Source organism: Centrocercus urophasianus, unplaced genomic scaffold (genome assembly GCF_019232065.1).
Source record: "Centrocercus urophasianus isolate 14NV4802_14NV808 unplaced genomic scaffold, USGS_Curo_1.0 seq_2, whole genome shotgun sequence".
In the NCBI taxonomy this organism is placed as follows: domain Eukaryota; kingdom Metazoa; phylum Chordata; class Aves; order Galliformes; family Phasianidae; genus Centrocercus; species Centrocercus urophasianus.
This window is the reverse complement of record NW_024884755.1, coordinates 767,060-911,238: the sequence shown is the minus strand read 5'-3', so window position 1 is coordinate 911,238 and position 144,179 is coordinate 767,060. Positions and strand designations below refer to the sequence as shown.

The window sequence follows — 144,179 nt, the reverse complement described above, 5'->3', positions numbered from 1 at the left end:
TAAGGGAGTTCTGCCTCTAATCTCAGCATCCAGATACACATGCTTACATAAAGCGACAAGGATCGATCAGTTTGGGAAGTCATCATTTTACTTACTTTATTCTAGTTACTGAACATGTTAAATGTGCAGCACTGTGACAGTATGAATGAAATCCAGAGATGCAAAGATTCAGAGATAATACTGTAGACCTGGATTAGTGACATACATCTGTACTGCAAGGAGAGCGCTCTAGACTCTGAGGATAACTTCTGCTAACTATTCTAAGGCTACTGTAGTATCAATTGTATGGCACAAAAATATATGCAACCTTTAAACAGTTAACAGTTTAAAAAGATCAGGAAATCAATTATGACCAGCCAAAAAAACTTTCAAACACTACTGAATCTACTTATTACTTACTTTCCCATTTCAAACCCAGATTTTCTGCCTCTGTTAGCAAAAAATATACAATTATATAGTGAGATTGTTCAAAGAAGTCAGAAGTTTCCATTTAGGATGGAAAATTATGTAGCTAAGCTTCCTGAAGTGCTGATCAACCAGCAAGTTTGAATCAGTTTATGCATTTTAAAATATCACTGTTTAATGTCAGGGTCTAAATATGAATTAAGCTATTGTAAATTATGCTCCTTGATGCAGTATGGAGAATAGCTAATACAATACTTTTTCCTTTAAAACATAGTTGTAAAACAAAAACAAACAAACAAAAAAAACAGCACTGTCACCTTGTCTCCAACTGCAACAGTGCTGCAACCACAGTACTGCACTACTACTGTACTTGCAGCAACAAAAGCTCTACAGACTTGGCAACATAAAAGCAGAATCTTGTAGCATGCAAATTAGGTGCAATCATTCTCTTTGCATCCTTAACTAAATTCTAGGTAGCCAAAGAGCTGGTAGATTTATCCTGACAATCCTGATTTCTGTCTTTCATTGTAAATGGTGCATTTCTTTTTAACATTCAAAGTGTATAAAGCAGAAACTGGAGCATTGATCACAGTGCAAAAGTAATTAATGAGAAGATAAAAGGAGGCAATGTACCTGACTGGACAAGAAATCTGTCCTCAGTGGTAGAACACTTTTCACTGAGTGAATTCTAGATACTCCAAACAGACAATAGGGCCTCAAGTTACACGAGAGGGGATTCAGGTTGACTGTTAGAGTGGTCAGGCACTGAAATGGGCTGCCCAGGGAAGTGGTTGAGTCACCGACGCTGGAGGTGCTGAAGAACCATTTAGATGCTGTACTCACATCATTTAGTGGGGAAATATTGGTGGTAGGTGGAAGGTTGGAATGGATGATCTTGCAGGACATTTCCAGCTGTGGGAATTCTGTGATTCTCTGACACACCTGAAGCCTTTTCCTTGTTTGTAAAACAAACTCAAATAAACCCTGCTTGCAAAATGTTATGGAACCAGAAAACAACACTGAGGTGAAAATATTTTCAACAGGTATCTGCATGAACAAATGAACAACTGGCATTTGGATAGTACAGGACTATGGAGAAAATGAGTTTCTGAAAAAGTATTTTGCACATTCCAGCAATGCTGCTGTCCTGGAGATTTTGTCCAGATAGAAGCTTCTCAAGCATGGCATCAGTTCAAGCTTCTTACTATGCTGAAGCTTCTTACTATCCTACGCTGAACACTGCAGTTGTAATTTCTTCTCTATCATATCTGAACTTATCTTACTCTTCAGAGGAAGTAAGCTAGAGCAGACAACAAATACCACTTGAGTATAGTTCATGCAGCTATAGAATTATTAATTATTTGCTTTTAGTGTGTTTCAACTTAACTTTACAAACCGTGTTCTCTATTTCTGCACTCATTGCATAGTACATACATAAAACACATTATACTTTTTCACTAAAGAATTACTTGTTCTCATTCCTTTTCCTAAAATAAATTCAAGTTAAAGTACATTATTATGGATGTCTAGAAAAGAAGAACACGTAGATCTAGAACTTTCAAGTTATTTTCCTATTTAGGTTATTCATTATAACTTAAAAAGGTTTCACTCTGGAATTTGCTGAATTATATCACTATGGCAACATTAGAGAAGTTGGCAGAATTTTTGGAAAGCTTCATTATCCAGACTTTCTGCAGTATGACAAGCTAGCAGTTCAGTTCTGCGACTCATTGTTGCTTACCACCAAGAATGAGAGATTAAAATAACTATGCAAGGCTCTCTGCTGGACACCACAGATATTCACATGCTGGAAACTGGCCTACCAACAAACTAGAAATCAAAGGTAGAACACTCAAGACTCCAATGAGCAAACTGCCAGTACCTTTTTCTCTTTTTCAAGACAAACGTCAGTAAATTCCCTTAGTTTAGAACAGCATGCAATGGCAGAAGAGGGAAACATGAAGTACTGAGATGTTGTAAACTTTCAAACCAGCACCCTCAAAACTGGAAGTCCAACAAGACTTTATCACCAGAGAAAGTCAGTCAGATTGGATATTATTTGATTACAAATTGAATTTACTGACAACAGTGGGATTTTCATTCTGCATAGCAAACATTTGCTAGCAACACTCTTTAAAAGTTTAAATAAAAGAGAGCCACTCGTTCAGGAAGAAAGAGATCTCTAAGTGCCAAAACATTCCAGTATGACTGTATCCTCAACAAAATGCAATTGAATATATTTAAATATCTAATACCAGATGGAGAGTTTACTTAGACATATGTCCACTATACCAGGCTTGACTGAATAGCATATGCCACAAGGACATGTCTTGCATTGAAATGCACACGCAAGTAGAGAGACACTTTGGTTGTTTTTTGTTTTTTTCATGTTAATATTTTAAAGGATGTTCCTGAAACAGTGGAGCAAGGATGCAGATCAGATCGTTAGTTAGATTAGTCTTTGGCACTCTCATTACTCACATTTGAAAACCCTTCCCTCTGTATAATTTAACGAACAGAAGGCAGGACTATGGGTAAATAAAGGTATCAGGGAGATTTAGAAATGGAATCCAATTAAAGTCCTGCCAGATCAAAGCCACTGTAGACCTCATTTAAAACTCATATGCTTAAAACCACAGAATGTAAACTTCCAGTTATACTGAAAGCCATGACATCCAATAGCTATTTGGACTCAAAGGAGGCTGTAAGTCTCCACTCTTACGTGCACATTTAGAAGCTGGCACAGTTACCTTGCATATTGCCTTTCCTTTCCACACTTCGGGAAACTGGAGCCGCAGTTTTGCACTTTCTGTACTGAACTTTCACTGTACTTAGCCATTAGTGAAGGCTGTCACTGTACACTCTCTTTGCATAGTTCCATGCCAAAAGACAGAACTATTTATGAACCTTTGTAGAAGCAGAGGTGAAACAGGGATACCAACAGGAATTGAAGGTGTCTTAGAATTCAGGATCTTAAGCAGAATTCTTTGGGCAGGATGGTAAACACACTGTGTTAGTCCTAGACTATCATACCCAGCAGAATAACATAAGCTGTGATAGACTGACTTCAATTTCTTTTATTTTCTTTTCCAAATAGAAAACTAATTTGAAGAAGGATCCTGTTCTCTAATTCCCTTTACAGTTTCCATTACTAAAAATTCTCTTTAAGGTCTTTCCAAGAAGAGAATTTTTTTTTTCACGTCTCTTTTTGAAGAATCACCAAGATAATATCTTTGCTTATCTGTCAACATGGAAAAAAATCCCTGGAATATCTACCTATGATGGAATTGCAGCTATGATGATGTAGTGATAAAGGAAGAATTATTTGATCTGTTACCTCATTAGATGATCTGATACAGTTGGAAAGAAATAACAAAACTAGTAAGATTCCACGCAGTACAGACATGTTTGATGGACTACTTTTCTGATATGGACCTCCTTCTACTTCCCCATACTCACTGCTGCCTTTTTAGAAGCATACTGTCTCACTCCAGCCTCCTTCCTTACAGATGCACAGTCCCACCACTGCACACACACTCTACCTTTTCTTTAAAATTCTAAGTGATTACTGTACTTAGCTCACTCAGAGCCACTTTTTGCTGCCTCTGCTTCAAATCTGATGGGCTACACCCAAATTCTAGTTTTCCCCCAGTCAGAAATAGTTGCATTTAATACTTATTATATATAAAAATATATACAATATATGAACATAGACTTTTAATAGATATTTTGGTAGAAATTTCTTGTAGGTTCATTATTTGTTTAGTATCTTACAAGAAGCTGCTTGAACCACATTTCCTGTTAGAACTTACTTTTGCCCAAAGGTACATTGACAAAGTCAAAGGCTAAGTAACTTACCAGAAATGCAAACTTGGTGAATACTTTCAGTCTTAATTGTTTCTTTGGTGAACTGCATTCATTTGTACTCTGTCTGTGGCCAGATTCAGAGGCAAAGACTAGGCCTCAAAGCTGCAAAAGTAAATAAAATTCTGTATGGACGCAGTAACACAGCTGTAGAATTTCTAACTTAAATTACATTATGTTTTCTGGTATGAATTTAATTCCTTAAAGCATGATTAATAGAACAATATACATTTTATTAGGATGTTGCTTTTGCATAGCCCAGGGACTGAGGGAAAACATGTTCAACAAATAGAAAATACTAAACTATAAAGTCAACTTGGGATGCAATGCTAACTAAAATCAGATGTACCTCACTGTTAATTTTCCCTTCATAAAACAGAAATTACTCTTCCTCATCTTCAGTTTACTACTCGTTACTACACAACGCTTGTTAACACAAAGTAATAAAACTCTGCAAGATTCTACAAGAATATTTTATTGACACATGGTTGTGTGTGGGAATCGATTCGACTGGTTAACAGCATGATCTTTCAGGGTTTTATGGTAGGAAAATATTTGGCTTAAAAAGCAAAGCGTACTCATGAGTGTTTGCAGCTTAACCACACTTAATGTTATATTCTTCTAAGGATCTCATTATTAGCCATGCTATGATTTGCTGAGTTCTAAATTTAATTGGAATTTGGAAGATTGATGCAATATCTGCACGCCAATTGTAACTTTAACTCTTTTTCACAATGTTCTTTTCAGGTCCCTCATGCCTTTAGCATTAGGCACCCAGTTCAAGAACTCAAACGGCAAAGTAAATGAGAAACAATACATGGTTTGAGTTGGATATATTAGCTGTTGCCTGGGAAAAAAAACACCAGAAAAGTACAAATGAACATTTCCAATACTTTTGACAAACAAACTAAAATTTTGTTGCTAAAGTGAAATATCTAAATAACTGGGAAAACAAAATCCTGTAGCTGGAATTCTTAGAACAGCATAAGCTGCAGCTGTTCCTGTTTTTCTCCATTCTGCACAAACTGCCTTGGTAATCTTTCATGCTACTTCTATCTAGAGAAGAATTTTCATGGGTGTAAAGGACATACAGACAAGAATCAAAATCAGAATGAAGAATGTACAGGCAGTGTAAACAGATTTCTCCATTTTTCTGCCCAACAGGTCTCACCAAGTTACAAACTGAAACGTTGAGCCTTAAAGAGAGTTCTTTATTCCATTTATGCTTCAGAAAAAGAGCTGTTAAGTGGATTCAAACTATTTGCTCTTCTCAAATGAATAAAAACACTCTTCTCCATTCTTCCTGTCCTGTTTAAGCAGTTTTCCTTCTTGCTCTGGTGACAGTAACATAATCTCCTAATTCACATATGCTGTATGATCTGTCTCATAATGTACAACGTTTATTTTGATATAATTATATATGCAACACAAACCTAAACTCTAGAAATACTTAGCGTTTTAACTCTCACTTATCTCTTCTGATCAGTTGAATCCTCTTAGAAATGGAGATGATATTACTTGTATATTTCAGACTGGAACAAACTATTTTTTGCCTAAAACATTTTTATTTTTATTTTTTTTTTTTTAAGAATGCCTTTATTACCGTAACTGCAGGTACAGGAAAATGCCTAAGTTTACTATGCATAATATAAAAAAAAGTTTTAAACACCCATGTATTAAAAATAAAAGCAGTTAAACCAGCAATCTAATTTTGGACTTAGAAAGGGACGTTAGATAGTCTGATGTCCTGTTTTGCCCTATAAAACAGTTAGATACCTTTAGAAAATGAGCTGGAGGTTAAAAACTTTTCTAGGAGGCACGGTTATAGATGTTCCTGGAATTACAATCAATGATAATCATTAACTGTAACTAAAAAAAAGAAATCCTGTAAGTTCAGGATATCATTAATGACTGTATTTCAAGAAAGAATATCATGTGACCAAAAAGGATATTTTAACACACAGGTAGAATTAAGTTCCTCTTTCTTTATCTGATCATGTCTGCCACATGCAAGGAAAGGCCAACAGGCAGTGGATTACTGTCACAGCCCTGAAGCCTTCGGTAGCTCAAAGAGAGATTCCAGTAATCCTTTACTAGTATCGGAGATGATCCTAGCTTCAGTGTTGGTCATAGGAACATTCACTATGCTGCACATATTGAATAAAGATGTTTGGGGTGAGATAATTATGCAAGGAGGGGAAAGTCTGTGAATTATTTAATGCTTGTGGAACTACTTCGCTTACTAAAAAACTGCACAGTTAAACACGCTGTATCTTTTGCACAGGGAGGTTATTTGGAAATGAAGTAACACTCAGAGGCAGTGCTTAAATCAGACTAAAGAACTCAGGAGCTCTAGTCTCTTAATTGGCCTATATTGTAGTACTCATTAGTATCCATGTCGGACTGTTCAACATTTTGCCATAGCCTTCCTGCTAATGAACAAATAAACCAGATCAATGTTAGTTTGGATATTCCCAAAATCCTGCAGCATGATAAAAATATCCACTGAATCACCTTCGACAGAGATTCATTAACATAAGTGCTGGAAAGTTCTGAGAATGTCTCAATGTGTTTCTGCAGGCAAAAGCTCAGAATGTAAGACCTTCGTATGGTGCTGTAACTTAGATGGCAAAACAGTTTTTTAAAAATTTGACTTAAGCCCTGACTCAGTTTCCCTCTTTTGTTTTTTTCAGCTTCCATTTAAAAGATTAATAACCAGAAAACAGCACTAGGTTAGGTGTCCATGTAACAGTACTAGAGCCAAAGAACAATGCTCCAACTTGAAAGCATGTTGCGCATCTTTTTGTTATGTGTAAAGCACAACTTACTTTTATTTTTGTCATTTATGTGCATTCCCAAACGTTATTTTCTGTGAATTGGTGCTCCCTGTAAAACTACAAAAAAATAAAAAAAAGAAATGGTCACATTCTACTTTCTTAAGGTCATACTATAAATTGTCACTCATGTTACCATGGAAACAGAGTGGATTTCATCATTATAATGCATGCAGCGATAATTGTTTTTATTTTAGTCCATGGATAGGTAGTTAATGGTGCCAGCTGCAGTTAGCAGACACAGATTCTTGTCATCTAAGCACAAAGCTGCTGTCGGCCATCACTGTGAGCTCCCCTAACCATCAGCAATTCATAGGGGAACATCGGGCAGAAAGAAGAGATGTTAATAGGCCTTAGTTCTGTGGCTGAAATAGATTTCCCTGCAGGGACTGTGTTTTCATATGAAAAAGAAATAAACAAGCCACAGCAGAGTTCTTCACACTGTCCAGTCAGGTCTCTGCAGAAAAACTGGTCTCCATGTGGCAGCTTATAATACTTACATCCTGTTGAAAAAAGGTTCAGCTGCTATCCTTCTCACAATGCAATTTTTCTCAAGAATGTACAGCTAGATATTATGAGGCTGCAGTTAACCTCGTAGTTCTCTATGCAATTGCACACTTTAACCTTAGATCAACAGGTATTAAGTAAATGAAAATACTGCAGTTCTGTGAGCTTAGAGCCACTGCATGTACGCTCAAATTTATGCTTATCTAAAATACGCAAGTAGTTACCAATACATAACAAAATCATAAATGAAAGCAATATAGGATAAGGGATAACGTGGTGTGGGATGATCTAGAGTCATCCAATCCCTACTTAAAAACAGGTTGCATCAGTTTTAAAATGTACAAGCAGTAATGAACTGTGGGGCCATTAACAACAGGTAGGGAACATTGGATTTGGATGCCATCCTTCCTAAGGTACAAACATGCATAGTATTTTTCTTTCACATAGAATACTGAACTTGAGTTTTCCCTAAATTTAGAAAGCATAATACAGTTTTGGTTCCTTTGGATGTGCATTTCAAAGTGTTACGAACTGGTTGGGTTTAACAGGGACCTCAGGAAGATGTCATCCATCCCCTCTAGCAGAGCCAATTTGAGCAGGCTGCCCAGGACCATGTCCAGACCACATTTCAATGGTATCTTCATGGATTCCACAGCTTCTCCAGCCAGTGCTTAGTCACCACCACAATAAAATAAAAAAATAAAATAAAATAAAAAAATCAACACCAAAACAACAACCACAACAAAAAACAGCCCACAATTTCCTTACTTTCAGAGGAAAGCTCTCATGCTTCACTTTGTGCCCACTACCTTTTGTCAGCAGGCAGATCACAGCACTATTTTTTGACCATATAAGTGGCCAAACAGTGGGATAGGAGCACCTTACTGAGAATATGACAGATAACTTGAACAGGTTGCCCAGGAAGGTTGTGGAATCTCAATTTATAGATATACTGCAAAGTCTTCTGACCATGATCCTGCTCAACAAGCTCTAGGTGACCCTGCTTGAGCAGAGGCAGCTGGACAAGATGATCTTCAATGGTACTTCTGTACTTCAACCACCCATTCTGCACAAATACGGGCAAAGCATCACGATAAAGAGAAGCAAGCCAAAGCCTACTGGAATCAGGTGTCCAATGTTGTGAGAGAAAAATATTTTTCATAATAAATGTCAGTTAATTCCCTGAACTGGCCATTCTAATTTTCAAGATTATTTGAGGAACATAAACCACATGTTGCAGGTCTTGGCACTGGACCAACTTCTACTTCAGCAATGATCCACACAATCTGCTGAGCAACACACAAAGTGCTCTTTCTTACTGTACATTTAATGCAGAAAAACTATCAAAGCTGTTACTTTATATGAAAACTTTCATTATTACTTTCATTAAGATTTGGCTTGGACTACAAAAGATTTATTACCAATTGGTTATTCTCAGTTCATGTTAATTTGGTTATAACTGATGATAGTTATGTGGAATATTGTCTCATCCTTATAAGAGATGCAGCTAATGTGTAACTTAAATATTAATGAGCTTATCTTTGTAAGGATAACTGCAAAGCTTAGTGTAAATTATTACTCAAAGAGACAATTATTTTTCCTAAACTTAAGGTACTTCAGATCAATAAGTTTAGAGGTTAACTATAAAGCACCATTTTCTGTACTTAGTCTTCCTTGCTCAACACGATAAAATAAACCGGACAGGATTTTATTTCCCTCTGACATATTCCTGTGCAGCTTAGTTCTGAAAAAAATCTCATAGAAATCAGCAATTTTGTATTAAAAGCATTTGGATTTTCTTGACAATTTTCCCAATTTAGAACTGACAAAAATGCTGTAATAAACTAGAACAGTTTCAACAAAAGCAGATATTCATGCAAGGCATTCTGAAAACTTAATTATGGCTAGAATTACACTTGGGAATGTCTGTTTAGAGGTCCCATCTGTGAAGACAGCAAATTATAACAGACAAAGCATTGATTGTGGCATAATTTTTGAATGCCAATAATGACAATAAATGTTGCTCAACAGGTAACACACAGCAGTCCCCAACTTACACAGCTCTTTCATTGATCACTCGTCCTCAGATCCCAGGAATTGTAATGTATGTATTCATAGCCATCAGGTTTTACACAGCATCTCCGTGCATGCCTCCAATTATTGAGGTTTTCCCAACTCCTCTGGGATTCCTCACTCTGCACATATGTACCCTACTTATTCTGTATTTAGGTCACATCAACTATGCACACACAGCAGCACCAAAGAGGTCACCATATGTCCAAGAATTCCAGATACATTTGTGATACACGTGCATTCTGAAATGTATTTAAAACAAATGAGCACACATATATTTATTTGTTCACAAATATAGTAAATCACAATTGTAATTTTAACAATACATCAGCTGCCTTGTGCAAACATTGTTTGGGGGGAAACATTAGGTTTATTGCACAGGCCCTCCACAGTGCATATACACAGACAACTTCCTTGTACATCTCAGGCAAATATGACAGTTGTATATTTTCTGAATGCTTTCCAGGTGGACAACCAGACTGGAAAGTTTCTGCTGCAGTCCTATAGGCTATATTTGGTAATAACTCATTTCCCAGCAAGTATATATAAAACTACGCTAGATGGAAAAACAAATTTGTAATTCTCACCGTTTGAAAAGAACTCAGTAGAAGGAAAACTGAGAGGCTTCTGTGCAAACGCTGCCTGATGCACAAAGCTGGCAATGACTGCACTATGATCCTTGTTCTTCTGACCCCGGCACACTCGCCCACAACCTGGCTCATCTGCTGAGGCAGGCACCGAGCTGGGACCTGGAACAGAAACAAAATGTGCTCAGTGAGGTGGTTTAGGCTTGTTTTATTTTTACAAATACACACTGTGAGCAAGCATAGGTATAATGAATACACTGTAGAAGGAAGAATAATTTAGACGTATTTCAGCAGTCAGCTTGACTTCCAAAATATTTTGTCATGGTATCTCTTAAATACTCCATGTTCTGTCATAATTCTACCATGGCACAACATTCTGTGTTCTAAGCTGAAGTTAATCAGTACACACTGTGTGGCAAAGACATACAAAAACTAGGTAAGAACAGATCATGTACAGTGATATGAATAACAGTACTACAACCAGAATTTGGACAAAAATAGGCATCAAAAGTGACGTTCTTTTCATATTCCAAATGACCTACTGAGTTCAATACCTTGATTTTTCCCTAGGATTTGCTTAGCTACGCACTTGTAACTAAGTATGAACATATAATTTAGAGCTATCAATATAAGAACAGCAAGAAAAGGGATCTTTTTCCAAAAAGTAGCAAAACTGAAGCATGTTAAAAAAACAAACAAAAAACAAAACCAAACCATCCTACCAAGCAAAAAAGCGATGCATGTAGTTACGGGTATGTTTTGATGTACTGAAACATCACAAAGCTGAATGAGCTCAAAGACAAACCACTTGGAAAAGGCACACTGGAAAATACTTCTGTAGCTCATTTTTGAACTGCCTATGTGGGGCTGCATGCCGTAATTTCTGAGAAAGAAAGTGGGGGGATCTTGGTCTTTAACAAGGTTAAACATACGCAGCTCCAGAGAGATTATCCAGACATCTGCCATCAGCTTCCTCCTGCTACATGGAGCACATCAGAATGGTAGAGACAACTGTTACACTACTATCTTTTATGCTTATACCAGCACAGAGTAGTGATTTAAGATCCCAACTGGGAAAGAATTAAAAATAAATGTATCAAAGTCATTACGTCAAACAACTATTCAACAAATTGATGGTATTTACATAAAGGTTACTTTATGAACAGTGACCGTTTGAATGTCATCTTGACCCTTAGAACTCCTGAGGAAGCCTTCACAGAACAATGCAGACAATACCAGGCAAGAGTCAGCTCTCCGTGAAACTCAGAGAAATTCTGCATACTTTACTATAGAAATAAACAAATCAGTTTGCTTTCTTCCAAGCGGTTTTCGTAAGCATTTGCTAATTTTCTTGACAATTTTTTGCGCTTTCACTGCATTTCACTCTGCATGACAGGGTAGAAAATCATCCCACATGTATCAAACATGTATCACAAGTACCAAATTCACCTGGCCATCCAGAAAAACCAGTAGCCCTTTTTTTTGGGGGGGGCAGGGGTGCAGGGGTTCAGGAGGGCGAGATGGGACCTGCTATAACAACACTGCTCCTGCCCTTATATTTCTAACACTTTTATTTCACTCTTCCTTCTTCACTCATCCTTCTCCCAATGTTAGCAATAGATGAGTTTTGGTTACTTATGCTTTACCTCACAAAGCATGCAAGAACAACCATAAGCAATCACCAGTGACTTCAGTAGTTACTGCATTAACTTGCCAAAAGCTGGAAACTGATGGAGCCAATTGCACTTACGTGACTAGTGCGATTGATCATCTCAACGTGCAGTTAAACGGGAGATAAACAGTTTATACATCCCCCTCTCCTCTCTATTCTATAAGTAAACTTGAGAGATCATAACATATATACATTTTTAGACAGTAACATGGAATATTTTCAAGCCACTCTCCTTTAGGATATATGTGCTGCTATTATAGATGGTTTGGAGAGACAGGATATTATTTATTAACAACATTTTAATGCAGGCTGTCTTGTTCAGCAAAGTAAATTTGGTGTGTGGAAAAGAAACCCTCCCCTATCAGCTCTTACAAAGATGCAGGTAATATTCTGTCTGATCAAAAGACCAGCTAATTTACTTCTGACCACATCCTTCTCTGACAGTGAATGCAGTGAAATATAAGCCTGCAGGCACATGGTAGAGTAAAAATATTTTTAGATTTTCAATCCCCTGGCTGGATACAGCCATATTAAATATATATTACCTTTTATGACTACAGATAAAGCTGAACGAAAGAAAAGCCACTGAGTAAGAGAAGTGCAGCAAGGAAGGTACATCACATAAGTTGTAGACAGTAGAGTATAAAGCTAACATATGTTCATCATATGAAGCAGAACAATAAAGACTGCATTTCAGAGGTAGATATTTTGATAGCAAACATTTATGAATGCATTCTTACCCTAATTACAGGACTGAACCATCCTTAAAATTTCAAGGCCGTATTTTTAAAATCCTTCAAACATTATGAGATGCAGACCCAGCAACTTACATTTACACAGCCATATCTTGGGATATGGAGAATACATAACACAGTTTTTTGTTTTCAAAGTTGCTGAACTTGTAATTTTGAGAACTCAATGGCACTTGCACTGACTAAGAAAAAGTTGGGTTCCCTTGGCCAGCCAAGCAAAATCAAACAGTACCATTTTGATTAAGGATTCCAAATAGAGCTTGTTATTTTTAACTGCAAGAGAAGTTAATGTTCTATTTAAATTTTCAGTTTATTGGTACAGTCAATAGAACCTTCCTCTTATCAGCTTAGATATGTTTATTCCGCTTTTCATTGAGACTTCATGCCATCCTCCTTTCTTACAGGCAAAAGTTATATTTTTAGCATGAAAATGCTGATGGAGCAAACAGCAACACAACTTCCACTCTGAAGGAGTTAAGTCATGTAAGAAGATGAAACTGTTCTGCTTTAGTGAGCGACTGCTGGGAAGGACAAGGTGCAATTGTTTGCACACTGAACAGTTCAGCAGTAGACAGGGAGAAAAGGGGTTGAGTAGCCCCAGCTCTTCTCACAGAGCCTGGCATCGAAGCCCTCCTGTTTGCAGCATATTGCATATAGGATGGAATGGAGAAAAAGAAGCTGTTCCAAGCAATGGCTCACAACATGCTACTTTCCACAGAAGTAGCAAGTCTTTCCCACAGCGATGCTTCTTTGACAGTCCAGCACCCAAATCTACTGAGCCAATCTAGAAGCCTCCTTTCATTTATACATCCAAATCCTTTTTTTGTATACACTAATGACACAGATTAAAACACAATGACAGAGAGAAAAAAAACCACTGAAGGCCCCCCTCTCTTTAGACTCATTCATCTGCAATACATACATCAATCATCTCTTACAGAAAGAGCTACAGCTTGTACTTCCAACACAGCAGTAATAACAAGGTGCCTAACTAGACAGCCAGTGCGATGATAAAAGTACTGTATACAAAAAAAAAAACAAACCAAAAAACAAAAACCCCAACCATTTTAAAGAGTATTATTTTATTTAAGACTTTCTGTTTTTAAAAAAATAAATAAATAAAACAAAAAAACAAACAACAGCTCTTCCTGAAATGGCAGACTTCAGAAGCACAGATCAGCTGAGGGACAGGGATAGTTCGCAGTGGACACATCTCCAACTAGAATTTTCTACAGGATCAACACTGCTATTCAGCAGTGGCTGATTGAACCTAAGAGTCAGTGCAGTTTGCACACTGCATAGAAACAAAAAACCATTCAAGTTCAATATTCTTCTGCTGATGAAGATGGGCCATTTGGGTTGAAATTCTGTACTGGAGATTAATGTTCTTTTTTGTAAGGAAGAATCATTAAATAATACTGAAGCATCTACTGCTGCAGTCACTAGCACTGGGTTTAAAATACTTCTAACTCATGGTTCTATTTTTGGCTTTTTTTTTTCCTCTTGTTTGAAATTTTGAAATTGTTCACAGCCAAAAGAGGGAATTGAAGCTTTTAAATTATCTGCACAGAAGAGAGATGGCCAACTTTTGAAGATCTAAGGAGTTAAGAATACTGTAAGCATACAAAGCCTGTTTGATTACAGAGGAACAAAACTGCCTGTGATCGATGAAGTGTCACATACTTTCTCTAAAAAAGTAAAATCTTCCAACTTGTGGAAATTTTCAATGCTTTATGGTATATAGGATATAGAGCATAATCCTTCAGCTCTTGTAGTAAACTTTGCAAAATTTCTCTCTTAAAATATCCTCTATTACAACTTCGTTTTGGCTAAAACAGCATGCCAGATGCATTCCCCCAGCTTCATCCCAGTTCCAAAGGAAACAGGTCTCAACACAGTAAAATTCCAGTTGCAGTGTTCTCTGCCTGGCTCTGAGCTCTCGGCTTTTGCTTTTTCCTTCCCAAAGACTGCTGTGTTATCCCTCCTGCTATTGTTAAATCTGCTACCAAGTCTGGCTGACGGGAGGTTCATTTGAAAACCTTACTGGTTACGAAGGAGACATCATCCTGTTCATCTTCAACACTGGTATAAACCAGCTGGAGTCATTAGGCAGGCACTGGCTCATTCCAGGGCTGAATTTGATACTTTGTGTTTACATTCTTTCACCATTTGAAACAAATGTTTATTTAAAGCTGATTGAGGTAAGAGCTGACACAGTGTGCCATTTACATCATCAGTAACTTTGCCACTCCATCTCAGCAGGTTTTACTTTGAAGAAGCAAAAATAGCTTCATCAGACAAAGAAGGAAAATCTTACAGCTCTGGTTAATCAGCAGCAGTCTGTGGAGAAAACAGCAAAGTAATGAAATCTCCATTTCTGAATAATTTTACTTGGGAAGCAGTCAGATTTCAGCATAAATTAATTCTGAGCATCCAGCTCTGTTTTCAGCCAGAATGCTGAATCAATCAAGGGCTGAAGTTAAATTCACAGCTCCTTCTGGCATACTTTAGGATAAGGCACTGAACAGGTACAGAGCAGATCCAGTAGGGGTAAAATCAAAATTACAGTCACTGACACAGGGACTTCATTACCCTTATCTTCTCAGTATTCTAAGTACCAGTGCTCAATACATTGGAAGGCTCATAGAGGTAAATACATTTAGACATTCATTTCGCTCTCCATCTGTCAGAACTCGCAGCACCAGAGCATTCCTGCAATTTACCTCCTGACTTTGCCCACAATCAGAGAGTAAAAGTGAATTGTCTAATTCTGAGCTGTTAGTTCTCATCTGGTAAAGAAGAATTTTAGCTACATTACTGCAGCCATTTGTCCTAAATAATAATAATAACACCAAAAAAGCCAAAACCCACGGTACTGCTTAACAAGAAAGATGGACAATTAATAGAGCAAAGGAATGCTGTATGTTCCCCAGTACTTTGTAGGCAAATTTACCATTACACACTTTTATATTGTTTCTAAGGTAACTGCAGATATTTTTGGTGTATTTTCCTCCCTCATCCCTCAGATCTCACAAGAATGAACCATGCTAAAACCTATGCATAAGAGTAAAAAAAGCCTCTACAAATTCTCTGTTAACCAAATCCCAAAGAGTTACTCATAAGCACATTAAATCGCTTGCCTGTCTGAATTTCCAAGACTGACAGCTGTATTAACATCTGCAAGCCTATGAAAATGATAGGCAAAAACCAACCACTTTAAAATCATTCCACTTTTGGCCAGCAGACCAGGCAACATGTGAATGTTACTACTTTTGGTACATAAGCATAAATCACCAGGAGCAACAAAACTGTGATACCATTCCAAAAGGGCCAAAGAGATCAGGAAACTTTAAGTGTGATGCAAACAGCGACTTACAGGGTGTAATGCACAATGAAAACAGCTTAAATAACAGTATCCAGCAGGAGTATTCTAGAAAGCTCTCTGTCTTACCTGTCCACAGAAAAGCTAAACATGAACTAAGAATGCATATGGAATTTATATTCCAGCAATGCTTCGGAGTTTCTGGGGAACATCAGCCCGGGAGTCTCAGTGCTGCTGAGCTCCTAGGGGTCATTTCCATTCTCACAGACAAAAACAGCAACAGCAATCAACAAAGCAAAACCCCATGCTGCATTTTGGAGAAAACGCAGCCCCAAGGAGATGACAAAACAAGTGTTTGAAGTAGATGCAAACAGCCTGCAAATGAGGAAAGTCAGCAGTACCACTGACTGTGTGAACACGTTAAGGTAAAGCAAAATGCTCAGAAGTGTAATGTTACTAACAGGAATAATATTATGCAGTATCTTCCAACAACTCTTCTGTAGATGATTGAAAAAAAAAAAAAAGACCCAAACCTTTTCCCTTTTTTTCCCCTCCCCAGAACCAGGTCTCATGTAAACTGGTATTCATAAGAAGTTCCTAAAGAAACACCACATTCTGAATTCAATCTTTCCAGAAAGATTACTAATGAACAGAAGTGTAAAGCTCAAACTGGCTTAAGCCTTTTAAACCACTTAAAAAAAAAAAAAAGAAAAAAAGAAAAAAAAGGAATGCTCAGAATATTTTCAATGGAGTATTCTTGAAGCTTTTAAGCCAGAGGCAAGACGTGTATCAGACAGGCACTGTTAATCAGCTGACACAAGTTACTTAGCATAGTTCTGAATCATTAATTTCCTTTTTTCCCCACATGATCTTTACAGTCTTCAAATTCCATGTAATGTAAGCAAAATCAAGGCAGTAACTAAATAAAATGGCCTCTTTTTCAACTGTCTTCACCAAACTGGCCCTGCCACAACAAATACACCATTACTCCTAAATCAGAGCACAAAAAAAATTGCTTTAAATCAAGATTTGCCACTTGCACAGCATTAGATGTTTTCTGTGAGGAAATTTCCTGGACACATATTTTACATCTTCTTAAAATTAATATTTGCATGGCTATTTTGGGAATATGTACTCATTACAGTGTGAGACAGTTCTGAAAATGTTTGAAGTAACACAGCCAAAGCTGAAGACAACAGCACAGGAAGTTGTTATGGAACAATGCTGTTCTTTGCTTATCAGAATCATGATTTGTCATCTGGGGGAGAAAAGGAACTGAAGTTAAAACATTTTAGAAAATTACTTTTCTAAATTTTCTGAAAATGTTGCTCTTAGAACAGTAATAGAAAATTATTTCCTTAGTATAAGCTGTCATTTCACACTGGGAAACCACACAATTTTACGTTCTGATAGATTAAGAGTGTTGCCCTGGAGCATGTTCAGAGAAGAGTAACACAGCTGTGAGAGGTCTGGATCACAAGTCTTACGAGGAACGGCTGAGGGAAACAGGATTGTTTAGTCCGGAGAAGAGGAGGCTCAGGGGAAACCTCATCACTCTCTACAACTGCATGATGAGAGGAGAGGTGGGAGTCGGCCTCTTCTCCCACATCAGCAGTGATAGGCCAAGAGGGAATGGCCTCAAGTGGCACCAGGGGAGATTCAGGTTGGGTGTTAGGAAAAATTTCTTCTCCAAGAGAATGGTCAGGACTGAAAAGGGCTGCCCAGGGAGGTGTTGAATCATCATCCCCGGTGGTGCACAAGAACCATTTAGATGCTGTACTGAGGGACATTTACTGGGGAAATATTGGTGGTAGCTGGATGGTTGGACTGGATGATCTTGGAGGTGTTTTCCAACCATGGGGATTCTATGATTCTAAGAGACCTCCTACCGCACAGCAATCCCCACATCTCAAATAATTCATCTCCTCAACACTTCCCAAGTTAGTGAACCGACCCTCCCAAGCTTTACAAGAGTTGAAATCAAAGATCTTCATGTATGTGTATGCAACACCTCTAAAACTGGCAACTGGAAGCATGGGTGTCTTGAGTTTTGCTAATGGACCTCAGCACATCACAGGACCCTAAGCAATCACATTTGTCTCTCTAAAGAAAAAAAACTTTCTAACAACTGCAAATACATAGAAAATAATTAACTCACCAAGTACAAAATCTGAAATTATCACATCAAAAGAACTGATCTGAGAGTCCAAAGTACATTAAACAAATTTTTCCTCCTAGAAAAAAAAACAGAATGGCTACAAATTAACAAAAGGAAAAAAAAAAAACAAAACACCAAACAAACAAAAACAAAACCACTCCTTTTTGAGATTCTCACATCTGAGAAAGATAGAAATTGGAAGCCCATCCCATAGATGAATATCCTAGGAAAGATAGAACACAGAGCACATAAATCTAAGAAGTTCGGTGGTTCCTCAATATTAGAACAAGAGACAAAGGTTACAGTGAGCTTTCTTCTGGTTGTCTGAATTTTGATACTCTGCAGTAACTGTTGCTAAAACTCGTAATCCTACATATTGATTCAGTGTTAACTGAGAGCTTGGTGGTGTAAAACAGAGCACAGCTTCCATTTCCCATCCCCCCCTGAAGAAGGATGATTCCTTTTTCCTTATGCTTCAGAAGCTGAAAGCTCTCTGTTCATTCATTATGACTTCCCATGAGATCAAGGGAGAGAGGGATTACACTGCCATGACTGCAGCTCTCAGAAAGTTTTCTTTGTAATGACAGCACCTCAGATTTCAAGTTTGTTGTTCAATGCTTGCTGGTGACCCACATCAATGCAGTTCAAAGAAAGCATAATTGTATAAAAGTCACAGCAGAGTCCAAATTAAAGAACTCATAATTGATCTCAATGAAAGGTCTGTCTACAACAGGAGCTGGAATTGCAATGTGCACTTCTTCGATTAATGACAGAGTCCTCCACAGTCTCACTTTACACTCTTTATTGCTTAAATTAGAGGATGAAAATGCACTGGTTACCCAAGACGTTTTGGACCACACTCATCTCTGAACTTACTCCCCTTACTGGCTCAATGAAGAGTAAATTTTTTTCGCTAAAAAAAAAAAAAAAAACAAAAAACAAAAACAAAACAAAAAAAAAACACCAGTAATCCCAGTGTTTCACTATGGAAAGTGCCAGCTTTTATTATAGGGACAGGCAGTGCATTCTGAACAGAAAAATAAATTTTAAACAACACCAAGAAATCTGGGATTTTAACTGCTATCTTCCTAGCTGCACATACACCACAAATTAAAACACATGAGGGACTTCAACTAGTATGGAAAACAGAGCAGTGAAACTACTTTTGCATACTAGAACAGACATTTTTACTAAGTAGCACAGAAATTGTTTCTCATCAGTATGTAACCAGAGGTCCATCAAGCTAGATTGTGAAGCTTTGAGCACAACAGTGCTACTCAAACTACATCTAATTTCATAGTAAAAAAGTTTGTAAAAGCTGAAAACTGTGTTTCAATTAAAAACTCCTGTCTGGTTGTTATGCACCCCAGAAAATAGCCTGGCCCCATCCTCTTGATATCCTCTCTTAAGATTTTTCTAAACATTAATCAGATCCCGTGTCAGTCATCTATTTTCCAGGCTAAGCAGGCCCAGCTCTCAGCCCTTCCTCATAAAAGAGGTGCTCCAGTCCCTCAATCAATCCTATACCATATCACAGATGTTATCAGAATAGCTAGCAAAATCCTGAGACTGACAAACTGTAGCAGCTGGCATTGTGATAATGCTACAGTAAACAAGAACATAATCTTGCTCAAAGAATTACTATCCACCTTTCAAAGCTCTATAGCAAGAAATCTATTGCAGATGAACATATGAGCTTAGTAGCAGGAAAGTATAGCTCTGTCAAGGCTATGCATGCCACTTCATCGACATCTGATACCCTCTCTAAGGTTTGAATGAAGTTTTACCTATGAAAAGGATTGTGACACCCAAATGCAGCTCAACAACTGTCAGTGCCAAGCCAGTCTGAACTGACCTAGCACTGGTAGCCAAGCAAAGCACAAAAATGTAATCCCTGAAATGATATGGAACTGCACCCTCAAAGGGAGCTATGACAGGGCTTCGGCATTCCTGCTATCCCTCCTTTCAAAGACTGTTTGCTTCAGACCCTTTCCTTCCATCAGCACTAGTAAACTAACTTGGGAGTAGAAAACTAAATCTTCACCAAACAAGACCAACTTTACTAAATGCTTTATGCTTTACTACTATACTATACTTTACTACTAATACTACTATGCTTTACTAAAAGCATATTCACAGTAGTGCATCTGCACCAGCTTTGGACCAGCAGGTGGATCACAGATGGATGGATTTTGGCTTCAGCTTCCTAAGAAGTATAATTGAAGTTCTTACTGGTATGTGCATGCAACAGCACACTTGTACCTCAGTAAAACCACTTGCACACACTGGTAGGATCACTAAATCTCCTAAATAGGCGATGCTTAGTTTATAGAATCACTTAAGTTATTAAAGACATTTAAGACCAAATCCAGCCTTCAGCCTAACCTTCCATGCCCCACCCCACTTCATAGAATGGCTTGGGCTGGAAGGGACCTCAATGCTCATCAAGTTCCATCCTGCCTGCCACAGGCAGAATTATCAACTGCTACATAAAGTACCAGATCAGATCACCCAATGCCCCATACAACCTGGTGGTAAACACCTCCAGTGACAGGACACCCACAGCCTCACAGCAACACGTTCCAGCACCTCACCACTCTCTCAGTAATAAACTTCCCCTTGACATTTAATCTAGATCCCCCTCCTTTACCTTGAAACCATTCCTGCTTGTCCTATCATTATTCATTCACATAAAAAGTTGATTTCTCTAATGCTTTAAACTCCCTTTAAATACTGGAAGACTGCAATGAGGTCTCCCCACAGCCTTCTCTTTTCCATGCTCAACAAGCCCAGTTCCTTCATCCTGTCTTTATAGCAGAGGTGCTCCAGTCCTTCAAACATCTTTGCAGAGCTCTTCAGCCCCCTCTCCAAAAGCTCCATATATTCCCTGTGGTGGAGGCCCCAGAGCTGGACGCAGTACTCCAGCTGGGGCCTCACGAGGGCAGAGTAGAGACCGATAATCACTTCCCTCGCCCGGCAGGCCAGCCCTCTTCTGATTGTACCACAACACCGTTGGCCTTCCAGGCTGCAAACATACATTGCTGGCTTATGTTGTTTTTCAGCAGCCAGAACCCCTAAGTTCTTCTCAGCAGGGCTACCCTCCAGGAGTTCTCTCAGTTTGTACAGAATCACAGAATCACAGAATTGTAGGGGTTGGAAGGGACCTCCAGAGATCATGGAGTCCAACCTCCCTGCCAAAGCAGGTTCCCTACAGCAGGTCACACAGGTCGGCATCCAGGCAGGTCTTGAACATCTCCAGAGAAGGAGACTCCCCCACCTCCCTGGGCAGCCTGTCCCTGTGCTCTGTCACCTCACCTAAAGAAGTTCTTGCGCATGTTTGTGCAGAACTTCCTATGCTGCAGTTTCCGGCCGTTTCCCCTCGTCCTGTCTCCACTCAACACTGAAAACAGTCTGGCCTCGCCATTCTGCCCCCCACACCTTGGATATTTATAGACCTGGATCAGGTCCCCTCTCAGTCTTCTTTTCTCAAGGCTGAACAGACCCAGTTCACTCAGCCTTTCCTCATAGGAGAGATGCTCCAGGCCCTTCACCATCTTCGTGGCCCTCCGCTGGACTCTTTCCAAGAGATCCCTGAATACATAGCTGGGATTACCTCAACCCAAGTTCAAATCCTTGTGCTTTACTTCATTGAACCTCATTAGGTTCACAAAGATCTACCTTCTGAGTTTATCAAAGTTCCTCTGGATGGCATCTCTTTTTCCTGCATTATCAAACACACTGCTCAGCTTGGTCATTGGCAAACATGCTGAAGGCACTCAATCCCATCATCTACGTCATGGATCAAGATGTTAAAGAGTACTGGATCCAAAATAGACCCCTGGTGGTCACTGCTTGTTACCAGCTTCCCCCTGGACAAAGAGCCCCTGACCACAACCCTTTGGCTGTGAGCTTCCAGCCAATTCCTTATTCACTGAATAAGTCAGTCCACCCTTCAAATCCATCTTTGTCCAATTCAGAGATAAGGATGTGGTGGGGGACCATGACAAAGGCCTCGCAGAAGTCCAGGTAGATGATATCAGTTGTCTTCATTCATTAGCTCTCTTCCCCAATATTATTCTTCTAGAAATTTCTATTTTAGCAAATAATTAAATCTGCTTCACAAGTTTTGTAACATTTTCTCATTATTTTTTATTACCGCTTTTTTTTTTTAACCAGATAGGCAGCATATGGCTTCAATATGGAGTAATACTTAATGAATCCTATTTTAATTAACTCCATGCTCTGTACTAGTTACTCATCTATGATCAGATCAATTTTTTTTCTTGAAACAATCCAATATTCAATATTAATCTGACAAACTGAAGTTAAAAATTAACTAGAAACTTGCAAACTATTTATGGCAATTATTCAATATTAAACTAGCTTAACTTCAAAACCATTCTGAAATTTTCCATCTTGAATGTAGGCAGCTTGATCTATACTTGATACCTAAACTAATGGGCTGGTTTTTAAATATATAAAGTAGAATTTTTTTTTTTGCTAAATAAGGCTTAACTAATTGTAGCTTGCACAAACTCCATATTTTTGAAGGGCTATAAAAATGGATTGTCATTTCTGAAATATTTCACAAAAAGAAGAATGATATTTTAATGTTTTTCTGTTAAGGAGTAATAAAGTAAGTGCCTTTGTACTCCAAAATAAATAAAACATGACACAAAACAGTAAAACTCTTTTGCTCCACCCGTAACATCAATGAACATCTAATTCCAATGAATAATGAAAGAGAGCAGCACAGACTTTATGCTTTCAATATTTACTTACTGATCATTTAATTTCCTCACAGGGCTAATGTGGAAACTGGAAGCTAGTACCATACACAATCAATAACTCTCCTACAAGTTTAATGTGAGACTTTGGAGACACTGGCAGAAGTAGCCAGCCAGAAATTAAATAGCAACTGCCCCCTTTGTTTTTTGTATAGAGAAAAGCAATACAAACATTCCCAGCATCCTTCTTTAGCTTACTAACTCTTTCTGATGAAGGATGATGAAGGTTGAAATCCTCAGAAGCTTTGTTGGACTGGAAAAGCTGGACTGGGTAGAACCTATTAGCACAACTGGAACTCAAAGAAAAACCCCTCTGTGGAGGGGTTGTCATAACTGAAGAGGGCAAGTTCAGCTTATCGGTCCTTACTGTTTTGCTCCCCAAAAAAGTGTGAGTCATTTTGTCCAAAGGGTAAAAAAAAAAAATTACCTGTTTGCTTTAGAAAGTGAAATTCCAACAAAAGATTATACCTGATAGAAGGAGCACACATTCCTCCTAGGAACAGCAAGAACTAGAAACAAGATTCAGATATACAGGATGTTGCATATTTTAACTAGTGCTGTTCTTTGATGACAAACAAGAATACATTAACTATAGAGTCCAGATAGTAATTTTCAATTTGGGTCCTTCAAGACAAACAGAGAGCTATTCTTCTAGAAGTGATCCAGCCTGGCTCCTTAGAAAAGGCAACACTTTTAGAGAAAGATCTGGACCACCATAAAAAGTTGCTCTACAACATGAAGCACCCATAAGAATGAAAGCATCCAAAATCCAGTAACTGGAATTTAGTTCTAGTTCTTTTTTTAGGTACACAAATAAAACTGGTTTGGGCATCCAAACAGAAGCAGCTTTCAGAGGAGAAAGAACGCAAAATCTGAATTTAGATATTCAGATTGAAGTTTCAGCCTTCATTACCATTACAGCACTGTTGACTTCTGATGGATTAGCTACATTTTATTGATGATTACTTTCCTCTTACTCAGTTGATTAGTTCACTTCATGCCTATTTGATATTTGCTCTCTTCAAGGCTACTGAGGGTTTAAAACCTCTCTGCACATTTAGAAGCTGTGTCAGAATAACAGGATATTCTGTTGGGATCTCACAAATACAGTTTTTCCCTAAAATGCTCATGCTGTGCTCCCTGACACAGAATTTTCTTGTGATACAATCATTACTCAGACTTCATTCAGGAACTATTTTTCCCCCTCAAAGTGTTCCTGCATTCCAGGTATTTTGCCTAATTTATGCTTTGTTGTTTAAATATTTTTTTTCCTTCCTCTGTGTTCCACATCATAACCTGCATCTACCCAAAATGGACAGCACTGTGCCTAAAACGCAGCACTATTTCTCTTCCTTCTCCAGTGGCCCATCTGCTCTCCTTTTCTCTGGAAAGCAATCGTGCTGCACAACACCAGCTGATATATAGTTCCAAAGATTAAACCACAATAGAGATTTTGGAAAGATATGAAGGGAAGGAGAAGTTATTTCATAACCAATTGACAGTGAAGGGCGACTTGTTTGAAATGGTTTTGATGACACGTCACAAACTGAATCTTCATACTGTTTATTTCTCTGGGCAGAAGCCAAACGTGTCTTTTGGAGGCAAAATATATTTCATATTTTTCTTGGATATCTTTATGAAATTAGTCTCCCACCGTATATAACTTTGAAAAGCTTCCCATCTGGTTACCTGTTGTACAAGACATTTATTATATTGAACTACATTAAATTGGTTTTGAACATTTTGAATATTTTCCCTCTATGATGTCACCTTAAATAAAACATTTGGGCAGGTTTTAGAAAATGATACAAGAAAATTTTAATTAAGTCATGCTTTCTCACTAATTTCTTGGAAATGAGCAACCTTTCATAAAGGTTTTTAATGGAGATTTTGCTGAACCACTTAAGAAAATCATCTCAGAATGAACACCCATCATTTACGTGATTACCCAGGAGAGTATTTTAAACATCTCACAGACAGAAGCTGGTAATGTATTCCAAAACAAGAAGCTTCTTACTGATGGCTGGCAGCAAAGTGTATTTCTTGATGCTTATTTTAACACTTTTGAAAATAAATTCCAAAATATTGAAAGGAACAACCTAACTCACAAATCCATAAAGCTGAAAGATTTCAGAACAATTTCTCAGCAGACTTAAAAAGCCAAGGAGCTCCTTCCTTACAGTATCTGCCCTGCTAATACACTCATTTGTAGACAATAACTTCTTTCACGCCCCAATTTTCCGTGCGCTCACCTAAATTTCCATGTTATTGAAGTGTACACATTAAGTACTGAGAGACAGATCTGTGGGTAGGTGCAAGTTTTCCTACCACCAAGTTAACCAGAAAAATAAATGCTAAGTATGATCTGGAGAACTTTAAAGCCAAATACAAGAAGAAATTCATAAATTTACAGCCAAACTAACTTCATTAGTTCTTCTCAGCCTTTGTGTTATTTTCTCAAGCCACGAGCATTTCTTCTGTCCACCAGGTGAATTCAAAAACTACCAACAAAGAGCAACAATCTTTAAAATGTGAGTGAGCGCCTACGAGTCCATCAGTTACCTTGAAATAGCTGTAATCATCAAAACTTGGCAACACTTTGAAGTGGAGAGAACTGTCAAAAATCAGGTTACAGTATTACACCTGTTATTTGCTACTAACTTCTGATTGAGAGGGGAGCCCAAAATTCAAGAACAAACAAGCAAGTCAAAGAATTATCGCAAACTAATGATCATTCAGAAGTACAAAAGTCTCTAGATTTCATAGCTAAGCTGTAAGAAACAGTTTAGCACACTGGAAATACATCAATTCTGGTTTTTCTTTCTTTCTTTTTTTTTTTTTTAAATAAAGGGAAGGTCTAAACTGCTTAAATGCAATAAGGAAAGAACCCATCTGCGTTCCCAAAGTTGGACCATTAAGAAGAAGGAATACACATGAGCGGATCCAGTCAGCTTCAGACACTGTAATTATCCTGGCCAATTGGACATGAAAAACGATCTGCATTCTTACAGAAATCTGGAGCACAGTCTACCAGCTCGGATAAGAACACTGCTTAAAACCCGACACAGTGAACAATTTGCTGAGACCTTGTCATCTTCAGTAATTAGAACATCAGATCAGAAACTGAAAATAAATATTTGGTTCCTGCTTTGCTGTCTTTTATAGAGTACTACCAAGGAATTAAACAATGGATTGAGTGTCCTCAAACTAAGCTTTTATATGAGAGGGAAAAAAAAGCTACAAGAAAGTTATTTTAATGATGTTCTTTTATCTAAATGTAAGTTATTTGACTACACTCAACATTAGGGTAGCACTTCAACAATATACTGCTTTTTCATTAAGCAACTTGTAAGATAAGAGCACAAAAGTGATTAAAATGAAGCTTCTGGTGGTGCTGACAAAGGCTTTGTTATGGTGTACCCAGTGGCAACACTGAGCAGTATGGGTTTTTCTACCTCACAATAGAAGTGAGCTGTCATGACCAAAAAAGATTTCAGATTACAATTATTGCATTTTTCCTCATGCTAAAGAAAAATAATTCTCATCCACAACCATTTAAAAAAAAAAAAATCTCCCCTAAATCCAAGGTGGCCTCAAGGTAACCATAAATACCAAATAAGAATACCAACCATCAAGCTCTAGCTGACCTCATGTCTTAATCTATGGCTATTTGCCTTCAGGTTGTAGAGTCCAATAAGTGACTCAGAATCAACGCAGCGAGGCTACACTACAGGCCTCCAGCTTGTGATGGCAACTGCTACTCCGCTGTCATTCAAATCTTCAAAGTTACATTGAAAGTCAGGGTTTATTAGCTTAATTTAGACTGTATATTTAGGCAACTGAATTAAATGTAACTTTTTTTTTAAGGATTTGTTATTTAACTGGTGCATACATTTCACTAAACTTAATTATAGGGCCTTTCAGAAACTGTGACTGAAATGCCACTTCACTAAAGAAGTTAAAACTAAGCACACAGCAGAAGATTAAGTACATTTGCTTTCTCTGGACTTAACCAGCAAAGCATCTGTTTATCAATGCAACACTATGAATAGAAAAATTATTCCAACTTTCTTTTCATTATCAACTCCGACTCCTAATCACAACAGATTTATTTTAGACATCCTGAGTCCCCTTACTCACTCCCAGCAGGACTGTTCAGATAATCAGTTTTCTTTACACACAAGACAGTTCCCTTATCTTAAACATGGCACAGGCTTTTCTGTACTATCAAAAATATTTCCGACTTCAACTTTTCATTCCTCATGTAGACTTCACAATGAGGGTGTGATATAAACCTCATAAAGTTAAACAGGAAAATTAATTTCCTACTACGGGTTCTAATAAATGAAAGTATACAATTAAATCACAGTATTACTCAAAAAACATATCTCCATGGCAATGACAAAGCAGAGCCCACAGGCAGTAATTCCAATACCTACTCCAGAGCCTTAGTCTTCAGTATAGACTGCTTCCTGTGCTTCTTTCACTTTCCGTTCTATTGAATTCACTTACATGATTTCCAACAATATCACACAATATCGTAACAAACTGAGCTCCACTTTACTTCTGGCAGCACAACAGCTGAAGTCTCCTTTTGCAAAGCCAACCTGAACATCTTCCTGGATTCCCTCAAGCTTTGAGGAGTACCAGAAAAAGGGTGGATTGTCTGAATAAGGCCTTTAAGCACTGCTATCTGTCACATCCCCTTAATGTAGTTATGTCTCTCACATCTACAACTGTTTTCAACTTCTGCTCCTCATTTGTTAACGGTCCCTCATAAAAACATCTCCAGATAACTTAAAATGAACTGCTTTTGCAAGTCAGCCTATTTTTTCTGTGTATTTGATATCTACCTTTGAACAGCAGTAAACAAACCATCACAACTACTTACACAGAGTAATACGCCATGGAATCACTAACTGATAATTAATTTACCTTCAAATGAAGAACCATAAAAAAGCTATGGAGCCCATCTCAGAACAACTTCTGGTACTTTCTATGTGAACTAGAAATAGAAGGTCTAAAAAGGTATTTAAATACTGACTACTTAAGGGAAGATTAAGGCTGTCCCTCAGAAACACTTATTTCATGGTTTATTGTGCTTTTGAACACTTAACATGCTTTATTTTCTATATATCCTTTCAATTAAATGAGGCTGTTATTACATCTGGCTGCGTCATTTATTTTAGCTACTCCACTTGGCATTTTTTTTTGTTATCAACTAGACAGAGTTTTTATTTTTTTCAGTTTACTTCTTTGCAAGGCACCGTGACCCACACGGTTATAATTTACTGAGAATGAGAAAACTGAGGTAGTGAGGATGAATTGTGACATCTGGTGTTCTTTCAAGTAATAAAAGCAACAACAACCATTAGAACTATAGTTGGGCAACCCTTACAATGATCACAGATCCTTTGGAATACACAATTATATGCTTACTAATACAACAAACTGAAAACAAGCAATACATTGAGGTATCCTTAGAAAATAACATCAGTAATCTTTTTCTTCTGTTCCTTTGTAAGGTTTATTTTTCATTCCTCCTCCTGCTGAAATAAATGCTGAAATTCCACTGGAACTGGGAAGGAAGTTAATCTTGCTGGCCTTCTCCACACCTATTTTTCACTTGTACAAGAAAATGAGTGTTACAGTCTGCAGGGTAAGCAGGCTGGTTGCTGTTGACAACAGCACACCACAGCTGCTGTTATCAGACAGCGGGATCCATGAATTTAGTTATTCAGCTGTACTCAAATGCCTAATGGTGGTCCATACAAGGCTTTTAAGAACTTTTCTTATTTGATTCAGGTCACTCTACATTTACTTCTGTCCAAAGCTACTTGGAACTCTATCTTATTTAGCACAGGCAGACCTAATTCCAGTTCTCAAGAATTTTTACATGAATCTGGAAGCAAAGTCATGTTTGTTCTTCAATTTCAGTGCCCAAAAAGTTATAGTTCAGGACTATGGGCAGGAAAGAAAGGAAGAAAGGTGAGAGATCTGAGTTACAACTTACCTAATTTGCCTGCAATACGTACAGAGTTGTTCACACTAAATCCTTTAATTGTTAGATGATGTAAACTGTGTTACTATTTGAAACAACATATGTTGCTGTTTGAAATAATACATTTAGATTTCCACAACTATTTTGATTATACTTTGGACATGTCTTTCAAATCAACCATTTCAAGCAGTTACTGCTTTACTAGGGCCCTTTCAGCTAAAAACAGAACAAACATGGCTTCATCAGGGTCATGGTGTAGGGAAATAAAGCACAATCAGAAGGCAGTTGCAGTGGGCATCTTCCATTTAAGCAAACTCAATGGTACTAATTCCTGGTCCTGTGATTTGCGATGCTTTACAGCTACATAAACACCTGAAAGTTTTCCTCACATACAGTTTATCTCTGCTAGGCTCTCTATTATTTCAAGTTCCCTGCAACCTCAGATATAGCATCTCCTTGCTCCAAAATACCACATGTCCGTCTCTGAGGACGCTCTTTCTACGGTTATTTGTTATAGGAAATGATGAAAGGAAGAAATTCTTTTTTTCCCAATTTATTTTTGACTACACCCAAAACTCAGTTTTAATAATCATGAGTCATTATTCAAAGGGAAGCATTTGCCTTGTAGTTCCACAAATACTTCCCACACCTGCCATCTCAGTCAAATGAAAGTCCTAACAGAGTAAATACCACCTTCAGCTTATTGACTGTACTTCGCTACAAATGCATAAAGATGAGAACTTCAGGTAGAGCACTGTGAATACAGAATTGTTATTTAAGTTGTGAAAACTCTGCATTAAGTTACTTTAGGAAGTAACTTAGCAGTTCTAATGTAGCAAAGATGAGAATGATTATTCAGGTGTTCCACACCTTACTTATGCTGTGATCAAATTACTACACCAGTTGCATATAATGTAGCAGGAATGCACTACAACACAAATCAAATACTTTGAATCTAAAAATCACTTTGCAACGTGCAGCATCAGAGTCTGTACCAGCTCCTGACCTCTTCAAAAGAGCTGCAGAAGTGAGCTTGCTCAGTACTCTGACTGCATGACCAGCTGCTATCACAGAAGCCTGTTACGTGGCTGTTCTAAGAACTATCTAAAAAGCATATGAAAGGGGAAATCATTGCAATATCTACCTTTTTAAAGAAAGAAAGAAACAAACAGTAAATTGGACATTTTCTACATCACTAGCTTAGAACATAGAGCACAGGGATTAAGATGAACCAAAGGAAGGTTTTGCTAACACAAGTAAATAAACTATTCTGCTTACTTTAGTTCAGTTGTCCTACTTGGTAGCTTGCAGTACAATTGCTAAAAGCTATCTCCTAGACATCAGTGATGGCTGGGCATCAGTTTCAAAGTAGCAACAGCAGGGGAGGGCACATGACCCTAACTGGAGAATTCTAAGCTCCTCTCTACGAAGAGAAAGCTGAAGCAACACTTAACATTCTCACCTTCTAGCACTGCAAAATCCCGGAAGGCAAAAAAAAAAGCACAAAGCTGCAAAACAGAGCCCTCAGTGCTGCTCAAGGTGAGACTCAAACTTCTGAATCAATTTGTTGGCCTTCCACTTCTTTTTTGAAACAGAATCTGTCACAGTCATCACAAAAACCCTAGGTTTTCTAATTAAAAACATGCTCAGTAACCACTTCTTTTGACAAGCAACTGACCGATTTCTGTTTGGAAACATAGCATCGGTTCATCTGTAAATTAACTAATGACACCCTGCATCATAAACTGTATCATAATCATCTGAAGAACCCTGTATAAACACTGGTGTGAAAGACGTCTTTTTGAAAGGCAGATGCAATTGGGTTACTGTATTTTTGCAACATTTTTGTAGAGCTTTGCTTTTTTATTAACAGGGCAGCATCCTGACCTCATTTAGTTGTTTTTACGCGTATTCTCAGTTATAAACCTTGGTGGGAGAGAGGAAGGGCTTCTGGGAAAGGAGTACAGCCTTCAGGATTTTCTCTGGGACCGCAACGATTATAATATCATTTATTTTTCCCTAAACATGCCTGTAAATGCACAGAAGAATCCTAGGATCTTAGACTTCTGAATAGATACACACACATATATATATATAATACATACGTATACAATTTTTTTTTTTCTTAAGCCTCCTAAGAGGCAAGAGGCACAGACTGCCCGCAGAAGACACACCAGCGAGGGGCGACCTCGGGCCCTCAAACGCCGGGCGGGAGGAGCGCCGCTCTGAGGCAGCACAAAGCGCAGCTCCGTCCGCGCCCCGCCCGAAAGCGGCAGCACCAGCGCCTTTCCCAGCGCCCGAGCCGCAAAGCCACCGCCCCTCGGAGAGCCTGGAACCCACCGCCCCCTCCCGGCGCGGCGTCACCCAGCCGAGCACCTCCGCGCTCCGCACGCGCCAAGACTACAACTCCCCGCAGCCCCCGGGAGAAGGGCCGCGTCTGCACCGCGGGGCCGCCTGGGAAGCGCGATCACTCCCGCCCTTCTGCTCGGCCGCCGCCCGCGGGCCGGGTCCCCGCCTGCGGCCGGCGCTGGGCGGGGCGGCCGCAGAGGCGCGTAGCCAGGCGGGGAGGAGGGGGAGGGAAGGGGAGGCGGCGCGGCCCTCCCGCGCCCAGGGGCGGGGAGCGCGGCGCCGGCCCCGCCTGTGGCGCTCCGTGGAGCTGTTCAGCGCCCAGGTGCTGAGTCTCACCCCGGCTCCCGGAGGCTCCGGCGGCTCTCCTTTCTCACCGGTCCCCGGCGAGGCTATGGCTCCGGCGCTCAACCGCCCGCTCGGGGCACTCTGAGCGCCGCGCCCCGGCGCAGATGCAGCAGATCCAGGCGCCCCTGGTTCCGCGGGGGGACGCGGCAGGTAAAGCCTCACCCTCCCCGCCCATCCGCATTGCATCCGCGGCCCCTCGTCCCTCCGCTCGCGAGGCCGTTGCCGAGTCGAGGCGAGCCGGCGGGCAGAAGCGTGCACCGCGAGGGGGACCGCGAGGAACAAAGCGGTGCAGTGCATACGCTTTTTAAGTAGTTTCGTTGTTTTAATTTCCGGGAGGTGGGGAACGGAGAAGAGATAAAAGGTTCTTACTGCAAATATCTGTGCTTAGCTACATGTAAGAAAAGAACTAACTCGATTAATCTGCTGCTGGCACCGTGCTTGTGTTCTCGTGGCTCAGCACCAAAAAGAAAATTAAATGCAGCATTTGTCATACAGGTATTGCTACAGTCAAGTCTGCAAAATGGTTTCCTTGAATACCTTCCTTGGCTATACGTAGTGCTTGTATAGATTTTGCACAGCAATAATTACCTGCATATTTCTACATGGATTATTAGCCACATTGAGGAGCTGGGGCACACAGCAGAAGGTCAGAGGCAGACCAGCATATATAGTGGTCCTGTAACAAAGTGTCAGAAAGGGGAAGAAAAAAATCCCACTATATATGACCAAAAAATAAGTTACATCCTAAGTGAAGTCATTTGCAGCCAAGCATGGTGCTGCTATGCATGATGCTTCAGGCTTCTTCTTAGTGCAGAGTGATGAGGTAGGGAATGGAGCGAGAACATTAGATGTGCACAATCAAGCAGCAAGTGTTCTTAACTGTGTGCATGTGGAGTAGCTTCTGTTGTCAATGCATCGGTGATTGTTCCTTAACTATCAAAAGACTGCATATTTTACCTCAGAGCAGGATGTAGCTGTATTTTCTGTTGTGTTGATAATACAGATTTACTTCATTTCAGAGTGGCATGGGAAGGGGGAAGCTGGCAAAAGGGAAATTCAGCACTTTCCTTGGGTGTGGAATATAAAAGGCAACTTTAAATGAGCAGAATGCATGCAGCCAGAGCAGGAACTTGAATAGGTTCTGTGCTGACTTCAACAGGAAACCTGAGAACTAAACTAGGAGTTTAAAAAAAAGCTTCCTTGAGATAACCAAGATGTAAAGAGTACAGTAATAATGCACTGTATCAAGAAAGATGTGCTCCCCACATTGCCATATCATGCATTAAGACCAGAAGAATGCCATCAGGCAATTGCTGGGGTCAGTAAGGCAGGTATTTAAAAGCAAGTTGATGAGACTCACAATAGTTGTCATGCTATTAAAAATTGCCTAAATGTACATAGAAACTTCACACTTCTCATTTTTTCTTTTTTAATTCATCATTTTAAGATCTGGACATGCAACTTGTTTCCAGTAGAGAATGCATTTATTTTGTGTTATCTAGGCAGCAGTTCAACAATTTCTGTGCTTTAGTATAATAAGAAGAGTTGGACACCATCTCACAGTCCTTGCATATCCAAAAAACCCCTCTACAGTAAGAACGCTGAACATGCAAGGCATAACATCAGGTTCTCAGAAGCAGCCTTTTAAGAATCAAGTTAACAATTACAGTAGCATACTACTGTAAGATTAAAAACCAATTCGTGCTTATGACTGCATGCAAGGCAGGCTTCCCCCCTCACCCACCCCCCTGCCCAATTTGAAAATGATTTCCTCACACAGCTCCTCCCCATCTCTGGCTTTTAGCCTCTGTACCACAGAAGCCTCAGAGCATGTGATCAGCTCTATGTGACTTAAGTTATGTTATTGATTTTTTCTACCATGAACAATTACTATGGAGCGACAAGTCAACCATTTTGATCTTTACAGACCTAGCTCTGTTTAGCAGTGCTATCCTTAGCACACACATCCTAACCCAGCCTGCATACCTCAAAGTAGCAGTTAGCTTCAAAATTAAAGGGCACTGTTAAACCTTAAAATAGATTTTCTTTTGGGGTAGGAATGAAAGAGGCTTAATAGCAGAATTGCATTCTAGAGATTTTCATTGCTGTTGCCTGAAACAACCCTTGAGGAGCTACTGAAATACCAGAAGGGCTGAACAGCGTGCTCTGACCACACCCCTACATTGCCATAATCATCAACTGAGACTCTGCTTGTTGCCACATGGATATTTTTACCTGGTCAGTTAGAACAAAGACAAAGATTCTTTGTGCTTATTAAAAGCAGGCTATCCTAGCTTCATTAAGCCAATGATCTACTCTTAAAATATTTTTAAAAGGATGCTTCTATTACTCCAACATTGCTTATGCTAAAGCCTATCACAAGTGGAACATGTTGTTTGCTGACATGCCAGCTTGGGCAATAAGCAAATATTTTTCTGATTTAGAATCCACTGACTTTTCCCATCCAGTTATCATGCATTAAGGACAGTGCAGAAAATCTCAAGTTGCAAGCTCTTCATGGAAATGTTTATTTTATCTTTTGTAGTGGACTGCTGAAGTCATGGAAATATTTTATTACACTTAAGACCATTTTTCAGAAAGTCTTGAGCAAAAATGCTTGCTACAGTCACATTATATAGCAATATTGCAAGTTTTGCTTTTAACATCAAAATCTCTATAAGCAAAATTGGTATGAAAATGTTTAAGTTAAAAATCAGCATGTGTCAATGGAAAGCAAACGAGTGGGTCTTTACTGCTAACTGTATAAGGGAGCAAAGAAACACATACCTTTACAAAAGAGAACCAAGGTACCTGTGTTACCACAAAAAAAAACATTTAGCATGCTCTTCTATTCCCTTCATTATGGTTGAGATAGTGCATTACCTTCATATAACTCTGGAAAGAGGTAAAAAAACAAACAAAAAAAACCCCAACATACTGTATAGTGCCAGTTCGCTGCTTTCATTTCAGCAATGCTTGCCATTAAGTACAACTAGATTATAGATATCCCCCATGAATGACCTTAAATTGTCAGTACAATGCTCCCAGCTCCACTCTTTAAAAGGCATTTAAATGCACCTTGCAATGAACAGTTACTGAACTGCTTTCTCTTACAAGAAAGGGCCTGTACGTTTGAAGCAAGTCAGCAAGTAATAGTATCAGTAATTTTTGAAAGCATGCCTCCTAACTTGAAGATTTACCTATGGACTCTAAGTATTCGTAATAAGTTCTCCACCACGCTCAGAAGTAAACAGAAGAAAATCATGGCTGCTCTACAAGCATGACTGCTATAATCGTGTACTTTCATGTACTGCAGCTCAAAGTCACTGTAAAAATCTGGGAGAATGAACATCAGAACATGGGTGAACTGTGAAGTTCTTGCACAGAGGAAGAGTCTAATCTGTGCTGACATTATAATGCTGACAACAATTTGTGCAAAGATACTCCTAGTTTGGGAATTACATCCAAGGTGAATTGCACCAAGTACAACATTTTCTTCAGTTCTACTGAATTTAGTTTTTAGTACTTGGCATGCGGGTAGAAAAACTAAGACAGCACAGAGGACAAAGCCTGCACATAGGTTTGTATTTACCCATTAGTAAACACACCAGATCTCCGGCAATTCCTGACTTAGTCATGCAAGTACTGCCAGGGCCACTCAGCTTTTACTGTAATAGCACTCAGAATGCTGTCAGACCTCAGAGTGACCAGCAAACATCCTCTTAACTCAAAGGAAGAGTAACTGCATGTTTGTATATCCCAGCAAAGGTGATGGAGACTGAGAAACTTCATACTGTTGATCACTGTGCTACAAATCTAAGGCTTAGCAAGTGTATTTAAAGAACTCAAAGAGAGCACTTGTGCGTGTGAGCTGACCCTAGTCTCCACAGTGGGAATGGATGCCTGGGCAGCGTGCCTGCTGTTCCTGTGTGTATGATGACCATTCATCCTGGCCGCAGGCCTACTGCCTTCAGGTGAAATAGAACTTCATGGATTTCACTCTTCACTCACCATGTTCTACAGACAGCATAGATGATGTGACTGGGCTAGAATTGCATGAAAAACCCTAATTCTATCATTCTTCAGGTTTCTGCTCCACTTTGAGACTTTCCTGAGGCTACCAAGAAGTAAGCTTCCCTCCCTCCCTTGCCTCCCCCCCACCCCTCCATTACTTCTCCTCAAACAATATAACTTGACAAAATTTGCAAATACAGCCATATTAAATACTCCTTATGAAACAGGATCTCAATCTATGAAGCTTCTGAAATAACTGGAGTTCCTATTGGAACCCAGACCCAAGATACCTCAGATGTTACAACAGATGCACAACCAATATTCCACCCGTAAGTTCAGCTTCAGTCCATTTTCTGCCTATAAATTATAGGATCTCAAATGCAGAGCAGACAAACATTAACCTGGCATTCTAAAAATTTGGTAAACTGTTCTATTCTTGCTACTTTTTGTTGACATTCCCATAGCATCTATTGAACCCTGGACTTCATAAAGTGCCATATGACCTATGAAAATGTTGTAAGACAAGCCTTGTTCTAATTCTGTTATACAACTCTGTTCAATTTTGAGGTCATTCAAAATACATACACTCTAAGTAGCTAGAAGTTGTCCTGGAACCAAAAGGATGTCTAGGAATACATTATCGGTGAGAATGGGTTTGTAAGACAACATAAGCCAGGAGATTCCAATTTAGACATGAAGAACATCAAGGCTTACACCATATCACTGTCGCATACGAAAAATGCCACAGTACCATAAGATGAACTATGAATGAATTCAGCGTAAGCTTCGGAGAACACATCCTAGACATTGTTCTGAGTAGCTGAGCACTGTCAAACCTCCTCAAAAACTTTTTTTTTTTTTTAAACAGGTCATTATAATGACATTTACCCCAGACCCCATCATTCCTTTTTTTTGCTAGAATGCATGGATTTGAAAAATGCTCTACTATTCCTGTATCATTTCATAGTTTAATCATAGGCAGCTCCTTAAATCTGAGAACTGAGATAAATGTAAGACAAGTATTTTTTTTCGTGGTACTTGACTTCTGTCAGCTACTGTAACTCAAGCACAATCTATTTTGTTATTAACAATAGCAAAAATAACCTCCAAAGTGACAAGCCATATCTGTCACTTGAAACTATACAAGCTTTGAGTGTATTTATAAACTGACTCGGGGAGAAGAGCTAGCATTGCAGGATTCCATCTGTTCCTCTATTATTTCTAAACATTTGATTTCCATTCCTCTACCCACAGAAAAAGGAATATATTGCTGCTAATATTTTATTACAAGTATGCCTATGTTTTCTTCATACTTGTTAATGTGAGGTTTGCTTCCGAACTTCGCATTTTAGAACTGAGTTTTACTTGATTTATTAGTTTTCAACTGCTGATAGGACAAAGGCTTACTTCAATGCTTCTTCAAATAAAAGCGTCATGGAGGAGTGGGAGAAAAATCAAGTGTTCGAGAAGAACTAATTCTATGTAGAAAGGAAAAGGAAAGCTGCGTGGTGCTTAGATGAGACTTGGGGGAGCTAGAAATTAAGGAGTAGAAAAGAGTAAGGGACAAGTGGTAATGTAGGACTCAAGATAAGGAGATGTATCAAAACAGAACAGTGTAAATGTGGAGTTAAATTGCAAGGACTAAAGATCCTGTGTAGCCAAGAATGAAGATGGACTACAGCTTCCCACTGTGCCACCACTGTGTATGCTATGCAGAGACATCAGTGTCTCTCTCCAGCACTGAACTCCAACACATCCGTGCAGGAATCCAAAATCTTTCTTGATTGAATCACAGCGGCACGTTACATCCATGGCAGAAAATGAAAGACTGCTCAGATGCAGTATAACAACATTTAATTAAAAAAACCAACACAACAACACTTGAGAGCAGCAGAGCTCTAACCAGCCTGTTAGGTCATATGCCTTACTTTGCACTTCACCATAGAGAGGTGATTTTAAGAATGGTACTCATATATATCCTGCACCAAATAACCTGAATTACTACCAAAAAAATTTAATCATTTTTACCCTCTAATATTTTCAATTAATTCAGCATTACCATGTTGCAATAACAAGACAATTAATCCTTAGCCTTTCAAATAACAATTGAATCCATGGATTATGCAAGTCTTCCCTACCTCTTCAATTATTATCCATCTGACCACAGACAAGAATGGTCAGTGCTGTCACTCTGGAGAGACAGTATGGCTCACTGAGCAGGCAACAAACTCCAGGTCCGTTTTCAGCCACACCATTAACTTCCTGTAACACAGAGCAAGACACTCCAAGCCTAACCAGTCACCCACTATTACTAGATTTATTCCATTCCAGTCAACAGCACAAGCCCTCAGCTTGCTGTTGTGGTAAGCACAAGAGAGCCTAACATTGTCATCAAATAGAAGAGTGGCAAAGTGAGAGCCATGAATGCCACTGCATTCCTGGACCCCTGCTCCCATTTCTTCTTACCATTAACTCATTTGTAGGGAATGTATATTATGGTTGATCTGCATATTTTGATAATAATCCCTTTAATTAGCACTAACTAGAATAATAACTTGCCCACTTCCTGACCCAGACAATCATTAATAATACAAGTTCTTTTTATGAAAAGACATAAAAGTGCCCTTTTTTTTTTTTAAGTCTTTAAAAAAAAAAAAAAGGTTTTTAGGTCAGACTTTAGTAGATCATCTAAAAAGCCAAATATGATTCATTAAACTTATCTTCCAAGGAAACTTCCAAGAAAGAGTGGTTAAGTTCTTTACTGCTGTTATTTTCTATTTTAGAAAGAAGTTTACCTATTCCTTTAATGCTAATTTCACCTGGATCCAGAAACCCCAAGCTAATAGTGAAATAGATTTCTGATCAAGATGCAATGACCAGAGTACCACAACATGCAAAGTTCCTGTTTCAGAGGCACAAAAAATTCATTGGAATCTAACAGTGGAAAACAGCTAGCAGCCAGTGTCAAGATATTCTCATGTTTGAACCAGTGACAGGGTAAATAGTTAGCACCATGCATCAGAACTCTAGTCACTACTGAAGTTCCTTAATTAATTGACATTTGACCTGTGTGTGAAGTCTACATTTTGTTCACTGTCTGAACTTCTCATTTCAGCCATTTCTATACACTGAAACAAACACTAACGGAGACCAAGAAAGTCCTCCGTATTTCACAATCTTTGAGTATTGCTTCTGGAAAGCACTCAGACATATCCTCCTAAAACTGGAAGATGAACAGTCTGCTGTCTTCTACCTCTTTGAAAGGAGGATTCTGTTTCACCATAGGAAGCCACTCTTGTTCAGATTGATCACAATCAGTCTTTCACCTCACTAGCCATTAACAAAACCCCAGTGGCAAAAGGCAGCAACTGCAAGGTCTCGCCAACATGCATCTGAACTGTGGCTTGGGCATCACCATTCACAGCTGTTGTCCAGCACTACTGTTAAAGAGCCACTCACCAAGATTCAGGGTCACAGTAGAAATGAAGCACTATAAAACTCAGTATAAGCATGCCAAAGTAACTAGTAGAGACCCTATACAAACAGTGAACCTATGTACACATTTGTACGTACACAAACTTTCCAAGTCTTATTCCAGTTTCTTACACTTTAGTGCACAATACTTAAGTTATTACTTAATATTAACTATTTCCCATTTATAATTTGCACTTTTCCACATTTACATATAGTACAATATCCTAAGGACACAAGCAATAATATGCTTTTCACACAGTAAACCATGTATTAACCAAATGTTCTACACGTTAGTACTGCATCAAAGTCCAAAGTCCACATTATATTTAGACATACGTGAAAAGCAAAGTTTTTTTTTTAATATGACAAACATTTGCAATGTTTAAACCACTCTTAATGTAACCATTTCTATCTACTCAAGTTCCATTCCTTAGTTCCATGGAATCTGCTCTTTATCAACAGATTCTTGAATTTCCTATCACGTACCTACATAGCACAATATATTCCCATATCTACAGTGCAAACTGAAGCTGAAGATAAGCAGCAGACGGGGTTCTTCCCTGCCCCATCCCAATGTTCACAAGAATTATTTAAGCTTGAACTCTAAGAGTTTTTATACACTAATAGGCGTTAGCACTTGTTTTGGTTAAGCATTCAGAGCAACCTAGGTAGTGTTAATCTCATTTTTTCAGATGAGCAGAATTAGAGTGAGTTACATGAAACTGCTCCCATGATGGAACTACTCAAGAGTTACACATCTGAACCAATTCTTTGTTTTTCTAAGGCTTTTAAAGAAAACTTAGACTACAGCTTCTCAATCACAGAACTGCTTCCAAACATTGTAACTGATTCTATTCTACAAAGTTACCTAGAAACCCAACTCTTAAAAAGGAAAGACAGAGATAATCAAACCCTATGCTGAAGGAATCTGTAACTTTGTTTATTACCATCTAGGCTCTGGTTCAAGGGCAGTATCCACTCAAAGTGAATAACTTCTTGACTCTTCTTTGTCAAAAGTGCTGTAAGTAGTCACTTTACTCCAATCATTCACTCAAATATTCGCAAAGCTATGTTGCAAAGTGGGCTAGAAATCCATGAAATCCTGTAGCGGCCAAAAAGCAGCTAGTACCAAGATGTCTGACCCACTTCCTCCGCAGTCAGCACAATTGCCTTCTTTACAAAGCACTTTCAATCCACTGGATGGAAAGAAGGTTAAGTGTAACCAAGGAACAAATCTATTACTTCTAAAGAATTGGCAGCTACCAGTTGAGGAACTATAGCTTTCTATACTAACTACTCCACCTTTCTCATGTTAGTAAGCAGAACTGTCTGTTGCTGCTATTGAGGATGGTAAGAAATTCTGTCTCAGAAAAAAAATTAAGTGAAATGAGGATACATTAAAATAGAAAAACATTTGTTTTTCTTCATCTCTGAAATTCTATTTAGTTCCTCACTTCTCAGCAGTCAGTTACTTTGTGAAATCAGTACTGCTTTGCCACACAGATGACAGATCAGAGTTTCAAGGCACTTTCCACAGAAGAGTCTAACACAAGACAAAGCTGAAATCTATCACAGATGTCCAAAAACATCTAGGCTTCCATTCAGGCCTATTATTTTCCTGAAGGCCTGGTAGGGAAAATAGTGAAAAGCATATTTTCTCTCACACAAGCCAGTTTCAAGAGTCATACCAAAAAGATGAAAATAGAAATTAAAAAAAAAAAAAGCCAACAAAAAAACCAACCTCTGTTTATTTACTGTAGGTAACTGTTTCTGTTACATCCTTCAATCTCTCAAACAGTGGCCTGCCAGCAGCACCTGAGTACCTACTGCTCTTTAAAGGGGAGCCATAATAACAGCCATAAAAAAAGCTCTTACACGCAGTCCCATTTTAAAATCCATGCATTCATTTCTAAGAGAAGCCAGGAAAATCCTGACAGATGGAAGAGCCAGTAGACAGCTTCATCCCAGAAAAGACTGCACATTAACTCTGTCAAACAGAGATTACAGTTCTGATTCCATAATCTGCCTTTGAAGAGCTACTTCTGACAACGCTGTGGGGCCCAGCTCCAGGTCTCTTCCTTCAGAACTCACCGACAGTCTTCACATCTGTGCCACAGCAGAAGTTCCATCACAGAATTCATTTGATCAAGATGTGAAAGGTTACCTGACCAAACTTCCTGTTGAACCCATTTTAAGTAACTGGAACAGCCTGCCTTGCTCGAGTGTGAAAAAGATGAACAGAAACATCATTCTGCAGAGCCTATTACTTTAGGACATTGCAAAAGAACACTTCATGTCTTGGCAACCAGAAGTAATTTATTGGATAGTTTTTATATTGTATTCTAATAAAACTTAGATTAAAAAACATTCCAAAGCCAGAGTTTCTGTATTTTCCACGACGGAAAGATTTTAAAATCAATCTAAGTCAAAAAGTTAAGTTCTTACTTCTTTATCTTTTTATTAATTTACCTATATTGATTCAAGTTGACTGGTTTGTTGCCAGGCATTTTTTTGGTAAGAGATTACTAACAGCCCAGAATTGGAATTCTTATCTCGCGCATTTGTTTTGCCCAAAGGATATTATTAACCAAGATTCCTTTTACCTTATGCAGTACTAAGTAGCAGTTAACATCTCCATAGTCTAGCATGCAAGTTGATTTTGTCTGATCTTAATACCTCTCCACTCATATTGTGCTGAATACTGTACTGTTCTGTAAAGTTACCTGGCTTTCAGCTCAGCAGATGAACATCGGCATGGTCTTCATTTAACAATGTATCTTAATTCTTACAAGACAATGCTCAGTCTGAACCTATGCTACAGAGCACAATCCACTAAAAATAAGAAAAATAATCTACAGTTCACCAGCTTCCATCTGCAGCTTTCTTCACTTCAACTACTTGCTCTTTTTAGAATGTGGTAGCTGTTCACTTCACTTGAGAGAAGAAGTTTATTTGGTACCAACTCACAAGCACAGTCTACTGGGCATCTTAACTTCCTCTGTCTCATAGTCATACTTGAGCACATTGTCATGGCTGCACTTGAGATCCTCTTTTAATAGTGTACAATCAATGAACGTACAGATGTCATAGCTATCAGGTATACCAGAGAGCTTGGCTACGTATTTATTACACCAAAGCAGAGAAAACAGGACATTTACCCGGATCCTGTACCCGCTTATGAAACTCCAGCAGAGTGGAGCTCCAGAAGAGATCCTTCCCCACTGGCAGTCAGCTCTTAAATGGGTCTAGGAGAGGTGGAACCAGGCTCCACCCCTTCCTGCAGCACAGGAGAATTGCCTTCACCTGTGCTCCTCTGGCTGACTCAGTGCTCACCTCAGGTGATCAATCAGAGGTTCAGGCCATGGTTCAGCAGCTCCCATACAAAAGGGGCTCTGAACCTGCTTTTACAGACTGAAGAGCTGTGCCACCTCCTATTTAGAAGTCATACTCTGGGGGTAAGAAGCTAACTTGCCTGAGAGATGACGGACAAATTGATTCACACCCTGTTTTCCATGCTGTTGTCCTCTTTTATTATTTGTCACTTTCTCCAAGACAGCACAAGACCAACTTGGCAATGCCAGAAAGACAAAACTGTTCAGCTTTTAGCGAGGCTACAAGCTTTTGTATACAACTGGAATTATTCAACCAGCATGAGTTCCATTAGCAATAATGTACAATAGCTTCAGTTCCCTGATCCAGAACTGACTAATCTGTTGTGAACACACCTCTGTTAGTTTAACACTACAATAGTATAAGAGCTGGTTTAGCTACAACAGTTTAGTTTGGATGCAAACTTCCTTTACGTAAATAGCCTCTCAGCAGAGGTATTACACGACAGGTTTAAGTTTACCCTAGAGATCATGAGTACATGGAGAAATAAAATCCAGCTTACTAATTATTAGTTACTCTTGTAAGCACACTTAGTTTCTCTTTATCATTAGAGAAACAACCAACATGTTTGAAAGATGCTTAGAAGACGACAAACAGGAACATCCAATATGCAAATCAGCTTCCCAGGAGTTTTAATCTCCTGAGGTTTTCTTCAGGAGGACAGCTGCCAGCTACAGATGCTTGGCTGACTAATTGGCATTAGCAATAAACAATATTTTAATTTGTCCAGGAAGGGAATTGAGAGTCTAAGAAAGGCTTATCAACACGCATTAATAAAACCTGATAAGCCTCTATCTTTACTGAAATTACTGTGGAGTTCATTTCTACCCTTGAAAATTGCACTAATGCCAAATTATGGTTTATAATGCTCTAAACAGCACCTAGATGAACTTCAGCTCCTGGCAGATTTTAGAATAGGTACAGTATACATAAAGTAACTGCGACTGTAGTAAGTAAGAATACAACATACTTAGGGTTTCATAAGGCCGGTTTGTATCCAAACCCGAGCAGCTTATAAGCAAGTAACCCTTTTTATTAAACAACAGCCTGCTAGCTCGCTTAGCGATATGTCAGTCTCTGAGCTACAAGACAACCTACCTTATATACAACAGACACTACTGCATAAAAATTGTTCTCCTAATTCTTGGCAGCAACTATGACATTAACCTTTTGTTTTCAGGAGCTATAACCTGGCTTGCGTAATATTTATCTGACAGTATTTAGATGCTTCTTTCAGCACTTTAAAAGAATGCAGACTATCAGAAGTGGCCTAGACTGTATTTGCATTCTGACATGCACACTGCAGACAGAACTCAGAGTCAATTTACATTGTTAGAGTGAAGAAAGTTAACGTAAGACTTCAGGAAGAGAACTGATGCGATAGATAAGCAAGCTGCAAATAACCTGGAGCAGGGTGGAGGCTGAAGAAAGCAACCATAAAGCAATAATCACTGAAAAAAAATTGAAATACAGGATGTATGCAGCAGCTGCTGTTTTAAAACCTTTTGAATAAAGAATTAACAGCTGATGCTGTACTCAGTAGGACTCGCATCTACTCTGAGAAAGGGAGCTGAGCCAGGAAGACAGATGGCTGGTGAAGGAACTGACACTGCCAGAGCTAGAACATTCAGTAGTAGGGAGGAAAAACAGCTATACCCATAAAGGGACTACTGCCAAACATGTAAGTGAAGTGAGAGGAATCACGTGATTTCAACAGTTCTGCAGAACTGTGGATGATGTGCTGAACTACAGGCAGCGTATATGGCCCCAAGCTTTGCAGTTCAGCAACAGCACAGAAGCAAAGAGACAAAGGACTGATTAAATGGTCAAGCACTACCTGAGAAACAGCAGCAAGTAGTTCAAAAACATAAATGATTTGAAAAGCAAGTGCTGAAATGCTCAGTCAACACAAGCACTGAATAGATAGATTTATCTAGAATTAATTTGCAAAGAGATAGCTCATTATTCACTAGAAATAACCATGCCAAATGCTAAGCGTGAAGAAGCCAGATTTAAAATCTCTCTACTTAGGAAACAGTTTGAACAAACCTAGTGTTTCTCACAGCCATAGGTCAGCTCTCAGTAAATTCCAGGTATGTGTAATACTTGCATCTTGAGGCTCGCTTACGAATACCTGCCCATCAGCATCCTTGGAAATAGAGCAATTTAAATGTATGGGGAATAGCAGTTGTGGGGAGAACAAGTTGGGGAATTTTACAGTTTTGCGATACAAAAGGAAGTGTCCTGAGGTCTTAGGAAAAGAAATATAAAGCTTATCAGCACTTGATATCTTCACAAGAAGTGACAGCTCTCAAGTAAATAGAGATGCATGGTGGTACCTAGAATGAGCATCTAAAAAAAATAAAAACAATTACTTCTACTGATGAGACCTTCACTTTTTACTAAGTACTTTTCCAGCCCATTATCACTGCCAGTTATTGATAACAAGATTCAAACTGCATTACAACAGATATAGCTTTGGTACATGCTATTTTCATTAAACACATTTCTACTGCTTAATATTAAGGGCATTTAAGCCACACACTTACAAACAGTCCCCTGTTTAAGACAGTTCTTACCAAAATCTTCAAGTTTTGCTGAGATTTTAACCACTATTGCAGGAGAGCAACAGCTATAGCACAGACAAATAGAATATTCAAAATCCCATCAAACTTATTACAGAATAAGATTATCTTTTTGGTATTCAGAAAATTAAATTACTTTCCAAGATGCAGAAAGATTTTTTTAATATGCAGGCTAGGCAACCTAATTAAATAACAATATGTGATGGCTCCAAAACATTATAGATCACACATTAATGCAGAAAGCCAACATAATTACCAAGTTACCCATCCCAGACTTCTAGGCACAGAAAACAGATTCAAACAAACTACTAACGAGCATAAAAAGCAACATATGATAAAAATAGGCCAATGCAACTGCTAAGACTAATGAATGTGTTGAAAGGTCAGAGGAAAAAAAAAAAGGACTGCAGAAGTGATCACCAGTAAGAAGGACTACGTAAACCTACAACTAAAACCACTTTAAAGAGGCAGGTAGCACAAATTTTACATAAAAACATACTCTGAAAACTAGAATATAAATAGGAAGCCTCTTTCACAGAGTGGAAATGAGCAGATCAATAATTAGGTCATCACTGACCTCTTCCCCACCCCCCTCCAAAACCACACCCAAACAACAACAGCAGCTCTTACTTTCTATCTATAGATATACCCAACGTTAAAATACACTTTCATTTCATTCCCATTTTCACCCCACCTCAAGTTACTTTCTCTTTCTTCCCCCCCCCAAACCTCTTACGGTGTTCCCATTCTGCAGGAAAGCAGCATTACTGGGAAACAAAAGGGGATAAGCACACCGCCTTAGGAGGGCCAGGAGCACGCGTGTAAGGAAAATGCCAGAGGGCCAAACAGTAACAGGGGCAGCTCACCTGTAACCGGGGGAGTTCTGCCTCTCCCAGGCAGTCCTCCCATCACACAGTGGTGTTCTGCCAGGCTCACACACACCCCTACTCCATACCTGTTATTTGGACATTGGGGAACCAAGAAGGGAGCACTAACAGCCTGCCAGCTCAGCTCCACCTTCACAGTGACAGCATTTATTAATCACAGTCAGTTAAAACACCAACACCGATACACTCTTTTCCAAGTTTAAAAACTGAAGAGATCCTAAGAGGCTATGTAGTGTTGGAAAGATAAACATGAGGTGAAATAAATTATGACTCCAGAAAACACTGATATTTTACTTTAGAAACCAACACTGAATAATACCTCCAAACAAATACATCATTGAAAAGAGCAGCAAACAGCTCACGCTTAAGCTCAATACACTAAGCAACACTGAGCTCTTCGCCAAAGGCAGGCAGACACGAGCAGGCCCAGCCCTCACAGCCGGCCATTCTGCTGAGGAGATAGGCGGAGGCCTGCAGTACCTCACTCGTGCCGCCAGGACAAACCTAACCACTCTTCCTAGAACACCTCGCAAAGCTAAATCTACTTTCCTAGGAAGAAACAGCGTAGCAACAACAAACTCACCTCACAGAAATAAGAAACACGCCGCTCCCGCCGCCATCTCGGCCTCTCCTCAGTGCCACCGCCCCTCACTGCGCTCTCGCCACCTCTGATTGGCGCGGCCCGCGGCTCTGCGGTCGAGCAGCCAATCAGAGCACGAGTAGCGGGAAAGCAGACTCCTCAATGTCGCACCTCCGCGACAGCCTCCTCAGGGCCGGCGGGGATAACGGCTATCTTATCCTCAGGAGGGGTGAGCCCTTAAGCACAAGCCGAAACTTCATTTTCTCATCTCTTTCCTGACTTTGTCAAGCTAGTCTTACAGAAGAAAAAAAAAAAAGTAGGGAAGAACAAAAGCCTAAATGAGTTCAGCCATAGTGACAGCTGGGGGAGAGGCGGAGCTGGAGGCGTGAGAAGTGAGGTCTGGGACACGGCGTGCTGCTGGTCAGCCTGCCTGACGGTGCAGGTGGCTCTCTGTGAGGGTCTCTTAGTTTTGGCTCTCTGGTGTCACCTGCGGAGTTAGCCCTGCTGAGCAGTATGGAACAAAAGCACTTCAGTGGCAATAGGTTTGCTAAATAATTACAAACGTATTTTTGTACCTCTATTAACTAACTAAATGCTGTTTCAAGTGAGCAGTTCTGCCTTGGTTTTTTCCCACGTGTTGCTCCCTGCCCTATGCAATGCTGAGATCAGTGCCGCCTGCTTGCTGTTTTTCCTCAAGGTGGGGCAGTGAAGGCAGAAGTGGGCCAGGTGTGCCTGTTTGCAGCACAGCCTCTGAACGAGCAGCCCGCCTCACAGAACAGGAGGTTGGTCAGGAGATGACTGAGTCTTATGGGAGGATTTCTTGTTGCAGAATTTGCTGAAAAATCAACAAAGCGTCATCTACCATTCCTTCCCTTCTCTGCAAGTGGTGAACCTACAAGTGAAGTAAGCCTTTATGATTCTTGGAGGGCAGGGGTGGGTTGGAGTTCTTCCATGTGAGTCTCTGTATGAGATTTTTCAAAGTCAGTGGAATTTCGGGGGTTGGGATCAAATGGATTAAGTATTCCGTGTTGTGTTTGCTCAGGGTGCAGGAAGGAAACATTAAATTACACCCACTTGAAGTTACTTGCTAATTAATTACTTAATTATACACTAGGGTATTAGAAGGGTTTTACATTAAGTCAGTGATGTTTTTGTTGTCTTATAAGAATCACCTATGTTTAGATAGGCTAGAATTAACATTCTTTAGAAGTCTTTATTTTAACTGGAGGAAAAAAAGGATTATGTTAAGAAGATAGCGTGTTTAAATTTTTGGGGCAGGTGCTTGCAGTAAAAAGTGAATCGCTAACACATTAGATGTTAAGCATGTCTTGTAAAGGCAAGAGTTTCTTTAACAGCTGGTTGGAGACTTCTAATACCGCTAATCATAACATGCAGATAAGTCCAGTGCTTCTACTTTTGCTATATGGTGCTTCAGAGAACTAATGGGAATACTTTAGAATGGTAGCTATATGAATTGGCCAAAACTCTCAACTCAGTTTTACATTTGAACACAAAGGTGGGAGCTACTAATGTCCTGCTATGTTCAACTATTCTCAGTTTAGAACAGAAACTCCAGTAAAAAAGCAACTTTTTTGTGTCTTTGGGACTAAGAGTTGTGCTGAAGGCAGAACCTGAGCCTTGGTATTCTACGTTTGATATGAAATTTCAAAGGTATGAAAGCTTTAAAATGTATAATTTCATCTTGTTTTGCAAAATGGTTTATTTTAGGAAGTGACTTGTGGAGTATGTACCATCCTAATGCACTTAAATATCAAATGGCTGTGTTTTCCTTAGCAAAACATCATATAAGTTATCAGTTGCATGAATATATTATTGTACTTTCTGCCAGTATCTTTTAAATTCAGCTCATAGATTCAACCTGGTTCAATTACAGGAGTACGGTTGATGGTATTGATGGTTTTCTTTCAGGCCAGAGTTATGAGCTCTGTTCTGCCTCTAGATCTACTGCCACTAGTAATGTGCTAGGCTAACATCAGTGATAAATTTATAAGGAGAAAATGCAAATAAAACAGTCAAAAACCTAAATTGTCCTACAGATAGTGCCAGTAAATACAGTAGTAGTAAGCTCTGTCGTTTAAAGAAGTTTTATTCAGTTTACTACAGGCTGCCTCTTGCTTTGCTCCTCCCCTGACAGGAATACTGCTGGGTGTGCCCACAACTCGCTGGCTGCAGGTTTTGAGTTTACAGAATCAGATTTTTAAGAACACAGAGCCAAGTTCTTAAGTGTTTGGCATCTAATAACTGGGGACAGATTTTCAAAAGAGATTGGTGCTGACTGTGCTGAGTTCTACTGAAGATTTGTCCAGTTCAATTTTGTGCCTAAGCAAGCTGATCTGTTGAAGATCTACTCCCTGTAGCTAAGCATGACATTCTTAGAACGTTGTGAGGGCAATAATCGCAAAACAAAAAGCCTTCGTTCCTTTCAGAGTCCCTGCACAAAGCAGGACAGGGTTTTGCTGTCTGGTACATTCAGACCAAACTTGACATTGAGGATGTATTTATTGTTTTGCTACCTCCCTTCTGTCTATGTGTTTGTGTAAAGCATGGGCTTTCGTGAAAGGAAGAATGCAAGATGTCTCGTGTGATTGGGATTGCACAGGAATTAGAAACTTTAATTAAAATTTACGTAAGCGTTAATATTGTGAGTTTAATGATACAACCAGTGTTTCTAGAGCTGTATTGCCTTCTGGCTAAACATTTTATCTTTGATTGCCCTTCTTTTTAATCAATGGTGCAGTTCCTGCTGAATTTGATTTAGGCTGTTCGATTTAGCAGTGTTGAGCACTATATAAAACATAGCTGCATCACCAGCAAAAGTGATGTTTTATAATGGGAAAACTTGATATGTTCAGCCAACATTTTTTACTGGCAGTCATCACAGTCATAATATTGAACTGTGAGGTCCTTCTGGCTAGCCATTTGACTTACTGTTGCAGATTCCAGCACATTAGATGACTTTCCACCTCTAAATAATTCCTTTACATTGAAAATTAATTTAGTAGGCTATTAAGACAATATTTTGAATTTTGTTTTGGTCCCTTAACAATGACTATGTCTGTTTGATATTGAGCAGTAAATAAATTTTTACGTGGTCAGAGGCCAGCCTGCAATGCATAGCCTGCATGTCACTGAAAGCAATTTGCCCAGACACATTATCGGGTTATTGCACTGCATTTCTTACGGCACGTACATAGCTGTGGTGGTGGTAAATACATTAGGTGCAGAAGGGTAATTTTTTAAAAATCGTTCCTGCTTTTTACACAAAGACAAAAAATATACAAAATTGTGAAATGTTTATCACAGAAGACTAGAGAAATTGCACCAGCCACAAGCCTCATTCATTTTGGGCAAAGAATTCTGGATGTACTTCTGATGAGATGCAGCTTCCTTTGTCACACTTTTAGGACGGGGGATAATTTGGCTGTATTTTATATCTGTGGTCTATTCCCTCAAACGTCTTTCTGCAAATGAATTTAATTTGCTGAGGCTAACATAGTGAATCTGATTCAGTTTGCACCTCACTGATATTGTGAGCCTATTATGGCATTATTAGTCTCCAATTATAGGCATGCAGGTAGGTAGTGGCCCAGTAGTGAAGGGTACACACCCAATGCATCATGACAAGAATTTTAAATGAGGCAAAAACAAACAAACAAATATATGCGTGTTTGAAAAATACACCACATTGGTGTCTATCAAAAGGCTGTTTTCTGTAAGTGGCTGCTCTGAAGGTGTTCCCAAGAAGTATTAAAAATTACCATGCTGTCACCTGTTCTTCCCCACTACAGACTGGAACTTGTCACAAATGCAGATGTGCACAATCTGAATGGTTTGAAATACTTCAGTACAAGGGTTATGCAGTAAGGTCAAGCAGTTTCTTAATGATGATATTTATTTCATTTGTTGAAATAACATGATGCTATTAAAAAAAAAAAAATTGGAAGTGTTTTTTTCTGCTTTAGTATTTCAGTTTTGAAAATCAAATGATCTATTTTTGCCGTAAAATTCACAAATATTTACTACCATTGATACAGAACCCAGCATAACTGTTTTCTGAGATTTAAGATACTAGACACTAACTTCGTGTGCCTTTCCAAAATATTTTTTTGTTGCATGAGTAGAAATTTGTGAGATGGATTCTTGCAAGACTCAATTTTAGAGAAACTCCTGTGCACTTTCAGATTTCTTCACTGTAAGACTGTACTGAATGTGCCACAGTAAACTAACAGGATTAGAGGAAGCAGAGGGATAATAACTGTCAATAGGGGGACAGAGACCATATAAATTATATTTGTAGTATTTTTATTCTCTTTAGTCTTCAGGGCTGGTGGCCAAAGATAGAATAAACCTGAGGAGGAAGGAAATACTTCTTTTTGTACAGTAAAGAGTGAGATCAAAGAAAAATGACAGAAATAGAGACAGAAACTGCACATTCTCTTCTGAAGTCACATCCTAAACTTGAGATATGTGGAGTATTTTTGACAGAGGAAGGGATCCTGTACAATGTGAGTAGTAAAGCTAGTGATGGCAGAACTGCAAGCAATAGCTCCTCCTAGGTGCTTTCTGCAGTTTTCAGTACCTCTGAATACTGACACAAGCCTTTTAAAGTTGTTTGCTGTAGCAATGCACCCTGACACAGAATAGTATTATGGGCATGCAGATCATACTCAGTTTTAGGATGATGCAGGTCAGTGCTGCTACATGTAGGTTTTAGCACGATCACTTCCTGAGTTTAGTTGCCTGTGCAGGGCTGCTTGAGGTGTCACATCATCAGTCCAAGGGCTAAGCTGAGAAATCATGAAACAAGAGAGAATAAGTACAAGATGATCCTTCCTGGTGGCTGCACATGTTCACATTGGCTGAGTTCAGCTTTCTGTGAACATATGAAAAATGGGCTTGTGCATAGTTTAGTTACTCCTTGCTGTTTGGAGTAGCGTATTAAATTATTAAATGTCATGTTGCATTTAAATCTGTCCAGTTTTCTGCTCTGGTTTGCTTTAAAACTGGAAAAAAAATCCTATAAGTGTTCTAGGTGCTATGGAGACCGTGCTGATGTCAGAAATGTTTGCAGTGGGGGCCTGGAAAAGGGAAACAGATGTCTGCAGTTACTGTTGAATGTGCTTGGCTGTTGGTGCATAATGTCGAGCAATGGGCTGAAGTAAGAATTGCTGAGCTAGTGGCGGATGTGGTAACACACAGCTTGTGGAGGGACACAGGTTGTCACCTCACTCCAGTGCTGTGGCACTGAAACTGCCATGTTGTGTCCTGCTGAGCTACACCATATGGCTGCATTAGCTTGAACTGGTGCCAGCTCAGGTGTCTGCTTTTTATTTGCAGACTTGGGCCAGATTAAACTGCCTGCTTAACTCTGTCTTTCCTCATGTCCCACTGTATGATGAAGTGAAGTGAAGATGTGGAGATATGATGAAGATGAAGTATATGATGAAAGCACTTCTGGTGCCTTGTTTGTCTTGACCTTTACAGATCTTTATTTTTTAGGTGGCTCCTAAACTTTTATGAAACCTGAGGAGTCTGGGGTAAAAAGATGGAGCTTTAGATGTTGCTCTTGATGGGGGGGAAGGATATTTTTTTCTCAAGCACCAAATATTATGGGAACATTAAATGTTGTTTCTGATAATATTTTGACCTGGTATTTTGATTGAACTGGAGCAAAACTAGGAACAGACCTCTCTTGCCCTCCAAGAAAAAAGCTTTCCAAGTGCCAGACTTCCAGTTCTCCCTCACTCCGAGAGAAATCTCCTCTATGAATCTTGAATCCAATTTTGTGTGGTTAATACCAGTGCAGAACTCTGTCACTAAGGTCATTAGCTTGATTATTGATTTAGCTGCCCTGCATGGGTTCTCAACACATCTCAAATACAGTGAAAGCAGGACCTGTCCAGATACTTCCAAAACAAGCTGTGCGGCTGTGGGCTCTTCTGCCACATCTGTTGTCTCTTAGTATTATTTTTTTATTCTGAACTGTAAATGAGCAGTCAAAGTGTCTTAGGTGCTTATTTGTCAAGCTTTCTAACGAGCCTCTTTTGTTTTACTCTCCCCTGTGCTTACAAGTTGCCTGCAAACATCCCTTGAGGTCACCTTTCTTTTGAAATTCATCCTTCTGAAACTCTCATTTCTTGTGATATCTATAGAGCCTTTACAGTGGTTGAGTGGTGCTTATCATGATGTTCAAAATTGGCTTCTTGCATGTACTTTCCCATCTCTCTGTGCTGCTGTCCAAAAAATAAAATGAAATATTTGATGAGCTCCCTTCTAGAAGCAGAGCCCAGGCATCCAGCAAGCCACCTATAACATCAGCTCACTTTAATAGTGATTTTAGAGCAGGTTTTAAGTCTGTCTCATTACTGTATTGAATTCTTGTATTCTTGTTCTTGCTTGCTTACACAAAAAGAATTTGTGTGAGAGTTCTGTTGTTGTCCTAACAGTATTCTTGTGTATGGATTTTATTTTCCTGTCAGTATTCAGGATATTTTATTGCTTTTAAAAAAAAAAAAAAAAAAAAAAAAATTGGTAGCCTGCTTAGTTAGCCTCTGTCAAGTATGAATAGACTCAAGACTAAGCCAGTAATGGTTTCCATGTGATACAAACTCACCTAAATGGGAAGTACGGAAATCATGTGCTGCTTAGTGAATGAGGAGATGCAATCCTAATCAGAATGATACTGAAGTACCATGGAAAAGGAAAAGCTATTGGAAAAGGAGAGAGAGAGAGAGAGAGAGAGAGAGAAGAAGGTCTAGTTGTAAATGTTTTTGATAGGAAGGTCAGGGTAAGGTGCCTTCAAGGGTTGTTCCTTCATAATGAAATGTGCATTAACTTTAAAAATATGCATTTTTAATCTGGCTGTGCCTACAATACGAAGCTGTTTTTTGTTGTTCTTAATGATATTTAGAGCACCATTTGCGTGTATCTGTGGTGATATGGGTTACGTGACAGCGTGATTCCGTGCTTGAAAGCTACAATTATTCTGTAAACTTCAAAATCTGGAATTCAAAATTAGAAGAGGCTCAGAATTTCTGTGTTTGATTGGCTCAGGCGGAGAGCTGGAGAGAAAGTGCTTTGCCTTTTATGTGTTCTGTCAGATACAACAATGCTAACCCAGGAATGTGTCAGCTCCCGAGAGTCTCTTTTCAGATAGAAGGGCAATAATGAATCTCAAAAGAAATTCACAATCAGAAAAAGCAGTATTTTCCACTGAAGTGTTTCTCATGGAGCTGTGAACATTAGTCTTGTGCTGTATTACTTTGGAAAATAGCATGTGAATCCCTGTAGCTTTATTGTTTCAAGACATGAAAGGAGATATTTGTTTGGATTTTCAAATAAAAAAAGAGCTTGTTGTGTTCCATTAGGACACTGGCAAAGTTAGCAATCCAATCTATTTTACAAATGGCAACGTCATTTCAGCATGCTGTCTCTATGTTCCAGTGATGTTGCTGAGTAATTTTGAGCAAAATACAGTGGGATTGTTTTCTGTGATTCTTGAAAATATTGACACCAAGAAATGTTACTTCTTGGGCATCACTGCATATTATGCATTTTGCATACTGGATTTTTTACTGCTACAATTTTTCATTGGAAAAAAACTGCAAATTGTCATTCAGGATTCTATGGCACTTCTTGCAACTGCAAGAGGCTGAGGAACTCAAATGAAAATAGCTGCTTGCTTTCTGCAGGATATTTTTGTTGGTTGCTGGAAAATACTGTTGTGATGTCTGTATTTTGCTAAATATTGTACTTGGATTTTTTTTTTCCTGAGTTAGCTGGGCTCTATTGGAAACAGACAATGTTTTCAGCTCAAGATAGAGAAGATTTTGATGTGACTTACGTTGGTTATCACTTACTTTGCTAGTGTTTGCTAGCAAACAGTACCTAGTTACTAGCTAAAAAATACAATTCTTTGGTGCTTTAAAACTAACAATATTCTAAATTCTATTTTTAATGCAGTTCTGAAACTAGAGAAAGCTGAATGGAAGAGCAAGTAGTCCTGAATTACTTGAGTGTGTGGGTATCTGTTTTGCCATAGGCAAACTCTTTATCAGAGATCTGGATTCCAAAATAGTTCCTCTTGACTCATTTTCTTTCCTGGACCATCCTGGTGACTTCTTTATGTGAAGTTCTAAATAAATGAAATAACAGAATCTCATCTGATCTAAATCTGCCTTTTGCTTTCTAAGCATTAATGACAAATAACCAGCTGATGAGAACCTGTGTGTGATGTGCAGTTTGTGAAAGAATTGTCAGTGTTGTGCTTTTCTGTTTGCTTTGGTTATTCAGGCTTTGTCTCAAATGTAAGCAAGGCTTCACACTGAAAGATTTTGCTGGATTCCGAAATTACTGCTATTCTGCTTGCAATTCCTCACTTTGTTTTTCTATAAATTTGACTTCTGAAAAAGTCCATTGTTTTTCAAACTGAGGCAAAGTAAATTTTTAATCTCTTCAGCACTTTTTGTTTTTTTTTTTTTTACCCTCACCTATCTGTCTGGAGTGATCACCCTTAGTATTAATCCTTGGTGTAAAAAGTGTTGACGTTAAATTAATTGGGAGGGGAGGAGGAGTTTGAAATTCACATGCTGTAGACTTTTGTATTTAGATGGGTTCTGGCAAACTGAAGAGATTTAATGGCCTGAACGTAAGATTTAGGAAATGAGAGATCTAGGTTCCTCCCCTGATATTACCACAGGTTTGTATGAAATGAAAGCTTGTTCTCTGCTGACTGTGGAAATGCTGGAGGATTGTCTGTGGAAAATTTACCAATTTATAGAGTGTAATTAGAAAGCATATACATTGTATAGCTTTATTTTCAAATATGAGTTCTTTGAGACCCTGTGCTGTCCTATGTGATAACTTTGAATGCTCTTGACTGCTAGTACTTGCTGTAAAGAGAAAACTGATCTTTAAAGCTTTAGTGGTTTTCCACAGATAATTACAGTTAATATTTTAAAACTGACATGGATTAATTAGGACAATGACATTTTCTGCTGGTATCTTCAAGAGGACAAGGACAAAGAAACATATTCTTTCAGGAGGTTCAGAATAGAGTAGTTCGAAGTAGATCTAAAGGCCAGGGAAAACACAGAGGTTACACTTAGGGCAGTGATGGTGTTACTCAACTGGACTAGCGTTATGCACCTGCATTATAAACACACTGTCTACTCAGTGTTTGAGCAGATCATCTGCACAGCCTTTATGAGCAGTGGAAAGACATAAGCAATTCAGCGCGCAGCTCATTTCAGCTTCATAAATCTAAGTAAAGATATCTACTTTATAGAGATGAGAGCAGTACCTGTGTGCCAAGTACACTTAGACATAGAACAGATTTTCTTTGCATAGGTTTTGTTCCAGAACGAATCACTTGTAAGAGCTTGCATTAACTATTGTGTAGCACAGCTGAATGACTTCAGTGCAATCAAAGAGCTGTGGTACTGGCAAGATGTTTTATCAAGCAGATGTTTATTATTTAATTTTAAAGACAGAGCATTTTGTTACTGAATGGCTCTGTTTACCCCTTCTTTGATGTCATCTGAATGTGTGTTGAGGTGTTACATTGTTATTCTAATGCTTGTGCTACAGGTGATAATTAATTAAAGTAAATCAGAACCAAAAGAAAATATGAAGAAAGAAAATATCTAGAGAATGCGGGCATTGTAGTTTTACTTAAAAGCCATAGGAGATGTGATTTCTGATATAAATAATAAGAACAACTGGGATAGGAAGTGCAAAATACTAAACAAATCAATGGATTTTGAGTCCTTGAAGTCTTACACCTGTCATGTTATGAATCCCGAACATTTGTGGAATGATGGTTACAAATAATCAGCGTGTGTTCTCTTTATGTGGTCCACACTGAAAGCCTTATTTTGGATTTCTATAGCCCAAATCCAAAAGCACTACGTGGGACTCAGGTACCTCTCAGCAAAGCATGTTTGCTTTTGCAAAAAGGAAATGACCACATGAGCTGTTCATTTATTAGAATCCGTGATCAACAAGTGGTTCTTAAACTTGTTACATGAATAATCGTAGAGCTGTAGAATAATGTCTGGTGATGGTAAAAGATTTACCTCTGTTTTAAGCTAACATAATGTTAAGAGGTTTATAAAAAGTTAATATGTATTGCTGTATGCTTTATCTGATAATTATTGACAAGATAAAACAATTTCATCTTTAACTCAGTTTGCATAAGCCCCGAAAATAATAAATGCTTAGACCTTGAAATGCTTCCTATTTTTTAACTGATATTAATGTGGCATTACTAAACTGTCCTAGCTGCAGGACAGATAAAACTTGTTTTTGTTGGATAGAAGGGACAGAAAATGTTCTGTAAAGCATGTTGCACACGTGCATTTAAGTTACAGAGGAGGCATTACATCTGCAGTGCGCTGCCCTGCCATTGATACCAATGTGATGCTGACAACTATTAGAGCACTATTTGCTCAGTGACACCTGACCGTGCTCAAATAAAATGTCAGGTAGTTCTGTATCTGACGTGACTCAGCAGCTACTTTAACAAGCTAGTTTAAAATAAACAAACAAAAAGGTGTACTCCAGCAAACACTGTGGAGTTCTGCTTTCACATGCCACGTGATGACTTAGTGAAACTACAGTGTGCTGTGGAAATGTGCTTTGATGCACGGCCATCTATCACTACAAGTCTGATCTCATAATAAGGCCAGAGATTAATGTTTTATTAAAGCAAGGTAACTTTTACAATTACATATGTAATGAGAGAGGGAGCAGGTTGATTGAAAAGCTTCCATCTTTCTGTAATTAATATAGAACTGAAATGAGCTAAAACTGAAGAACACTATCATCCTGGAAAAATTAGCTGTCTCAAGTCTCATTCTTCCCCCTGTCATGGCTTGTTAATGAGGAAAATCCTTTCCATTGCTATTTCCTACAAAACGATTCTCAGTCAGAACAGAGAGTGCTCATTATCTTCTTCACCCACAAACAACGGTACAGAAAAACTTTATCTGCGCAGTGAATTGTAATGTTTGTGGTTTATGCTATGGCTTGTAATAACACAACAGCTCCTTTACAGCTGCTTGGATGGTTCGTTGTTTGTGTTCTGCTCCTGGGAAGTGACTTGCAAGTTGTGAAGAACAGCACTAGATCTGCTCGATTTTTGATTCTATCCTGTTCTTGCCTTTTCCAAACTCCATTTCAAAAGAATGTATGGAAGCGTAGTTTGGTATAGGAGTTGACTACTCCATTACTATTTACCTTATTAATTTTCAGTTAACAAAGTAGGAGAGATGTACTCTCATCTGTTTATTCTCTCAGACTGATGACAGAAAGAACAATCTTAGTCTGTATTCTGAGAAGAACTGGTAAGAAGTTCTACTCGTGGTCACTGGAATGGTTCCGTTGTCTCTTCTAATCCAGCTTCAGTACCTTGTGTTGTCAAAGGCAGAGCCACTGATTTGTCCTTTACAGTGTGGAATGGTTTCTTAAAGCTACAAGATGGAATTATACATCTGATGATGTTTGGTTTAATCAGTAGCACAGTCATCAATTTCTTGAGATGCAATAGGAGAACTAACAGCCTGCTACCTATTCTACAGCTGTTTCTGAAATGTTAAAGGATCAATAGGTGTGTAAGGGCAGGAAGTGGGGTAATTGAAGAAGACAAGAACAACTCATATTGCAGAGGAGTTACAGAAAGGAAGAAGATGATCAGCTACCTACCATCACAGTTTACCAGGAACACAACAGTAATGCAGCCAATCTAAATAAACCTATTATAAGGAGCAACTAACAGTGGGGGGAAGCCGTGCTCTTGGAAGCTGAGAATAAGGAGAAATTCACCTCTTTCTGCGCTCATTATGTGTGGTACTTGTGTTTTGAAGGCAAATCTTAAGTTTTTGCCAGACTTCACTCTAAAGGACTGGAGCAGAGGAAGAAACTGAAAATGAAGTAAATCCTTAAAATGCTTTATTTGCTAAAAATCTTCCATATGTACGTCACTGTAAAAGTAAAGAAGAAAAAAAAAAAGATGCTTTCTCATGAGGTGAACCAGAAATAGTTAAATATTGTAATGAAAGACCTCTAATATTCATAGCTAGTATTTACCAATCCAAAAAGAATACAAAACTCTGACAGCAAAACAAACTTTTTGAGCACTTTTTTTACGTGCTTCTCTTCTGTATTGCTTTGCAGCCCTGCTAGAACATGGCCTTCTGTAGATCTTCTCATGCAAAAACAAAACAGTCTACATTTATTGGATAACTTGATGGTAGATCACTGATTTCTTTCTTTTTTTTTTTTTTTTTAAATATAAAATCTTTAGTTTGCAGTTCCAGTAATGCTTCTGTTGTGTGTAACTTGTTTGGGAAAAATGTACATTTCTTCTCATGAGATTTTGTTGCTGTGCACTATGGAGGAATATGATTTAGGGAACAGTCATAACCTTAACTGCAGTTGATAGGCATGCTGTCCATAAAACATTCTTGAGCTGTCTGGAAGCTTGTTGTCTTCCCCCATTCTACTGCCTGACAGGAAAAACATCCCAACAAGCCGAGTATCTGTTTCTTATTGACAGAATGAATAAAACAGGAAGCTGACAGGCTGTAGAACAGTCATAATTCCAGAAATGCTGTTAATGCATCAGTGCAAGAGACAAGTACAAACTGACACCCTGCATCAACTCTCAAGGTGAATTCCTTTGAATAAAGCTGATGATTTAGTGTATTTCAAGTTTGTATCAGAAATTCTAACAAATATATAGAACTTCTGTTAACTGTTACACTCGGAGGGGAAAAAAATGTACCTGAATGTTGTCAAAGTTCTGTGTTTTAGTTCAGAGATTGATTTCCTTGGTTACCTGCCTGCTGTCAAACCTGACACAATTGAAAAACTCTGTTAAATTCTGTAGATGCACTTGCAGGATTTGTATCATTTTCTTCCATCCACTGCTTTGCTGTATGATAACAGCTGAAATACTTGGGTGCTTAGTTTGATCCATCTGTTAAACAGGCGTAATATTAAATTATAGAACTGACTGGATGCTCAAATCAGCAGATAATCTTTTCAATGGAGCTAACAGCCAAACAGTAAGAGCTGAAGGACAGAGAAATTGGAGACTTTGGAGTTTCTCTCTTTTATCTAAAACAAAACAGAGTTTAATTTTAAACTTGCTGATGTTGGTTAATGTCCCACTGTTGAATCAGCTTTCTTGAGTCAGAACCAAACACTGTGGGAACTGGATATACAGCATTTTCCACTTTAAATTCTGCTTAAGTTGAGGCTTTAAGGAAATAATCATAAAATAACTGGAGATGTTTAGGGATAAAGTTCCATGAAACGTGTAATTTTGGACTTGCTAGTTTATTTATTAATAAAATTCAATTATTGCCTTAATATTTTAAAACACATTGAACTATTACTTACAATATTTCGGTAACATCTCAGCAATCCTAGATATTTTTAAGCAGATAAATTAATGTTGATTGAAAGCAAATATGATCCTTGAGTCAGAAAGAGCTTACAGGGTTAAAGCCACACACGGTCACTTTTCATCCATTTTTCTTTTTTGCCACAGTAATTAGGCACTATGCCAGGCACCACAATAGCAAAGAATCTTTAGTAGAATATTTTTACAAGCACTGTTGGATGCATACTGAGATCTGTGCTTTCCTCTTTATGGCCATATCTTCTGTGGGGAAAACTCTTGAGTATGACTTAATTTTTTTTTAAGGTACTTACACGCTGCTCAAGCTTGGGGTTAAGAGATGATTCTTTCACACTGCCGTAATGCTTCGTGTGTTTTGGGTTGGTTTTTTCTGTTTTGTTTTTTGCTTCTTTTTGCATGTGTGTGTTTTGCTTGCTTGGTTTTTATCTTCAGTATACCTTGAGTATTTGATACAGAGCAGTGTTGAGTAACCTGGTGAGTAGGAAATGTTTTGGAAGCAACATCAGTTAACCTTGCACTTTTTAGTAGAGTTAGGTGGGAAGTAGAAAACTAGAGAAAAATAAGTTTTCAGTCCCTTATATTCCTAACAGAATTATTCTGTTACTTAGACACAAACTCTGGAGCTCCTCCAAGCAGAAATTAGACAAAAAAATGTGCTTTACTGCAGTAACTCCTTGAGTTTGTATTCAGGTTTTACAGTGGTTTTGTGTGTCTGCAGGACTGACTGTGCTCAGCAGAGTATTTTCTTTGGTTGGAATTAAGAGCCATTTGCAGACAGCCACGCTGTATGAAAAAGCATGGTGTTGTACCTGAATTGAAAGGCAGTATCACCACTTCATTCCTGTTTCTGGCCTGTGGGACACAGGACTTCTAAAGCTTACAGTTTGATTTTTTTAATTTTATTTCAATCTGGTCTACAGGTTGGTTTTATTTGGTAGTGTCAACTTTTCATTCTACTGCTGCGTCCAACTATTCCAGTATGAATAATCAAGTCTGGAAATGATTTTTTAACAAATTATCACTGCATCAGTGTTAGCAATTCACTGAAGAACTGGAGGTTCTTTCTTTATATGCTACTTAAGATCTAATTTAAAGCTTTCATCTGAAATGTTTGGTTTATTTGGAAAGAAAATGGCAGGGAACAGATAAACAGAGTTTAGCGAGATTGATGCTCGTGGATTTCAAATGCATGACCCTGAATAGATTTTTATACTCCTTTTCAGGCTTTCATAAACTTTGGTAACCTATATAGCAAGAAGGCACCTCCTCTCCTGCAAAACTGGAATTCAAAAGGCAATCCTCTTTTTAGTGCTGTAATGTTATTTTTTTTAAACCGTAGCTCAGCAAGTCAGTTACTGTCAAGTTTATTGTACCTGCTAAATTAGAGTCAGGTCCCAGTCCATGTTACTTTAGCCTTCTGAGGAGTATAAAATGCTGAATTTAATTATTATTGTATTAGTTTTAATATGTAACAAGCTTGTTTTGGACTAAAAATTCGGTAGCTACCTTGCGACACTGCATCCATAGAAACTGTGAGAGCTACAGGGCTCCTATTTACCTCCTGTAAAATGCAGAAATTGCCTTTATTTGTTGTTGGATGAGTTGAGTGGCTTTGATCATTTTACACAAGCTACAAAGCACAAATCTTTCAGGCACAGCACACTTGGAACTGCACGTGATAGACCAGGCTTCTGTACAGCCTCTCTTGCAATTAACTTCTATAATTGGTGCCTGAACAATGTAAGGAGTGCATATCTATATTTTATGCAATAACACAATGTTATGAATAATAACAGTAAGTTATGCAGCATGATCTGTGAACTGAAGGCAACTAATCAGAGGAATATAGGGATCTCTTTCCCTAGTCTCTTAATTTATATTCACTTGCTATCTTGGCTAATAAGCTTACGTTTACTGTGGGAGTGGTGCAACCTCATGAAGGATTCACAAAATTACAGTAACAAAATGTAATGGAGGGAAAGGAGTTCCTCTGTTTCAGGGATGATGTTGCTTCTGCCCAGGGCTTCCAAGCCAGCCTCAGCCTTTATGTACGTTGCATCAATAAAGGCTTCTGGGAAAGATGGAGTCTGTAACTCCAAGTTGTGTTCTGAATGTTCCTTTCTAGTTACATGCTGATTTCAACTGGCAGACTTAGAACTGGGAGAATGCAGTTAAATACAGGCTTTTTTACAATTACCACATTTTGTAGTGTTGGATTCTCATCACACTTCTCTTTGCATGAATTTTTGATACATTAAAATTAAAATTCAATTACTGGGGAAATTTGGGATATTTTTATATGGTAAAGTAAGTGGCTTTGGTATTCTTATTTGTAAGAGGAGGAACAAAGATGTACCAGTCCCAAATGGATTGCATAGAGAAAACTACGCTTCAAGTTGCTAGTGAAGATATTTAAGGTTTGTTCATGGAAAATACAGTACATCTTCCCCTACTTAGCTTCATGTGCATAATGTACAGCTTTACGTTCTGTCTTGGGGTGGAACAATTTCTCTTTGAGTATACAAAGCTTAATATTATTGTCTGTCCCACATCCTGCTGAAGGACCTGGGGAATGTCAGTCTGGTTTCTCTGGCTGTAAGTTCTTCTGATTCTTGCTTTGTTTCCATGAGCACATACTATACACTCAGAGGCAATTTTTGTATGTGCTGTATGCTTGCAGACGTCATTCTTTCTTGTAGTGTTTCTTCACTTGCTCTAAAGTAATCTTACTGATTACAGAAAAGTAAAAGATAGCCCATGAGTTACCTCAGTGAAAGAAAAATTCAGATGTGCTCATCATGCTCAAATTGTAATTACAAAGGTTTTCCTTTATTAAAAAAGATCTAATGTTTGAGCACTTATTACATCTTAATTTTTCTCTCCTATCCTTATGAATTCATATTTATGAATATTAACAAATATTTTTTTGCAGAAAGAATGGGAGTTTGTGATCGACTCTCATGACCCTTCCAGGGAGCGTGGCGACTAGATATACATTGCTGCTGGCAAACAAGTGGCAGATTAAGAAGGCTGTGGGCTTTCAGTGCCTCACTTCCATTTGTCTGGTTAGCAATTGGCTGTGAGTAGTAAGCTTAAGAAGCTGCTTAATTTTCTAAACTACTTCTCAGAAGTAGGCCAAAAATTAACTGCTGAAGAGACCCAACAACAGCAGAAGCAGCAATTGTTCTTGCATCCATTAACGCTGATGGAAGTCATTTGCTGCTCCCTTCAATGAGAAAAAGATTGTGACCAATAAGTGATGGGATGTATGCAGGTGTCAAAAAGTAAGCACAAATTGAAATTAAAGAGAGCGTTCTCAGGCCCTGTGAGGCAGCCGATGCTCCACTGCTTTGGTGTTTCTTTTCTGCCACTGGTTCAAAAATGCTGCAGAAGTTCAGAGGCCAGTTTTCCAGGTGGGAGGTTGAAGAAGTCGTTGCACTGAAACAATTCCTTGTCTGCAGTTTCAGAGTTCATGGATTCTCTGATTTTGGTATGTTAGGTAGAAGTTTGCTGTACACTTAGTACAAACAGGAGGGAACTGTTTGGAGGAGGTTTGGTTATTATGTAACTGCTTTTATAGCTTTTTTTCTATGCAAAATGCATTTATTTCCAATATAGTCAGCTAAAAAAATTAAATACAAAGGAGCTTTGTTATTTTAATTATGTAATATACTGCTAGATTATTTCAGTCAGACACATATGAACTAATTTAAATAGAAAGTTAATAAATGCTTTCCCTTAAATCTATTGATATGTATTGACTGATAGCTGCGTGTGAATTTTTACATTTTAAGCAGAAAAAATTCTTTTATGCTTTCATTTATTAAAAAGATGTTTAATAGTCTTCATTTGTTCGACACAAAATTGGCTGTCTATTTTTATCAGAGATTTGCTGTCTTATTTTTGAAAAGCCCATTGTTTGCCTTTGAAAGGCTCTTAATAGAGCTTTAACAGGGAACTAAATTTGAACAGCAAGAAATATGTGAACATAAACTTCTCTTTTTCTCTCTTTGGATTGCTTAAATTTTATGAACTACAGCAAGAAGCCTGAAGACCTGTCTCTCTCTTCTGCAGCTTTGTTGACTACTGGCAAAATCATGTATGCGTGCAGATTATCTATCAGCATCATTACTACCTATGTCTTCTGCATCTATTTAAGGAAATCTCATTTGTTTTGACCAGCAGGGAGAGAAAGGTGATATACTTTGACGTTTTGCATGTGGTCTGTTTAAAGATGTTTCAAATATTAAATTTTAATGATTCTTTTATTAACTTTTGATTAAAATAACATTTTTGAGTGAATTACTTATGATACAGCAGGAACAGTGTGTAAAGGAGAAGCTGAAGGAGATACTGTTGCATATTGGAATATGTGAGGGCAATTTGGGAAGCCTGCGTTTCTGAAACTGATGTAAAAGATGCTAATTCCAATTCATCTCCTGGTTACTGGGATTTGTTTCTACTGTGCCAGCTCAGAGTAGCTAAATGGGCTAAATACATTTGTGTGTATCCTTGTTTTCATTAATGAAAGAAGGACTTGAGGCTGGATAAAGCCCTGAGTAACCTGGTCTGACCTCACATCTGACCCTGTGTTGTATAAGGGATTGGCTGCAGGCCTTGTGAGGCCCCTTCCAACTCGAATTTCCCTTGATCCTATGACTACAGAGAGGAAAATAAGGACTTTTGTCATACTAATTTGCAGTGAAACCTGTTGGAGGGTCGCATCTTTTCTTAACCTGAAAATGAGCTGAGCTGTTTTTAACTGACTAATTCTTCTGTGTGATGTGGATTCAATTCTTCTGGACAGAATTGATGCTGAAGCTCTTGTTCAACCTGAATAAATACTTATGAATAATCAAATCCTGAGGTTATTACTGTAAGTACTACTGGGCTCATTAGAATGCACCAGTCGCTATTTTGTAGAGGTGACTTGACCCACGGACAGTCCAACTGGAGTTCTCATCCATAAACAGGGTGATGTGAACACGGCTCAGTACCAACTGGAGTGCTGGGCAGCTGCAATAATACCAAGTAATAAGCAGACTGCAAAGCTCAGTGAAAAAATGAAACGTATTATTGCTTACTAAGGCAAGCTGAATTAGTTGGATTCTTGCATGCAGTGCTATATAATAAAAGTTGTGACAATGCAGTCAATATCCGTGTAGTATAAAATGTGATTTCCTGGCTTATTTTATTATGTGAAGTACAAATATAAACTAGGTTGGTCCAAATATCTGACTGCATGCTGGTAATGACCAGGTACTTCACAGCTGTGTCTTCTCAGCCTTTGTATGGTTGAGTATTGGCTGAGAGAAGTAACACTTCCTATTTCTTCCTTAATCCAGTTCATATTTTTTTTCCCTAAGAAAGCTCTGCAATGAGAGATTTCAGTATGCAAACTTTGAATCATCATCAGTTCCTACTGAAGAGCACTGCAGACACAAAACAGATTTTCCTGGTGAATTTTTCTATGTAATCCTTGTATATCAAAGTATGGATTAATTGAAAACATTTTTCCAAGTAGCATTCTTTTCTGTTAATCTCCCATCTCATGGAGAAACAATTTTGAACCCAAATTAGTGTAACTGAGCGCTTTCATATTTTCAAAATGAAATATTTTGGGTTTTATTAAGAATTAATTTTAAAAGCTATTTCTGTAGGGAAAAAAATACACAAGAAAACATAAGGTCAAGATACAGCTATTTAAAATTCAGGGAAGGGTTTTTAACAAAATTAAGTTTGAGGCCTATCAGTTGAAGATTTTTTGAGGAAAATATTTCACTATTTTAGAGCATATTGCTGGCTTGGGATAACAATTTCACTCAGAACTTTTCCTAGGAGCACAGAGAAGACAAAATGTTTCATGGTTTAAACTTCTTGTAAACCCAAATATACTTTCAGATGACTGTTCATGGCAAGGATGAGATTGACATCAACTGTACTACAAAGCAGAGCCAAAGACTTGGTTTTGAGCATGCTGTTAGTTACACCTTTACAAACTGGGAACTTCGACCACGTCTTGTACAAGAACACAGGAAGGCAGTGCCTACTCCCCAAAAGCCTCTCTTGCCTATTTAGATTTCCAAGAACGCATGGCAAAGCAGAGAGGGCCGTGGGCAAGGGGCACAGACAAAACTAGAATCTAGGCATTAGTCTGGGGCTGTAAGCAGGCAGTTCTGTGTGGGTAATTGCAAGACATAAATTGAGGAAGGGGAATGAGATCTCTCTCCCACAGCCTTTACATTGTGTGTTTTAGTTCTCCTGTCCCTTAAGTGAGAATTCTCTCATCTTTTTTGTCTCTTCAGAAATTTATAATTGCTTTTTTACATTTAATTTCTTACTGTTAATATTTAAAAAAAAAAAGCGCGTGGTGCTTTTTTTCCCCCTCCTTTGTTGGAAGAGGCTGGAGGAGGCCTCTGAAGGCCATCTAGACCAACTCCCCTGCAATGAACAGGAACACCACAGGTTGCCCAGGGCCTTTATCTGTACTGTTTCCATTTCCACCATTTCCACCATTTCTAGCTGCCTCCAGGCCACTATAAGTCCTGATGACTTCTGAGTCCATTCACAGATGTGCAAAAGATGAGATATGTCTGAAAGACTTCACAGCTGGAATGGGTGCTTTCCAAGGGAGAGTAATCAGAATGGTCCAAACAACAAATGTGGCCAAAACTTGATTTCACATTGGTGTTATGGCCTGACAGGTGTACACAACTGGGCACGTGGAAAAGAGAGCACTAGACTAGAGGTTCACCAGGTCATGGACAGGGTGCTTCAGGTGGGGGGCAAACTGGAGGTGGTTTCTCTGGAGAGAAGGGGTTTCCAGTCTCTGGAAAAGTCAGTTCCCTTCTGAAAGAAAACCTGTCAAGGATACCTGTTCTCAGTGGAGGGCTTTGGTAATGCTGTTAGGTCTGTAAGAACACAGTGATGCTATTTCTTGCTTTTTTACTAGCATGGAAGACAGGAATCTGAAACTAGTTTCCTGAAAATGTAGGAGAGGATTAAAACAATTTCTAGATATTTTTGTAAACAGCATAATCCACTTAGCATGTAAATTTCTTTTATACTGTTTGGGGAGATTACCACTAGGCTGCTTTCTTTTTCTTTTGAATGGAGTTTTCCAGAGATTCACACAGTAGGCTTACGATTTTTAAGGGTGTTTTGTGTTTGCAGAACATAACATTTGAGCGTACGTTCCTTTTTAACCTCTCAAGAACTCACAGGCACTGTGAATTAAAACTTAAATGAGGAGCTCAGCTATGCTAACAGGCGTGCTGTAGAAGTGTACTTGCAGGTACTGCTCATACAGAGCCAAACGCAATTGCTGGAGGAGTCAGCAGGCGGTCAGCTGCGCTTGTGTGTGAGCCAAGCTCACAAATGGCCGCAGTGATTAGCGGCGTGGCTTTTGTATGTACAACTGTTCCCCTGAAGAAAGCCTTAGAATGATTCCAGAACCTGTCATCAAAAATTTGTCCTGTTATTATAAAGGCTGAACTTCCCTTATGTACAACAGCAGTTAAGTCACAGTCAGCAGTTCCAACCTTGTTATTTTCTTTAAAGTCAGGTTTGACCAAAATATCAGCAACCAGCGTGTCTTTTTCCTTTGCTTAACCACGGGGTACAAATCTCAGGTTTTTAACTGCTGCTGATCTGTTCTTAAATCCCACTGAGAAGAAAAGGTTGCTGCATAATGATTTGCAAATAGGTCTGTAAAATTAGAAAGCAATATGTTTATTGGAAAATACACAAAGTTCTTGTTGTCTGATATTAAATTGTAAAAGTTTTTCATCTGAAATCGTGTGTGGAGCATTAGGTTGAATGTGCTGCAGTACCCTTTAGAGCCCAAAATTATTATTTTGGGGGACCAACAGCACGCTTGTGATTTTTGTGAGGAAATACCGAAGTATTAGGGTTGGGGTTGTCATTTACTTTTATGTTGTTTTTCAAATCCTCTCCGAAAAAATCGGTATTAGAAGGTGTTCTGGAATGTTTACATTTACAGTAGCTATGAAACAAAAGCAGGCTGCTGGGAGGACTTCTGTTTTGTATTCAAGAAAGCTGTTTATAGCTCTGTTTACAGAGATTTGTGTGTAAGACCTACAGAAATGGAGAGGCACGTAAGATAAAAATCTGTATTAGTAGCATTTCAGGAACATTTTCTTCCTTGAAGCCTTATTTGAATAGGCAAATTGTTTTTACACTTCATAATCATTTATAATTTTTTTCTCTCGCTGAACTTTGACTGGAGAACTGTTGTTATCTTTGGCATGTTATCAAAAAAGGGCTTTTGTGTAGGACCTGATGCGGAAATTCACCTGTTTGCTACTGACATTAACAGAGTAACAGCAAACTTCTGATGCTGTACATTGGAGCCACATTCTTTAGTCGAGGGAAGACAGTACATGGATTTCCCAGCTTGTCTCAGAACATTTCAGGATTTTTTTTGATGCAATCGGTTCACTGACACTCACTGACATTCTCTCTCAACTGCTTTTATAAGCAATGGTTACAGTCAAGATCTCTCTGCAAAACTACAATAATAATTTGCAGGTTCTCCACCAGTACCAAAATTAAACTGCACTGAACACAGGTTTTGAGCCCGATGCTGGAAACAGTTGTAGCTGTCTGCTGAACAAAGGAAAAAAATGTATTTTAAAAAATAAAAGGCCTGAAACTTCTGATGAGATGTAGGACATTGAACAGTGATTACAGATATTGAATGAACTCTGGAAACAAAGCTAATTTATTAATATTGTAAGTAATATTTGGAAGCTTCTGAGAAGTTGTGTTCTTCTGCTGATACCTGCTGATTTAAGATGCAGCCGCAGAGTTGACTTTTTCCTATATTCTCATTGAATCAGTTCTCTGAGGAGAACTGTATGTCTGCCTTTCTGGCTGGCTGCTTCAGAATGAAGTAGTTCAGTGGCACATCAGAAAGCAGTCATTGTTTTGTCTTATCACTTCTGTGCCATGTGTTCTTTTACACAATCCAAATGACAGTAAGGCATCCAATCTTAAGTAAATGATGGTGTGGAGCTGTGTGAAGAGTTCTCGACAAGTGTTTGTGTTAACTGTTTAGCTTGCTGCGTGTTCCATTTTACTCATACGGCTTTATTTGTTAGGTGTAAGTTTCCAAAGTAATAAGAGCAAATTTTATTTAAGAAACAGTCCTTGTAAAATCACGATTACTAAGGAATGTGCACGAGGTACCTGATAATTCCATCTGGGATCTGTGGAACTTGAAGGTAGAACAAAAATAGAGAAGTAAGCGTGAAGACTGATGCGTTAAAATAAAGTGAAACTCTGGATTATCTGATTTGCAGGAGAATGCCATGAATGTTCATGTCATTTATTAAATACTGAAAAGATCCAGTAGGGTATGGTGAGGTGTGGGGAAACTGTTAGGGAGGTGGTTATTGTAAGCCTCAGTGATGCTAGACTGCTAATGCCATCTGTTCCTTTGTCTTCTGATTGTTGTCTTTGCAAGATTTCTGTTCAAGAAACGTTAGAAGCTGCAGTGTTTGGATGTGCAGCATTCTGTAACCATAATAAGTCTTTACAGTGTGGATGGGAAAATTACTCATGGAGTCACAGAATGGCTTGAGTTGGAAGAGACCTTAAAGATCATATAGTTCCAGTGCTCATGCCATGTGCAGGGACATCTCCCCCTGGACCAGGTTGCTTTAAGCCCCATATAACCTGACATTGATTATCTGTGTGCCATTGGGCAGTTGACTTTAGAACATCATATAAGTGAGTTTACTTTTTTTTCTCTCAGTGCAGATGGAAGTAAAATTGTTACAGTGCATTATATTTTGTGTACATATATATATATATATAAAAATATTATATATAAGAATATAATAATATATAATACATTATATGATATATATAATGTAATAATGTGGTTATATATATATACATACATATTTACCAACAGCCACGATTGAATTGATGACAGCTTTTTCTGATTATATGCATCCTTTCTGAGGCTGAAGAAAAGGCAATGGATGTTAGAGCATCTGATGGAGCATGTATGCTGTGGTTACTTACCAACTTATGGATGTAAAATCCTGACACTTGGTCTTGAAATTCTTTTAAGTATGGTGATAGAATCATAGTTCATTTCCATAGGAACTACAACAGAGGCAAAGAGCACGATAACACTGTTTGCTGGAGAAAATTCTCAGCTACAGGACACTGTTTTTCAACAAATCACTACTATTAGCTATACATTTTTGCCAGTGCCTCTCACTCATAAATATAGGCACCATCAGAGGTAACCCACTGTTGCTCTCACCTCTGCTGAAACACACTACCCACTGCCTGGCCATTCTCACATCCTCTGTTCAGCCCCCACAGGTGCTCAGCAAGCGTTGATGAATGTCAATGGGTGCCTTTTTGTCTGCATGGAAGAACTCCTTTGCTTCCTTCGCACTTCCATGTCAGACACTGTTTGTTTAGATTGTCCCTCTGCTGTCATCTGTCACACAACAACAAAATGTAATGAACTACTGGTGGGACTGTTCCACTTCTACTGCCATCATCTGCCTCTGACACCATGGGCTGATGTAATGAAATAAGAGGAATCCCTACAGCCCCTGTAAGGTTTGAATATCGAGTTCCACTTCAAGGGAAAATGCAGCTTCAGAAAGAAGGAGGAGACTTCTTGAAGTGAAAGTAACTATCAGTGAAAGATGACTGACAAATAATTAAAAAAAAAAAAAAAAGCATGTAGAGAGGTGAATAATTAACGAAAGACTTAAAGGATTTAATTAAGCAAGATTAAAGGGTTAAAATACCTAATGTGAAGAACTGGTGGTTTCTTTTAGTGATGTTGGCAATAATAACAGCAACAAATTCCTCAAGGGAAGTCTCCATCAAATTTAGACATAGACAAATAGTGCTCTTCTTTAAGAGTTGGTTAGGCACAGAAACAAATGAGATTATTACTCTATGCCTGGAGGTCTATTAATATATAAATTAAGTATTTTTAATTCTGAGTGACTTTGCATCTAAGATGCTGGAAGTCTTACAATTCTCCAGTGTGAGAAGGAAGAAATAAATGTAATATTTGTTCATGATTGAAATATTCATCTTCTGTTCTCTCATATTCTGTTCATATTCATTCTCTCTTCTCAAAGCAGTCAATAGGCTGGCATGTGTTCTATCAACTCACACAGCAAACACATCTCTTTGGAGTGGAAGGTAAGGTAGCCAGGTGCCTGGAAAGCAGGATGACTTCTTTCTTGCAGTGATGATTTTGTAATGAATGATGACAGATGCACACACTACCACATCATGTTTTAAGGAGCTGATGTAGTAAATAAATTGACTCCGTTCCCTTTCTTGGAAAATGTATTTTAATAAACTTGGAATTCATGTAGGTAAATGCAGTGCACTTACTGTTGAAAATAAAATCAAGTAGTATGCTGAATGCAGTAAGAATTTATTTTCCACCATGAGAATGGTTAAATACATAGAATAGGAATCAAGAGAAATTAAGGCATGTCCATGCATGGGAGATAATCAAAGCTTCAACTGAAGAAGGCCCTGAACAACCTGCTGAAAGGTGTCTCTACTTGGAGTGGTATCTGTCTGGGGATGTTGGACTAGATAAACCTAGAGCTCCTCTCACCTGTTTTGGTATGCAGTGCTGTCTGTATCCTCCTTGCATTTCCCCAGATTAATCCAAGGTACCCCACAGTGACTTCACATTTGTGTTACCTCTATTCTGTCATCTTCTAGGACAGGAAGGAGGCTGGGGATGGGAATGTTCACTCTTTCCTATTTATTCCCATTTCCACTACAGAAGTCAAAAGGCAAATCAGAGAGAATCTTAGTAAGGATGGTAAGAAGAAGCACAGCAATGATTCTGAGCCAGATACTTGAGATAAGACTCAACTTACTACAGATAAGACTGACACTGTGCCCATCTCTCCGGTGTTTTAGAAATGGCTAGAACTGTCATTTCCTTATGAATGTTGAGAATAATTTTGGAACTGTGTATTTAATTGTTATCCCAGCATCCCTTGGCACTTTGTTACCCACTGGTGAGGATGAACTGTGCGATAATTTTGTTTGAGCCACAAAAATAAGTTCTGGAAAAGAACAGCCCTTTCCAGTTTGTTGCATCTGACCTTTCAGAAGTTGAGTTTCCAATTTCCTGATCCAGATGGTTGAGGAAATCTTTCTAATAGAGCAAATCTCTACAGATGCAAACAGTTCATTAATAATTCAAATTGCCTGAATTAAGACAGTCATTCCATTCTTTATTCAGTGTTTGAATTAGTGTAATCCTATTTCCTTTATTTCCTGTACTGCCTTCACTAAATCTTATTTTGATATAGCATATGATTAGGTCATGCTATGAAATAACGTGGTGTAAGGGGCTCTATGGAATGACTTTGGTTGTGTTAATTCAGACAGTGAAAGCCAGCACGTATGGAAAAAAATCTTTGTGTATAAAGACCAGCAATGCTTGTAAATAGCTCACGACTGGATGTAATGATACAACATTTGCAGTGGTATCTCCAGTGATTGATAATCACTCTGGTCTAAGTGTAACACAGATAGGAAACTTTGAGAGAAACCAGGTCTTCTATTCAGTATTTTCTGTATGTCTGTTTTTATGTGAATTGAGCAACTCTTAGATATCAACAGTTCTAGAATTATGTTTAAAATGCACACAGTGTTTCACCTTAGAAATGTGGTGAAGTTATTGTTGTAGAGATTTTTTTTTAATTAGTGTTAAACATAGTTTTGCATGAAAAAGATGAGAACACACTGCCCAGCCCACTATTAACATGTAGAAATTTAATTTCCATATACCAGAAATATCTAGATTTCCTAATGATTGAACTAGTGAGAGAGGGGGGAAGTAATACAGGGAACAGGACCAGTGATGGACAGATCAAGGTCTTTATTTTTAATTTTTTTAGAATATGGCTATGTAATACAAGCTTAATTACTTAACAATATTGTCCTGTTAATCAGAGCCGTAGCATGGAAATTAAACTGATGAATATGCCTAAACAGAGCTTGATTTTTTTTTTGTAATACTTTTCAGAAGTTTATAAATCACTGTGCATTGAAATGTGCATACTGTACTAATTTGACCTTCTGTCTTTCAAATGTTTCAACTGTTCCAAAGTGAATACGAAGAAATTGTATCTTATTCATGACTTGTTCACAGCCATTGCTTCCTTCTTATTAGCACTGATGTTTAGATTTAGCTTGTTATTCTTCACGTGTAACTGCAGTAGCTATGAAAGCAAGTGAACTCTGTGGTGAACGTTTACACTTTATGAGAAAGTAATTCTAATTTGTTTTTTTCATTCCCGTTGCTTGTAGAAGGAATAAGATTTTTTAGAAGGCAAATTCATTTCAAAGCTACCCTGCAGATCTTGGTTCAGTGAGTCAGAAGTACAGCTTATCCCATAGCGAACAAGCCTGGGCTCTGACACTGAGAGAAACAGCAGAGTCCTGCAGCGTGAGGCTTATGAAGCTGAGCTGAGCCCAGGCAGAGGCAAAGGACTTTATTGTTCAACCCAGAAGAAAAACTCCTGAAGAGTATTTTAGGTTCCTAGTTGGCTTTTGGTCTTACCTGATGAATCAGTGTGTTGACAAAAGCCTTTAGGAGTGGGAATTTGGCTTTTCAGAAAGCCTGCAATGATTGTAGGTACTAATCAAAACAAATCTGCATACTAATTCCTGCTAATAAAAATGTGTTTACTGCACCAACCCACTTTGGTTATTCCTCTCATAAACACTACTTTGAAATGCAGATAGTATCCTCCTCTTTTTCTAGGTTTTGGGTTTTGTTTTAGTTTGTTTCTGTTAAGGAGTTTTCTTTGGAAAGGGGAGAATTGTTTGTTTTAATGTACTCATTTTTCTAATGGACAGGAAATAGAATGTTTTGCTTTACTGTTAGTTTATGGTTGGTTGCATTCTCCTCAAGCTTTACAAAACTTACAGCATCATGAAAACTTGAGAGCAAGCCCCCGTCCTCATGCATTGGTTGTCAGTTTAGATGCTATTTCTGCCAACATTCGGCACACAGCACGATGAATAGACATTATCTTCCCTTTGTCAGATAGCAATTGCTGTGCTACCCAAACCTGAGCAAGGAAGTATTTCCACGTCCATTCGTCCTCAGTGCTGGTGGCCAAAGCACTCAGAAGGAATTTGAGGAGGGTCACTTTCACTGGTGGTTTTAGAAACTGAGTACTTTAGATAATGCGGGAGGTAAAGTGGAAGCTGAGAGAGAGATCTTAAAAGTAGCCAAGATGTTTCTTTTAATTATATTGCTTTTCTTAGTGTATTTTTAAATGTAAAGAGCTGGAGAAGATAGAAGCTGAGATTTGATTAAGGGTCGCCTAGACTACAGTAGCAAAGAAAGGGATAAAAGGCTTTTGAAATTTATTTGATTTTTAAAAGAGAATCTGTTATTGCTCTGTTTCTTACATCATCAGCTCAGAAATGAAATACACTTGGAAGAGCATGCTGCAGTTGGGATGGCACTGTGACACTGCATCTAAGTCACAGTGAATTTCCAGAATCTCCAGGTGTCACAATCAGGCTGGTTTGTTTCTGCAAGAAGAGATGGGGATACCATGACAAGATGGTGCAAAGGAACATCCCATTTTATAGGTGCCTAGAGAGCAATTTTCATCAGCACAATTTCAGACATATGTATGTCTGATGTACATAAAATAATTCTGTGTAAGCTTTAGTGTGACAGGATTGCTTAATTCAGGATTGCTTAATTCACTCAATTCTTGAGCATCAAATAGCCTCCTACACGTGAGGATGTACTGCAGTCCAGTGCCATCCCGGCAGCGTCCACAGCCAGCGCTGCCTGATGAATTATTCTGTCGTTTGTTACGTGTCTGTGCGTGCGGTACAGCGGCGTGTCGAAAAGCACAGCACCAGCAGGAAGCTGTTCCACGCGCTCACTGAAGGAATCCTTCAGACAGTGTCATGGATAAGGTTAAACTGTATGTATGGTGCTTTTCAGATCTTTTTTTGCTGACAGTCTTCTGATATGTCGTGTTTCAGGAGTGCAGTTTACTTTTCTGTGATTTAATGGGGGGAGCGTGACCTGAGGCATTCTTTGTTTAAAAAGTGTTAGCATTGATTTGCATATATTTTTTCCTACATGGAATGTTGGGTCTGTATGAAATGTTGGGGCTATGACTGCTATTAAAATAACTTAAGGTCAAACTCTTTTGAAAAACACCTTCATTTTACAGAAAAAATGAAAGAGTCAAACACACTTATCTGTCAAAGATTTTGTCCAGTTGGGCCCAATCTTCTGCTTTTTCTGCTGAAAGTGGTAACGAAGTCACCTGATCAAAAATGAAATGTATTCCTATTCTGTCCTTCACATGACAGTGGTCAGACTGACATTTTTTATATTTTCTCTTGATGTTATTTTGAATACAACCACATACAGCTTTCTTTGATGTATTTTAATCTAAGCTGTGTTTATACATCTCCTTCCTGCAGGGCTGCTTTTGTTTTCAGGTAAATCCCCTCATCTCCTTTTTGCCCCAAATAAGCAGTGCTATCAGTCTGAATTTATTTGAATCTCAACCTAACAAAAACCGTGTATGAGTGGTAATGGGAGAAAAAAGGCAGGCCTAGAGCCTGCAGTTACCATGCCAACGCTGCTCCCAAGGGTGTAACCACAAAGAGATGAATGCTGTGAAATTAAGTTCTGTGCGATAGGTGAGGAGGGACATTTCCATGCAGCTGTGCATTATGTGCAGCTTTCATGTATATTATATTTTACCATTTGTAAAATTAATGTTATGCTTCAACCCGATCTTGCTGTTGTTCCCTTCTTCCTTTCTGTTCACACTTCAGTTTCTTTCTTCTATGCAGCTTGGGAGAAACTAGCATTTCAAGACATACGAATACAGTAACTTCCTTGAAGAAGGGTTTATAAAATAAATGTGATATTGGGAAGTGCAAAATGCTCCGTAAAGTTACTGGGACTTGTACTGTGCGTTCATTTATTTGCCACTTGCAGTCTATTTGTTGCCAGCACAAAAACAAGCACGATGCTTCACAGCAGGACCACTAGCACAGCTAACACATGAGATGCTGGAGCAGGACAACATTTTCTTTAAAGGTATTTCTGTGTTTACATGTGATTTTTCTCCATTTGCCTACAACTGATCTTAGGTATTTGACAAATACTAAAGACAAACCTCCTTGCACTTAATATTCTGGAGTCGTGCTGGAGTCCCAGCCTGCTGTCATGACACAAGCACTCCTTTCATAGATTCAGAAGGAGCGCTGCTCCATGTCCTCCTCTCCCACTTTGTGTTTGTGCTTTCTGGGACTGTGGGAGATGGTTAAAGAGTATCAATTCTCAGTAGTGTTTGCAGCAAGTCATAAATTTCTAAGGCCTTTGCAGACCTTGGTTAGAACTGTGTTTTACTATTCTACAGTGCTGGCCAACTGGAAAATTTTGAATTAGTGACTTGGAAAGAGCCTGTTAATACATTCACTAGCTTACACAATTCTTGAAATAAATCCTTTTTATGAGTTAAACAGCTCAATTCTCTGCTGCTTTATTTTTCCTCAATACCCCCCTCACAAATACATGCAAAGTACAGTCAGAGCTGTTTATAACATGTTGGATTTGCCAGTTTACTTAGTTGAAATTTCCTGGAACGCCATGAATTGGTTATGTAAGAAATGCTGTGGGATACTTTACTAAGTTTTTCAACTCCCAAGAGGTTACTTTGTGGACTGGAAATGCCAGCCTGGGAGATTTGGACTGGAAGCATCTTAAATCTCATGTAGCTCCAAAATTCAGTAGTCTATTTAGATTTTTCTTGGGTCATATTACAGAAAACAGCCTTTGGTTCAATTGCAGCTAATTAAAAATAGCTAAGTTACCATATTTTTACGTATTAACTTTGGTAAAGAAATAAGCAACAGAGTGGAATTCATGCTAGCTGCATTTATATAATATCCCAATGAGGATTTCTTCCTTCTAGTCCACAGTTACACTAAACAATATTCAAAGTGCACTTAGTGTTTAATAATAAATACTGAAAATGCTGCTAAAACATAACATCTCAGCCAAAAAAAAGAAACTAAATCTATTACTGTTAGTTATGTGGAATTATAAAAGGATTAATGCATGTTACAACCCAAGTTTAAAAAGCTGGTCTGCCAGTAGATACTTAGAAACTTAACAGAAGCAGAGGGTTGTGGTTTAGATCTGCTGGGTGCAGCTGGTTAAACTGGAGATGCACAAACTGAAGTTTAAAGATAGCTAAGAATAGCACTGCATTTGAGTCCTTTCTGCTGATCAAAGATGTCCTCTGGCAGTGCTCTCGTGAGGTAGCAGACTGAGCTTCATGTATTTAAACCTTTGTATTGCACCACACTCACTGAAGTTGTTCTTGACATCCGCAAGCATCGTGTTAATGAGGCCTGAACTACAGGAAGAGGAATGATGCAGAAGGTCTAAGTAGGAGTTGCTGCAGAGCAGCTGTTACGCTGATACATAGGATGCACACAGAGATGACACACAGGTGACTGACTAATTTTGTACAATGTATATTTTAGGTGACACGCACAGCTCTCTGTCTTGGATATATATCTGATAGATACCATCTGTCTTGGGCTGCCACACTTGCACAGTAAGCTGTCTTTGTGTGACTCAGTCTGATGTATGAATTCCTTGGGCAGTTGAGGCACACTGCTTATTTCTCCACAAAATTCAACTACAAAAGCACAAGAGTTGTAATTCTGGCATAACAGAGATTTTCCCAGCCCCAGTCCTTTCCTGTAAAAGTATAAATTAACTAAGCTGAGGGCAAGAATCTGGAGCTATAACTTAACAAAACTTGCCTTTTTCATATTTGTGTGGAATTCCCTTGGAGAGACTGTATTTTTAGGTTGTGAACTGTAGGAGTTGTGTGCTGACCAGCTGTATATAACTGTAATGAACATTTCAATTGATGAAAACATCCATAAGCACGTATCAACTTTGCAGATTTTTTTCTTGTAAAGAAAGAAGCCCTTGGCTCTGTTGTTACTTCACCAGCTTGGGATTTCTGTGGGCATCTTAACAACTGAGCTGCTACTTACAAGGCCAAATTCTGCAGCTGGTACTCAAGTGAAACTTCTGTTATCCAGCAGAATGACCACATGATGCCATTTGTGGATGCCTGCTGCAACTGCATTAAAAAGAGCTCTGCCATTATCTTTGTGTTCCAGACCAGAGGGAGATTGTTTTTCAGAAAACTTTCATTTGGTCATATTGGCTAATGAAGGGAGCAGGCCTTAGATGTAGTTACTTTGTAAAACAATATGTGGGAATGTACTTTCTGCAAAAAGTAACACATCTACCTTTGCAGCTACTTGAGTAGGATGAAGCTAGGCAACAGCAAGGCACCTTCTAGTGGTTGGCAACCCTGCCTGCAACTGGAGGACTGGATCCTGATGATCTTTGGGGTCTCTTCTGACACAAACCGTTCTGTGATTCTATGACAGCTAGGTGAGTTGTGGGTACCTGAATTGTTTGTGAAGGTTGTAGCCCTAACTAGTGATTAATTTCAAATCACATGGAATTAGCTCACAGGAGGCACCTTAATCTTTACGTTGTGCCTTATCAGACAGAACACCAGAAATCATGATGCAAGTGGTAACTGTGCACTATATCTGTGTACCTTCCCTACACAGGAAATGAACACAGTATTCTGATGCGTAAGAGAAGCCTTGCCTCTGAATTAAAAAGCATTGGATTGTCTGAATGCGGAAATTAACCACCTGATTGAAAGTGTGCCTCATAAATATTAACTCTAACTGCATTGTAGGAGTAGACAGTATATTACAACATCTCCTTAATAAACAGATGCCTTCTTTTTAGTATGTTACCCTTTATCTACTCCCATTTGCCTCAGGAATGCTTTCAGAAGATTGTCACTTGAGTTTTCCTCTAGTGGATCTATTTTGTCAAAGACCAGAGCCCTGGAGTTTGCAGCCTGATCCGTGGGTATGGTTGTGCTGATCTTAATGTGCTGAGCTGCTTTCAGGCTTAAATCCTGCAAGATATACTTGAAATGGAGCTTCTGTGCTGCCAAATGAGCTGCAGTTTGTGAAGGAAGAGCGAAGGAGAAAACTGAAGTCAAAGAATGGGCAAAAAAAGAGCAGGACACAGGAGCTGGATGCAGTTAGTTGATGCTAATCTACTGCTGGCAGTGGACATTGTAGTAAAAAGGTGGCCAGTCATATTAAACTGGCAATGGGATGCTCTCAGAGGAATCTCTTGAATATTTAAAGCCAGAATGGCAGAGTTGTGTGATTAGAACTTCCCAAGACAGCAGTAAGGCCTGTTGAGTATCCCCATGCAATTCTGAAATCTAAGAATAAAATTTGCCATACTTAATTACTGCCCAAGCAAAAAAAGGCTTGAGCTGAACTCTATATCTGATAAAGTAATTAAGACCTCTATCGTGTGCTTGTAATTGCTGATATTACAGGGAAGCAGTTCCAGGTTTTCCTATGACACTCCCTGCAGGTCTCTGTGCTGCTTGATTAATTTCTTTTGCTGCTAGGAAGGCTGTCTGGTAACTGCTGCCAGCAGATCTTACTTGTTTATTGGTAAAATGGAAAGAAAAAAAAAGGCTAAATCTCTTATGTTGATACTGGTAATGAGATGGCTCTACTTTAAAAAAGCTTCAATTATCTGTTGTTTCTTTCTTTTTTCTTATTTCTTTTCTTTTTCTGGGGGGAGATTTTCTCTTAATGCCAGTTCCTAGAATTTCACCTTAATAATGTTGGTTGTTGTCAGAGAAGTCGGAAACTTTATCTGATTGTCACTCTAAAGCTGTTCTTCAGTAATGCTGTTAAGCCTACTGAGGTAGCTATGAAGGGTTTATTCACGTACTCATGAATTAAGATGCAGAATGTTAATGCGGCTCATCTGGGAAAACTGAATATACAGGAGTAGCAGCACAATCCTTTGAGCTGCTGGGCAGTCGGTACTGATGTGCGTGTAACTTGTAGTGTGTTGTTATTCACAGTATATTTAGCTACTAATCTTTGCAAACTGGAGCTTTATGTAACAGTCCTGTGAATAGATGGGGATAGCTCGATTAAATCTGAGGAATGGAAAGTGAAAGAAGGAAATACATAAATAATGAAAAATAGTGGAAGTAAAAGTGGTATTAAATTTGAATGGGAGAGCTGAAGAAATAGAAGGATGCAGCATAGAATGTGGTCAGTGTAAGGAAATGAGCAGCTCAAGTGCAATTACATACGATGTCTTCATCATAAAAGGGCTACCAGAAATGTAAGAGCTGTTATTAAACATCTTCTATTTTATTTAGAATTTTTTCAATGTAAGACAATTCAACAAGAATGTGTAGAAACTGGAAGGCTGTGCTGCTGAAGTCTTAAACAAAAGACGACATTTAAGCTGCAGGGTTTTTATTTCCGTGTCTGTTGCATTGTAAGCTGGCATGGAGGGCTGGTGCTGTTTATTTTGTGCTTTGTTTGTTTTGTTTGTTTTGTCACTTGTTTGCTTTTGCATTAATGCTACGGTTTATGCTCATACTTCAGTTGTTGTATTTCCCTTAAAGCTGTGCATGTGTTTGTTTGCACAAAGGGACATCTGGGCACGCAGAGTTTGTTAATAACAAATAATAGCATTTTGCCTCTTTTGTCTGTACTTGGATGGCAACATGTGTTCCATTAGCATTCTGATTGCAGGGCTCTTGTCAAGATTCCTCTTTTTTTGCTACTGGATTCTGAAAGCTCTCAGTGGATCAATGGATCGTGGAAACATGCCGAGCTTTTTCCCAGAGCCTTCCAGCCTTGCATGTGTAAAAGTGGAAGCATTTTTCTCTATTTTCTGGAAAAAGCCCTGTAACGTATTACCCAAACCCAGATAAATTGTAACTCTCTGTTTCAGCTGCTGTGTTTTACAGCATTCTTCTCCACTCTGCAGTGACTGCAGCTGGCTAAATGGATTCTGATAGGCAATGTTATTTTCGGAGGATTCTAGACTGTGGCTTGTGTTGAATGATGTATGTAAACAGGGCAGTGTGTCATAGAAAGACATGTGCTGTTGCTTTCTCTTTTCAAGAAGTCAAATCCAGGCTATTGTTTCTGCAGAGGAAGGACCTCCCCCAGGTGTTTGGCAAACTTTGTTGCCTTGCTTTCTTTTTTTTTTTTAATTTAAACTCTCCTTTGGTCCTCAAAAGCCTGACTGATCATACTGAGAAAACTGCCACTCCAGTTGCTTCAGTATGCTGTTCTGCTCTCCTCTCCTTATTTCCCTACTTTCTACTCTTTTTATTTGACACTGAAGAGTTCAGAATGCAGTAACGTATGACAGCTGATTTCATTTTGAAACAATTTTCACCAGTCCACAAACTGAGTACTGAAGTTGATGTAGCAATTGGGGAAAACTTTGAATTCTCCAATGTACTACAATTAAATAATACATCAGTGTATTCTGGTAATTACATGACCTGAAGTTCAGGTGGAGAGAGAAACTCGCGGCCTCTCAAAAGCTACATGTTGAATATGTAACTGTTCCACACATCAGTGCATGTTCTGTGCCAATGGATGTCTCTTAGGACATGAGCAAGCCTTTGCCTTTTTGAGACTGCTCATTTACGATTCTTTTATACTGTCTGTCTTCTAAGTCTTCTCTCACTTTAACAACACAGTTCAGGGAAAAATTCTGTGTGTTGGTCTTTTTTGTAACACCCTTCCCTTGCCCCTTCACAAACATGTCTGGTTTTGTTCTCTGTTATTACCATATGAATCACCTTTTTTTTATGTGTTTTTACATTTTAATAGGTTGTATTTTAAAGATGCTTGTAAAAGCACAAACATTCAGCCTGTATGACTACTTTCTTTTGATAGAATTCCTCATGCCATTGTACTTATAGTACCAATTTGGAAGAAAATATTAGAACAAATATGTTGGAGAAAGAGAGTGAATGTTAGAAATTTGCAACTATGAATGTGGAAAGCTAAGAAAGAAGAATGTTAGACCCAGCTTTAAATCTGGAGTTGAATGTGACAGAGGGTGGTGAGGCACTGGCACAGGTTGCCCAAGGAGGCTGTGATGCCCCATCCCTGCAGGCATTCGAGGCCAGGCTGGATGTGGCTCTGGGCAGCCTGGGCTGCTGGTTGGTGACCTGCACACAGCAGGGGGTTGGAACCAGGTGAGCATTGTGGTCCTTTGCAACCCGGGCTGTTCTATGATTCAAATCTAGCATCTGGTGCTTATCTGTGTGGCAAAGTTTTTACATCAGGAGCACATACCCCAATAATTCACATGTTCCTTAGTTTATACATGCATTAGGAAAGGCCTTTTGCTGTTGAATACAAGTTTCTGTTATCCTTTTAAGGTGAATTGTGTATTGCTGGTCCTCTGACCTTTGTCCTGGCTTGGGCCAAGTGTGGCTGTTCACCAGCACCTTTCTGGCACTACATCCCTGGCCAATACTGTGAGAACTCTTCAAGTATTTCTGCTCTGTCATTTCCCCCCACTGATTTTTTAGAGAGCGTTTGGGACACAAGGAATGAACAACACAGTGTCTTGGAGATGGAACAGAGATTGGAGTCCTGTTCTCTATTTTCTACTTCCAGTAATGTTTTGTGTTTATTACCTCATCCAGAAACTCTACTGAGTAGGGAGCTGAGAATAGCTCCCCACCTGAGTGCTCTGGAAAAGTCTTTAACTGAGCTCTGCTTGTCTCCTTTGAAACTAAGGGTGTCAGTGCCTGTCTGCACTGACAGGAAGAATAAGCCTGTGGCAGCCAAGAGCACCTTTGTTTAAAGGTCTGAAATGACTGTCAGAATTCTAACCAAGAACGTCTTTAAGAAGCTAATTCCAGCTAGTTTCTTGTGCATGTTATCAGTTATTTTGAATTCTGAACTGTAAAGGTAGCTTTCAGTGTGAACTGCCCAGGAAACCAAAGGGTCTAATTTCAGAGGGCTCCTGTGTGCTTCTCCTATAGGCATCTGGACTTCAACAAAGTGACTTTCAGGTGCCTGTGAGAATATATTATATTCCATCAGATCGCGGTCTGTTTCTCTGCTTGTCCCAGGACATCCTCAGAAAATAACTCCTGTCTGCCTTTTTTCTGCTTTAGTCCCTCTGCATGCATTGCTTCGGGCGATAGGATAATACAGCTTTAAAGCACTTTGAGATTAGATGCCGTCTTGAGAGCACACTTAAAAGACTGAAATATGAAAATGAATCACAACTCATTGCATTCCTGTAATTAGACATAAGGGACACGGTCTGCCTCAGAATGCAGAAACATGATGATTTTTTCTTTTTTCTCCTTTAAAGGAAAGGTGTGGCAATATGATGATGATCTTGTGGTCAGATTCTTCTCTCACGTCCTTTTTGTGTAATTATTAATTCTGTGCAAACTTCATTTTAATAAAGCATAAATCTGAGGAATAGTTCACACTCTCATCTGAATGAAAGCTGATCTGCAATGCAGTCAGAATACCCATTACCTATTTAAAAACATTCATGTGTTTGGAATATTTAGTCTCCTATTACTGCAGATTAAATACTGGTTTGATAGATGTGGTTTTCTCTGCAGAATCCTCAGTATGCTTTTCCTAACGGTTGAGCAAAATGCATTTCTTTTTGTTAGACTCCCACTTGAAAAGTAATGTTTACTTCTGGCTGTAGATTCAAACCACAGAATAAGCTATGTAAAAGGGTTGCTTTAGCAGGCTCAAATCAAAATCGGAAAGGGAGAAACACCTTCCTGGAGCAGCCCTTTAAATTGTTTTAGGGGGTCTGCAAATGGAAAGGTTGCAAAAATGGTGCGTGAATGTAAATGTTACATCAGTCATATATTCCGTGTAAAAGGTAAAAACCTACTTCTGTGACTTTTATGTGCACACATGAAAAGCAGACTAGCCTACTCTTTTCCTTATATCTGCGCATATATATATAATATTAACATATAATATATATATACAGTAATTTTAAAAGGTTGCTTCTCCTGCCTCTGTTAAAGCTTCCTGGCCTCCTGAGATTCAGAATAACCTCCTGGTCATGCTTGCTCTTTCTATTTGTATCACATGGTAGTTGCATGTGTTAGCAGTAGTTATACTCCTTGCTCCCAGTGAGGATTCACTTTTGACTCCAGAAACTGATTTCAGCAAACAATTTTGAAAGTGGTCTCACTTAACATAGTTCTGTAGGCAAGTGATGGCTGGTCAGCATGGATAGAGGTTTTTATGCAGATGATTAGTGCAAAATATCTCCAACTCAGTAGGAACATTGAAGAGTGAATTGGGTTAGTTTTCAAAGGCTGACACTGAAAGTGGATTTGTTGTACATTATATTTAGTTTCAATCCAAAGGGGATGTTAAACCTTGAAAAGAAATTCATGTCTAATAGTTCAGGCTATATAAAATGTTAATTTCTGTTTTATGATGAATGCTTCACCCATATCTTTGTTTGGTTTGCAGAAGTTGTTGAAACAGTTGTGGGGTTTTTTTGGTAATTATTTTCAGTGGCTTATATAACAACAGCATTTCAAAGTCTGGGGTGATATCGATTGTTTTAGTTACTGAGTTATAGGAAGACAACCAAATTATTGTCTTGTAAATCCCATCCTGGCCCAGTTACTGAATTTCACATCAGGCAGTTCGTTAGTGAGCAAACATGGGGAGGGAAAGTGATCCAAACAATAAGTAATCGTTACTGCAAAGCAGCTGCTCACTGTGGGTGTGACAGCCCGTTACCTTTTCCCGTGTAAGTGTGCAAACAATTCTCTTATTGGTGCAAAGTTGGAGTTGGCCGATGGCTGCATTTTCACCTTTGCTACCATTTATTACAGAGACTCCTGGAGAATTTTTCCCGTTCTTTTTGATTATTTCTCTTAAGCTGACCTAGTTCAGCAAGACTACATCTGGACAGGTGAGATGGGTTGTTACTGTTGCTGATAACTGGCAGTGCATTAAGGTCTCTGAATCCTGCAAGGCGGGATGGAGATCAGAAAATCCCACCTCTGATCTTTCTATGTAAGGAGGTTCAGATTTCATTCTCAAATCTGAGAAACTGCATAAATCTGTGTTGCTGTTTTTGTAGAAGAGAAACAAAGCCCTGATTTGTAGCGATGGAAAAAGAGCTGTAACACTGAATGAGTTCCCCGGTGGCTTCTGTCAAAGACATTTTTAAATGTATGGGAGTACCAAACTGTTCTTTGTGGCTTTTAAAAAATCCCTCGTGTGAAAACAAAGGTGGGTTAGAAAGGCTTTTCAACAGGAAAGTCTCTGGTAAGGCTTCATACTGTTTTTACAATTTCAGGACAAGCATTTCTCCTCTAATAGCTACATGCTTACAAACAAATCGTGCTTTCCAAAACACACCCGTAGCAATAAGGAAGCCATAATGAATGTTTGGTAGCTGATCCAGAAGTCTATAGAGGTCTATAAATACTGCAGGTGTGGGGGCAGAGTGGTGAGACTGGACTGTTTGCAGCAGCGTGTGGAGACGGGACAAGGGGAAACGGCCAGAAACTGCAGCAGAGGAAGTTCTGCACAAATGTGCACTTGAACTTCAGGTGAGGTGACGGAGCACTGGAACAGGCTGCCCAGGGGGGTGCTGGAGTCTCCTGCTCTGGAGATGTTCAAGACCTGCCTGGACACTGACCTGTGCGACCTGCTGTAGGGAACCTGCTTTGGCAGGGGGTTGGACTGGATGAGCTCTCAGCTCCCTTCCAACCCCTACAATTCTGTGATTCTGTCTGAGCAGGATGAGGTGAGCTGTGTGTTCTGAAGGAGGTGCCTGACAGGCAGTAGTGTTTGGTTCCTCGTTGTTACATAAATAGTAATGTATTCCATTTTCCTGTCGGCATCTTCACTTTTATTGCAAACTGCATTTGATGATGTTTCCTGATTAGTTTATTCCTAATTTCTATGCCCTGTTGGCTTGTGTCCTATAGAAGTTAATTATGTTTTGCTGACAGATGTGTGTGAACGGTGTTACAGTGGTCAGGGCCATCTATCTGAGAGTACTTGCTAGTCTTGAGACCTAACAACACACACAACTGAAATATGCACAGGAGCAAGTACTAATGTTGGGCCTGCCATTCCCTTTTGCCATTTTGAAAATCAGTTTTGCTGTTTGTTTATGCTGCATGCATGTAAAGGGTTCCTGTGAGGTCAGAACCTGACTATGCTTGTTAACATGAACCTTTCAGGATAGTGTGTAGATCAGTGACAGCGGGTTGCTTTTCTTCTATTTGTGAAACATTCACTTCTACAGAAAAATAAGTCAGTAACTATTTTAGCATTATTATGCCAGATGTTTCTTTCCTGTATTTTCAGGATTGCATTTATTTTCAGCAATGATATTCTGCTGCAGGTCTGGGGAAGGAAATGCTGCATTCGTAGCTCTGCTGTCTGTTAGAACTAGCTTAATTTTCTGATTCCACAGCTTACATTCTTAACACAAAATTCATTTGAAAATTGTTTTTCATTTATTGAAACTACACTAATAAGCCTAAAACTTGAACAATAACTGTGCGATATTAAAAATAAAAAACTGTTTTTTCTGTACCATGTGGCATCAGTTCACAGTACTTCGTGTCCTTTGCAAGGAATGTAAGACTAGAAGGGACCATCTGGGTTATCAAATACAAAGCCCTCACGATTACAAGCAACAGAGAGAAACAGAGCTGCTGCACAAAGTCCCACGGAGTATTATTTTTCTTAATGTACCCTTGCTCACCAAACACAAAGATACAGAGCTTCCCAAAGCCTGAAAGTAGAAAATACTTCTAATTAAAAAGAAAATGAAGTTACTGAAATTCTACAGAAATTGTGAGGGAAAAGAAAAGCAAACACATGGAATTCAGAAGACTGAGCCTTGATGCCAGCTACGTTTCCTAAGGCAAAAACAAGGCCCAGGTTTGGCACACAGACAGCATATATTCCTTCTACTAGCTTGGAAGGGATTAAGAGGGTATTGAAAAACAGCTGTCTAAAGCACAGCTCTTAGCATCATGAACTATGAGGAACATTTCATTGCATGTCATAAATTACCTGCAGTATGGGTGACTGACAGTTACAAGAGCACAGTCTAGTAGTGCAGCTCTGCGTGGTGAGCAACCCTCAGTGAGCTGATGGCAGTTAATTTGGGAAAAGCAGCATCTTTTGTTCTGAGAAAAACCTGCATGTGTTACCATAACAGTATGCAGATCAGCACCCATTAGAGTGGCACTGAAGTTGATTTTAGTGGGAGTAGTTTTCAGAGCCATAAAAGAGGCAGGCAGTTTTTCAGTTCCTTAATGTGTTGAGAAGACTTACATTTTTGTTTCTGTGTTAGTGCATCTTTTTTTTCATGTCTGGGAGAAAATGAACAGATAAGTATATGCTACATGGATCTGGAGTTTCTTAATCCACAGGGATGTGCTCTGTATTGAATTCATCCCCAGAAGGTATTTACTCAGGAGGGAGTTTCATCTTCCACTGGTCCTTCTTCCCTTGCATCTCTACACATGGAAGATAAATTCCTATGGTTTATTTTATTTTGTGTTATCTGTGATTATTTTTATTTTCTGCTGGTTTTAGGAAGATTTTGCATCATAAAGTAAAAATACTTTCCCACTGTCTGAATGCAAGAAATCACTCACTGGAACATTCAATACAACAGAGAAAGATAGACTGGTGATATTAAAATGCACAGCTGTGCAAAAAGTACCACCACCAGTTCTTTTCCACAGCTATTATCTGTACAATTATAAAGTAGCTTAACAGTTTCATTAGTCAAAGTTAACATATGCAGGTACATAAATGAAAGTTCACGCACACCTACACACTTATCACTTCATACAGACGTCCTAGGTGAGGAAAGTCATGAGCACGGGTAGCATGGTACAGAAGCTCCCTCTTGAAGACGAGCTCTGCAGTGCTCCAGATCATTCTTGGACAAGTGTCCCAGCTCCTGCCCCGAGTCCTCCCAGCGTCATCAGCGCCTGGCATAAGTGTCATCATCTGCCCCTGTGCAAAACGGGCGGATGGATTCCATCTTTGGAGTTGAACAGCTCACACGTGAGCTGCCCGTGGAAATGCATGGATAAAAGCTGCACTGGGAGAGTTAAGTAACAGGAGGGAAGACTCAAAATGGGGCTCTGATCTGCTGTTGGCTAAACTCTGTTCCCAATGAGGATGTCTGATCAACTGAACTGTTACAAGCAGTACGTGCTTGAGTAATGGAAAATTTAGAATTCAAGATAGGCTGTTTATCATAAACATATTCTTAAAATGAATGTATTTAAGTGAGTTAAGTACACAGACTCCTTCTGTTCCTTCCACTCGTTATTTAGCTCGCTTTGATGCCCTTTCAAATACTTCAAGTGTTGTCTTCAAAAGGTTTGCAGTGATACTTATAGGAGAAAGAAGTTGGTTTATCTTGTAGGGGTGAGGAAGGCATGTGCCTAAGAAAGATGTGTTTATTTGCTTTTAGCTGGTAACTTTAGTCTTCTCTAAATTTTATGCAGCTGTAGCTCAGGTAAAGCTTTATTAATAGGCTGCCTGGATGGGTGGTTGGTTTTTTATTTTGTTTTTTAGATCTTTGGAACTGATGCTACGTGCTCTGTTTTTAATTCCTCGAGGACTCCAGTGGGGGACTTTACAGTGAATGTAATATATTAATTAAAAATATGTTAATACCAAATGCTTCCAAATGGATATTTGGGCTCTATGTGCATGTATACTGCAAAAAAACAACCAACAAACAAAAAAAACCCTTTAGAGTGTGGCTAAATTAATGTTAAATGAAGTAAATAGCAGTGTACGACTAATGCTGAATTCTTAGGGCGGCTATTGGTACGAGCTTTCTCCATGAACCAGTACAGCACACGTTTCACATATTCTGCATGTGAACTGACGTAGTGATGCTGAACTTAAGAGTCAGTAAGCTGAGAGGGGATTAGTCATTATATATGAGCATTCTGTTCTTTCTCAGTGAATTTAATCAGTAACGCCATATGCAATTACTTTGAACAAAACTAAGCAGGATGCAACAGGAACAAGCATATATTCTTAACAATCAGGCAACACCTATATTAACTGTTCAGATTGAATTGTAACTTGAATTAGAATTCAAGTGAGGCCCGTTTGTCTTTAACCAGTTTCTTAGAAATAATCACTGCTGAAGTACATATTGAGCCATTTCATTAACCTTTAAAAGAATGCCTCTAAGTGTTGCTCCTTGGCTGAGGTGTTAACATGCCAGTCATGCTGATAACCTGTTCAGCAGAGCTGAATTCCCAGCTGCGTTACATTGATCTGCGGATGAAGAGCACTATTTCACAGCTGAGTGTTGTTCTCCAGTCACAACTGTACGTATTTATTCGAGTGATAATACAACAAACATTAATTATGTTGATGAAAATGCATCAGTTTTGAATGTCACCAGTCTGGAATATAACTTATAATAATAGCAAATCTAAAAGAATGAATAGTACTTTGTTCATCAAAGTCACCAAGATAGATGGTTACTGCTTTCCTAAAGGCTTACAGAGTGAATGGGTGAGACAAAGGGCCAGAGACTAAGTGATCTCAGCAAGGGAAGTTGTTTGATCAGCACTTCACAGCTGTGATTCTGCCCAGCTCCTGCTGCTGCTCAGCAGTTCCTGGATCACCCGGCTCAGCTGCTTGCATTGAGCAGTGGCACAGAGTCAGGGCTGCATCTACATTTGGACCATACGTGATACGGAGATGTCGGAAACAGTGAAGCAAGTTTAGAAGGTTATGAGTTGATGCCTTGTCCTGTATTGGCCACCTTGGTCCTTTCTCGGGTCATGAAGTCTTTCTTACAGATGCTTCTAAAAAATGTAATGAGAGCTATTCAGAATTTCAGTATTAGAATATTGTAAAGGTCGTCCTTTTGGTCCTGGCCTGACAGTTCATTCGGTTTTTCATTCTGCTGTTACAACTGCTGCTGAGATGAGAGGTGGTGATGAGACGTACCTCTGATTCATTGCTCCAATATTTGTCTTTATTTTAGCATGACTTGAAGGTATGGCTTTTAACCTAGGAGGAGGTAGAAGTGCTACCTTAAAAGCTCTAATATGCTGAATAACTAGCATATTAGAAACGGATGGAGAAAAGATGTGCCAGCAGTACTTAGATGCCTGCCTGCATGAGAGGGAAACTGGAAAAAAAAGTGATGGTGAGGGGGAACCCTGTAAGATTCGTGTTTCCTGCTGTGGGAACGGCTGTCTTTTGTTATAATTTTGGGAATTTCTGTGATGTAACAATAGTAATAGGCATACTCCCTGAAATATGAAGAAATAGGAGTGATTAAAAGAATTCTTCTGTTAGAGACCATAGGGAGAGAGAAAGGGGAACTAACAGGGCTGATAGCCAGTAAATCAGTAAGCCAGGGCCAACAGATTTGTACTGTGAAACAAAACAGAAAGTGAAGCCACACATCTTCTATTCTAGCTACTTTGATGGGAGCATTACCTAGCTGATCTGTACATAAATAAGGCCTTCTGTCATTGAATTAAGTCTGTCCTAACTTCACCATGTGAAACTGAAATTACAATAGTTAAACCTCATCAGCTTGCAGCCTCCTCACGAGGCACAATATCCAATAATCCTACTCAACTGTTTTCCCTGTGGTTGCCAGAGTTACAGCTGATGAATGTTCCTGCATGTTGTACTTCCTGCAAAGTCTCAAGTGTGTTGCTTCAGACAGAGAGCAGCTCTTTCATAGGTAAATGGAGAGAGGCTGAGGGTATTCACAGTAGGAACGTGTTTTGGTTTTGAGTATCTGTGTATGCTGATGACGGTGCTGTTTTGACATGGGAGAGTTTGCCTGGCTGGGAAACTTGCTGCAGTGTGAAGCCTGTGTTAGCTTGTCCTTGAATGTGATTTGTGTATTTCATAATAATTATTTAATGGTGTTTGATCCTTTTTTTAGCATGAAATGTTGTGTGTTTTGTAAAACGGAGGCAAAGATTTAGCTGAAGAAAAGTTCCCTTCTCTTTATACTGCAGCATGGAGAGAAAACTGAATTAACAATAATAATAATAAGGAGTTAGTCGTTAACATACCAAATAACCAAGTTATCAGTACAGTTGGTAGGAAAGTATGCACGGTTTGTTGATCATTCTGACTTGCTCCAGAGATTATTCTCTTCTGAAAATAAGTGTCTTTTATCTAGAGAATTTTGGGCACTGAAATCTTAGGCTTACAGAACAAACTGGCACAGCTTGATCAGTGGCATTCTGAGCTTTCACAATGTTAAGTGTGCCATCGTTCCGCCCTCCAAATACAGCCAGGGGTTTGTGCAGCCAGGTGGTTCTTTGAGCTAAATGTAGGCATACAGAAGTTGTTTTCAGGTGCTCCTTTCCCACTCAGAACCTTCCCAGAACGATGGGTGCACCCGTACAAAAAGGCTGACCAATCTTCAGATTAGTCTGTTGATCCTGGACGCTGAGTGTCAGCAAGGGTCCACGTGGATGATTTCTGCAGTGGTGGAATTTAAGAATGGGTCATTCTACACAATGGAGTACAATCACACTTCTACGCGCTGTGCTGAGGACGTTTTATTTCTCTCTATTTGCAGTACTTCATATTAAAGCCTAAGGTTTTGTAGGTGAATATTTACTTCAGATTCATGTGAGTTGTCCCTATGCTTCAAAACTCCAGTCGAGTGAGGATTGAGTCATTTATCTCAATGCTTCCTTGTGTTTGAGCTTGCAGGTGTCACGTGCAAGCTGCCTTAATTGAATTCTGCTTAACTTCTCTGCATGCTGCCCTGTTAGCCTTTTCACTGTTATTTTTTACACGCCTTGCTTTGAAGTGTGATCAAACTAGGGGAGAAGTGTCAGTAATACGAGATCTCCCCTGGAGGAATTTGTGGCATTTGACACCCGCAGCCAAGTCTCTCATGTCCCGGTGGCAGAAGCTGGCATTCAGCTGCTGTGCTATTAACATAATCTGCAGGTAGCATCACCTCTGTGTTCAGTAATAAAAGCGAACACTTACAGCATTATTTAAATTCTTGACTCTGACATTTATTTAGAAGTACAGTAGTGGCACTGATGAGTTTTTAAGATCAGGTTTTTAATCTGTGTTTTTAAGCATGTTTCTGTAAGATAATCTACCCCAAGATTACAGAAAAAAGTCATTCTGAGCCCTGGTGGAAAGTTGCAGATGTTCTTGTGTAGCAGACATCAAAACAAGTTTTCCGAATGTGTTTGTTTGTTGTATGTATTTGGGATTTTTTTCTTCTAATAGAAACTTCTCTCTACAAAGCCCTTAGAGCCCTCTGTTAGATCAGCTTTCCAAACATTCCCCTAACAGCAATGCATCAGAGAAACGTTTGGGGTTGAATTCCGGCCTGTAAGGTAATAAGAGGCTGTGCTGTTTGAGCAATACAAATTTTGGGGTTTCTCATCTTTTTTTTTTCCCTCTACCAAGGCACAGCTACAGTTTGAAAAGTGTTCTACTGGTCTGGTGGTTGGTGACCCTGCACACAGCAGGGGGTTGGAATTAGATGATCACTGTTGTCTTTGTCAACCCAGGCCATTCTATGGTTCTATTAAAAAGGTTTAGACTTGGCTGAATTATTGGCTGCAGATGAGCTGTGTACATCTGTAACCAAGAGCCACTGTAGGTGGATTCACTGAAGGACTTTAAAACATGGATCCTGAGTTACAGTAAATATTTAACAGTTCCCAGTGCACAGTTGTTGTGTAAATGCAACATACAAATAGGAGTGTTACTCAAGTACAGCAAGTAGCTGTAATGTAGCTGATAAATGCCAACAGCTTACGAAGGCCTAACCATAATGAACAGCATAATGAGCACATTTGCTTTTACTGATCAATATGGATAATAAAAGCAACGATTTCCCCAAAACTTGTTTGTTAAGAGTGTTTGCAATTGGGAGAAGAACCTGGTAAAAGGAGGCACTTAATGGCATCTGAGAAATATCAGCAGACACAGAATTAGTGCTTTTGTTTGTTGCTGTTCTGGTTGTTTCCAGATAATGCTACAGTACGTAAGATCCTGTGTTGTAACAAAAAGAAATTGGTAAACTGCACTTAAACAACTAACAGATGAACTTCAAAAATGAACAGCAGCTTCACGCTGGCAGGAATTCTCAAACTGCCCTGTGTTAAGCTGTTTGCTTAACTTCCCTTAACCTGGAAGTCGAGCTGTAGTATCAGCTGAGCGAGCGGCCAAGCCTGGTCTGCTTGTCTGCTTGGGCCTGTTGCCTTGCTGGAGTCAATGGCAGTTCTCAGGTAATTCAGGATAACAACTTAGTCATTTTGGCGTGATCTCAGTCACAAAATGACTTATTTGAATTTGAATGTATAAGACTGTCTGAGATACACAAAGACTGTCACTGAGAAAAACAGCATAGAACAACAACAAAACAGCGGAAAACTTTTTTTTTTCATATTTTCTTTTTCAGCAAGAGGATTTCTTGCCCTTGACAAGATAGGATGTCTTAATCTTTCATGTGCCAGCCTTAGGAGGAGTTTTCCCCGTTGTTCTTCCCATCAGAGCACATTAATAATCCTTTCAACCAGAAAGAAGCTCGTAATCAGCACGCTGTGCAAACTCAGTGGCCCTGGCCCTGGTCGGTCTGGCAGCGCTTACAGCAAAATGCGCTGCACGCTTCCTGCTTGTTCTGCCCCCGGGGCTCCAGGAACTTCCTGGTTCTTCTGGACATTCAGCTCAAGAGCGACTGAACGTGGCTCGCAGGGCGATGCCTTCTCTTCCCTCGGAAAGGTCATCCACCTCAGGTAACCGTGTAGGCTGTGGATCGTGCTGGTCTGTGGTATCTCTGTGATAGCAGTCAGCTATACACAGGTAAGGAAGCTATTTCTTTAGACCGTATTGCTGTAAGCTGAATGGAAAGTTTGTCAAACAACAAGAAACCAGTTGCATCTATGGAATTGATGTGCAGCCAAGGCACACTGGAATTTGAAGTTCTGCTTCCTGTGCTCTGCTGTACAGCTCTGTCAGTGTACAAAGCTGTAGTCTCTTGGTCCTCAATTTATCAGCCTAACACCTGTCTGAGACTTACACAAATGGAAGTTCTCTTTTGTGAATTTCTGTCACAAGTAATCCAAAACCTGAATTTCATCACTTCTGCTGGTGCATTTACTGCACATAGCAATAATTACCTGAGATAAAAAATCTGCTGTACTTTGACTCCCATTGATGGTGAAGCTCATTACACACCCCCATTATAATTATTACTCTCTTTATGTATACCTCATTAAACTTCAAAAGCAGGCATCCTAGGGATGCTGTTTTAAGAAACTATTCAAGGGTGAATTATGTAAGACACTAACAGTCTGTTCCTTCTGTATCGCTTCAAATCTTATAAAATTTGGGGTACGTAATCATCAGAATGTTATACATAATATTCTAACGCAGCTCTGTTACTTCCCCAGTATGCATTACCTTCACGAGCACAATGTATCTCTGAGAGTAGCCATATTAAGGGTGAATCAGGTGTATGAGCCATGCCAACAAGCAAGTGGCATCTCCACTAGCGATGTTCAAGTAATTGCACAGCCTGCAAATTGTAGCAAGGGCAAGGGGCAGCTTGCAGAGGAAGTAATACAACTGACAGCTAATAAAGATCATGCTGTCCCTCAGATTATGGTAGTTGCTATCCTGCTACACTGAAGCTGTGTTGTTCAAAGCACAGACTCTCCACTTCTGGTCTGTGGCAGCGTGGGGTAACCCACAGCCACAGAGATGCTAAGAGTCCGACACGTGGCATCCCATGAGCTGCACCTTCTCTTTGGCAGCTGTCCAGCTGTGTGAAAGAAGTAATGCACATCTTCATGAGACTATTCCATTTCAGTGCTGAAACAGCTTCACTTCCAACATGGCATCGCTGCACATATGAAAGCCTGTTTTTCTAGGAAGACGGTGTATTTCTGATGAACAGAATGGCTCTTTAAGTACTGGATTGTGAAGTGAATCACAGCACAAAATGAGCTTTACTTAATGGCAGGATAAGGCTTTTTGCATCAGTTTGGATGGTGAAGCAAAGGCATTTTCAGCTTTAGGCATCCATACTAACAGAATATGCTGTTAAAATGATATACTTTTTGGCACATTTATAACCCTAATTAATGAGTATAGGAATTGTGCATATCTGAAGGTGGTTTTTGCAAGTAACAGGCTGTACATGTGCTCCAGGAAATGGAACAAACTTGACAGTTATATTGATGCAGGTCTTACAAAACCAAAGCTCTGTTTAAGTTGTGGTGGTGGAACTAACTGTACAGAGACTGTCAAGAACAAATTATGTCAAGTAAACGGAGGTACACACATTCTGTGTGTAACTGCCTCAGAACTCTGGTGGGTGAAAAAGAAATATCTATTATTGTTTGTTTGTTTTACTGACCATACTTTGACCAAATTTTAATATGCTCAGGTGTTGTTTGCCCCTTCCCTCCCCCCCCTCCCCCCCCACAGACTAGAATAGCAGTATTTATTTGTGGTCTCGCACTCTTGTTAAATAGGTGAAACAGTGAAGCTTAGTGGACTGAGTGAAAGCAGCAGGGAGAATTCTGGATGCTTGCTGTGCATCCTAGGTGTAATAGTGAGGTCAAGTTGTTTATGGGCTGAGCCCAGGCCTACTTAGGAGTCAAAGCTTCCCATTCTCAAAAATTGTCTTCTTCAGACTTGCCTTGTATTCTAGTACACATACAGACTGGAAATACCGTGTGTTCATGCACGCAGCCTCTGGCAGTTTAAGTAACAGTTATTTCAATTAAACATTTTACTTTCAGGCACAATGAAAAGACTGATGATAGTTTGACTCAGTAGAAATTTCAGAAAGCATACTAAATATTTAAACAAATTGGTCTGCTAATGGCTGAGAGAAACATCTAGTGTGCATCATCTGCTGGCGATGATGCCAGGATACTGCAGGGATTCCTTTTAAATATTCAAATAAGTTACTCTGTTTCTGTTGCTCATTGCGGTGTGGAAAACTTGGTATTTCATTGTTGTTGCAAGAGTCATTAAAAATGGAGGCGGGGAGGCATGAAGTAAAGTACCTGCAGATGGTCCTGGTCTTTACAACTGCATTTAAGAACAGAAGGGAAGAAAAAGAAAGAAAGAAAGAAAAAAAAAAAAGCATTGAAGTTACTATTTTGTTGGGTTTTATTTCTTTTAAAAAGGAAAAATATTAAAAGCCCCTGGAATGGTAAACCATGCATAACCGAACAGTAGCTGCTCATTTCTACTTGTTCACTGTGTTTTCCATTAAAATACTGTGAAATTTTTCTACTGTCTTATGCTCATATCTTACTCAGAGGTAGAAGAGGTGGAAACTTTACTTTGTTCTACCAGGTTCCCACTGATTAGGCACAATAGCATGCGTGCGTGTGGAGCAGGCATCTCAAGACGTGGAATCTGGAAAGCTGGGAGCACCCTGGTCTGAGCTGAGGTCTGTTCTACCAGCAGAAACAAGGAGAGTTTTAGGCAATTTAGTGCAGAGGGTGAGAAAATATCAGTGTTTGTAGACTTGAAAGGATGTTTTGTGACTGAACGCTGCTTCCTGTGCTGTGACAGAAAGGTGGCTGGAACATGCCGAGCACGTTTCCTGGTTTGACAGGATGTCTCTGAAGGCAGAGGAAGGATCGGTGTTTTCTGAATAAGGTGATGCTTAAAAAAAAGTGAAATAAGTTTTGGATGACTGGAAAACACATTGCAGTCCTTCTGTTTTGCATTCTTAAGAGTCTAGAATTTTTGTTCCAGGAGTACTATTTTGCTGACAAATAACATTAAAAAGGTGCTGCACGGCGTATCTGGAAACATATAGAAGCAGAGTTGCGTAGTTGGATACTGAGTGGATTCTTGGCATGCTGCTTATTAGGTAAAACTTACTGTTCTTTGAAAAGAATCCAGAATAACAGACGATGACTCCAGTGCAGAAAAGGAAGAGTGGTAACAGGTCTGCATTGCTGTTAATTCTGTGTTTCACAGCTGGAACAAGGAATGAACCTGTCCAAAAGCTTCTCTGTGCCTCGGAGTGGTTTTAATACAAATCGCCAGACAGATCTTGTGGCTTTAAATATTGGATTCACGTACTTGAGAAATGAAAAGCTTTGTCATATCTGAGCAAAATCCACCCATACCTCATGTAAAGATGGCAACAAACGAAGGCGTTCTCTCAGATGAAGTACAAACTGATTGGGTGCAGTGTTTTAAAGAAAAATCAGGAACTGCTACCTGCTTCTACTTCTTGTTCTGTAGGAAGAAACAAAAGCACTGCGGTACGATTGTCTAACAGTGTCTGACAGTGAAATGGACTTAGAAATAAAATATATTTTTCATTGAATTTGGAGCACATTTTAAAAAATCAAATGTAGAGCGTGGTTTTGTGTTGCTTGCTTGGTTTTTCTTCTCTTTTTTTGGGAACGCCAATTGCTATTTAACACTCTAGTGGGTTTTGTTACTGTTTTTGTTGTTACGCATCTCAGAACTATTTAAGCTTGAAATTCTACTGAGTTTTAATTCTTGTATGGCATTCCTGCACTTTCATCAGAGGAGCAGATAGCAGGTGCTTGGAGGACAGTCCAGAATGTAGATGTTGAGGTTTGAGTAATGCTGCTTCTTTCATGGGGCGCCATCCAATTAGATGCCTGTGAATCTGCAGGAAGCACAACTGTCAGCACAGCAGGGAAGCAGTGCTTGAGGAATCTAATCTCAGGCTGTCCATAGAAATCTGCTTAAGATACAAATGCTGTGATTTGGAATTCTCCTTATGTAGAACATGAACAAATACTAATAACTAATTTTTCTTCATAGGGATGCCTGTGTCTTAACTTGTGTTATATTCTAATTTCCTTTGTGTGTAATTGTGAGAATTCTAGGTGAGCTTTTTTTTTTCTTCTTTTTTTTAAGAACAGAGATTTATTGGCAGGAATTTGTGTTGGGCTTTTACTGTAGGCTAAAGTAACTTATTTGCCAGCTGGTGAGAATTACTTCAACAGTACAAAAATACACACTCTGGGGAGAATTGATGACGTTATAATTCTATCTGACGAGCCATACTGGACTCACCAGAAGCCTGAAGGCTTGAAGTGCTGCTTGAGAAAGAACAGCTTTTCATTTTCGAGGCAGCACGTACCCCCCTGGCGATTAATGGGCCAGACATGGCTGCAGTAAGGCCTCTGTGGGTTTTAGAAGGTGAAAGATGAGCAGGAAAAATGTTATCTTCAATTGTTTCTTGGACACCCAAAGCTAATATTGTTCCATCTCTCTAAGATTCATTAAACAAACCATCTCCAAAGATCAGATTTATTTAGCCATTATTGAATTATGCCAGCTCTTATAAAAAATGAGGCTAAAGCACACCAAAAGGTGATTTTGTAAATAGAGCCCATTCCATTTCTATTGTATAAACAGAGCTTGGTGTCACAGCTCCACATGCTTGCATGCTGCAGTTGTCTCACTACTGAAGTACACCAAATAAGGGCTCAGAAAAGGGAGTGTTTAGTTTTGCAGGTACTAAGTGAGATCACCGAGTGGTCAGATGAATTTATTTGACTACTTCTTGCCTGATAGCAAAGCCTTTCGGAAAGCTTCAAGCTGTAGAAATGTTTGCTGTTATTTTAAACCTTAAGAGGATTTGCTATTGATTCCATTTCCAGTGGATTCCCAGTTCCTAGGCCATAAATAAGAATTAATAATTTTGAAATAGGTGATTGTCTCCTGTATGAGAAAATACAGTTTTGCTGGTTTAGGACTTATATATAGGATATGTGTGAATGTAAATATATCATCAAGCCCTTAGAGAGTTACTAAAATGATGCACTTAAACCTATGTTTCAAGTAACGTCCTTGCTTCCTGCGCTGCAGCTAGTTACTGTGTTACTTGGATTGCATGGCCATGGGAGTTTTAGGGGCAACCAGGTGCTTCTGTGCAACTGGCCCTTCTAAGATACTACAGAAACACAGTCTGCTTCTGTTGGCACCGAAATCCAAATAACTGACAGAAGTTTCCAGAGTTAGGATTCTTAGATGAGCCCTTTGCCTCTGCAAAGGGGTGGAACAAAATACCCTGGGACAGCAATCCCATGTAGCACCCAAGCAAGTTCATGTTCAGGTCTGGCACATTCAACTCAGAGAATGCACTAAGTTTTGGGAGTGTGTTTTAGAATTGGCAGGTGAGGTTTGGGTCAGGCCTGCTGGGATCCCTCAGAAAAGCTGCACACTGATTGTACATTCATTGCAGTTTATGTATGTAAAGAAAAAAAAAAAAGTCCTCTGTGCTTAGAAGATAAGATGCATCCCATCAGCAGTTTTGACTCCAAAAGTAAGTTTTCAGCAAGTAACATCTGTTGTGTCAGGGTGGGATCCAAGTTGCTCTCAGGAATATAAAAGCTAGTTGTTTTCTGCAAGAACTGGTTCCAATTTTCCATCCATTTTGAAAGAGAAAAGGGAGAAAAATGTTTTCAATGTTTTCAGTCGGTTATATTTGTTTAGGTATCTTTGATGTGTTTCCATACATGGATGTAATTGTCTTTATATTTTAATATAAAGTTTAAACGCTAATTCTATTTAACTTGCATAGCAGAAGAGTGTGGGTATTCATCTTGGCCAGGGAAAATGTGATCTGGGACTGCCATTTTGCCACGATTTGCTTTTGGAGATGAGAATCTGCTGCCGTGCCACATGAATGTAAAGCACAGAGCACGCTGAGCAATTTGATCACAAGCAGCTTTTCAGCTCTGCGGTAGAGAAACCTGCATTTTGAGCAAGGTTTATGGGATGCCATGGCAATGTGAAGCCTGGTTTCTCTGCTGAGGTCACTAGCAGGAGGGCAGCCACGGCCAGCTTGTTTTGAATGAGGAGGGCTGTTCCCTCCCACAGACCTACACAGGGGTGCAGCTCTCACAGCTGTATCTGCACTGCTGGTTCAGAGCCTGTCAGGTAGGCTGGAACATGGGAGCCCACGAGCTGTTGATGTCAGTGCTTCGCAGGCCTTGTTGAGGTACCTTAAGCTACCAGGGCTGTGATTAGCAGCTCCTTGTCTGCTGAAACGTGAAAGTTCTGTTCGTTCAGAGAGGGACATCAATAGTTCACGGGCTCCTTTTGAGCACTCAACCCAAGTGTCTGAAAAACTTCTATTACTATTACATTGGCTGCTCCAAAAGCAATGCCTCTTATTTCGATGGATGCTAAAACAAAGAGTACAATAACACCACTTGACTGAGCAAATTCTCAGCTACAAAACACTACTTTTCAACAGTCACCACCACTAGCTTGGCATTTTGGCCATCAGTGAACAAGAGCCCGCGTGCCACGCTCATAAAAGCGACCCACTGCCACCCTTGTCTCACTTTCCTGATTTGGTCTGTTCCCTTCAAGCCGTGTGGGAGTTCTGCTTTTCTCTTCCATATCCCCTGTATTGTGTTTCTGAAGAGATATGGAAAAGGGAACAAGCACACAGATCCTTATCTTGCCTATTCTCACTTCCAAACATTAACTCTCGCAATTTCATATGGTGTAGCAGTTGCACTATTGTAAGCTGTGTTTCTCTACTTCAAATGATAACCAGCTGACAGTAGTGAAATGAAACTAAGAAAAAATGTAACACGTTCTCAATAGCTGTTTTTCTGAAATCCAATTTTAGAAATGTGCTCCTTACTGAAGTCCAAGCGATTGTCAGGATTCAAGAAAAGCAAGCTGTAAGGAATTTATGTCAATATGAATAAACCCAGTACCCACTGGGGAACTTCCCACATCAGTCAGTCACTTCACAATTTCATTTCACTGTGTTCCTGCAGTGTTTCATATACATTTTTAAAAACTGCTGAGGTGTTAATAGTGAATTTGAAGAAATCTGAGTTGTCTGAGTTCAAAAGTGTAATTTGGTTTTCTGAGAAAAAGGAAGTTAAAAAGTTTCTGACCATTTCTAGACTGCCTAACCTTATTACTACAACCTTTGTTTTCCTTCTCCTTCTCTATTATTTGACAACTTTTATTGTCCTTTATTTAGTTTGCAAGCTATGTTGGAGTTAGGAACATCTCTTTTGATCTGTGATGTCTCTAGTGCACTTCTGGGCATAATTATAATCATAAAAATCTTTGAAACCTTTCTACCTGATATCTTGTTATCACTGCAGTTGAGATGTTCTATAGTGGCACCATAAAAAAAAAATTAAGGTCTTTTTTTAGTCTTCAAACACTTAGAATATAATAAAAACAACTAAGTGAGGCTGTGTTTTACCTCTTTGTAGCACATGAAAAAATATCTGTCTCACTGCAGTATTTTAAATTCTCCCTTAATCCCTCAAGCCCCTATGAATAAAGCATTGGATTACCAAGTAATATCCACCATCAGGAGGAATTAGGCACTTTAGCTTTGGGTTCCATCCGAACCACTGCATTAGGAGAAACGTTACTGACGTCATGTTTTCCAAGGTGCAGCTGAGTCACGAGGTGCATTTCCCCCACCCTTCAAGACCTTGCAGAGATGATAAGACATATTTCTTATGATTCTGTCTCGTCTCTTTGGGTTGCCTTAAGGCACCAGCAAGCATATGGTTTTGCAGCTAAGAAACAAGTAGGAAACTCAGTTCCTGTTCATCTGTGCCAGCGAGTCTACGACAGAGCTGTGGCAAACTCGGCAATTTCCTTCATCTATAAGATTTATTAATCAGAATACCATTTTACTTCCAAGAAGACCCTTTTTAATCAGGGTCCTGATGTGCCAATGTCTTTATCTGCAATACTGAAGAATTAACTAAAGGACATCCTCTCCTCCATTCCTCATTCCCTCCCATCACCATTCCCTCCTCCTTTTTCTCCAAATATCGGTTTTAAAATGTGCTCTGGTGCCAGAGTTTTTGTGGTGCTGTACCATTTGTTGGGAGAATGCAATTAGGATTCATAGCATAAAGTGGATGGCATGCATCCCTGCTGCCTCTGCACTACAGCTGGGCCAGCACCTGGACAAGAACTGCCCAGCAGATCTGCCATGATTTCCAAAAGTGCCATCCTTGTGTAAGGCACAGGAGGGGTAAGAGTCGCCATGCAGCCTTGAACCATCATTTAATCCTTAGTGCTGGCAAGAAATTACATTCTTGCTAAATGTTTTTTTAAAACAGATTTCAGTTTTAATCGATTTGCTTTATGGCACTTGCTGTGTAATCCTGTCAATTGAAAGCATTTCCACTTACATTAATTTTCTTCCTTTTTTTAACTGATACATGGTGTGTCTGTAGTTAGATTTAGTACGTTCATGAATAACTGTTCTTCTGAGGCCATTCTGGCTGATGGTTCTATGGTTTTCTGGACAGCTGTTGATGGTGTCATTTATTGATGCTGCAGTCCATAACAGAACCTGCATGCGGTACCTTGGCTTGATTTTTCCTGCATCACATCACCACACAGGTGTTGACTGCTCTACAAAGTGTCACTTGATGTCATGTTCCCCTAGGAGCTGTAACACCCTGTCATTGTGTACTTCAGAAAATATTTATCTACAGGAGATGTCATTAGGCAGATCGTTATGAATCTGTTGTAGTTCTGCTTTTTTCCCCTGGCATGTGATTTTAAAATAGCAAAGGTCAAGTTGACATTACAGTCTGCAACCCAACTGTGCTTCTGACCATAAAGGTCATCTGTTTGCAAGTTGGAATGAGAGGTTGGCAGTCCATCCTCTCTTCACGTACCCCAGCCAGCAGTGTTCTCTGTATCCTTGGGACTGCTGTGGAGAAGAAAACCTTCTTGTGTGTGCAGTGATTATGTAAGTCATTGGGGATTTTAGAAAGCTTTCTAAGCAGTACAAGAGAATAACTTCTTTACAGTCTCTTACAGTTTTTCTTGTGTAACAGTAATTACATAATTGCACAGGGTTGAAGTTATTTTTAACATGTGATTTGTAGATGCCAGAATCTCTTTTGAGGAGTCCTACTGAAGAGTCATAAAGAAAAATGAATCCGCTAGGCTTCTCCTTATTATCAACACTCTAAAATGTCTTTGCTAAGTAGTAAATGCCAAGCATTTGTTACTTGGCATTTGATTAGTCACTTTTTTATTTCAACTCAAAACATGTATAAGATTGTGAAAATTATGCTAAGCTAACCATTAAGAAGAAAAATCTTCTTTAATCCAACTTTTGCAGTTTCCATCTGGATAAAACATCAGGGCAAAACACACAGGGCCATGTATCCTAGTAAACAAGCCTGTTGTTAGGAGGATGTGCTATCGGCTGTGAGCTGATTCCTGCCTTCAGCCTGTGTTACGAGCCCCTGCCACCACCTAACTGTATTGTTCAGATTAACACTTACTGCTGTTCCCAGGGCTGCCTTTCACAGAAGAAATTTCTGCAAAATCAACTCATCTTCAGCTATTTCTTTATTAAAATCCTTTCTTATCCATTGTGCCTACCAAAAATGAATGGCTGCAAATCCGATGTGCTCAGGCGGTGATCAGTCTAAATTCCTTTTCAGCAGGGCTGGAGGAAGGATTTTCTTATCATCACTGAACAAAAATGTGTGTGGTAAAAAGAGAGTTAGCTAAGCTACGTATCTGAACGCGTTATCTATCCCTGCTGACCCGTACAGCACACTGGTAGGCAGTCTGGTACTGCACATGCAGCACAAGAAAAACGTGCTGCCAGGAACACAAATGGTTGCGAGGGCTTGGTTTGAAGGAGCGGAAATCTAAAAGGCGACAGAAAGCAGAGGAATTGCGTTTTTATTCAGATACTGAGGCAGCACTGCTTTGTCACACTGTATCCTCTTTGTTCTATCACTGATTTATTTGCCACTGGCTAGAAATAGAAATGTCCATCTGTCTCCATGTGCCCTGCAGAGTATTTAAAGTACGCATCAAACCGTTTTCCTGAATCTGGCTCTCTGAAAGCCCCAGATTTTAATTGAACTTATGCTAATAAACATTTTCTTGGAATTTTTATCACTCCAAGATGTCAAAACTGAAGAAGAGTTTTAAAGCACGGTTCAGTATTCATTCTCCTACTTTTTTATTTGGTGCATGGTTTTCATTTGGTGCATGCTAAGTTTTATTCTTGATAAATGGGAATTCTGCCTTCACTGGTCACTGCTGTCGAAGAGAACAGGTCATTATAAAAGTGCCTTTCTTAACTTCCTCACTTTCTTTTGTGCTTCTGCAGAGTGTTTGATAAGTGATCGAGCTGCTTTGATTTCGTGTTTCCATTCTTTCCTTTTCTCGCTGCCCTTATTGGATACTGTCACAGCTCTGAGGAGAGTGACACTGCTAACTGGTGATGGCACTGTCAAGCTTCACGAAGTTCGATTCACATGGTTACGTGTTTAGTAAAGAAACATTTAAATTTCACGTTATCAAAACCCCTGCTACAATCATTAAGGTTATTTCAGTGACTTCCATATACAGCTTATATGTACTGTTATACTGCTGAGCTTCCTTTACAAGGCCCCCAACATTTCAGTGTCTTTGGTTAGTGATGGCATTTGTGAATATTGCAAATATTGCACCTGGTATGATAGTGCCTGAAAGACATTCTCTATCTTCAGAGGAAATAAGTGAAACTGCTTGGTGTTTTGTTTTTTGTTTGGTTTTGTTGTTTTAGTTTTATATACGCAGTCAGTGTTGTTTTATTCAAAGCTGGAAACTGGAATTTAAAAACAATGCCATGAACTATGACAGCTTAAGCTTTGCTTAAGCATGCACCAAATAGCAGATACGCAGAATATGTAAGAAGTCTATAGGAAACACTGTTCCATTTTTTGTGGAGTAACTGTAACGCTGAACTGTAGTTCTAAACATACAGTGAGAGTACAATACCTAGGTATTAAAGCAAAGTAGTTTGACTGCTTTTACTACGCTGAATGCTAAACATTTTAAACCATACTCAATCGTATGAAGTGTTACAATTCAGTCAAACCATTTTGTTGTGAAGTGCAGCAAAGCAAACCATTTCATAGCAGTTGTAGCTTTTGCTCTAGAATGCATTTTTTCCCCAAGAACTCTGGCAATTTATGTAAGCTTAACTTCAGTGATGAAACACGAGCTGCCTAGAGACAGCTGCTCCACACTGCTGGTAAGGATTTGAAGGCAGCTGATATCAATAAATGAATATTAACGTGAGTGGATGAAAGACACTCCAAAGTATATATTTCAATTTAAGGCTTAGATTTGGAGTAGAAATCTACGTCCTCTATGACAGCATGAGTCCTGTGCGTGATCAGTGTACTGAAATGCATAGGTTACATTTTTCCTATGTACTGAAATACATAGGTCACTCCAAAAGTAATGCCTCCTATTTATTTCCATGGAAACCACAACAGATATAACGAGCACAGTAACACTGTGTGATAGAGCAGAGTCTCAACCACAAGACACGACTTTACAAAATAGTTACTGCCAGTAGCTGTTCATTTTTGCCAGCAATGAACAAGAGCCTAAAAGTGTGCACCATCAGAGGTGGCCACTGTTGCTGTTGCCCCTGCTGAAACGCACCACCCGCTGCCTTGCTGTGCTCACATCCACCGTTCGCTCCCAGGAATGCTTAGCGAGCATCAATGAAATGTCAGTGGTGTCGTTTTTTCTGCACTGAGGAATTCGGCTCCTCACTGTGACTTCGTGTGCGTTTTTACATCAGACGCCATTTTATCGTACTGCCCCTCTGTGCCATCTGTCTCATGGCGGCAAAGTGTAAAAGAGTACTGGTGGGAGGGTTCAACTTCTACTGAAGCACCAATATCTGCCTCTGGCATCCTGGGCCAATATAATAAAACAGGAAGCATTACTTTCAGAGCATCTCTCATAATTTACAGAAATACCAGTGTCTCGTGGTTGGAGTTGCTCTACATCCGTGGTCTGTAACTGACTGCTGGAAATTCTAAATTAAATAAAAAAGGGAAATAATTTAGACTGTGAGGGATACCAGTATGAGAAAATTTGCTTTGAACTTTTAGTAACTGTTACATATGTATTATGTCTCTTGTTCTTACAGATTTTCTTTTTGTCTCTGGAGCATTTCGTTATGGCAGCATGCAGTGAACAATGACATGCTTTGACAAATACAGATGCCAAAAAGCCAAACAGAAACCGTGGCCTTCTTTTCTTTCTACTCCAACACAGTGAAATGGTGCTCTTACGGTTTTGTTATTGACTCTTACTGGAAAAAGCAAACTTCTGACTGGACCTTTTGTTCCCCAAACCTCTCCCAGTGTTGCTATGGATGCTTGACACAGTGACACCATGTAGTAGGCCCTGAATTGTTGTCATAACTAAGTTGCAATGGTTTTATATACTTCCCCATTTCCCAACAGCTTTCTGTCAGTTCTGCATTCCTTTTCCTGGGGCCTAATTTTCCCATGTTACTGGTTTGCAGATAGGCTTGTGGCCTCTTTCGTTCCAACTACCTATGAAAAACGTCAAAGAGCAGACGATCCATGCTATTTCCATGCACTCTGCATCATTATCACCACTCCCATCTACCTGGCGCTGCTGGTGGCCTCTCTTCCTTTTGCTCTGATAGGCTTCTTGTTATGGTCCCCTCTCCAGTCAGCCAGAAGGCCATATATCTACTCCAGACTAAAAGACAAGAGCCATGCCAACGAAGCTGCGCTGCTCAGTGAGTGGAAGGCTGCAGGGAATGGGAAAAGCTTTTGCTTTGGCAGTGCCAATGTTTGCCTGCTGCCAGATTCTCTGGCGAGATTTAATAATGTTTTCAACACACAGGCTAGGGCTAAAGAGATTGGCCGGAGGATCCGAAATGGGGCAAGCAGACCACAGATCAAGATATACATAGATTCTCCTACCAACACATCCATAAGTGCAGCGAGTTTCAGCAGCCTGGTGTCCCCTCAGGGTGGAGATAGCACTAACCGCACTGTTAACGCCGGCATGAAAAGGACAACATCAATGGAGTACAAAGGAGACAATTCTGGCTCCAACAACAGTGAGGATGGTAGGGATGAAAAAGCTGGATCTGGAGAGCCAAATGAAGGAGAGGAAAATACTTGCATTGTCCGCATAAATGGAGAGGACAACGGCCACATGTCAGACATAGAAACAGACATTGTCAATGGCCAGGCTAATGCTAGCGGCACAGCAGAACACTCACTGGAAGGCGACACGGAGATCTCAAAAACACCTAACCACAAACAGAAGGATGGAGATTCTGGCAGTTTAGACAGCTACTCTGCCTCAAGAGAGTCACTAGTTAAGGTTCGTGTTGGAGACGGGACAGTGGACCAAAGCACTGTTAACAACAAGCTCCTCTATAAAGCTTCGATCATGAAGAAGACTTCAGTACGGAAAAAGAAACATATGGATGAGACCTTTGATCATGAGATCTCTGCTTTCTTCCCTGCCAACTTGGACTTTCTGTGTTTGCAGGAAGTGTTTGACAAAAGAGCTGCAGAGAAATTGAAAGAGCAGCTTCATCACTATTTTGAATACATTGTCTATGATGTTGGGGTCTACGGTTGCCATGCCTGCTGTAGCTTTAAGTTTGTGAACAGTGGTCTGCTTTTTGCCAGCCGCTATCCTGTTATGGATGCTGCCTATCACTGTTATCCCAATGGAAGAGGAACGGACTCCTTGGCTTCCAAGGGAGCCTTGTTTCTCAAGGTAAGAGCTTTTTTTTTTTGAAGCCATAAATATTGACTCCACACATGTGACGAGTTGTGCTATTTTCTCTCAGTCGTTTCTGTTTGAAGAAAGCAATTTTCAGGTCTAGATTACCTGATATAACTGATTTGTAAGTTTTGTGGCCTAGATAAAATGTTGAAGTGTTGGACGTGCATGGAATAATGGGGGAGGTAAGACCAGAGTATAATTTTAAGTACCAAAATTTGAAGTAATTTTTGTGGAATTTCAGTTTCTTTTCGCAAAAACCTCATCAACAAAACGCACTTGTTCTAAATGTCATAACACAAGTACAGCACAACAGGCATTACTGTCAGATGCAAGGCCATGCGTTACGTGTTACTGTGAGTAGCATAAAAAAGCAAGTATTAGCTCTTGTATTCTTTGATAATAGTACGTGGCATAAACAAAAGCCTGTTTGTATCTGAATACAGGTTTTCCAAAAAGTTGGATCTAAATGATCTGTACTGTACTCTTTTTATAACCAGATGAAGTTTATTCTTTCATCGTGAAGTGTTGTATGCAAAAAACACGTGTGTTGTGCTGTACACCAGGGTAAGAAAGACTATCCTTCAGCATATGCACATATTACGGATTAAGAGATTAAAAACAATCTGCCTTCAGCTGCCTGTTGCTGAGTCAATGATTTGTTGCCCTGCTAGGCACACAGCAATGTCTCCGTTTCTTTTGCAGAGAATTAAGCCTCTTTTAAAAATTCCACTGGGATGATGAACTTAATTAGGGATTCAAGTTGTTAAATAATGTTACAGTTAAGCAGGGAATAGGGACCAATTAATATGAAGATTCAATGATGACTACTATCTCTTAAATATCACAAAATTCTGTCCCAACTAAGAGACTGTTTTACCTTGGGTCTGTGTCATTCTGAGTTACTGCATCTTATACATAAAATACTTTTAATTGTGAGCTGAATGTGTCCTGATACGAAGTGGCTTTTTCTGAATTGTGCGCTGTATGAGCAGTCAGTTCCCTCTTTGACCAAAAAAGAAAAGAAAGTAAGAATGATCTATTTTAGCTTTGAAACAAAATTGGTTTGAAGGTTGTTCTTGATGTAGAGCTTAATCTGACTGCATGCATGTGGAGTCCTGAGACAAAAGCTACAGTAAGCAAAAAGCCTGGCTTGTTTTTGAAGTCACTGAGAATCAATTCCTTCACTTCAGAATTTTTCAGGTCTTACAGTGGGACATCAGCAAGCAAACCACCATCATACAGTGAGGGTGGAGAAGCACGGGGTCCTTCTGGCCAGTACTTTGCTGTTCTAAACAGACAGCTTTTGTCACTGCTTTTAGATACTTCTTTTACTGGCCAAGGACAGCTCGTGCATTACCTTCTACACATGTGCTGTAATCTAATCTACATTAGAGTTTATCTTGGTGTGGTTTCGAGGATAGCAATACAGCCTTGCAAAAATACACCATCGTCCCAAGTGCCTCGCACTCAGTAGTGGCATGGTGTTAATTGTCTCTGACCCGTGCAAATTCTTTACGCTTATAATCCTGGTGGAAAGCACAGTGCTCCTATTTCTGGAGTAGGAAATGTGTTACTTGAGTACTGTTTCTGTAGTATACTTTAGAAGCTCGTTCTTGCATAGCTGCCATCTCTGAGTCAAGGACCAGTTGCTTTCTATGCTGCTTAAAGTGTGAAAAGGAAATGAGGGGAGACTTGAACATTCTGAAAATACAGATAAAATCACCTTGTTTCCACTTACTGGGAGGGTGAAACCTTTATTGAAATCTTTCAGAACCCCAGAGAAGACCCAACAACTAAATTCAGAGGAATGTTCAGAGGAGGGAATGGTTGATTATCATTTAGTGAGTACTGTTTTTCTCCTTGCTACAGATCTAACTGTTGAGATAAATAAAAGGTCTCAGAATCAAACTTTTAATGCAAATGGAATTATTTTGAATGGAAAGGCAAAACTGTTCTGGCAGAGTTGTGTCACATAGCAGATACCTGCTGTCAGGGGGCTGTGTCTTGTACATTTTTTCCTTTTGGAACAGGTTCTGTTTCCAGTGAATAGGAAATTATCCATTGCCCCCATCTTTTCTTCTCTGCCTTTATCATCTGGATTGTAAAGTTCAGGTTGAGATTTGGAAGGATTTGAAAGATTTGCTTAGTCACACAGAATTATTTTACCTGAGAGACTTATCCAGCTCAAGGGTTATTATTAGTAGCTACAATAATGATTGGCTCCTATGTACTGCTTTCATTCATATGTCCCTAAGTGCACAATAAAGACAGGTCACTATCTGCTAAACAGAAGGAGAAGCTACGGCCCAGGAAGTTCAGGTGATCTGAATCTGGTTTTAACAACTGGGGTGTCACAACAGCAACAAACCAAACAGACAAGGAAGCAAATTAACAGGCTAATGACTTCATGCTACCTAAGAGATATCTGAAGACCTGTGCAAAGGAATCCCACTAGTCTTGGTCTGTTCTCTTCCAAAAGACACCTGCCACAAAAGGTGCTGTTGCTAGCACATTCCTGACAGAGATCACAGGCTGTTTTTTTCCATCTGGGTAGGCTGATGTTCTCCAGGCCAGATGAAGGCAGCAGGATGACACGGTTGTGAGCAACTATTGTGTAAAGCCTGTTTTCTGCATTAGTGGCAGACTAATTTATATCCAACACTTTGATCTCCTCAAATTCTGGCAGTGTTTCTGTGTCCAGTATAAGAGGTTTTCAGTGGGACATAGAAGGAACACAGTCAGAGAAAAAAAATAGTGTATAATAAGGTGGAAACATAACTTGCACCCCAGTGACAATTTTGTGTCTGAAGTGTTGAACCACTATTCATACTTGCTGCTGAAGGCTCAGAGGAGAAGTCAGCAAATATATAAATCAGCCAATCCATTTCCATACCTTGACAGGCAGGACTCATGGGAGACTCCACTGTGACTCTGTGTTCTAGTGCTGCACTTCGCGTTAATTTACAAAGCCTAAGAAAAGAACCCTTGAGCTCTGTAGGTCTTACAGCTCTCACTTCTCCAACGGCTGCTCTGCTACAGATAGAGGAAAGACGTGTGAGTGACACAGATGCTGTCCTGGGCTGGGGATTCTAAACGAGGTTGCATCAAACTATACATAGCGTGTTGCAGCAGACTCGGTTTTCTGCAGCTGTTGGTTTGACACTACATAATTTTAATTCTCAGTATTTCTGATGAATTTAAAGGGAGTTTAAAAATACCCATCCCTTGCAGAAATTGGATTATGACATTGCAGTCAAATCAAGTTTAAATGTGTTATGAGAGCACCAGTTTGTAAATTACTAGAAGGTTTCAAGGTCTTAACATTCATCTTGAGGCAGTACTGGCAGTATGCAGCAATATCCTTAGTGATATTGCTTTCAGGGACGCTGTGCAAGTTTGGGGCTCTAGTGTAATAAAAGCAGAAAATTCACCTCACCTGTTGAGCACCTGGATTGGAGAGTCTGTCCAGGTTTTTCCAGATGTACCCATCTAATCAAACTTCTCCAGACAAATTTTTCCTCTTCCCTAGCCTTAAATTGTAATTGCTGTAACTAACGCACATCTAAACTGTGCAAGATATGTGCAAGCATAGTTGGGTCACAGAGGTCAACAAGAGAGAGGTTTTCAAGATGGTTATTAAATGAGAAGAGGTTTTGGAGTGGTTTTGTTCCTACTGAGACTGGGAGATGTGGAAGAATATGGAATAGATGGCTGTTCTGCATACTGTAATTTGGGAGCAGGCTGTTGGCTTCTTTGGCATCTGTCAAGAGCGCTGGTTTTAGCAGAAATAAGAATTCTGACTTCAGGCACAGTATTATAACAAAGCAAAGGCAAAAGCACAGTCTTATGTGGGTAGTTTGAATAATAGACTGTTGGAATCAAAAGGGAAAAATTGTAAGTCTTGTGGGTTTTGCACAATTTCTGAAAGAACTTGTGTTTAATTAATATTAATTCCTAAGCTTATTAGCAGATTTAGTTTTCAAATTCTCTGAAAATTACTGCTGTTCACAGGAATTACAGTAACTGTGCAGAGAACATGTTATTATTCTTTGTTTTAAAGGAAACCTAGCAACCTTTGCTTCATGTGCAAACCTAGCCTTGCTCTCAAAAGAGGTGATATGGTTTTAACAGACAGTAAAAGGAGCTCTGACTGCACAACTGCTTCCAAGCAGAATTCACTTGCTACTTCCCAAGCATCTGCGATTCATGATAAAAGGAGGTTCCCTGAATTACCTTCCCTGATTCTTTTGTATTTTACTGATGCATGTAAATTCTGCTTGGGTCATTTAAGCTTTCTTTACGTTCTCTTAACAGCTCTCCTGTGCTGTGGATGGTTATGAAGGGCTAACTTATGCTACGCAGCTGCACAGCCTAAATAACCTTAAGGATTACACAGAAAAGCAGGATGGCTGCTGAGGCCAATAGGAGATCATCTGGAGATTTCAGATTTTCTTCTCCTTGATCAGTTGTCCCGTGTTCAAGTTACCCCAGGATGTTAAAAGAAATGTCTAGTGCTGCTCATGAATTTGTTTAGCTAACTGTAAAGCCACCCCATTTAACTTAGGAGGGTAACCTAAACATCTTCCACATGTTCAGTTTTTGCTTTAAAATGTTAATGTAAGAATTGGACAGAGTCCAACAAACTTGCTGAGAGGTTTTTCATGGTTTTCTTTTTTTAAAGTAAAGAGGTAACTCTACCCATGATACTTTACCATGTTTACTTCACCTTGATATAATTTAAGCTATTAATCATGACCTTTTTCTCCTTCATTAGTAGGGACGTGCTAAAACTTTTGTGGAGGATGAAATGCAGGTTGGAGAGAGTGAGCTGTAGCCTTCATCCCTTTGAGAAGAGAAAGAGCCCTTCATTCGTGGCACCAATTTACAGCCACTTTCCCTCAAAAATAAACTTAATGAAGCTTTGCCAAATAGCTAATTCTCTCAGCTGCTAGAGCAGCAATTGTTGTCACATAACAGCTACAAAAAAACAGAATGAAATGATCAAGTACTACTGTGTGTAGAAAGAACTGCAAAGCACCAAACAGAATTTTGTGCTCATCTCTAACATGTAAAACGTTTTAAAAAGTTATTTAATATGCTTAAATATGTTGATAATCATATATTAATAATTTAACTAATATATCTTCTTTAGAAGTCACTACATATCCCTGAAGGCAAAAAGCAGAGTTGTCAATGTGCTAATACAGGATGCATGGTTTTGCAATGGCTCTGCTCACCAAAAATAACTACAACAAAGAGGGCAAGGTGCAGGAATACAGTACATCTTTTCTGCAAGTTACCTCTAATCTAAATCACCTCTGTGGGACAGGAATGTTTGAAGTATAAGTAGCTGCAAGTTTTCCTTGGCAACATCTCTGAACAGGAGGGGGAATTAGGGCAGTTTGACTCAGTATGCCAGCTTGGTGCTGACTTTCCTCTGAGTCTTGGAAAATAGTTAAAATGGAGGTGAAGGGAGAAAAAAAGCCTATGAGGAACTGATACAATCTCAGAGACTAAAAGTTGAAAGAGGAAAGCTGTATTATCTCTTCCTTTTTTTCTTCCTTAGTGCTACAGTTTACTCACTGTATTTGCACAGGAGGTCTTACGACGTTCTCCTAGCAGCTGAAATGGGAGGTACAGCTGTGTGCTGCTACCCGGCTGTCTCAGAGCATCAAACCAGGCCTGAACCAGGAGCGTGCAGAGACACTGCTGCTAGCAACTGCACAGTTGCTTTATCTGCAGTAATTTGTTAAACTTCTCCTCACGTATTTTTAATGCTACTAATATTGGCTAGTATGGCAAGAGTAGTGTTTCTGTGGGAGCATGTCACTGTCACATCTGCTGTAAAGTCTGTTTGTGTACCCTGGTCCTATTGTCTGTGGTGTTCTGATGAACTAACTTCTAGCCCCTGCACAGAAGATGCTCCTCGTGAGTTTGCTTCAAAGGAGAGGTTTTTTCCTATGGAACATGCAGGTGTGCTTTCAGCCTGACTAGTTTTAACTCCTAATAACATCGTTACTTGGTTCGTGTCATGACCACAGACTCGTTAGCCATAGAGCTGTACACTTTGGAGACATGCCTTCTTCACAAGATAGAGAAGCAATCAGTACTACAATTCACATTTATTCTAGTAACAAAAGTGGCAATTTAATTGTCAAATTCTCAGATAAAATGAATGGTGTGATTCATCTACAGACCAAGACGTAATTGAATCGTAATGGTGAAAGCTACAGCTGCTCTGTGTAACCCTGAGAAGTTACCTTTGGGTTTTTTGGCTGCATGCTGACTGTGGGCTGCTGAGCTCTTCAGCTCTTTCTCCGGTTTGCCAAAATCTTAGTTCTTTTCTGGTTTGCACACCTGGTTTTCCTTCCCGTGACAGAAAAAGCAATGGCATATTCTTTAAACATGTATGTATGTAAACCCTTCGTATTAAAGGGTACACACAGCAGTTGAGAAATTGCCTACTTGTCTTAGAATGGCTATGTACCTCTAGGTGATGTGAAGCTTCTACAAAATGTCACAAAAGGTTGCTTCCCTCTTAACAAACTATTTTTGTCTACACATTACTGGACAGTGTTTAAGAATCTTGTTTGAATCTTTAATTGAGTGTGATTTTTTCCTGAATACTACAGCTTCAATTTTTAAGCATAAAAGAATGAACTAGAGTGAGTGAAATAACATTACTTGCTGTCATGGGGATTACTGAGCTACTTGGAAAATCTTGTACATTTCATGTTTATCATTCAGTATATGTTTATCATATCAATATAAGAAGTATACAAAGCTGTAAACACAACCAGTATGGTCTTGAAAAGTTTACATTTATACACATCTGTCCCAGTAGTGCAAAACAGCTCAATCCTATCTGAGTCTCAATAGATATGCAAACAAAGGAACAGGGAAATGCTACCTAAACAGTGGGAGCATTTCAGTACCAGCTTAACAAATAGCTTCAGCTCTGCCATTGCTGTGTTAGCAAACCATCAAATACCTGGAAGTAAACATTCTTTTATTTCATTCACTCTAGTTGTAAAATTTCAACTGTTGCTACTTGAGAAATTTGTCAACAAGAATCCTTCCAGTGCAGCCTTGCTAACGTGATTTCTTTCACGAACACTATTTGTTACCTGCTCCCCATCCACTTGGAGGACACAGTGGTACTTCGTCTTGGAGAAGCTTTCAATACACAGCAATAGGAATTTACACAACTTTGCACTGTACATGACAGTGTCAGCATGGTTCCTCCAGTGTATTCTACTAAAGCTCTGTGGCATAAAGTGGTAAGGAATCTTTTAATGAAAAGTACTTGATGTCATTCTCCTGTGACTAACAAGAAAAATCTAGAGCTGTCGGTTTTCGCAGTTATTTAATTCACGGGCAGGGAATTGATGTAAATATGTTACAGTGGAAACTGGCATTTTGATTTCCAGGCACAAATACAACCACAGCAGAGTTAGTAGGCTTTTTTAAGGGAAAAATGGCTCCTCCTCATCTGCAGAGAGCTTCTTCCCGCACCAGCAGCAAAGAGAATACAGATGTTGAGTGCTATAATAGAGGTCAGAATGCACCTCGAGCTTTTACTTTTCCAGAAGTTTGAGTAGTTTGATTACTAAGCCTTTGCAAATGTAGTAAGAATTAGAATTAAGAATTTTGCATATTTCAGTGTAATAATATTGAAAAGGTTTTGTCAACTCAAAAATTATGCAGGAAATGCTACTAAACCTCAAGATAACTGAGAGTTTAACAGTATAGCACATATGACTTTTCCCTATTGTAATGGCTGACCTATTTTAGAAAGCTGGGAACTTAGATTTAGGTAATATTTTACAATAAATTTCTGTATAAGTAGCAAAGTGGTGCACAAGACATCTAAGACTTAAAAAATGCAATATCTGAATACTTCCCTATAAAAAAAAAGTGTATCAATGAATTTGTTACTGACACTGATCAACTAATGTAGACCAACTGAAGTCTGTGTTTAGGCTTATGAGGAATGAACTACTCTGGCTTATTCACTTGCACATATTTTCTATGTAAATATGAATTTAGAAGTGCCTTCTGCACTAAGAAGGAAGAAGCACGTTTTACTTGTCAAGCGCTGACCTGGCTTGGTGGAAGTGGAACCTTTCTGCCAGGATCCACGTTGCAGGCTGAAGTGAGCAGTGGGTGTTCTCTTCCTGCAGGGCTGCCACGAAGGTGGTTGGGCAGAGTCACCACAATATAAAATAGCCTTGAAAATGCAGTATTCTAAATGTAGCTACAGCACTTGGCCACACAAAGGAATGTTTCTGCACAAAATTACAGGGCTTGTAGTATTTGGGAGGTCAAGTAGTTTTCCTCGCTGTCCTTTTTCATCTGTGAAATACCAAACTAGAGTGAACAATCAGATTTTTATTACTATTTTATTTCAAACCATATTTAAGGTATTAATGTTTTTCCTGTAGCTGGGGACTGACTAAGAGGCTGCAAGAATATTTATTTTCTCTCTCTTAGTAGTTGTCATATTTATATTTTCCTCCATTATGATTATACTCAAAACAACTCTGCTTGGCTGTTTACATCAAGGCTGCCACTTAAAATAAAACCCACAAGTCAAAGAAGTTGGGGAAATGGGAAATCTGGGAGATGAGCGGCTTTGGATATACTTCCATTCTGGCACTTTCCAAAGAAATTCTAATTCTGTTAATGAATTACACTGATGTCTGCGCATTTTTTTTGTTCTTGTTTGGTTCTTGAATTAGAACAGTGCTCATGAGAGCACCTCTCCCACTCCCTCAGCGGTGCGTTCTGTTCCTACCATGTGCACAGCCAAGCGGTGCTGTCCCCTGGCAGGGTGTGTTGTGCCCACTCACCTGCAGGTAGCTGCAGTCAGCCTGGGCCATTTCTTGTCATTCTTGGAGAGCTACAGATCCCAAGTCCATTTCAGTTTAGATACGCATGTACAGGGACACTGCATTCCTCATTTCTGATTAATGGCTGTGTGGTGCTACATATAAATTCGTTTAAGAGTACAAGATCTTATCAAGCACTCCATTAAGGCTGCACAGGAAATTCTAAAGCCAATTTGAGTTGACTTTCTCAAATGACTGGAACTTCTATTTGCACATTCAGCTTTTAGACTTAAATCTTTTATGCTTTTCTGGAAAACAATTCCATCTGCGTTATGCACTGAGAGGATCCTAACAAGCACATTCTTGCTCTGAGACAAACTTTACATGCAGTGTTTTCAGTGTGGTTATGTCAGGTAACAATGGAAGATGTATCACATGCACAATTCTTTGCTGCAGGAGTCATTGCAAAATTGCAAACCAGTAGACTTTATGACAGTTTTTGATGCTGACGTCAAAATCTGATTCTGAGTTACTAAGTTTGGAAAGCAGTATCCATACACCTGCCTGCCCTGAATAGTAGAAGACTTACACAGATGTTTCCCAGTGTTTTCCATATACACAGTGTAAGAAATTGGAATGATCCTCATTCTAATTCACCTCTGACACTGTGACAGGTTCAGACCAAGGCAGCCTGCTGGAGGAAGAGTTCTGCAGCCAAACTCCTGCAGTACTCAGTGACAGCCACTGTCACTTTCTTGTCACTGTCACATTCCTTGAGATCTTGCTACTTTCTTGTGAGTTTAACAGAATCCTCTGGCCTAGAGGTAAATCCATCGCTGATGTACCTCCTCATCTTCCTCTGCCTTCAGCCTCTGTGAAGGAGGTTAACTCTGTGGAAACAGCACTAGGAGCACCATCAATATTCATCCTGTCTAAACGAGGATGAAACAGACTTGAGGACAGAATAATGCAAGATGTTTATTGCATGCTTTTCTAGCTGCGCCAAATACTGAAAGTTACCAAGGCATTGGTAAGTACAAATGACTTCTAAATTCACTTGCTTCAAAGCCAGCTTTCCAGTTATACAATTATCAGATGGTTCTTAGTTTTCTTGTTTTTTCAGCTGTCCAAGTAAACTGACAAAACTGTGTCTGTGTGTGATGGTGGCTTTTTCTTTTTTTTAAGCAGTTATGAAGGAGTATGTGTGTTACATGCAAAACGGGACCTCAGTAATGCCAAGTGTGATGATCAGGTGTTCCCTGAGGGGTTTGTCTGTTCCCAAAGCAAACTAGGTGGAAAAAATAGAGAAAAAGGCCGGTGGCATGTATGAGCACTGCACCACTGCAGTTGGTAGTGGAGCTGTATGAGCTGCTCCATGGATGACCTTTTATCTCTTCCTTTCCTTTCAGGTGCAAGTGGGAAGTACACCTCAGGACCAAAGAATTGTGGGATACATTTCCTGCACTCACTTGCAAGCTATTGCAGGTACTGTCCTAATTTGCTTCTCACAATTTGTTACTTTTCTATGCTACCGGTAGCACTGTGCAAAAGCTGCCAGCATTGCTCATCCAGTGTTTTCCACAAAGAGCAGTGTGCACTGAGGACAATGGTGAAAGAGCGAAGAAAGGAAAGTAGACAAATACTTCACAAAATCTTTGCATTTCTTTCTTGGAGTAATTAAGTATTACAAGATAAGCACTGTAAAAAATCCCTTGAGAACTCTTCTTCCCTTTGCTCTCTTGACCAAATACCATTATTTCAGCAAATGCATTACTGTCACCATTAGTTGTATTTATGAACCCATATGGTGGCTACCAGTGTACAAACGAAAGTTATGCAAGCAGAAATCAGAGGTTGAAAGAAGCCTAAATTCCCTGTTTTTACCTGCCAATTTCATACATAAACAGCTAGCAAGTTAACACTGTTGTTGAAAATTTTTCTTAGATGTGTTTTAGAAGGAATCCCACTGTTACATTTGTTACAGCATGAACCAGCACATTATGTCTCCTTTGTTCCGTGAAACAGCATTTTCTAAGATCCGTAAGGATAAGATACCACAACGCTTAAGTGGGGTTTGGAAGGATTTGTTAAGAATCCTCACTGAATTAACAAAAAAGAACGAGATGTTCTTTAATAGCAGATGTCTGACTGTGAGATATGTGGATTCCACTGCTCATAATAAGCAGCCTGGAATTTCATGTAGGTCATCAGGTCATGGCTGGGCTTGTTTCCTCCTTAACCATCGCAAACCTTTCTGATGATGGCACTCAACACCTGGCTCTCCTCCTGTCAGTAGGCAGAACTAGACAGTGACCTTATCTCCATTTTACAAACCAACTCCAGGAAGAGAGAGCAGGAAAAGTTAGTGACTTCTGGTAGTTCCATTTCGTTTTTACTGTTCTTACACATATGTTTTGAAGTGAAGTTTCTCCATTTTAGCTGTTGGTCTGAACACTTGTTAATTAAATGTCTATGGAAAATATTCCACGTCTCTCTCCTATCTTAGCATCAAAACTATTAGTTCCAGACTTTACAACAGGTGCAGTAATGAAGTAACAGTCAAATCTAAAAGCCTTTGCTTTGTGCAAAGGGAGGAATGCAAACACTTAGTTTTACTCGATGTGATTCTTGGGCTCCTGAGTGAGTGCTGCAGAGCACCAGGCAGCCCTCCTGGACTAGTGGAAGACAGAATGTATGCTGCAGGTTGAGACAAGGCAGAAATGCAACGTGAACAGCAGAACTTTGAATCTGTGCTCTACGGTATGTCCAGGTTAGCCCAGACAGACAGCCACCATTCCCAGTGCGTTAGAGAGACGGAGAGTTTTAAAGAAGATTCATGAATTTTTCAAACACGTTTTAACAGTGTACCATTGTTCAGTTTTCTATTTCTAACTCTGGAATTATGGTAATGCATGGTGACATTGCTGTTGTAGAGCTGAGGATTGTTGCTGCTATTGTTTGTGTTATAAGCCTCTGGTTTTAGTCCAGTTTCTTTTTGCATGTTTTCTTAGCTATAACCACATTATGACATCACTAAAATACTAAATAGGAATGGGAGAGAAAAAAATATGTATGTATTGGGAAGTTAACATTCTTTTTTACTAAGTCAGTCTAAAGCTTCTCCAAATTAAAAAAAAAAAAAAAAAAAGTAATTTTACATTTTCCTATTTATGTTCTTGCTTTGTATTTTTATGCTTATCTGGCTCAAGCAATGTTCAGATAGAACAGACAAGGATCTAAGAGTCTAAATGTCCTTTGGTAAATCATATTAGTTTATGTAATGAAATAGAAAACTAAAGTTCATAACAGTTTGGCAGAGCTGCACTTCAGTGTGTATCATCTGATTCAAGACATTTCACACATTTAAAAAAATGTCAAAAAAACCCTCAGGTTCAACTGTGTAAAGATGTGTTATCGGTAACAAGAAGCACTGCTTAAAAGGTTAACCATTTAAATCATCTTGTCACACGACTGGGTGCAATTTAGCTTCCCCTCTAGGATACACAAACTTGTGCTTGACAGTTGTGGTACTTACATGAGTATAAAATGAAGGGATGCAACTGTTCATGGTCAGAGAAGAACTAATGCTTTTTTTTTTCCTAAGAGATGTGCTAGCTAAACCCTGTTCCAAGCAATTATAATTTGTTCAGAGCTGACTTTCACCTTTTTCACTAAAGCTTTAGAATTAGATGTAGATTAATCTAACCTCTCAATTCCGTACCTATTCCTGAATGTTGTTACAAAGGAGCTTTTCCATTTCCACTCTGGAAATAGCTGCATTTCAGTGACAAATGAGGGGGTCCTTAACGAGTCTAGAATGTTATTTTCCAGGGGGCTGTTAACTTTACACGGTTTTTCTATGTTTTTCAGTTAGTGTTTAATGTTCTGGGAAGATTTTGCTGCCTAGAATCTACCTACTTCCCAAGTCCCTTTGAGTCATGCCTTTTAGACATCCTACCAAGAGACTGAATGGAGGGAGCCTCAAGCTATTGCAGCCCAGGTGCAGATAATATGCACTGGATGCTCTCTCATAAGCTCAGACACGCTTCTTTTTTTGCATTTATTGCAAATCCAGTCCTTGGCATGTGCTGGCAACGCAGACTTTTCCAGAACTGGCTTTACCAATCCATATGTAGCTTAAGCAGAACTCAACTCGAGAGTGAGAGATCTCTCAGTGTTTGAAATCATGGCTTGCGATCAACAATGTCTCTGGTGTTAAACATCCTTAGGCAGTGATTCTATATACATTTCCGAAGCAGCAAAGCTAGTTTATGCACACCATGTCAGTGTACCCTTGCCTTTCCTCTCATTTACACTATTAGCTGTTACAGGCTGTGCTGTGCTTGACTGGGGACCTTACCTAACTGCAGTCTAAATGAGCAGAACAACAAGGTTCTTTTGTTGCTGTTGCTGTTTTGGTGTTTTTTTGTTGTTGTGTTTGGTTTCCCCAGCTCCTTCTGGCTTGGATAGATTATGCAGGGTAGCTTAGTTCATCTCACAGTCAGGCATGGCACAGCCTGTCTCATGGCTAAACTGGGTGGGTCCTTTGGAATTATCCTACAACGAACGAAGGTGAAGTATTTGTTTATGCTAGCTGTGGTTTCTCATAAAACCCCTTCATCCTTCCATGAAATCTGAAGCTGAAGGGAACTAGCAAAGAACTGGGAAATGCTGACTGCAGGAACCACTCACCACACGAATACTTGCAGTTTTCCAGCCCAGTTACTGAGGAAAAGGGTGTAGAGCAATTAGCACAAATCTGTATTCTCTGGTTAATCACTGGTGGCAGTCAATCAGATCAGTGATTCTATCTGAACGTTTAATTACAGGGGAAGGCTGGAAGAAGGAAAGTGGAATGTCATATTGGGGAGATATTTCCTAGTGCCTTCTGTTAATATTAACCAATGCTGTTTCAGTGCAGCAGCAGGCAGGCTCTGAAGTGTTGTTTTTTTTCAATGACTGTTCTGGACTCAGGCTTGGCTTCTCCTCTACTTCGGTGTCCAACCAGGTCAGTTACCTTCATCTCCAATGCTACAGATCACTGGGAGCTGTTAAGACTCAGTCTCACTAGGAAGTTTTGCACCCAGATATGAACAGCACCTGCTGTGTAGCTACAGGAAGGCAGACAACATTAGTTTAATGCTAATCTCAGAAAACAGTTATATTCAAGTTGCATTTAGGGGATTTTTTTGTTGGTAACAGAGCTGTAGCTCACTTCATTGCACTCACTTCACTTCATGTGCTTAAGTGCAATTGCTTCCATGACCTCTAGTGGGGAGAACCAGAGATGTCAGAGAGGGGAGAAATGGAGATAGCAGACTGTCACAGGTTCTGAACTTGCTCTATTTCTAGAGCTGCAATGCTTTCTTCTGTGGTTTTCGGGCGTACGGTGCTGCTCCGAGGCTCGTGATTGTCAACAAGGGAGATGTATGTCACTGTGCAGCTAACGCTTTTTTAGTAATGATGGTGCATGCTGCCTGTTGTCTTTCACAGCATCTTCCTGAAATGTTTTTGCATGTCTTTCTTCTATGTTTTTCTCAATAGTTTCCTGTTTTGGAGAATTTTGCCTCTTTGTGTCTATTAAGTGGTTTTTATGTTTAGTAAGTGACTTTGCTGTGTTCTGTTTCAGGTTGTTGTCATAGTTTTATGCCCTCATTGGTAGTGGCTGTATTATCTGATCACTCATCCTAAGCAAAAATATGCCAGATAGATACTTCCAGAAAATGAAACAGGATTCTGTCAATTCAGGGATCAATTAGACAGCTCTTAGACAGCCAAGTAATATAAAATCAGGACTTTGTGTAGAACAAGATAAGTTACTGTAGTCTTGTCATTACACACCAAGCTAGTAGTTGCAAGGCAGGCCAGAAGAGGTTATCTCTCTCTCCTTAGAGATAAGCTAGGATAGAAAGATGCAGGTGATGCAAAAGGAGTGTCTGTGAGTGTGAATAAGCTTCGCTATGAGAGAGATGGCTCTGGAGGGATCTTTAATTAATGTCTGTGAATGGCTGATGTGAGGGTGTGAGGAAGACAAAGGCAGGCTCTCCTTGGTCGTACCTAGTAACAGAACAAGAGGCAATGAGCACAAACTCAAATGCAAGAAAGAGCATTTAAACAAAGCAAAACTCCTTTATAGTGAAGGTGACTGAGCACTGGAGCAAGCTGCCCAGAGGCTGGGGAGTCTCCATCCACAGAGACACTGCAAGCCCAGCTGGACAGTTGTGAGGGGCCTATATGTGAGCATGCTTGGGCAGAGCCCATGGACGAGATGGTTACCAAAAGGCCCTTGCAACTTCTTCCTTTCCCTGAAGCTGCATCTTTAGTTAAGCAGAATGCAAACGTTAGTCACACGCTCTGTTTGTAGTCAGTCACTATCACCTGCTGTGGGCCGTAGTTGTTCCATGTGACCTACTTCTTGTGCTTTTGTCTAAATACATCTTAACTGTCGGGTTTTCTTGTGCTCTGTAGTATACTGGTATGCACGATCAGCAAATATGTCAAGTGCACTTCTGCACTGTATGTGCACTGTGGTAGCAAGGGGGTTTTCCAAGAATTCAGTGGACTGGATTTGTGTCAAGCAGTGTGATTAGGGTATTATCTGAATGTTATGTACAAGTACTAGAAACTGTAGGTCAGGGAATAGTTCCAAAAACTCTTGTATGAATTTGTGTATTACAGCCCATCTGTTACAGATTTGTTGGGAATACCTGAAGATTAGAAGGAAAAAAAATCAGATTACTTGTTGTTTGAATTAACAGCCTGAAGAGATGAGTCACTGTCAGAACCTACTTGAAGGTCTCTTTTCCTGGTCATGTTCTTTTCAATATTTCATGCATTTATTTAGGATTGTATCAAACCGCACTTGGTGGAAAGTTTTTGATTCTGTTTGCATTTAACTGTCACCTTAACAGAGCCTGCCCCCGGTATTCTGGGAAGTTCAACCACTCCCAGGTTAACTGTGTTAGGAGAATGAAGGTCTGGTGACTGAAATGTGTGCTAATGCAGTTACAGCATGTTGCAGTTTTCACATTTTAAAAGCCTATAAAGTGCAGGTGGCAAGCTCAGGTGAGATGACTGATTAACAAGCTGTGAGGATGCAGACTTAAATACTCACGATCTCCACAGTGAATCACCACTGAAAGTGGCTCTGGACATACATAACTGATGTTCCTAATTGTGACTTACAACATTTTAACAGCCATCACAGGCTAGCAAAGTAGAATCATTTTGGTTAATGGTCTGTAGGTTAAAAGAAAATTCTAATAAGAACAAGTGACTTTGGGCTCACTGTTTTTGCTTATGATTGTGGAATTTGAAAACAAATCTTCTCTTTGAAGAGATGGCCTGAATTGACATTATTTCATGTCTGAAACAAGCAAAGTTGTAACTTCATGACACGTACAGTGAAAACAAAAGGAAAGGAAAGACAATGTAGTAAACAATTATTCCTAGAATGTGTCTCTTCCTACTTCTTTCCCCCTATAAAGCTTTCACTGATTCTCTTAAAATGGTTACAGTGATTAATTCTTTCTTAGACTTTGTCACCTAATGTGCTTGAAATTAAGGGTAGGTAGTTGCCATAATTAAAAGAGCTGGTTTGTGTCAGTTTCACAAACAAAGAGCATTTGGCAACCAATCATCCATGTCACTTATAAACACAGGGGCACAACTTCAGCACTCGTAGTCATAACTTCCCTGCAGCCAGTGAAAAGGATCTGACTTTATCTCTGAAGTACAGCCTATCTGAGGTACACATGTTGTACACAGACCTTTAGAAATATGAAAAAATACTTTCAGCTTAGTAATTCTTACTTGAACATAAGCAGAACCCTTCCTTGGATGGATTACTACTGTATGAGTAAATTGAATGTTGACGTATAAATCCTAGTAACATTTGAAAGTTAAATTTTTCATTTTTTAAATTTAGAAAGCAAAGAAAGATCAAGTGGTTTGCTGCAGAACATGCTGTCCAGACTTGGCCAAAGGGTGATATTTATTCTGAATTCCCAATCATTAATTTAGCGTATCGTATCATCTTCCACTCGTGGCCAGGAACATGATTGTTGGTCAGTTTCCTGCAGCACAGGTGTCCTGTCTTCCTGTTTCTTCAGGAGTGCCTATTATGATTCCAGAAGAAGATATTTACATCATCAAGACACGGTTCCTAACGAACTCCATTCTGGGCTAAGCCTTATGTAACGAGTATGCTATTATCCATGCCACTTTTTAATTTCACACCTTTTTTTCTCAAGATGTCTAACAATAGCATAGCAAATAATATCACCATATTATTAATTACAGAAATGTGTCCATGCTTAAACAACTACAGAAGTTGTTCACCCGTTAGTACTATTGCAGAAATTTGACTTTTACTGAAGTGTTTGTGAAGATTCTTGTGATTTCTATCTGCTCATACTGTATCAGGTATCCTACAGAAAAAGCTGGTTGAAACCACATAACTAAGACACTTCCCTACACAAATTCATATGTGCAGTGTTTCATAACCGAAGGCTGGATTTTCATCTGTTGTTATTCTACGTAAGAATTTTGAATACACCTAATTGTATAGGTGAAATTCCTTTTATTGCAGACAAGGCCCTGCAAGGCTAGCATACCACTTACACCTCTCATAAATCTGAGGCTTCAAATGGCCTTGTCTAGGCTCAGTGATGCATGTGCTAAGTTTGGTGGGGTTCTTTCCTTATTTTAAAGAGAAGGCGCTCCTTTAATTTTGTTGCCTCTATCTGCCCTGCTGAAGGGATTATGTTTGATGGATAGTAGAGAAAATGAGATTGGAATTGCTGCACCTTATTTTTCTCTTCCTAGTTTGCTTTAATCTCAATATCCTCTAAGTGAAACAGGTAAGATTCTGACCATGCTCTGCTCTGTCCACTGGGCCATAGCAATGGCCCTAGTGATTTTGCTGGATGCACCACAGGCATGCAATGTTCTGAGTGTCACGCTAAAAGAAAGGCCTTATTTCTTGACATTTCTTTTTTCCTTTGCAGGAGACACTACTGTTCGATGTGAGCAACTGGATATGCTTCAAGATTGGCTGTCTGAATTCAGAAAATCTACCTCCTCCTCCAGCACAGCCAATCCAGAGGAGCTGGTGGCTTTTGATGTAATTTGCGGAGATCTCAACTTCGATAACTGCTCCTCTGGTAAGATAAGCTTTGCCTTTCCTTGCATGTGCCTAATCCGACATGGGATAGCAGAGTTCTTGATACATTCATTCTGTGGGTTACAGCAGTGTACTAACTAGTGACTGGCTTGTGCAAGGGAAGGCTTAAGAAACGTCTTAAGATAAGTCTTGTCATGAGCCAAGAAGAGCAGCTCACGCAAATTCTGCCTAGTTATTAAACATGATGGGTTTTAAGGCACAAAGGGCAGCAATTTGCAACTTGTTGCAGTAGCAACAGTGAGAAGAATCTAGTTGTTTGATGTTACTTGTGTGAGGTAAATGTGCTAAAACACATCATATAATTTCAGTTATTAATAAAAGGGGTGCGTGCTACAGGATTTTTGCAGGAAAAAAAAATCTTGCAATTAATAGCCTTTTGATTGTGCATGTACACAGATGCAAGAGTTTAATGCCCCATAGAGAACTCAACATCACTAAATCGATCTTGGAAAAAATTAATGGATGGCTGTGTACCTTCCATGGCTTTTATTTGAGTTGAAATTGTTTTTATTGCGAGTTGAAAAACAAAGAATTTTAAATGTTTTCTTCTATATTTGGAAGCAGGGGGCACTGGAAAAAAGAACACCAGAGAACCGTAATTAATGGCTGGTGAATTTATAGACAGCAGCCTTTTCAAACATAGATAGTATACTGTTAACAGTTATACAGCACAACAGAGTGGTGCTATATCATCTCTGCTTCCCTCTTGGTACAGTTCATGCATCCAGCAGAGTTCCTTGCTTTATGCAGTGGCAATGAACTACTGGTTTGCAGCCGGCATGTGGATCAGCAGAGCTGACGGCTGCAAGGCCAGCTGCATGGCTGGGCCAGAACTGAAGTACTGAGATAAGAGCATAAGCCAGGTACGGTGAGGGGTGTTCAGTCATTGAGATTTCATCTGTGCACTGTGTTACAGGGTGCAGAGTACAGGTAAGCTCAAGCTGCAGCTTTCAATTGGGGATTCAGCAATTAGAAAAATAAAATTGTGTGAGAAGGAACGGACTCCCACAGGCCCTCTGGTCCAGCTCCCTGCAGTGAAAAAAGGCATGTACACATCCAGGCTGGATGTGGCTCTGGGCAGCTTGGTCTGGTGGTTGGCAGCCCTGCACATAGGAGGGGGGTTGAAACTGGATAATCATTGTGGTCCTTTTCACCCCAGGCCATTCTATGATTCTTTGAAATACGGCTCGATCATGTGCTCAGAGCCCCATCCAGTCTGACCTTGGGTGGCTCCAGCAATGGGGCATCAACAACATATCTGAACAACCTCTTCAGACTATTGAGTTTGTAGATTAGCAGGTGAATATGTGATCATCATCACATGTGAATTCTGTAGTCTTCATAAAAAGCCTAGGTAATTGGGACAGAGAGGAACAACTACTCCAATAATTTACAACAAAATAAAGCAAAATAAGCATTGTCAGATCATAAAAATAGGTACCATTCTCTCATCTCATGGCTTGTATCAGATACTTGTAATGGAAGATTTTAGCAAAGTCAGAGAAACAATTAATTGAGAAGAGACCACCAACCCAAAACAGCCTTACTGTTCATTTCTAGCTCATCGGTACAAAAAGTAATTTAATCACAACTATCTGATCTGAAATAAACTCAGAACGGCCGGAGGAGGTGTTCCAACTCCAAATCCATTATGGGTAGTGGAAATGAACAGTAAGCAGAAAGTAAACAGAATGCTGCAGTGAAACCAAGTTTTTCAGGACAATACAAAGGTAGCAGGAGTTGGGAAAAAAGGAGGAAATTCAGTCAGTAACAGTCTTCAGCTAGCCACGCTGCTTCAAGAGAAGGCTGAAGAGGTAACTGGAGCAGTCCCAGTGAAGGGAGACAGGAGCTGGGGGATGCAAATGGGCACAGCTACTTCTGTTTGACTGCAGTTCCAGCTGCAGTATTCTTGGATGGATGCAACAGCTGAAGGCAAATACATCCTTCAAGGAAATAAACTATCTTCTGCACACCAAAGGGGATCCTGCCCAGTCAGACTGTGATAGTCCGCATGAGGGGCCATATAGCATGAAGAGAAAGACGTGGGTGAAGCTGTGAGGTAATGTGTGTGCTCAGCATCCTCTGACTGAGAAGTTCTGGTACTCTAACCAGTACCTTGAAGTACAAAGCAAAATTAGTGCCTTTGTGACTTGTCTTTTTAAGGCAAAAGAAAACACAACTATTTGTTTTTGCAAATATAGTCGTAAATGTTGCAACTAATAATAAAGACACAATTAAAACATAGCTTATAAGAATGTTTTTGTTATCTGTAACTTATTCATACTCTGTTCTCCTTTAAAATTCACTTGGTCTGGGAAGTGAAATTAAGCTGGCTATTTGTTATTTGTAGATTGCTTTGCTTCCTTATGCACCAAGCAAGATTAATGCAGTGTTTTAAAGTTGGCATGTATTCTTGTCCATTTTACATTACTCATTGTTTTAAGGACATTCGTTAGGATTGCAGCAACTGAGCTGCTGGGTTTTTCTGCCTTCTATAATCAGCTTTCTGTAATTCTGGGTATGGGTTGTTTTTGGTGTTCTTTCCCACGCCACAGATTGATACAGCAAATAATTAACGTTGTTGCAGTGAATATCAAGCTTCTATTCTTAGATGTATTTACAGCACAGTTTTCATAGACCTCCAGGTTCATGAATAACCTTATTCTCTTGACAAATATTCTGAAATTAAGTTCTCCCTCCTAGCTATGGGGAACGATATCACAAATAGAGAATTCTCACTTACTTGAAACACCTTCCTGTCAGGTTTGTCTCACCAGTGTACAGTTTGATTGTTTTTAACCTTTTAGTTTATCATAAAAAACCCTTCCAGTCAGATGAGTCCAAGTTTGTCTCATCAGCTCTGATTTCTATCAGTGCCACAGTGGCAAACTGATCCTGGCAAAATTTTAGCCTGTCTTATTTTTAAAGTTTGCAGCCATTTGATATCACAAGGGAAAGCCCATGGAAATAAGCAATTGCACAGACTACATTCTAGACTATTCCAGAAAAATAAAAGAAACCAACAAGCCAATTGGCTGTTCAGACTGAAAGAACAATTCGCTGCATTGCACACCTGACAAGTTTTTAGGAGGTCAGTCCTTCAATCCTCTGCCCAGGCTCCAAGATATCCTTTTACAGTCTCCTTGCAACTGTGAAGTAATTTTGAATGTAGAGAGCTGATTAGATGTTGGGGAAAAAGCTGGAATCATGTAGTGAGGCTCATCAGCTGGGGTGGATGCATTCGCTGAAAGACCATCAGCTGTGTTAATCACTCTTAATGTCAAAATGAGAAAGTGCTGTACACACTCAGAATTACTGTACTCCACACTGCCTCCTGTGTTGCGCTTCCTCCTTAACAGGGAGAGGTTAACAGTTCCTATATCAGGCAAGAACACTATTTTGCAAATGGAGAACCAATTTGATTCCTATGGTGTGTAAGCTGCCTTGTCTCTAAATATGCACAGCTCACAATTCAAAAGTTTCTGACTTTAGGGGTCCATTCTCATGCCTACTTTCATACTCTGTAGTCTTGCCAATAGTCAGTGGTAGCAGCAGCAGCTCCAAATGCAGGTGAATATTCCACCAATCCCAAGAGAAGACTCTGTGTTGCTTAGAAATTTTACACAGAATCACAGAATTGTAGGGGTTGGAAGGGACTTCCAGAGCTCATCGAGTCCAACCCCCTGCCAAAGCAGGTTCCCTACAGCAGGTCGCACAGGTCGGCATCCAGGCAGGTCTTGAACATCTCCAGAGAAGGATTTTAAGCTTGTAAAAGGTGGAAGTGCTTTGAGAAAGGAAGTAACTGGGACCTACTGCCAGTTTCTTTGCTATTTAACAAAACTGGAATTGCAGCAGCTGGTATTTTCAAGTTGTGATTGTACTTGCTCCTACGTACAATGATCACTATGTTATAGTGATAGGGCGCACAGAACTACAACTCATATTTATACTGAGCTTCTGAAATTGTAATGTATGTATTTTTCTAGGGCTACTGTTAAATTTAGTGATCCTAGGAGCTTGATGCACTGTTGGGCTTTAAACGCAAGAAACAGAGTAGCAATTAACAAGAGATTAATTTGAAAGCTGAGAGATCGTGATGATTATATTTAGAATGTCTTTAATGCTTCAGATGATATCTCAAGTGAATTATCAATTGCCTGTCCTTTGTCTTATCTATTACAGCTTGAAACACATTCAGTCAATTCTTCTGAAGCAAGCACAGCACTAACTTTCATCTCCAGATTTACTGAGGTGTATATATAAATCCCCAGCAGCCACCTACTGCGCCATCATGAAGTCAGTCCAAATCTCTGCATCATCTGATCTCAACAAAAGTTTTCTATGACTATAAGCATATACAGTGCAAACACGAACGGCAGAGTAAGGCAATGTGTCAGGAAACCTTCAGTTTAGAAACTAATAAATACTATCTTTTGTAGATAGACTTGGTAGGAAAACAGACATTAATTAGCAGCATTTGTTGGAATTTCTGGTTAAGACAGGATATTGCTGTGCAGTAAAACTGCCAAACTAGTTCAACCAGTTCTCTAGAAAATGCACATATTCTGAATAGGAAGGAAGGCTTACCTTTTATTTTGCAGTAGAACATACAAACAATTGTCCACAGGCTTACAATACACAGCTGATGTCCCTTTTCTTGTGCTTCCTTCCCTGCAGAGGACAAGCTGGAGCAACAGCATTCTCTGTTTACACACTACAAAGACCCATGTCGAATTGGTCCAGGGGAGGATAAACCATGGGCAATAGGTAAGATATTCTCTAGCCATCAGTATATCAGCTCTTGTCTGTCACTCACAGAACACCTATCAGCAGCAGGCAGTACAGCTAACTGGCAGTAACTGTTTGACTAAGACCAAATATTTGCAAGGAGTTTATCTCAAAGGCAGCAGCATGTATTCTGTAAATCTTAACAATGTTTTGTTGAATTTTAATTTAGAAGGAAATAGACATGTCAAACGAGTCCAGTCTAGAGCTTATGTACCAAGCCACTTGAATGCCTTCCTACCCTTACTCTACTTTTTAAATAATATCTAGATCACTTTGCAAAGAGAGCGAAATTATTGTTTCTGTGTTTTCTGTATGCAGTGAAAAGGTGCACCTTTTGATTAGAGTTCAGTCTGGTGTTACAGAAACATTGTGAGGCTGTACTAGTAATTCAGCAATGTTAGGAACTTGTAGGGTTCACCTTATATAAGATTTCACAGAACTCAGATACTCAAGCATGCTGAAACTCAGATGAGCTCAGTACAGTTTTCAGTGAACAAACAGCTTTTTTTCCTATAGGAGCAATTACAACTGTGAAGATGCTAAATGTAAGAATTTGGGACTACTTATTGATGTGGTTTTACTCTGTTGTAACAGAAAAGTTTCTCTGCCCTTTAAACTCGAAAGGCGCAGACAATATTTTGAAAGGTTTAGAGAGAGAAGTCACTTTTAAAGACTAAGCAAAGGCTCATCTAGAGTGTAAGTAACGAACAGGCCAGGTCCTCGTCATTAGAACCAATTATCTTTTGCTAATTTCTTGTGCATCTGGTTTGAAAATAGGATACAAGAAAAAAAATTAAGGCAAAAATTAGTAAGGAACAGGAGACAGCAACAGGTAAGAGTAAAGTTCAAGTTTTGATTGGAAAGCCTACCAGGAAAACAGAAGAGACTTAGCTAAGCACTGTGCTGTAGGTAAAGTGGAAAGAATAACGTATGGAGGGAGACAGCAAAAGAGAAGGTACTAAGTATTGTCATCCTCACTGTTACAAAGTGTATTATTACGTCTGTTCTAAAAATCATCTCTCAGACTGAAAGCATCATTTAGTCTGGTGTGAGATGCAGCCTCTGTAATAACTGCTATGGATACTACTTGTGTAACACAGAAGTGAATATAAACAGCGTTTTCAAATCAGAACAGAGTTGTCCCCCATCCCTGCCACATACACTGTCCTCAGATGCTTTTTGAGAGGCAAGTACAGGGCACGTGCTGGGACATTTCCCTTTCTGTTCACAGGTACCTTGCTGGATCCTGAAGGATTATATGATGAAGAAGTGTTCACTCCAGACAACCTACAGAAGTACGTAACTCCTGCTTCTCCCACATATTCTAAACAATTCTTTAAAAAGCCAGTTCATTGCTTGCTATTTAACATTTCATAAATTGTGCTGTTTTTGGACTGTAACGTACATATATATATATATATAATTTTTTTTTAACTATGGAAGTCTTGGGGTAGAGGGAAGAAAGGGAAGGAAAAACAGCTCCTTCTCAAAGCCAGATAGAATTGGCTTCAGTGGGTGAAAAGATGAGAGCAACTGCTGTCAGTGTGTTTTGTTTCTAGAGTTAGTCCTACCTGAACAGGTCCCTAGGAGGAGGAACTCTGAGCACTGCCGAAAAGGGCATGCAGGCAGCTTGTCTGAAGATCTCTCTACAGGCAGTCAGTTCCATGGCAGTGGCACTGTAAAGGACAGAAACAAAAGTGAAATGTAATTTTCCTCAAATAAATTTAAGAAGAAAAAAAATATCGTAAGGTTTGAAACAACCCATTAACTAGAAAGCTTGCAAATCTCAGTAAGAAGCAAGCTCACAAATATAGAGAGAGGAATCTATTAAAAACAAAAACATCAGACATAACTAGGAATGTAACTGACTGTCTTTCAGAAATGCTAGTACAGCACTGCTTTGGAAGAGTTCAGTACTTGTTTTGTGTTAGAGCAGTTCCACCACATACAGAAACCCTCTTAATTTGTAAGAGCCCTAAGCTGAACTTTTTGATTACCTATGCATTAATATTATGAATATGAATTACCTATGCTGAGTAATATGCCAGTGGAAAGAAATTAATTAGCTTTGTACACTTTAGAGCCGCAGTTAATGACGTGCTCAGCCTTTGTGCACCTTCTCTGCCTTCATAGCCAGTTTCATGGACAAAGTGTATTATCACCATGACTAACTACAGATGTCCTAGCATTTTGTTATGAGAATATACTGAAGAAGTTAAGATATCTGAATGAATAAGTGTGCAGATTCTTCAACTAGTGCATGCAGAGGAAATGGTGCAGCCCACAGGCACAATTGACCTCGGTGCTTTTATTCAGAAGTGCAGAGCATGGCATCGATGGACGCTCAGGTGAAGGCCCCGAAGTTTTCCTCTTATCAGTTTTGAACGTACATCTATTGTGTATTGTTATTCCCTTTCTAAGGTCTTGGTTTCGTTTATATTCAAAAGATAAGGATTCGTTACACTCAGTCCTATTTTACACATTCAAAAACCTGCAAAATTTCTGGACATTTCTATTCACATGTTAAAAAACATGAATTTAGTACAGGATTTTGGGCAAGTAAAAGTTAATTTGGCCTCTACAATCAAGTTTGCAAATGCAAATCTGTATGTGGGAGTAACATTCTATTTTATGGTTCCAAAAGCAGGCTTGGAGCTCTTTAAAAAATAAAAAATAAAATCTGTGTTTTCAAGCAGCCTTTTGAGCCAATCTGTCACCAAATTAATTTGGGGATATTTTGCTTTATTCCCTTAAAAGTTACTTGTAATTAAATTCCACTGACGTATCCAAATGATAGACAAATAGCCATTAGATGACCCACAGAGATTGAGAACGTTACTTGTACTACCTAAGTGTGTATACAAGACTTCAGCATGAGATAACTGGAAAACATTCTCCAATTCTGGTAACAGAACATACGTTAAGACTTTCTGACTACTAAAAGTGGCATTCAGTTTTCTTCAATATATGATAATTCTTTTAAACCTATGAGAAAAGCAGTAGCTTCTTATGCACATCTGCAGGATAATGAGGATCTGAATGTGTAAATTATGTAGATGTGCTTTGATATTAGAGAAACAGCTGCTTCTGCAAGAGGCCAAGACAGCCTGTCCTCTCATCCCTGCGAGGTACTGGTAATTGCAGTTGTAGAAATTACCAATAAATGCAGCTAAATTCAAAGTCATTAATGAAAGCCAGCCTTAAAAAAACGTTGGAAGCATTTTTAAAGTGTCTTTCCAAACATTTAAATGAATTACTTAGAGACTATGGAGTGTTATTGCCAGCATTGAAGCTGTGGAGCCCCTTCTAGCTAACAGATAGCATTCAGATACTCAGCAAAACAGGTGACGGCCTGAAATTGAACCATTATTACAATTTTTCAGTAATAAACTTTGATCAAGCTTTACAGATATTTAAAACAGACATTTCAATTGGCAACGTAAGCTATGCAGAGAATTGTTTCTACGTCAGCGGTCTGCTGTAGTTTATAAATAAAATTAAGTAGTTTGCGTTAGCAAGCTAATTAGACAATGAAAGCAGAACAACCTAGTTCTTAAGTCTCTACTTAACGTTAAGTGCAGCATACGTGGAACACTGGAACTGGAGAACCTACTTGGTACAAATAATGAGTAAGGCATTTATAATTATAGAACAACTAATAAGCTGGGCGTAATGATCTGAGGCCCTACTGCAGTGCTAGAAGCTGCACAAGCTGCTGCTCAGAGGCTTCATGAAACGCAAACAGCTGATCTATCGCAACACTGGCATTAAAGCTAGGACCGGAACGAGGCCATTTTAACCTCTGAAACCCTAAACAGAGTCCAGAACAGGAGAGCACCTCACAACACAGCTAAAAAAAAAACAAACAGTGATTTAAAAGGAAATTTTTCTTGACTCCGCTGCCACCAGTGGCTCCAGCCTACTGGCAGGAACACCAGAAAAAGTTTCAGTGGCTTCTCAGCTGAATGGGAGGTGGTCCCTTGAGGAGTAAGCTTACGGCTCCCTTACCTCTGCTGCTCCTCATGCTCCTCTGCTCAAAGCAGCTGCAGGCAGTACTACAAACTAGCAACACAGCAATGCCTGACAGAACTTTCACACTTATGGATTAATTGGGATAGGAGATGTTTAAAGGAAAAAAAGGCCCAATTACTTGTTATCTTGCCTAAAAATTAAGGCAACTATTCTGAAAATAAATAAATCAGATTTAGTTTTGCAGCAGTCATTAGTTCTGTTCACCTTACCTGTTAGAATCTCATAACCTGATCTTTGGTACTTGTCCCTATTTCTTGTAGGGAGAGACAGCAAACCCTTATGAATAAAGTGACAGAAGTTTTAATCAAAAGTAGATGCACCCCCTCTTGCAATTTGTTCTCTGCAGGTATCTGAAAAATAATATTTCTCCTCCTTGCCCAGTTGCCCTGTGTTCACACTCACAAAGACAGAACTGACACTAAAACAAATCCATCTTTTAAATTAATGCATGCAAGTTTTTGTGGATGATACTGCAGCACTAATCAGCAGTTTCTTCTACTTTGTTTCTTAATTGGCTTTGCCAAATATAAATACAATTTTTGGAAGAGGTCAGTTCCATCAAAGAGATTGCTTTCAGGTATTCAATCATTTGCAGTAGTTCTCTAAAATCAGCATGCAAATGGGTTGCAGAGAGTAAGCTAATTTCATACCAGTTATTAGATGACAGTCTAAACTTGCACAGTACATAAAAGGAAGCTTACTTTTATGTAAACTGGTTACTGTAAACTCGAGGAATCTCCAATGCTTCACTAAGTCCAAAGGGAGTTAGGAAATGTCTGACTAAGTAGCTAACTATGTGACTGTAGCTTTGCCACTCTTATCTTCTGGAAGCACATGAAGTACGTGCAGATCTCAACTGACCCAGTCTTACTGACTGTAACATTAATGAGACCTAATCAACTGTACCAAGTACTTTGTCCCCTCTCTGACCAGCCAGAGACTTGAAAGAGACAATTTGACAGAGAAACTATTTAAATCTCAAACACAGAAACATGTTGTGAAGATCTAGTTATTGTCTCTTGTTTTTTTTTTCATTCTGTATATTCACATAAAAAATCTCCCAAACCCATAAAAATTATCCGAAGTCGAGTATTCTAAACTGGGTGATCAAGAGCACTTTATGTTCTTCCAAGGTGAAATTAAAGGCTTTGTACCCACCAGGACCCAAGCTCAGGCGCAGTGTTTCTCTTGCAGCACTTTGATGTAGCTTAATGGTGCAATTGGATCTGGAGCAGATACAAAGAAGGGCAACAAGGCTGTTGAAGGGCTTGGAGAATGTGCCCTACAAGGAGCAACTGAAGGAACTGGGGCTGTTCAGTCTGGGGAAAAGGAGGCTGAGGGAAGACTTACTGCTCTCTTCCAATACCTGAAAGGTGCTTACAGCAGAGCAGGGCTGGTCTCTTACTGGTCACAGGTGATGAGAGGAAACGGCCTCAAGTTGCACCAGGGGAGGTTTAGATATCAGGAAAAGCTTCTCTCCATTAAGGGTTGTTAAGCACTGCAATGGGCTGCCCAGGGAGGTGGACGAGTCACCATCCCGGATGTGCTTCAAAACCGTCTGGAGGTGGTGCTCAGGGACGTGGTTTAGTGGAGGACTGTTAGAGTTCTGGTTAGGTTGTGGCTGAATTCGGTGATCACTGATGTCTTTTCCAACCTGAGCAATTCTATGATTCTACAATGGAAACCACAGAGCCTCATGCTAAGATTTTGGCAGGTAAGTAGTAAAGGAAAATGATTTTCAGGGAGGTGACTGAAAAACATTTGCTTCTGTATTTTGAGCCAGACAGAAAAAAACGCCACCTAGTCTGTCCCTCTCTGCATGCAGTAACCATACAAAACAGCTATCACTGTACTTGTTACATTGAGTGCTATCCTGCAACTGCAGCTCCTGCACTGACATGCACAATCACCTGTTGTCTGTAGAGGCACGGTGGTAGATCTTTTAAATAGAACACAAGATTGTAAAGCAAGTTTGCAGTAAAACAGTACATAATAGCTTAGCAACACAGAATTGTTGTAGAAGAGTAACGGGAACCTTTGTGGGCTATCTAGTCCAAAAATCACATTCAAAGCAGAGCTGACTTCAAAGTCAAATCAAGTTACTCAGGACCTTAATAACCTTCTGTATAAAATACACTGTTAAGGTTTAAGAACCCAAACTAAATATTTTAATGGGAAATGTGCAACTTATCTGCCCAAATACAAGACTTGTACCTGGAGAAGTAATTCTTCATTTTGACTGTTTAATGCATGGCCTGGGGCTGTGTAATCTCTGTGCAAGATGAGGGAAATGAAAATAGTGTCACATTCAGGAATCAAACACCTATTACTTGGTAGTAAAGTAAGCTCAGGGTTCAAGACACATTAACTTGATGCAGAGGATTGCTCAAAACCAACTACCGCGTGCCCAAATGCCAGCTCCTGAAAACCATGCTGCTCATCCATACCCTTTATGTAAACGTGGGTGTCTTCCTTCAAACAGAGGAACACAGAATTGAGAGTATCAAAAGTCCTTAGCTGTGCTGTAAGGTTATCTGCAAATCATCTCCTTTCTGCTGGATTCAGCAATGCTGGAAATCAACTGTGGGTTGCATTCACTACAGAGAGCAGGTCAGCAAGGTTCTCCTCTCAGCTTTTTGTTCTCCTGGCTACAAGAGTAGGTCTGCAGGACCAGCGCACAGCATCAGTGCTGCCAAACAAGGCTGTAAGAGCACCGTTAGTAGTGGTGCAACCTCACGTTGAAAAATTCTGGAAGAAATTGTTCTTCATGCTGCACGTTTAACAGTTCTTTTGGACAAGCATTGCCCTTACTGGGGAGTTGGAGAGAATCCAGCGTAATGCACAAAGGCACAGGATGAGCCAACATTGAATGTAATTTTATTTTTTCCAATGAAACAGGGTGCTGGAAAGTGAAGACGGAAGGAAAGGATACTTAGTCTATCCCACCAGCAAGAACCATGGTTCCAGTCAGAAGGGGAGGAAGGCATCATTGAAAGGAAACGGCAGGAGGATTGACTACATGCTTTATACAGAAGAAGGTCTCTACCTGGAATGGAAAGTGGTGAGTTTCACAGTTAACAAAGAGCCACAGCTCACACAACAGACTTGTCTGGATGGCGCTGCAGCCCCTTCAGCCTGAGTCCCACCTTACATTCCCAGAAAAACACAGTGCTTTGGTATCTTCTACATTAATACAAGTACTGAGTTTGTAAGCCTACTAGATACATTTTAGATGGAGCTGTAGGAACACTTGACCATATGCTGCCCTCCAAAATAAACAGTAAACCTTGTTTCCATTCCGTAAACTTTTGCCAGACAAAATGTTCTGGCTGATGCTTCCCCTACCAACAATCTGAATATTCTTTAATCTTTTAAAGTGTCTGGATGTGCTTTTATTATGCTTATGAAAATTTACAAGTCTGTGATACAAATGCAGGAGCTGACGTGGAGTAACTAGAATGAGAACCTGCAGTGCACTGTCTGCTCCCTCACAGGGGACCTTGCCTTAAACAGAACTCCAGGATGAAAATGACAAACTAGTTCACACTTATTCTGTATAACCCATCGCAATTACCAGAAGAGCAGGTAATCAAGCAATTCAGCATAGCTCAGCAGATGATAACTCCATCCATCTGCACACTCCACAGGCACGGCTGCTGAGCAGCTAACTTTTTTTAAGGCTTTCCATTTCAAATGCAAAAATGCCCACAGTGCATCTGTATGATAAACTCATCTTCCATTCACACAATCAGCGTGTCAAGCCAACATCTGAATGGATTTGACCCAGACTATGCCTCTGATAAGATTCATGCTGACTGCATAAAGAAATACGTGGCCATGAAGAGGCTACGGACTGCTTCCCCTTAGGACATGCTAGTTTACGCTGGCCAAAAAGCTCCTGCAGAGCTGCATCTCTCTGCTTTCTGCAAGCCATTTCAGAGTACTGGCGAAGTTAGTAGCTAGCCTACAGGAGGGGACAGCTGAATTGGGTTAAGAGAACATTAGGATTGTTAATATTCAGCTTTCAGAAGCTGGGAAGCAAGCAGTCTTTCATACAGAAATTTAATTTGATTGTACAACACTTTGCTAGGACAAAGGCTGGAACTGATACACAAGGAGCAGGGTCCTGACCACCTCGTGTTCGCATGAAGCTTAGAATCTCAGCCTAACAAAGTCAGCCTTTCAGCTGTACGCCATGCCCACGGCAGTACAACCTGCCCTTCCAAGAGAGATTTCCTTACAAGTAAGGATTACCTACCACAGCATTACAGATAAGCCTATTGGGAATAACAGTGGTTTACTATAAGCAGAAAGAAAAGGGTACAGCTATAGCCTAAGCAGTGCTCCTGGTTAACTGCATCACTGACGTGCCGTGTGCGACAGAGCACTGATTTACCATCAGTTCCAGCCAATGCCAGACTAGTCCCATACATCTACTAATACCGTAAGGCAGCCAAAAGTAAGCCAAAGAGTGGCTAAAAGATGCATCTTAGTGCACGATATAGCAGATAAATTGTCAAATTTCCTCCTTCTTACTTTTATTTCCACCTGCAGGAAGTAGAAGAGTTCAGCTTTATTACCCAGCTAGCAGGCTTGACAGATCACCTACCAGTAGCAATGCGTCTCATGGTGTCTACAGGAGAAGATGACCCTTAAAACTTACCAGCTTGGAGAGATTAGAAGAAGGAAATGTTAACGATATTAAGAAAATATCACAAGATTGGAATGAACTATTCTGGTGCCACGTTAGGAAAAATGACCAGACCTGACCCAGGCTACTCCCCAGAACGTACCAACAGTGGAGTATAAAAAAAGGGAAGAAATTGAAGGCTGTGGCCAAAAGCCACTGTCACAAGTTGCTCAGGCAACAGGGCAGGCCTGTACTACAATGTTTTCACTGTGGACCGAATGGAACTAAGATGGAAGTCCTAACTCCTTCTGAACCAGTGCCATTCTTACTAAAACATGTTTTTATACTAATATATAGCACAATTTAGTTTGTAATTAGTCTGTGGGTTAGTGCTGCTCAATGGTTTTTTGCTTAATTTCTTTGTATAACTAAGAAGCTAAAGCTTTTTTCTTTTCTTTAGCCTGTTGAAGTTGTAGTAGCGTGCTTGCATCAGTAGCATGCGCCCGCACTGCATGCCACTCTGAGATAAAATAGTAAGATACCATGGGGAATATCAGAATGGAAGTTAATTCAAAAATCAGATACCAGCCAAAACAAGGCATTCTGGGACTAGCAAACCCTTCCATCATTACAGAAAGATATTAAAGCAAACAAAGGAAAACTCTGTTCTATTTGAAAACCAATATTATCCTCTCTCTTTTAAGGATATTTGTAACGAAAAGTAGAATTAAGACATTAAGACATTTTATCACCCTTCTTCCAGCTGCGTTGCCACTGGAACTGTTAAGTGTTTTGTCTGAATAATGACTCCAGAATTGGGCCTTTGCTTTTCTAACCACAAGTCATTCCCTTAAGAAGAAATACGGTTCCCCTGTAATGTTTTTTTTCTCTTATCCACGTGGGGCAGTTCTGAATTATGGTATGGGATGATGTATGTATTACAGTAGAGTGAATAGATTCCTGCAGTACCATTGGGAACACCAGAGCCAACATTCTGCCTTAGCTAGGAAGAGTAAATGGGAAATAGCTTGTAAAATGCATGTTAGATATAGAGTTAACGTAAATGACGTTCTGGGGGAAAGTATAGAACAATGTTTAACCAATAAGGCAGGATTGACTTCATTCTCCAAAGGAATCAGTACACTTGAAGGGAAAGCACAGCACAGGTAGCTAGAGTAGCTAGAGAACTGAACTGTGTCTCAGCATTCAGCAATGACTGCCTTCGAGCTGAGCCTAGAAGCAGTCTGTGAGACACAGCTCATTTGTTACACACTCGCAGACTTCCAGTAGGGGTTTTACAGTAAAATTCATATATTCTTCCCACTGCAGCTCCTTAAATGTGGGGCCGCCCCCAGTTTGCCATCTTATTCCAATGATCTGACCTGCTCAGACTCTATCACTTTAATTTAATTAAAAAAAAAAAAAAAAAAGCTGAGAGTCAGGTCCATAGAGATTTCAATTCAAAAGGGTTTGTGTTGATAGAAAAATGAAATCCCTTGTGTTTTAACCAATACTTAGTTTCTTCTGCTTAATTCCTCTCCAGTACTTGAAGTCTTGCTTCTATATTGCAAGTTCCCCATGTTGAGGAGAATTAGTCTAATACTAACTCCATTAAATAAACTCTTCTTTCAGTTATGCTGGCCACAAACTCCTGATGATCTTGTTATGGTTTAGTTTATACCTGCTAGGAATCAGCTTGAGCTAAATCAAAAGAAATTAGACTTAAATTAGAAATCCTAGTCTGCAGAGCCTCTTGTACTGGCTTAATTAACTACAGTAAACAACTGAACTTATATTTAGATCAGCCTGATTTTGCAAGTTGCAGACTCTTCGTAGTCACGGAAGTTCTGCTCAGACAGCACTGGCTCATTCCCAGGAGGCTGTAGGCCCCTGCTCACACTCTCCCAGGCCCCTCTACCATTGACGTGTCCTACGCCTCATTCCCAGTCCTGGCCTCCCTTCAGCAGAGACTGCCTCTTGCAAGTGTACTGTGCCAAACCATGCGGTACTCTGCAAAGTAACCCATGGGGACTCAAAAAATGGATCCAGACTCAATTCCCCCTTTTGATAAAATTACAAATACAAGTTTACAGCATCAGAGACTTTAGTGTACTGTCCCAGTGCACCACCAGTTTCCCACTTTGTACGTTTCTCTTTATACAGAGGGTGCACGTAAGTGCAATGTGTTTTTCTGGTTTCTTATCTTTCCATCCAATTCAGAAAGACTTGTACCTGAAATAATGCTTTTAATCCTATTTTCTACCTTGCTTGTATTTTATGAACCTTTTTAAAAAAGAAAAAAAAAAATACAAACAGTATCAGTAGCAATTTGTGTGCTGTCCAGCAGCTATTTCTCAGTAGTAAGATTAAATATAAGGTACGGTATTTTTAATAGCTTTCCTAACAATGTAAATTACAATTTGATATCCATTTCGCTAAGTGTCAGTCGCAGGAGCTGAATTTGACACTGTGTGGGACATAGTCATAAACTACTGCCAAACAATCTTTCATTATTTACAGTAAAACCAACTTTGTCTAAATTACTTCAAAATTAGTTCAACAGCTTTGTGCTGACCAAAAATGAGGCACTTTTGTCAACTTTTTGAAATACGTTGAGAAATATTTTTTCAAATTCGAAGTAAACTGTTTTAGATTTTGATGTTCTTAGCTTTTCAGTGATCAGTACATGGATAGATGTAAAGCATTCTCTTTAAACAGTGCACACGCATTTAACCAGTCTAAGTAGTTCTTAACTAATTTACTGTCTTAAGGATCTACCTTTGCAAGAGACTGATGCTGGGAGGTACAGCTGTGTGGCACCACTGTACAGATGCTCCTTGCTTTTTTTGCATTGATCCTGTGCCTTCTGATGCCTTGATAATCTTGCAGAAGTCAGAGAGCATATGTACCGCTAAACTGTACAGAAACTTTCTTTTCCAGAAGAGCAACATCCCGGGTAGAAAACAGTTCAGCTACACTACTACTACTCTTCCATACCCTGTCTCACAAAGAACCGTTCCGACAATGTCAGTGCTGGCAGGATATCAATCATGACAAGCCTTAGACAAGCCTTGTTATTACGTAACAGCATGTTCACATAAAAAATAAAAAAGGGCAGAGTATTCCCAGGAAATTGAACCCTGGATAGCTTTTTTAGATGTCAATCCTACTTTGCTGAAGGACGGCACGACAATTTGTTAGTAGGATGTTATTAATATGAAATTTGAGTTAAGCTTAATCTACTGTTGCTTACCCCACTTTGTATAGGAGTTTCAGATATCATCAAGAAGTGGGTGATAATGCTATTCTTGGTTTAATAACTGCCACTCAACATGGCTACTGTAGATGATGTGTCATCTGTTTTTATAAAAGCTAGATAACATCTTCTGTTTCTCATGTTCAATTTGCATTTCACAATAGCAGTTCTAGAACAAGTGAACAAAAGACACAAATGAGGACAGCTGAAAACTGTGAACTTCCAGAAGATTCAAGGATGTCAGGTCCTTATAAAGTCAGTACCTTTAGATCACTTCAGGAACACAACCTACAGAGAACAGTATGTAGCTTCTCAGGCACGTTCAGAGCCAGTTCCTTTGTGCACTGTTTGGCGGCCTGAAAGGGACACACGAGCCACCTGCTTTCCACCGCAGCTCAGCCACTGAGGCGAGGGTCATAATGCTTCACGCTACGTGAGAAAGTGTTTACCAAATAATTACAGTAGTGGCCAGCTAGCTCTATTGTCATTGCCAACTGGATGCTTAATTGAAGCAGTCCAAAGCAGCTAAACAAACTGTGACACAATGGCTCCGAGGGGAGCCTGCAGCCTTCTGAGGCATGGCCAGCTTAGAGAAACTCTGGAGGAAGCCATCTTGTCTAATGAGTTGACTTGTCTTGTGCAAGAATTATTACAAGGTTTTGTTCCAGAAGCATTCTCAGCTAGTCAGGCTAGAGCTCAGTCCTGCTTGCTGGATAAGACAGTAGGGTTTAAGGAACTTACAAATCCATTATTGTTAATTTTATTTTTTAAATAGCCTTTGTTTGGTGGTCCAGATGAAGCAGATCTGACTGTCTCCAGTTTGGTCTCTGAGCTACCCTCAGATCACATCGGTGTCAGCACATATCATCAGCTCAGAAATGAAGCATTTTCACCTCCTCCTGGCACCGCAGGATGAGAACAGAAATACCTACAATTTTGAGCACTTTGAAAAACTCCCAATTTTACCATTCATTATTATGAGGTTCAAATTCTTACTGAAGGTCTCGTTTTTCCATGCCATCTTGTTTTAAATACAATCTTGATGATTTTAAAATCTTGTATTATTGCTGAGGTTTAGAATCCTGTAAGAATAACAGCCTTTTTTTATTTCAATAATTTTTTCGGTATTGTATCCTTCTGGGACCTAACGTTTTTATATGGTAAGCACACACCTTCTGACATTTTGTTATAAATGTATTAAAAAATAAAAAATTAAATATTTTCATTGGTTTCTTTGCCTGTAAGAAAACCACAACCTTTGACCTGGTAAGAACAAGGTATTTTGAACAACAGGGAGAGGGTTTTTTTTTTGTCTTTTATTGGTGCTGAAAGGAATTACTGGTTGATGCAGACAAGATAATAAAATTTCAAGGCTCAAATGTTTCTTTGCAGTCCCCTTCTTCTGGTTTTGTGGTGCAGGGTCTGATATCACTAACGAAAGTTTCACTCTTAAGATGTAGCTCCTTAATTAAACACTTGCCTGCTGTCTCACTGGAGGATCAAGTGCAGCCCCATTGCGTTGTGCCCATTTTAGTGAGTCTGCAGACAATAAAGGCTGAGAGATCCGAGTGCTTTGAATTCAACAGCCTGGCTTCTACTGCTTACACACCTCCCTGCACAGAAACCCTGCTCAGTTTCAAGGCCTGCAGCGTTCACACAAGCATGCACTTCACCTGCTGCAGGCTGCAGGACTCTGCGCCTCATCCCAAGTCCACACCTTCAGTTTGGGATATTCATACTACACTGCACTCTGCTAGCATTTTATAGATGAACACAACAACAGTTATTATG

The 144,179-nt window shown here is 39.5% G+C and overlaps 1 protein-coding gene across 4 annotated transcripts; it reads left to right on the top strand.

Moving 5' to 3' along the window:
• Positions 1-90,771: 90,771 nt before the first annotated feature.
• SMPD3 (sphingomyelin phosphodiesterase 3) lies at positions 90,772-143,752 on the top strand. 4 transcript variants are annotated; one of them, XM_042821697.1, is made up of 8 exons: positions 90,772-90,787; positions 106,034-107,658; positions 117,908-117,983; positions 125,507-125,662; positions 130,360-130,449; positions 131,702-131,765; positions 137,401-137,563; positions 139,057-143,752. In XM_042821697.1, exons 2-8 carry the CDS (start codon positions 106,321-106,323, stop codon positions 139,156-139,158), a joined length of 1,989 nt encoding a protein of 662 aa, XP_042677631.1. In that variant the 5' UTR covers positions 90,772-90,787; positions 106,034-106,320; the 3' UTR covers positions 139,159-143,752. The 4 variants fall into 4 exon arrangements, with proteins under 4 accessions (XP_042677631.1, XP_042677632.1, XP_042677629.1 ...); XM_042821698.1 differs by lacking the exon at positions 90,772-90,787 and adding an exon at positions 93,783-93,833; XM_042821695.1 differs by lacking the exon at positions 90,772-90,787 and adding an exon at positions 93,790-93,900.
• Positions 143,753-144,179: the final 427 nt, after the last annotated feature.

Bases quoted from the DNA above. Each gene is read 5' to 3' on its own strand.
- SMPD3 (XM_042821697.1), top strand. From the start codon at position 106,321: ATGGTTTTATATACTTCCCCATTTCCCAACAGCTTTCTGTCAGTTCTG. The intron at 117,984-125,506 runs GTACTGTCCTAA...TTTCCTTTGCAG, and splicing joins TCACTTGCAAGCTATTGCAG to GAGACACTACTGTTCGATGT. The intron at 130,450-131,701 runs GTAAGATATTCT...TTCTGTTCACAG, and splicing joins GGATAAACCATGGGCAATAG to GTACCTTGCTGGATCCTGAA.